A 144,179-nucleotide genomic window follows, 5' to 3' on the forward strand; every position below is an offset into this window, starting at 1 on the left:
AGGAACCTTTGTCCTCGCTTATTCGTGCAAAGGTTCTATAGAGTGATTGCATATCTCTTACTAGTTTTTACAATAGCACACCTCACATCGATGCTTCGTTTGCTCACGCGGTGAAAAAATATGTGGGGATGTATGAGACGCGAATCTTTAATGAGGGGGATAATTAAAAGCTATACATCTAGCTCTGCCGAAATGGAAGCACCAAACAGACGGATGCAGAGCGTGAGCCGTCTGGGTAGTTATGTCACGCGGACGAAAGCAATGTCTGAGGCTTGTCGAGGGAACACTGGTAATTACGGGAGCGCGTACGGGGAACTACAACGCATGTCTAGCTGCATTTAAGAATCATGTACCCCTTGCGTCACAGTGGCACAGCTTGGCTCACGTGGTATGTGCCACGGCGTGCTCTTTTTGCGAACAGACAGCTTGGGCCGCGGTGCGCGGCTGTGTATGTGTTCCAAAAAACAAATTTGGGTCACGGGGTTTGTGAAAGCGGTCGTGTGCCACTGGGTGTGTGCTCATTCTGCGATGATCCCCCAGAATGGGTTTGTGCCACTGTGGACACAAGTGGTACAGAAGCCTTAGTTACATTTTAGATATATTTCTTACTCCTCTGTGAACGCACCTCTCAACAGCGTTCTTCCCGTGGCAAGAATAAAGCACTGCTCTCCTCCTCACTAAACAGAGCTGACAACTACGGGCTCTAAGGCTGTGTTTCTGCAACCCTTTTTGGAGCAATGCTCAGCCCCTTAAGATTCCCCTCGCCTTCCTTAAAAGGCGACTCCGGCGATTTTTCGATGTTCACTGACCTTAATAAAGTTTTGAATATATGTTCTCTTTTGCACACTGATTATCTGTGCCAAGCTATATTGCTGCTAGTCATTTAGTTTTCCTGAAAACGAATTTTACAGATTGGTTGCGTTCCCTACCCATGGCTTTCTACTGGCCACCCCGTGTTTGTGACGTCAGAGACTGCACCGCCACTGCCGATGAAATCGTCGCTTAAATCGCCGCTGTCTTGTTCAGAAACTCCGTAAAAACTTCCTGTCTCGTCAGGAGACATCATCAGCTTCGCTTCTTTGGCGTTAGCGCCAAGGGTACTGCGTGTTTACATTATGTTATTGTAGGATCTGACGTCATCGACTTATTGTGCCGTCACAGGAATCAGCTACCCGTTTAGGTTTCAGTATCTCGTTTATTTGTTATTTAAAATTATTGATGAATTTGTAAGCAAACTGAATCACCCTACCGGTGACAGGACTGTTAATGCCATTTGAAAATGACAATATCGTTATACGATTGAAAAATACTCCGCAGTTGCCCTTTAAGGCACTTAGCTGTGCTGCCAAATGAGATGCAGAAAATAGCGCATTTTCCTCATCACAATCTCTCTCTCGTGTCATATTTTAGTGCTGCTTTCTCGCTAGCTCAAGCAAGCATTACCTAAGTAGCTTCCAACATTCGATTTGATCTGCGTGTTTTGGAGCATTTAGCTTTCGCTTGGAACTAACGGCAATTTGCTTACGATTCTAACTGCTCCCGTGGGCCTATCGCGAAGACAGTGCAGTCAAACAAAACGGTAATAAACCACACGGTGGTGCGGCCCCGCACGGCGGTAAGATGCATGAGCGTTATCGCATGCTGCGACAGCTAGCATTTTGAGACGCTGTCGTTGAGACGCTACGTCTCAGGTAGAAGTCGCTGCATGGGTTCCGAGCTGGTATTTGAGGAAGTGGTGCCATGGATAAGGAACGCTGCCAAGGGGTGCGCAAGCCATATTGCAGATTGTGCAACATAGTGCCAGAAATAACCACCTTCTAAGGCACGCGAAACGCGTTATGGATAGGAACCAGGACTGGCTCTTCATATTTTTTTCGCTGTTTCTGCGAAGCTACGTTAATGAATCTTGAGAACCTATTTTTTTAGGTGAATAACAATTTTCCTGCGGCGTAAATAACAATGGACGCAGAAATTGAAGATGCATCATTGTTAATTGAATCAAACTTGTAATATTGGACACTGACACTGGCTTCCGCAGGCTTCCTGTTTATTTCGACATCTCCCTGGTCTGTACTGTTCACTCAGCCAACCCAGCATTATTCTCTTGTGCGACGAGGAAGCCACCTGCACATTTAAAATAATAAGACCAAAACCAGCACTCATGTGCCTGCGTCTGTTTCAGTCTCCAACGAGTGACAGTTCTTCCTCTTGACTTGAAGAAGATCTATCGCCCAAAACTTTAGATCTGTCGCGTAGGGTACAACAAGTGGTGCGTGTATAATTGTTGTGTTTGGCTCGATCGTCTAAGAACTATGAACTTCTGCTAAAGTTTCCGTGTGTACTAACAAAACACGTCTTTAACAATGGACGCACAATGTACACAGCTTAGAAGATCAACCCATAGGCCATTTGTGCAACGTTGTATTTGGTGACGCAGGCTGACCAGCAGCCGGCGCACTACGATAGACTTAAGGACTCGCAGACCCACTCCGTATTTGCGCTTCGAGCAATTCTGGACGCACTGCATAATCGAGCAAAGCCAGCTTCCCTTTGATACCATCTCAAGCCATTTCTTTCGCACACACACAAACAAAAAACGCATTAAAGTGCGCTGCTTGTTTTGCGAACAAAAACCTGAAACTTAACAGCGTTTCTACAGTTCATCTCACCGTGTATGCAGCTGAACCGACGCAGTACGTAGATGTCTGCACACCGGCGACAGTAGAGACCTCTTATACAGCACTCGACAATCATTTTTCATCATCATCATCATCAGCCTGGTTACGCCCACTGCAGGGCAAAGGCCTCTCCCATACTTCTCCAACAACCCCGGTCATGTACTAATTGTGGCCATGCCGTCCCTGCAAACTTCTTAATCTCATCCGCCCACCTAACTTTCAGCCGCCCCCTGCTACGCTTCCCTTCCCTTGGGATCCAGTCCGTAACCCTTAATGACCATCGGTTATCTTCCCTCCTCATTACATGTCCTGCCCATGCCCATTTCTTTTTCTTGATTTCAACTAAGATGTCATTAACTCGCGTTTGTTCCCTCACCCAATCTGCTCTTTTCTTATCCCTTAACGTTACACCTATCATTCTTCTTTCCATAGCTCGTTGTGTCGTCCTCAATTTGAGTAGAACCCTTTTCGTTAGCCTCCAGGTTTCTGCCCCGTAGGTGAGTACTGGTAAGACACAGCTATTATATACTTTTCTCTTGAGGGATAACGGCAACCTGCTGTTCATGATTTGGGAATGCCTGCCAAACGCACTCCAGCCCATTCTTATTCTTCTGATTATTTCCGTCTCATGATCCGGATCCGCCGTCACTACCTGCCCTAAGTAGATGTATTCCCTTACGACTTCCAGTGCCTCGCTGCCTATTGTAAATTGCTGTTCCCTCCCGAGACTGTTAAGCATTACTTTAGTTTTCTGCAGATTAATTTTTAGAACCACTGTTCTGCTTTGCCTCTCCAGGTCAGTGAGCATGCATTGCAATTGGTCCCCTGAGTTACTAAGCAAGGCAATATCATCAGCGAATCGCAAGTTACTAAGGTATTCTCCATTAACTTTTATCCCCAATTCTTCCCAATCCAGGTCTCTGAATACCTCCTGTAAACACGCTGTGAATAGCATTGGAGATATCGTATCTCCCTGCCTGACGCCTTTCTTTATTGGGATTTTGTTGCTTGCTTTATGGAGGACTACGGTGGCTGTGGAGCCGCTATAGATATCTTCCAGTATTTTTACATATGGCTCATCTACACCCTGATTCCGTAATGCCTCCATGACTGCTGAGGTGTCGACTGAATCAAACGCTTTCTCGTAATCAATGAAAGCTATATATAAGGGTTGGTTATATTCTGCACATTTCTCTATCACTTGATTGATAGTGTGAATATGGTCTATTGTTGAGTAGCCTTTACGGAATCCTGCCTGGTCCTTTGGTTGACAGAAGTCTAAGGTGTTCCTGATTCTATTTGCAATTACCTTAGTAAATAGTTTGTAGGCAACGGACAGTAAGCTGATCGGTCTATAATTTTTCAAGTCTTTGGCGTCCCCTTTCTTATGAATTAGGATTATGTTAGCGTTCTTCCAAAATTCCGGTACGCTCGAGGTCATGAGGCATTGCGTATACAGGGTGGCTAGTTTCTCTAGAACAATCTGTCCACCATCCTTCAACAAATCTGCTGTTACCTGATCCTCCCCAGCTGCCTTCCCCCTTTGCATATCTCCTAAGGCTTTCTTTACTTCTTCCGGCGTTACCTTCGGGATTTCGAATTCCTCTAGACTATTTTCTCTTCCATTATCGTCGTGGGTGCCACTGGTACTGTATAAATCTCTATAGAACTCCTCAGCCACTTGAACTATCTCATCCATATTAGTAATGATATTGCCGGCTTTGTCTCTTAACGCATACATCTGATTCTTGCCAATTCCTAGTTTCTTCTTCACTGTTTTTAGGCTTCCTCCGTTCCTGAGAGCATGTTCAATTCTATCCATATTATACTTCCTTATGTCAGCTGTCTTACGCTTGTTGATTAACTTCGAAAGTTCTGCCAGTTCTATTCTAGCTGTAGGGTTAGATGCTTTCATACATTGGCGTTTCTTGATCAGATCTTTCGTCTCCTGGGATAGTTTGCTGGTATCCTGCCTAACGGAGTTACCACCGACTTCCACTGCACGCTCCTTAATGAGGCCCACAAGATTGTCGTTCATTGCTTCAACACTAAGGTCCTCTTCCTGAGTTAAAGCTGAATACCTGTTCTGTAGCTTGATACGGAATTCCTCTATTTTCCCTCTTACCGCTAACTCATTGATCGGCTTCTTATGTACCAGTTTCTTCCGTTCCCTCCTCAGGTCTAACCTAATTCGAGTTCTTACCATCCTGTGGTCACTGCAGCGCACCTTGCCGAGAACGTCCACATCTTGTATGATGCCAGGGTTAGCGCAGAGTATGAAGTCTATTTCATTTCTAGTCTCGCCGTTCGGGCTCCTTTTTAGGATCATTTTTAGGATCACTGTAATTGCGGACGATTTCCTTATTTCATTGTACCTTGTGTTACAGTGCGATGTGCTTGGAGGGTACATAATAAATGCAAGGAAATTCTTGTACATACGTTCGCTGCAGTAGTGATCTATAAGTGTGAAAGACAATTTTATTCTACTAACACACCAAGCGCCGGCCTTTGCTAAGGGAAAGTTTAATTACCAAGAGGTTAGCCTACAGGAGCTATTCTAGGAATCAATCGATCAACTGCAATTAAGTAGCAGAGTAGATTTCATATTAAAGCACACTTCAGCAATGTACACTATCAGCCAGCACATTACATTATCAGCAGCAGCATGGATCTGTACTCCGCAGAAAACATTTAAAAAATAAAAAGAAGAGAAAGTGTGAGTGCAAATTTAATACATAAGAGTTAGGAGAACGCACAGAAACCCAAGCGAAATAGTCCATGCAAAATACTAGATACAGCAAATGAAAAAGTTACATTTTCTGATGGAAACAAGCTATATGTAAATTTTGCGAAGTTCGGACCTGCTACATGAAGTAACGGCTATACCATCCCGCTATATTTCATTTAAAACAAAGAGCAGTGTACTTATCAACATTTGGGCACCGTAATTTGTTCGAGATGTTCTATGAAACTTCCTTAATTGGTTAATTCTGCTATGTAATTATGGGTCGAAATAAAAATGTTTACTTTATACTAAAATCGTAAAGCTAGCCGTAATTCATAACAATAAAAGACTTTCAGAAAATCAGCAATTCGGATGAGCTGGACAGTGGGATGATCTCGGCCTAAGTTGTGTATTCGGAATAGAAATTCTTTTTTTATAGACAAACTTATTCCAGCAACGTATGGTTGGCGGTGCCTCAGACAATTTGGCAGTATCTCATTTGCGACATGTATATAAATATAAAAACAACTTCAATAGGCAGGCTATGATTATTACGGCATAAAAGACGTGGGTTACATGCACATCCCAGAGCAACTTCTCTGTAAACAAAACGCCGAGTTCTTTGAAAGCTGGCACAATTAATATGTTATCGGAATGAAAACTAAAAAAAACAAAGTCCACTTTTACCTTTCGGATCGAAAAACAGAACTTGTTTTCGTACCATTAAGTTGTGAAGCATTGAAACGCGACAAACGCTCGAGCATGGCAAGCATTTGGCTAGCTTTGCTCATTAATTGATCAGGACCTCTTCCGTCAATAAAAATACGCTGGTGTCATTGGCGCACACAAGAGAATATTGATAAGAGTGAATACCGCATTTTTGTATAAATTAAAAAAAATCGAGCAGGGTATTGAACAGCACCGTTTAACGAGATGCCTAATTGTGTGTTTCTTTAGGTAACACGGTGCAACGCGCTTTATTTAAAACTGCGCCGGCAATACTTCTGTCACACGGCACATGTAGTGTCATTCACAGTAAATGAGAGAGAGAGAGAACCCTTTAATGAAAGGCAGAGGTTTTGGCCGGCGTACATTCATTCCGAATGTCATCGTTATCTTGCGTTCCCCGTCTACACAGGCATAAAAAGAGGCGTTCGGAATTGATGGCGATGTTTATCGGCACCTTGCGCACGCAGGCACTCGGAAATCGACATGTATACTTTCAGGTTGCGCTTCGCCCTTGGCAGATCACTGAGGTGGTCTTGGCACACTTTCAGCAGCACCCGCCTCTCGTCGTTAGTCCAGTGCGCTTTTCGCTTCTCCGCAGACAAAGCAGAGTTGGTTTCCGTGGTTGTTGGATAGGCTTTAGCGTGGCACCACTTTGAAAACAATATGAAGAAATTGAAAAAAAAATAAACAGACGAGCGTTTGTAAACATGGCCGACAAGAGGTGCTAGCGTCCAAGAATACAGCTGCACAAGCTACTTGAACGATCGCGCTGTATGTCGCAAATGTGTTAAAAAGTTAATAACAGCAATTATGACAACCTTTACACTGATTACATTTCGTCTTAGCTTATCGATTCCGTAATCTTTTGCCAAGTTCCTGCCGTCGAGATGACACAAGTCGCGCTTGCGTGAGTTCGGGAAACTCATCCAATGAGCGAATGCCATTAGTTGCGAATGTCATTCACTATGCTCGTGTAGAAGCAACAGAAATGGCATTAAGACGCAATCTCATTCGCTTCGAATGACATTACACGTGCCGTGTGAGTGGGGTATAAATCTACACATATTCCGTAAGAAGAATAGAAAGCTAAACAGGACCTCATCGAGAACCACTTCTTGGCCTATAGTGTAGAAGAGAAGCGGACATGTTAGACACGACCTGCGTTTGCGTAATGGAGCGCCTAGTGTTTTTTGAAAATTCTAGCTGCCTTCGTGAGATCTCATTCAGCACAAATTGGAATCGCGAAGAGCACTGTATACATGTAACTTACGCGACTGCAAAAATAACATAGACCCCCTATCGTTCCACGGTCACCCATTTTATTTAAAACTGCCTGAGATGGTCCAACGGCACATTGCCTTTAGATTGGAAAACGGCAAACATCATTCCAATTCATAAATCTGGTGATACGCACAACCCTTATAAATATAGACCCATTAGTTTGACTTTAGTGCCCTGCAAGATAATGGAGCACGTAATTTATTCTCAGGTAATGAATCACCTTGAATCTAACAACTTCTTTGCGTCTAGCCAACATGGTTTTCGTAAACCATCCTCCTGTGATACCCAGTTTTACTAATGACTTGCATTCCAACTTGGACGCAGGATTTCTTACGGACTGTATTTTTCTTGATTTCGCTAAAGTTTTTGATAAAGTGCACAACACATTACTGCTATCTAAAATCAGCGCACTAAACATTGATACTAATGTACCTAATTGGTTAAAAGCTTTTCTGACACACCACAGCAATTTGTAAGCGCTAATGAAGTTAATTCAATTCTAACACCCGTCAAATCTCGTGTTCCACAAGGGTCTGTGCTGGGACCGCTGTTGTTTATGATCTACGACAACGATCTACCTGATAATATTTCGTCTAAAATTTGTCTTTTTGCAGATGACTGAGTAATATATCGTAAAATTACTAATGACATTAATATTTCATCTCTTCAGGACGATTTAAACACGCTGCATAACTGGAATATAAAATGCCACATGCAGCTTAACATCAAGAAATGTAAATTGATGCGACTATTCCGTATTAATGAAGCTTGTCCTGCCTATTTACTTGATGACATTCCTTTAGAGAGCGAAACAAACTACAAATATCTGGGCGTCCATATAACCTATAACTTATCCTGGAAGTACCATGTCAACTTTATAACAAGCAAAGCTAATCGCACACTCGGATATCTTCGCAGAAACTTCTCGCTCGCACAATTATCACTCAAGCATTTGTTATACACGACATATGTTCGCCCACAGTTGGAATATACATCATCAGTATGGGACCCACATCATGCCATATCAATTAACTGCCTTGAAAGTGTCCAGAACCACTCCACTCGGTGTATATACTAGCCAATTACCATCGTACGGCAAGCGTAATACAAATGAAGACTACACTGAACCTACCTTCGCTATTAACCCGCATGAAACAATCACGCTTATGCTTATTTCATAAGATTTACTACGAGAACACAATGCTTCGGTCGGCGTGGATTAATCCAGCACCATTCATCTCCTCACGTAGAGATCATACGCATAAGGTACATGTGCCTCGCTCTAACACACTAACATATTCGCAATGACTTTTACCCAAAACACGCAACGAATGGAACGGTCTGCCAGCATCTATTGTTAGTATAAGTAATCCTGTTCAATTAGAAATACTAAATTTTGTTAGCTACATGTAAATCATGAAACTTGCGTTCACTATGTCATATGACTTCTTATTGTATAAATACTATATTTGCAAATTAACTATGCATGTATTAACCTATCATTTCCAACTTGTGTATTGAAAAGTGTATCATGAGATTTCTATGGTGAGCTACCACTATTATTTCTTGTTTATGATGTGCAATTTAGTGAGCTAGCATAATTTTTCATTGTTACTTATACTGTGCCTTTTCTGTATATCATTTTTTACCTCCTTTATGTAGCCTCTCCCCTCTGTAATATGTACTTACTCTCAGGGTACTGCAAATAAATAAATAAATAAATAAATGCACTGCGGTGATTGCGCGAAGGCCCACTGTCCGTGCAGACGTTACTGAAAGGCCGGCAGCGCCGATAATCGGCCCGAAAGGCCGTGAAAGCACTTTTGTGCTTTTTGAAAACGACTTGCTTGGGCAAGTGACCTTGCGCTGCTGTCTGCGCATGGGCACACGCTCACCGCCTCCCGCTCTCTCTCCCCTCTTTGTATTGGCCTGGGGCCTTATAACGTAAAGTTATTCCAACATGTTTTTATTCCAATCTCCTGACGTCAAACTTGCGTAAACGCCGACGCAAGCATTGGACAGTCACCCGCAGGGTTGTCTAAACAGACTAATCAGACACTCTCCCCCTTCATAGGAGGTCACTTTTGTTTGCTTGAAAAACTAATAACATTGCTTACACAATGAGCGGCTTGTCTTATCTAATTGGCCGACAAGAAGTGAGGAGCACGCTCAAGTGGAGAGCGATTCGATGGGGCCGAGCCACTTCACCGAAAATTGATAACCGGATGAAGGGGTGGAGCCCGCGTCTGCGGTTGGCCCGCTTTCCCTTGCTTAGCCTGCGTTGGCTAGTCGAAAATCACGGCGGCATGCAACGGAAGCTTAAGAATGACACTAAAACGAATCTTCAGCAAAGAAGCGTTGGTAGAACAAAGTCGTAAAAGTGCCGAAAGTGCTCGAAAACGTTACACGGCCACACAGAAAGCTTTGTGCGAAAGCCAGTGCCCGAGTGATCGGCGGCAGCCATCATTTATGTCTTTCGGAATGGGGCAGCCTGCGGCTATTCAGAAGAAAATTCAGTTTCGTTCGTCATATTAATGCATCTTTAACACGTACACGGTACTTTGACGCGTTGAGTTTTCGCAGTTTTGTGACGCCGCGTGACAGGCAGGTGAAGCAGGTGCAGCCCGGAAACTCTTGACCAATAGCCAAGGGCTAATGGGGAAATGCGTCAAATCAAAAAATACTATTTCTTTGTTCTGTCAAATCATACATAATCAGGGTGTACAAGTCATATCAGATGGGGAGCTATCGCAGTTTTCGTGATGTCGCGGCATTGACATGCGAAATGGGGGTGGTCCAAAAAAACTTTGTCCTATTGCGGAGGGCTGATTGCAGAATTCGAATAGAAAAGTTTGGAATAGATTTACGTTATATCGCCCCTGTTTGCTTTCCCTAGCGTATAGTAGCCAACAAGACGCGTTTTCGGTTAACAGTCTCACCTTATTTCCTCCCTCTATTTCTTTAGTTGTATGCCAGCTCGGACAAGTAAAGACCAATTACGTGCGCTTCGTTTTTATTAGGACATACGAAATGGTATATCAACCTACGCACTACACACGGGCGTCTTAGTATACAGGCGTATAGGTCAAGACATATTTGTCGCTATCTCTGCATACTATTATTCACCTGCTCGACCGCACCGATGAGCGTCAGAGACAGCGGCGATGGTGGTTTGGGAACGAAGTTAATTTTGAAGCAATGTCTGTCTATACTATATATTCTCATGCTTTGCTTTCGTAGTGTACGTTGCGCTTTATTGATGCTTTATAAGATAAATCAGGCAGTTTAAACATAAACTTCGCTTGCCGATTTATCCAATCACGTATGTATATACTAGTTCACGGGGAATAAGCCACTTCATCTCAACCTGTAGTAACACCATTAAGCCTCACCTTGAATGTCTCATCAACAATTTCCAACAAGATGTCGCAAGGAACGACTTTCTGCTTCCGATTTATTGGCATTGACCGATCGGGCCTCTAGCGTTTAATAACATTATTACTCACAAAAATTGCAGCAATGTTAAAGAGCGCTAATTCACACCCAACACGTTTCTCCTGGAGTTGACAATGTCGACGCCGGTCACAAAGCGTTTGATCATATTATACACGGTTTCGGACGCGTCGAACAGCACCTGGTGTCCAGAGCGAGTCAAAACAACATATGTCAGGTCCTTGGTCGTTCTGGCGTAGCCGACAAGTCTCGACCCGGGCCCGCACACATGCCAGGGTCTCCTCGCTGCCTTTCTCAGTGCCGCTGTCCCCGTCCAGTTGAGCGACAGCAAGTATTTCTCTTGCTTGACCGCTGGGAACACCGTGTCTAGCTGTCCCCAGAAGACCAGCATCTTCGTAGCGTCGAGCAGGTACTCGACTTTTTCTCGGAGGTCGACGATGTAGTCGCCGGCAAGGTACAGCATGACCAGCAGCCGGCTACTCTCCACTGTAGCCTGGGAACGCAGGTGGAGGGATCTCTTGAAAAGCGGCTTCTGCATATAGCGGTAGTAGTGGACGAACTCCCGGGGCCTCCGGCAACTGAGCAGGCTTCCGTGGTCACTGTAGCCGGTGAGGTTAGTGAAGAGGCTGCCCGAATGGTGCAGCCGGAAGACGGTGTGACTAAGGAGGTGCAGCGCCACAGTGCGGTTGGTGGTCCACAGCTGGCGGATGTGGTGCATCGTCTGTGCGAACATATTGCGCCCGTTGGCGTCGAGCATGCCGAAGTGGTACAGCGTGTCGGCAGAGTCCAAGTGGTCTAGGGGGCTGTTGAAGACTGGGGACCCAGCAATCACGCCGGACACCCTAAGCGGTAGGCCGGGATTCGTCATGAGGCTGTGAGCCAGGGCTACGGCTCCTCGAGCTGAATGGAGAAAGAAAAGCAGTGGCATTATGTTCAGGCGAAACACGAGCAGGGACAGCGGGTGAAATACGCCGCTTGCATTTGTGGGCCTGTAGACAGGCACTACGCATTTATGAAGGGGAACGCGAGAGTGCATGAGCTGCATTCTGCGTCGGCCGCTTATGCCGCTGCCAACTAGTGGTTGGAAGGGTGATAGTGATGATATGATGATAATGATGGTGATGATGATGATGGTTTCTACTGGTATTCGCTTTGAAACGGAACGGCGACCGTCGGCTAATATGCGTAAGCTTATTATCTTGTACCATATCTATTACAATCTTGTATTTTGCCTGTCGACTATATCGTGTAAAATTGTCCATGCATCTGAGGATCCCACGCCCCATATCTCTCCTGCTCATTTTCCACCAATACTTTTATGCCTCTTTCTCATGTAGACCGCTGTCCTGTTAACGCTTCTATTAGTTTTGAACCGCAGTGCCTCTGAAAGATCGACGTTCTCTACGGCTATGGCTGGATAAATGCCATGAGATATCTTTGCTCAGTCGTCTTGCTTGAAAAATCGAGACCCTGTCAGCTTTTCATGGTTTAGCAAAAATTTTCTTTCCTCATTAACGCACCGCATATGTAAAACTCCACAGACTAATTTGTTTTCATTCCTTGCATCAAGTTTACCCCCTCTGTTTCGGTAACTGCTTTTTTTTTCATGACTGAGCTGTCTACTTGGACTTCCAATTACCCTGTACTTATCTGACAGCAAGGTTGAGTGTGTAGGACCTAAACCTGGTATATTCATGAGCAGGCAATCGGAAGAACTACCAATGCCAAGCCACGAACAAAAAACTCTCTCGAACAGAGAAAAGGGGACGCGGCAGCCGTAGTTTCCGCCAGCGGCTGTCAAGCTTCTCGCCACCGCTAAGCGACGGCACCATAAGCGATTGCCGAGGATCAGAAGTCACGCGCACGCGTGTTCTGTTTACCAAAGGCGCTGCGTGTACTTGTTCTTCAAGGTTGATCGATTAAAAAAAAACTTTTCTCAGAAGAAAAGTAACTTGAGCCAGAACCAATATCACGATAACTGTCGACGTTATTGAGACCAACAATCAAGCACTAAAGCGACACACCGTATTCCTGAAGGCCCCTTTAGGAAATGTAGTGTCATTCCAAGAGTTTCATTGCTACGGCCATATGCGACCTGCACTGTCTCCGCGATCGGCCCACTTTGCTGACTCTCGCTCGTCAAGATCGGCCATGACCGCGACGGCATGACAACTGTATAACGGCGACGCAACGACGACGATCAAATGACAAAAAGAAAGGATTGACATTAGGGGAAAGACGAAGGTGGGAAAGACGACGAGGCCATGACAGCGATGGGGTGGAGATACTGAAGTGATGACAATGGTATAACGATTACCGCGTGACAAAGATAGTGTGAGGTCAATGGGACGTAGATGAAAGGTCAATAACGTAGATGAAACAATGAGGATGGTATGACGACGATGGCATGACGATAAGTAAATGACAATTCTGCTGTGATGATTATGGGATGGCGACGATGGCGTGACGACGACGGCACGACGAGAGTCGCATAGCGAAACTCGAGTGACGACGCCAGAATGACCACGACGGCATCGCGACCGCGAGCGGCTACCTAGGCGCAAGCTGGTAGACAACTTGAGTCACTGCGTGGCCGTAAGAGACAAGAAAAACACTCAAGGTATCTGAAGTAGGCAAAAAGGGCTAACAGCAGTAAAATACATTAAAAAATAAAGCTTTGACCACACAGGATTGCTTGACAAAAGAATAGCCAATGGGCTTGGCGCTGGGCTTGTTGGTTCATGGTATATAGTAAGATAAAGGAGCGTAAAAAAAGAGATGGGCAATACTTTGACGCTTGAATTGTTCAGTCTCGTCAGTGTCCATTTTTTGCGCTCCTTTAACTTTACTGTGACCCAATGGGTTTTCTTTATTTTCCTGCTGAGAGCTTGGCGAAACCGCTCGCTAATGGCCGCCAATCAGAGTGTTAAGAGAAATCTCCGCAAAACGTCTGAAATCTTCCATTTCACAGATTAGTGTGGGAAAATATATTGCCACTTGCGCGAAGTATTAACTCCTTTACTAAGTTTTGCTAAGAATAAAGCGCTTCGTGCAAGCAATCGAAGGGCAAAAATTAATTGCATAGCCCTGGAACTTCCGTACTTTAGAAAAACAGATCCGGAAAACGCTACAGCCCTCGTCTTGGGCAACGGTCTTTAGCTCAGTGCGGCAAGAGGTAACGGAGCAGCAAGAGCCTCGGTTTAACACTTTGTAGGGCAACATTTAGGTTTCTATGTTTGTTATAAATATTTTCTTTAAAAAACATATATGAGATTTGTGCGAGATAAACGCCGTTAGCTTTAAATAGTAACATTCTTTAAAGAAGAGCTGTACTTGCCGTTGCTACGCCCACTAAACCCCACTAATCGATCAAAGCCGACGCCCTAGCGCATTGACCACTTCCTGAGACACTAGTGACAGAAACTGCTACGTCTTTGCTGTCGTTCAAGGAGACAGTGGCCGCGTCAATTATTTTCTTAGGTATCGGGAGCAGTCATCTTTCCTCTACAAGGTAACCATCAGCGCAGTACACCATGCAACACTTTTATTAGCTTTCACTATTTAAAACCAGCACAAGCGCAACGCTTCACATCAAAATTATTCTTAAAAAAAATGTTTTTCTGTCGCAAGGTAAAACCCACATACAGGGAAAACACATAGAAGACAACACGGGCGGCCTTTGTTGTCTTCTAAGTTTCTTCCTTTTGTGTGTCTTTTCACTTGCGGCAAAAAAAAACGTGTCTTAGCAAGCACCAACTAGGCCGACAAGCAATTCTATTGCAAGAAATTATTTTTCTTGTCGTGTGTAGAAAGAGGGCTGTCATCTGCACCACTTGCTCCGCTGTCGAAAAATGACGATGGAGAAAACGCTGAGTCATTGAACGGTGAAATGACTAGCCCGGACGACAACCCGCTGCCAGTTCCGCAGCCAACAGTCTGCCGCCGAAACATCATCACCCGCAATAAAGGTGGATCGCCTTCTTGCTAACCGCCACACACCACCCGGAAAGCGACACAGACGCCGACCAATGTGAAGAAATTATCAGTGAGTAGAGATTTCGGCGCCGACGCGGAAGCCTTGTTCGCAATAGCTTTGTCAACGTGAATAATGAATGCGAATGAATGGTTATTTTTAATTATTACCTGACTGGAATGGCACAGTGGGTTATGGTACATATTTTAGTCTGAGACACCGAAATATTTAACAACCTGCGGCTTTTTTGTTTCCTGTGCACGGTACATGAGTGTTATTGCGGCTGTTGAAGCTTCCATCGAACCTCTGTCAACGTGCTTAGCAGGGAAACCCACTTGCACTGGGAGACTGCGGTGGCTGTGTATCAATCAAACAATAAATCAAAGTTAAAGATGAATGTGAATTTCCTGTAAATGCATTCAGATTCAGTTTGAACAAGGCTCAGCGTGGGGCCTGACAGGTCAACTCTTTTTTGTCTTGGCCGGCGTCAGTTACGCTCCTAAACCTTCTTGAGACGGCGCAATATTTTGTCACACCTTCGACGTTGTCGTACGTCGTGTTCCTAATCCTCTCGGGAATATATTTTGGCCCTGAATACATTTTGGTTCTGGCCCTCAAGTCGAAAGAATCGACGTGTCCTTCGCGCCAACGTTCTCAACTCACTTCCGTAACTCTCGCCGGCAACGTAGAGTTCGCGGTTCCTGTTCTCCGGGAACAACAGCAGGAACTGCCTGAGGAACTCTCGCAGGCCCGCCACGCAGTCGTCGATGCTGCGTGCGTAGCCCATCGGGGACTTGCTGAAGCTGAAGCCCGACCCTACCGGCTGGTCTAGGAAGATGACGTTGAACATCCTCTGGACGGTGTGCGGTCTCCGGTAGAGGATCCCCTCCGAGTTGACGCCCAGAGGGCCGACCTCCAGGAACTGGCCGAACGTGCCCGACTTGCCGGGACCTCCTTGGAGGTATATCATGAGCGGCGCTCGCTCGGGATTGATCTGATGAGGACGAACGCCAAAGAGAGAAGTTGCACACAAATTACGTGACGTTCAGGCCCAAAGTTTCACGGTTACCCGCAATGCTCAGTGGCTATGGCGTCGTGCTGCTCGAGGACACGGGTTCGATCCTGACCATGGCGGCCGTATTTCGATGGCGGGGGAAGGCAAGAACACTCGTGCACTGTGATTTAGGCGCCCCTCGAATAATTCAAAGTGGTCAGAATCAATCCGGAGTCCCTCCCTAGACGACGTGTCCCTTGATCGGATCGTGCTTTTGGCACGTAAAATCCCCGTAAGTCGCTCTTCTTTTTTAGGTTGGTGGCAACCTGACTGGCCGACAAAGACACGTCACCTAAAGACGTGAAGGGAGGGACAAGCCACAAGACTAGTGAAATGTACTGGATGCTGCGCAATGTCTGAAACGTTCGGATTAGTGCAGATTCGGCAGATCGAATCTCTGCCCCTCCACACCGTGACGCGCCCATTCAACATCAATTATGGGACACTTGCCGTGACGCAGCTGAATGCTTGCATTCCATGTCCTTCGTTTTTGGGTCAAACTCGATAATCTCACATCTTAGCACCTCGAACAAAATTTACGGAAATCTGAAGAAATTCGGTTTCTCCCCGAAGCTTGCCGTTTCGTAAAGGATAATTATAAATGCAGGTGTCACAAAACTTGCAAATGCAGCCCACATTTCGTGAGCAAGTTGTAAATATATGTCGTAGTAATAATACCAGCACTAATACGTCAATGTGATATTAGGCCCTATCTTCAATTAACACTCATACGAAAATCGGGGTGCTTAAACATATATATTTAGCAGCTCCGGCCTTGAGTAAACTAAACCAACGTTGTGACATTTTTAGTGGCCGGATTTACATGGTGCACAACAATCATGTAAACGCGGCGGTGTACTGGGAAGCGGATTGCTGCAGCGCTGACGTTGCTGTCGATTGTGAACGTTAGCTGCGACGTTGTGAAGATGTTTATCGAACTACATTCATTTTAACCAGCGCCAAAAAACACACGGACCAGGAAGACCACATGAGCAGCGCTGTCTAGTGATGCTCGTGTCTTTTTTGGTGCCGTTTAAAGTGAATGATCCGTACCAACTAGCTCGCACCCTGACGCTTCTAAGTTACCGAACCACGTTTCGTTCGAAGCAGGGTGGCTGATCAGTGTATTTGGTATTCCATTAATTTTGTTACAAGAGAATATACTGGGAGATAACCAGTAACGAATGACGACAGCAAGCAAGTATGAAAGACGCCACAGGCCTGGGATGAACGCAGAAATGCTCCCAATGCATAAAATAATGTAAGTCCACAATAGCCTTTTAGTATAAGGAAAAGCATTACACCTACTGCTACGCTTGCCCGTGTGCGCTTGTTTTTCTGCTTTTCCTGTGTTAAAAAAAGTGCACTGTAAAACAAAGTAAATAAGTCATCGCCGAACTTGCCCCTATGTTGTCTTTATTGCTATGGTTTCGCTTAAATTTATTCATGATTTCTGAGTACCGGCATTCGTAGAGACGAGCCCGCTACATAATGTGCGAGCAGATTTTATTGCTATTACATGTCCCTGTGAGTGATTTCACTCGTTTAATAGAACGTTTGCCTCTAAAGAGGTACTATTTATGTGTTAATCAGTAAATGTTACCAGGAAAATACCCGTATATCAGGCAGCCTCACAATAAAACCCCGAATTTATCCTCGGGTTTTCTCTCTAATATTACACTAAAATTTTCTCCCTCAATTTGAATTTTAAAGAAACGATTACAAACGGCCCTATAACATACTTAAGCGTACACGAGCATGCTGTGTTTGTTTCCACGGTTTTCAACAAGGCTTTCTTATAAGAGGTGAACTGTTCATGAAATCTAATTGCTATTGTTGTCAGTGCTACACCTACATTCACTTGAGACGACAATAGTTGATATTTGCACAAACAGCTAAGCACAAAATAAGCCAATACAAAACGTCACAGCATGCCATGGTGACTCAGTGGCTATGACGCTTTGCTGTTGAGTATATGATGTCGCTGGTTGAATTTTCAGCCATGGCGGTCCCTTTTCGACAGAGACTGAATACAAAAAGCAGTGTTATGCTAGGATTTTGGTGCACCTTAAAGAACCGCAGGTCGCGCTAAGTAACCGTAAGTTCGCCACTATGGCGTCCCTCATAAGACACTGTGAAATTCTTTTCGACAAAAGCAACACAGTAACTGGAAATTGACATTCAGTATAAATTAGGAGAATCCTTGCCATAGGTTCCTATTTTAGGTCTGTTGTCTTTGATGATCAGTTCTTGAGGACAAGTCTTCCGTCTTCTGGTATAACTGTGCAGCATTTGGCTTCCACGACAGTATAAACAAAGATCTTCGTTGTGATGCTCTTGTAAAGCAAGTACAAAGGTTCCTTTATAGCATCTTTTCATTTTCCTTGCATTTTCTTATCTTGTATGGTTGCCATGTTTCGTAATCTTTTCTGCGGTTTCAACATTATAAAAGCCATGATGGCACTACGTATTTTGTGGTTTTCGTTTCATATTGCAGGGCACATAGCAGTGGCACAAAGAGTTCGAAAGATAACTTTAATCAGGAAAAGATGAGCCCAAATCTTGCTAACTGGCCTACGAAATAGGAACTTCATAATTTGTATGTGTAACAACGCTTGTACGCCCACTAAGTAAATTGAGGCGAATGCTTCAATGTAATATAAAATTCTAATAAGCTAGTGGAGCAGTGATCTTAAAACTCAAACTTGCTCAAATACAGTCTCAGAGCAGCGTAATAGAAGTTACAGTTTTAACGCAATCACACTGCAGCACTGTTATAAGAGTTCACCGGGACTTTCTGTTTAAGTACTACACCCCTGACGAGACATGCCGACTTAAAAGCCAGCTCACAGCTGCTGTGTCTTGGAACTATCTAAACAAACACTAAGTAGGCTTTCGTATCAGACGAGGTACGTCTGGGCACATCAGAAGAAAAAGAATTAAACGTTTCCCTACGAGTGTTGCGTGTAGAACTTACAAAAGTGTACTTTTTAGCTATTATTCCTCCTCCTCATAAAGCTATCATTCCTCCTCAAATCTTGCAAAGCGTGTCAGCGCTGACGACAACCAGAATATGTAAAAAAAGTTTAGCTCTCGTTAGCTACACGGCGAATTCAAAAAGTGTTGCATCGCTTTTACGGCAATTTAGCACACTAAAAAATGCAATCGCAAGCGAAGTTATTTCTCGCTTGTATTGCAACATACGTCATATCCGACTCATCGTGACTGCCGTCGTCAGCATGATACCAACCCGCGAGACCCGCTCGTGCTACCAGACTGTTCCTGAATGTTGCTCCCCCATATGAAAAGATGGGCCTGTTCTCTCATAATGTGCGACTAAGCTGTAGGACGTGCTCGTGATTACGCGGTTGCCCCCAAGTTAGCGAAAACGTACGATAAGAGAACCTGATAGCCGCGCAATTGTAATCAACAGCTGCTAACCACGCCTGTACCTATCGCTGCCTGCCAAGTGGTAACATCATCACCATCAGCATCATATTTATGTTCACTGCAGGGGGAAGACCTGTCCCGCTCATCTCCATTTACCGCTGTCTTACACCAGCTGGCTGCATCTTCTGCACTCAAACTTTCATCACAAGTTCCCTTCCGTCTATCAGTGCACGCGCCTGTATTCTCTTTTAGTGCTGATTCTGTGACTCTAATAGTGCACTTTTGCTCACCGTACACATTACATGGCTAGTCCCGCTCCATTTATACTTCATAATATCAAATAGAACAATGGCTACCCTGCTTTCCTTTCTCATCCACGCTGCTGTCTTCCTGTCTCTTAACAGTTTCGCTGTCATACAGGCTGTCCTACGCACTTTGCGCCAAAATTTATTAATATGCAAGTGCCACGTAGATGGACAGAACCAAGGTAATCTTGTTTGCCGTCGCTTTGAGCAAGTCAGACGATTTTTTTTGCATTTGACTTAATTACATGATTAGTTACTATTATTTCTTCAAATATTGGAACATGATACTCTGAACAAAATTGTAACTGATAAAGTGTAGGCTATCCTACGAAGATCCAGGTCCAGCTATCTGTTGCTCCATACGCACTACATATGTATTTTCCATGCCTAATAGAAAGCCCACGCGATACACATGGCATTGAAATGGTATATCTTCATTGAAAGGACGACTTTAGTTGATAAAGCGTTTCCGTCTGGGTAGGTTGTTGGCCTTTTTTCCTGCCGACCAACTCTCGTGACCACCACGCGACAATACCGTTTCCTAACTAGGCCCTCCGATGCAAGCTTTACCTGAGCTTGCATATAAAGGAAGTACATATTCGCCTGCTGTTCCTTGTTGACGGTGATGAAGCCGGAGTATGCAGTGGCGTTCGCTCTCATCTTGAACATTTTCACGAAGCTGGCATCCCTGGCGGATTTAACGGCTTTCCTCTCGATCAAAGGCGTCAGGAACTGGCCGCTGTAATCGGTCTTCTGCGATCTGAGAAAATACAAATAAGCGTGAAGTTATGGCGCACAATAACTAAACAATGTCAAACATTCCCCAAGTAATCTTTAACACTGAAGCCCTCTCCGCGGAGACGCGAGGTGGCGTCGCCGCGTGTGGACGTGTCTCATCGGCTCCGTAAGTTTTTGGGTGTAGCGCCCGTTCTTTTTGCTATATCCTAGTGGCTCTTTCACGCGACATGTGTGAAGATTTCCGCGACGTTTTGAGACTATTTTTGAAGAGGTCTGTGCATTAGAACGCTTGTTATTGTGACTTTTGTGGTTCCTCGCCTACGAGAGCTTGGTGGCTCTCCGACGCCGTAGGCGTTGACACGCCTCGTGCGGGCGTCATGAACTCTGTTGAGGTAGTAGAAGGGGAAGATCTTTCCCCGGAGGAGATGCTCAAGTGGCGACAAACGCACATATACGACGCCGCATATCAAGACTCACTCCGCAAGGACACCATCACTGCCTCGGCCAAGGCTGCTGTATGGAAACAGATGATCTCAGGGAATAACAAAGTGAGGCCTCCCAAGTTACCCAAAGGCTCATACAAGGCCATTTTTCGCATTCGCGGAGGCTTCGACGCCTTCCGCTTCAGCCACTTCCAACTCACCAAGATCCTCTCTACGGCAGCCGGCTTTCCAGCCACTGCGGAGCTGCGCCAAGACATCGTTACCATCAACCCCACCACCAACACAGTTACCCTCAGCACGGAAAGCTGCGATCGCTTGAAGAAATACCTCGCCATCAAGTCGCTCACAGCCGACGGCCAAGAGCACGAAGTCACCTCCTACAGCGTTCCAAACTCCGAGACGTGCAAAGGCATTATCTACATCGACAGAGTGTGCCTGGGAGAAGTTATCTATGAAAAAGAGATTCTACCCATGCTTCGTGAGTGCAACCCACAAATTCACTTTTTAGAAGCCAGACGAATGGGAAAAACTTCCGATGCAGTCCTCGTGACTTTCTTGGGAACGAAAGTTCCTTTTTGGGTCAAATATGAAATGGCGATGCTCCGGTGCAAGCCTTTTCGACAAAAAATTGAGGCCTGCACACGCTGTTGGAAAGTTGGACATCGACCGGACGTGTGCCCTACGCATACTGAGGATACTTGCATAAATGCGGAACTGTGAATCCTCCGACTGATCATGTGTGCATTCCTAAGTGTGTACTATGTAGTGGAAGTCATGAGACTGGATCCATTCAGTGTCCACTACGATATAAGCCCAAAATCTCACTCCTCAAGGCTGACAAGACTCCTCCTCAATCCAAGACCAAGTCTTCTCCTTCGCCCAAGAAGCAGGGACCTCTTCCTAAGAAAAAACAAGACGAAGATTGGCCTTTTCTATCCGCTGCTCCATCTAACAACAAATCAAGCTCTCCTCAGGTAAGCTGGGCATCGGTAGCTTCCCACAGCTTACCTAAACCTAAGCAACCTGATGCCCCAATCTATGCCCTCCTACAGCACTATCAGGACGAAAATCGTCTTCTGCGTAAACAAATTCTCGACCTCCAAACCCCTTCTCCATGTACGACTACTACCACTCGATCTCAACCCTCCACTGATGAGCAACCCACTGTAACTCCTCCCCCTGTCAGTGAGAATGGCGATCAATCTCTAACCATGGACACTTCTCCTCCTCCCACTACCATAACCGCCACAAAGCGCAAATCTATTGATGATGGGAGAGATACTTGGGAGGAACACGATAAGCTAAGTCGTAAACTCACCGCACACATTAGAAACTCTAACAATTGCTTTGAGGCCCTTGAAAAACGCATGGATGCCGTAGAAGCCAAGCTTGAGTCCCTCACTACTAACGTTCATAGCCTCAGTGCCCATATAAATGCTAAATTTAACCAGGATGACGCGCGACTTAGCCAGATTGATGAGCGATTCAATCAAATTATCGAAAGACTCGATCGACTGCATGGCCGCATCCCCTAAGCGCTCCAACCTAGTTGTTTGGCAGTGGAATTGTAGGGGCTTTTCGAAAAAGAAGGCCAGTCTGCAACAATACATAGCCAATCTCACGCAACCACCCGCAGTCATTGCTTTACAAGAAACGAATGGTTACGTTAAATTCCCCGGATACAACACATTCCAATGCAAAAGATGCGAACGTCCCAATACCGCGATCCTAGCACAAAAACATTTGACTGTTATTTGCTCCCATTTTGAGAATATCGACATTGATCACGACTTCGTAGAAATACTTCCTAAAAAGACCAGGTCAGCTCCTATTTACATCCTTAACGTTTACAGCAGTCCCAGCTCTAAACACCACCGTTTTACTACCGTTTTTGCTCGTGCTAAACAGGAAGCTCGAAGAAACCCGCTCCTCATTGTTGGCGATTTTAACTCTCCAAATCAACTATGGGGTCACAGTACTTCTACACCTAAAGGTCGAGCTTTATGGACCCACATTCAGGATCATCAACTCACCCTCCACAATGACTTCGACATACCCACTCGCTTAGGAAATAGTGTCTCCATAGATACATCACCAGATCTTACCCTCACCTCTCGGGTTAACTTCACTAAATGGGAAAACCTTCAAATCAATTTTGGTAGCGATCACTACGTCATACAGATTTCTGTTACCTTCTCTCACAAGCCCTTTCACACTCTGCCTCCCAAACTTACGGATTGGGACAAATTTCGGAAAACTCGCCCAAATAATGCTCCCAATTCCATTCTTGATCTACAGCAATGGATTAGTCAACTCCAAACGGACGTTGACAATCATACTACAACTATGCCACCTGACGCTCCTTTTCAAACAGCTGATGCCAAACTATTACACATGTGGCAAGCGAAGGAATCACTACTAAAGCGGTGGAAAAGACGCCGCCATAACCGCAGGCTTCGCATACGTGTAGCCAGACTTGACGATGACATACAAGCATATGCGACCCAACTAGTTAATCAACAATGGGGCCAAGTATGTGAGAGCATGCATGGTAATCTCAGTACTAAAAAGACTTGGCAACTGCTGAGACATTTGCTTGATCCCTCGACCTCGCGCGCGCAACACAGTCACTACATCACTCAATTATTGCACAAACACAAGGATAATATTCCCCATCTTTTTCAGGAGCTTGCACGATTACACCTCCCTCCTACCACAACTCATGAGAATTCAGATTATACAGGCGATGTTAACGAACTTCTTGACGCCCCAATAACGGAGGCAGAAGTGCGACATGCTTTAGCTTCCCTTAACACTACATTTGCTCCCGGTATAGATAATGTAAATAATAAATTACTCCGAAATCTGGACGACAAATCAATCTCTGCCCTCACAGAATACTATAACCATTGCTTCGATAACAGCTCTCTTCCGAGCTCATGGAAAACTGCTAAAGTAATCTTTATTCCCAAACCCAATAAACCATCTGACATAGCTAATCTTAGACCTATTTCCCTCACGTCATGCTTGGGCAAAACGCTCGAACATGTCATGCTTAATCGCGTCAATAAATACGCAGAAGACAATCAGTTATTCCAGCCGGAGATGATTGGCTTTCGCCAGTCGCTTTCTTGCCAGGACGCCATGCTAAGGCTCAAGCATGACCTTCTCACTCCTACGTTTAGTAAAGACACCCAAGCCATCTTAGGACTCGACCTTCGCGGTGCATTCAACAACATAGATCATGGATCTATCTTACGTGAGTTGAATGTTATTAACTGCGGTAGAAAAATGCATGACTACATCCGCGAATTTCTTACCAATCGCACAGCTATCATAAGTCTCAATGATCAAACTTCGCCCCCAATCACCCTAGGTAGCTTTGGCACTCCTCAGGAATCTGTGCTCTCGCCGTTTCTATTTAACCTAGCTATGAGGTCTATTGCTGGGAAGCTAGCACAAATACCGGATCTCCAATATTCCTTATATGCAGACGACATTACCCTATGGATTAAGGGTGGCTCGGATGGCTACATTCAAGATACCTTACAAGAGGCTGCAGACGCAGTGGCTACGAGAGCCGGGTTCATGAACCTCGAGTGCTCGCCCACCAAATCTGAGCTGTTAATTCTATCCGCAAATAAACGTGTTACGCCGAACATTCAGATTAACATTAACGGGAAGGAAGTTCCCGTAGTAGACAAAATCCGTGTACTTGGCATGCACATTCAATCTAACAGACTCAATACGTATACACTTCAAACGGTTACTGCCAGCGTAGGTCATACCACACGGCTAATAGGAAGGGTGTGCAATAAGCACGGAGGTGTCCGCGAGGCAGAATTGCTAAGACTGGTACAGGCGTTTTCTGTCAGTAAAATCACATTCTCCCTACCCTATCTCCACTTAACTAGGGCCGAGGAAGATAAAGTTAACTCACTGATACGCAGACTCTACAAATTTGCCCTTGGAGTGCCAAGTAGAGCTTCTACTGAGACACTTTTGGCTACAGGTACCTTGAATACTTTTAGTGAGCTCGCAGAAGCCCACCCGACCGCTCAATACCAGCGCTTATCGAACACCCACACTGGTAGGCACATCCTAAACTCCCTAAGTATTGCCCCAGCACCCATGACCAATGAGAAATTCAATATTCCCCACTCGATACATGAGCACTTTCATATCCCTCCTCTACCTAAGAATATGCACCCTGTTCATCACGAACATAGAAGGCAACAACGAGCTAAAGCCCTGCAGAAAAAGTTATTTAACTACAAAGACGTGCTCTATGTCGATGCCGCAGAGTATCCGTGTAGACATAAATTCGCCATATCAGTTGTTGACTCCACTGGCAGTATTGCGACGGGAGCATCCATTATAGCCTCTTCCTCGGAGGAGGCAGAGGAGGCGGCGGTGGCACTCGCCGCGACAATACCCAATTACTCTGTCATAGTAAGTGACTCCAAAACTGCCATACACAACTTTGGAGCGGGTAGGGTTTGCAGGACAGCCCTGGCAATTCTATCTCACAATCCGCCAGCCCAACTTCTGAGTTTAATCTGGACACCTGCTCACGCAGGCCTAATCGGCAATGAAGCGGCCCACCTAAGTGCTCGAGCTTTCACGAACCGAGCACAGGCAGGGGACGGTTCAGACGCCAATAATCTCCCTCCAGCATTCACCTCCAAAGACAGATTACTTACTTACCACGACATTTGCGGGCATTACCGCCTAGGTCGCCTAACCCTCCCTCCTTTAATGATTCGGTCGTCACGCATACACGAGGTACTATGGCGTAAACTACAGACTCGCACTTTTCTGTCTCCTGCCTTACGTCACAAAATTCACCCGGGAATATACCCTAATTCAGCCTGCAAGTTTTGTCCTGCCAGCAGAGCGGACCTTAACCACATTATGTGGCAATGCAAGAACCACTCCCCTCCTCCTAACCTTTGTAGAGCTTTAAGTAGTAGGGAGCTGTGGGAGGCTGCCATGCGCAGCTACAACCCCGAACTTCAGGAAGCTATCCTGAGGTGGGCTGATGTGGTAGAGGAGGCCTACCGCGAGTAGGATAACCTCCCTCGCCTTCTTCCCGCACTTCCTTTCCCTTTAAGATGGGATAAATAAAGTTGTCTCTCTCTCTTTAACACTGAACAACTTGCTAATCATAATAAAACTCGATTTGCATTGGCTAACAACTTCTTATTACGTAAAATCAGAACTAATTTTGGTAAATTAACTTCTGCGTTCACAGCGATGTCCTTCTGGAACTGCATTCCAACGGACATAAAGCTGTCTCCTAGTATAGGCAGCTTTGAAAAGCATTTATTGTCATATTTACTTAATTTGTGAATACTGTGATGTAATTTAACATGTTCTGCTTGCTTCATTATGTGTAAACCATTATATTTGCTTAACATTTCACCATGTCTCAGTCCACTTGCTTCCTTCTGTCAGTACTTGTTAAACCTCTGCGTCTCGGCTACATTTCACTACCCCTCATTTGTTTTGTTTTTAATTCAGTACAATATGCAATTCTGTACAGCGTTATGCCATGTTTTCAATTTGCTTGTTTTCTTGCATTAATACATGTTAACAATTCTACCTCTTCGCTGTATTTGCGTTAGCCTGAATTGTTTTGTTACTTTTTATTTGTTCAAAACGCAATTCTGTATACTATTATATAATGTTTCCGTTCTTTTGCTGTCATGCGTAATTATTTGAAGACAACTTTACAACTTTGCTGCATTTGCTCTAACGTAATTTGTTTTGTTCTTTCTAATTATAACAGGAGGTCCCCTTACATCCTTGAGCTTTGGGACCCCTTCTGTATATCTTGTTACTGTGCTTTTGTTTTCGTGAGTGAACAAATAAAATTCTTGTTCTTAAATTTCTCTCGCAAGTGAGCAATTGCGAATATGTGCTTGATTACTAGCTCAAGGAAGAGCTCGCTAACGCTCTCAGAGTAACATTGTAGCGCATGCAAACGAGGATGCAAGAAGTCACAGGAAACACACAGACACATCTTTAATGTGCCTTTTTGCGTCCTCATCTACACGCTATACAATAATGCACGAAGATGTCATCCCCCCCCTCCCAAAAGAAACGCTTTGGAACACTGGACGCAAACAGAATTTTGATAAACTTTAATTTTTTTTAGAACGCTCCCCTGCTTAAACACGTTCACTTGTGCTTCTTCAAGCGGTAGCGCCACTAGATGGCGTAAGGTGTTCAGCGGGAATCGCGAGAGAGGAGTCAGGCTAGACCACACTCGTCATGCATGACGTCTTTCGGTGGTGGTTATAGGGTATCTCGCCACATTGCTTCAATGTTGTTCGCATTTCCGCCTACAGTAATCCGGAGATTCTTTCTGAGAGAACTTTCTTTTTTCATCCATATTTGAACATATCTCTGTATATCGCCCGCAAAATTCGAGCCAGGTTACTGACCTTGACAATGTAGATCCCACAGGCGGACCTTCTTGCGACGGTGAACAAGGCATTAGGCACAGCAAAAGTACAACAGACATTTTAGCAATCACCTGCATATCTTCAGGCTTTTTCTGGAGATTCCGCAACAGCTACAAAGAAAGAAAACATCAAATTACTAGATAGCTGCACGAAGTAAGGATAATAGTTTTATCGGCGGTATAAACTTTTAAACATTCGCTTACTAACTGAATGAACTAATTAACTGATAGAATGCGTAAGCGTGACTCAGTGAGGACGTAGAAAGCAACAGACATACAGAGACAGCGCTGTCTTTGTGTGTCTGCTTTTTTGTACGTCCTTGTTCAGTCGCGCTTACACATTCCATCATGGATTCAAACCAACTAGCCCCTCACCGTGTGTCAACTAAATCAACCAGCACGGTGTCACGCGCGCACAGGTGAACATGAACACATCATGCTCGATGAGCTTGCAAACTCGCTGTCAACATTTTGGAGTGAGGAATCGCGGCAGCTGCAAGTGAATTGAGCTTCATGCATCTCTCGCTTTAACGCGAACGAAACGTCAAAAGCACCGCGCCTGAGAAGTTACCGGCACTACACGCACTCTGCAAACATCGCAGATCGCTTTGAAGATGAGGCCCATGCCGGCGCGAAGTTGGCCACGTAGCAGATCGCTTTCACTACACACGAGCGCGGCAACGCGTCCCTACGGCGTCCGCCAAAGGCGTCTACCACGGCGTCTACGATTCGCGTGGTCATCGCCGTTGTAGACGCAGCGGTTGTCTTCACTTTGTACGGAGCGGCTGGCGAGAACGACAACGAGGCACCCTAGCAGCCGCCGGAGAAGAACGCCCCTCCTCCCTCGCCTGAACCCCCTGCCTCGCGCGCCACGGGCGAGGGCACGTATCCGGGCCGCGTTGCTCGCTCGCACACGCGAGATAGAACCGCGTTCGCCGGCTCAGCTTCACACGCTTTCACTCATACGGAACCTCACGGCGACGCCGACGGCGCCGGCAGTAATGTGCCTAGTGTGTCCATATAATTGCTATCGGAATAAAATGGAAAACGCTCTACGCACACAGTCATGCCACATAAGGACAGTCATGCTGCACAAAGACAGTCATGCTTTCTTTTCTGAATTATCTTTTCGGAAAGGCCTTGCATAAACATTGACGCATAACTTGAACTGAAAAAGAAGAGGATGTTTCTGTCTCTTAGATTTTTTTCTTCAGTGATAGGAAGTAGCTTTTCCCCTCACGTTGTCTCGCGCTTGTAAACTTATTGAAGGCTCTGTGTTTCAGAATAATTATTATTAGCGAGTGCACCGTTTGCCTCGTATCCATCTTCTCTTTTTTGTTCAGTCTTGTGCGCTGCTCCGCACAGCAATCACTATGAGCACCGTTGAGTGAACGGATGGGATTTTAAGAAGAACGAATGCCGGTGGGCGCGAATATAACCGATAGCAACGAATTGTAGCCCTACTCGAGTACAAATGAAATACGGTGATAGCGAGTTGCAGTGGGGATGAGTACAATGCGAGAGATGCCGGTGTCACACGTCCACTTCCGAAGGCAATCCAACGCGATCAGTATCGCTTTTCTTGATCACGATAATGAGTACCGCTACACGGTCCAAAGAGTCGGATCAAGTTTGGCGAGTTCAAGCGCATCAGGTGTCATTTGTGGATCCAAAACCCTACGAAATCTCTAATATGCTGTAAAAATATTTGATGTAAAGTGGATAATTTTTAAAAAAATATTCTTGAATTGGTCATTGCGGGTAATGCTGTTATCGAGTGCTGACAGTCTACGATTCTCAGAAGTACGAGGTCGGTAGCCTACGATCGCGATCTAGAGGCTCGATCGCGATGGGCGGATGGCACGGATGAAGATTGTCTGAACCTGGATCGAGAAAAGCTGTGAACTAAAGCGACCGTGTAGCAGCACTCGATCCCGATTGTGCTCATTCCGAATCAGGCCCGGTTACGATTGAAAGCGACCGTCTGACACCGATATAAGTGTTGGTGATTGCGAGTGGACGCAGGCTTGAGTATTTGTGGGTGTTTGCTGTAAGCGTTATTCAAAAGACTAGCGCGAAATAGCAGGGCTCGTCTTGTCGTCTTCTCTGTCTTTGTCCCTGCTATTTTGCGCTAGTCTTTTGAATAATGATGACACACCAACTAGCCCAGCTTTCTGCCTTGATCGCTGTAAGCGTGAACGAAAGCAAGTGTGAACGTGGGTTAGTGTTTCCGAGTAAATATGGGTGCGGCTGTATAGCAGAGTGAGTGAACGCCGATGACTGAATGTTAGTAGAGCGTGTGAGTGAGCGTGTAGCTGTAAAAACGATTTGTGAGTTTGTGCGAGCTAGTTGTGTCACTTATTTTGCCAATCTATTCGCCTACACAAGCCACGTCTGTGCCGTCTGTGGTTCGTCCTTTAGCCGCCATTGCTTGTTTTACTTCGAAGCCCACGATAAGGAATTGGTTCGCTAAATCCCGGCTAAGGAATTGCTCACGCTGCCTTTCCCACAGTACAAGACGGGTAAATTGTACAGAGAGAGATTGAGAATAATGGACGACGAGCTTATGGTGGACAATACGTGATTAAGGACCAACGCTTGAGTTTTCTAGTTGTGTAATTCCTACGCAGTAAGATATTACCATTCAATGTAGCCTTCTGAGCATACTTATTTTGTTTAAAAGAGGATGCGCATGATTTATTATACTGGGTGTTTTGCTCTTGGGCAATATTAGTCTCCTATTTAAAAAAATGCCGTACTTTCGCCCGCAAGGCCAAGCATCGATAGCAATAGCAAATTAATGGATATCTATCGGAAGTAAGGATAGTAGTTTTATCGGGCGTGTAAAATTGTACACACAGGCAGACTAATTAAATTAACAAGCATGGTGTGACGCACGGACAAGCCAACATGAACACATCTCTTACCCGCCGTGGTTGCTCAGTGGCTGTGGCGTTGGGCTGCTAAGCACGAGGTCGCGGGAACGAATGCCGGCCACGGCGGCCGAATTTCGATGGGGGCCAAATGCGAAAACACCCGTCTACTTAGGTTGAGGTGCACGTTAAAGAACCCCGGGTGGTCGAAATATCCGGAGTCCTCTCCTACAGCGTGCCTCATAATCATAAGGTAGTTCTGGCACTTAAAACCCCATAATTTAATTTTTTTAATGAACACATCTCAATCGATGACCGCGGAATCTCGCTATCAAAACACTGTACCGAGGAAACGTAGGAGCAGCGGCAAGCGAATTGGCCTGTGCGCTGCATCTAGCATCAACACGAAGTAAGCCACGAAAACACAACTCATGGCGGACTCTGTTCTCATCGCAGGTGGCTTTCAAGATACAGTCGCCGGGGCTGGCGGGCGCGGCCGTTCTCCCTTGGTGCGTGGGTCGGACGTTACGTGACTAACCACATGAATTTTTGTGCAAAGGCCTTTTGATTTGCTATAAAGGACATATTTTATGCTCCACCACGCAATGGGCTTTTGTGTTCCATAGTAGAGAAAATAGACAGACATGGCGGTGTTGTCTTTCATGATGAAGCAGGTATCACTGCCGGTGGCTTTTTGGAACTGTTGCATGTGTATCTTGACGTCTAATTATGCTATGTTGGCCAATGGAACTTACCCGCAGAAGGAGGACATCTGTATTGGTTCTTCGATAGCGCCTGTACTCAGTGACTTATCCTTAGCCAAGTGTGAGAGGAATCTTAACATCCAGTTGCATGGTTTAAACTTTGTTTGTATGCTTAGATACGCTAACGATTTTTTAATTCTTCCTGACGTGCCAGGTAACGGTGATTTTACTGTAGCAGTGAAAAATGTGCTTATTGTTTTTGAAAATGTTTTAAAGGGACCCTGAAACGCTTTTGACGATTTTCTACAAACGTATTGAGTCGTTAGAGTAGGTCCTTCTGATCTTTAATTGACACATCTAAGTGCTCCGCGTAAAGCGTGTAATTTATTATAAGGTTTTAAATATGCACATCGCTGCCGATCGCAGCGCACTGCTCGGCAGAATTTTAAGCCGCCCCTACCCATATGACCGAAATCACCCATACGACGTCAGTGGGGCGAGCTATCCGATTGGCTGACAAGGGCGCGTGATCGATAATTTTTCCAACTTTATGGTAAACAAATGATCTTCGTAATAGTTGGAATGTTAGTTAATTTGTTTTTATGAAAAGAAAGTAACATAAAGAGAATGCACAAGAATAATTTTTCAGTACACTTAAGCACTTCCGGCACACAGCATGTGTCGTCTGCTTGTTTTACAACGTACTCCATTTTGAAGAGAGCTCCGCGGTCAGAGTCGGTCTCAGTCTTTTCGCGAGCACTATGATTCGACTTTGTTGCCTTGTGGACTGCAAACGTAGCAACTGGCAATATGTCAAGCTGCGACATCGTGTCCCTCTGCAAGGCAGCGTACGAGCGAACTGGCTGCTGCGCATCGGACTGCCGCTATCCGATCGGCGCCAGGATTTGCGCGTTTGTGGCCGTCACTTTACACCGGAAGGTTACTAACGCAATAGCGTTTCCCGAGTCCGGTATTAGGGAAAACGCAAGCGCAAGGGGACAGAGTCTGGCCGCTTGACTTTGCCGTAACGGGATGAGCCATGAGATGAGCAGAAGGGCAAATGCGAATGGTCTGCACGGTGCAGCCACCTGGTGGCACAGAGCTCAACCATACACAGTAGCAGCAACGAAGCGTATTCTTCTTTGCTGCTGGTGTGTATTTTTCGCAGGAGTGTAATCATGAACTCGTTGTTTTTATAAATGTTTAAAATGTTTTACACTTGGTTAGAGCAATATTAGCGCTTTGTTTGGCTGGTTAAGCGCTGCACCAGCAAGTGTATGGACCGTGCAGACCGATCAGGCTGCTCACGTACGTCTACGCTAAAGTTCCTTCATCAGCTTGAGTTTATGCCTACAGTCATTTGCCGAAATGACCAGCTTGCCTGTGGTTACCGGAATACAAGACACGTTCGGCGCTACGACAGAATGCTCGCAACGCACGCTGCTTCGATAGCTCTCGCTTGGGGTCGACGGCCAAGCGGCTAGCGGTGCGGTCTCGCGCGGGTGGGGGCGGGCTCCAAAACAAACGGAAGTGGACGATGTGACGTCGCATCGTGACGCTGAGCCAGTGAAGGCGGAGCTTAGCCCCACTCGCTCGGCGAACGAGTTGAGGAGGAAAAGCATGGCTAGAGAGGAGGGTAGCTTCTAATCGCTTGTAGCTCCATTAATACGTAACGCTTCACTTAAATTGTGGTGCGAATGTTCTACTTAAGCTGTACCCTACGCGTCCACAAAATTTGTCCGAACCGTTTCAGAGGCCCTTTAAGTCCACTAACCGTCACGCATGGGCTTTCTGAAGAATATCACATTCGGTTTTTAGACCTGCGCGTTCAGTTTTTGAGACAACACGTGTGCTGGATGTTTGAACCAAGGGCGAACAAGCCATGACTTCCATTCGGGTCTGCACAATCTAAACTCGTGAAGAGAATTGCTGTATTCTCTTGCCTTACAAATGCCTTGAAGAAGTCCTGTGTCCACAAGGCGCAAGAAAAGTTTCAGTCGCAGGTATACCGCTCCAGTGCAGCTTAATATGCCTTATGTTTGCAGGTTGATGTCCCGGAAGGCATACTTAAGAAAGTAAAAAGAGCTGGTCGCACACGGACACAGTTTACAGAAGGGCCAAGCCTGGATAACACTAAAGCAGGTATTCCATATTTTCATGGAATTTGACGCTACCTTAAGATGGTAGGCGCGCAAACGTTGATGTTCTTTTTTTCGGTGCCTAGAAAACTGCTGTCACTGAGTACGCAAACTTGCGCTCTTTTCCAAGAGAAGGCTCAGTGCAAAACTAATCACAGACAGTGTTACGCACAATGTGCCCAGTGTGTCGTATATCAGATACCTATCTCACGTGGTAAAGTCTACATCGGGCTAACTAGCAATGCATTACCGATCGGCTTAGGGAACACCACAACAATGTCAGCACCACAATTCAAGGTCATCTAGGCGTGCACTATTGCCGCTCTGGGCGTAATCCTGTCTTCGACAAATGCAAGATTATATCTAGAAACAAATCAAGCCTTGGTAGACAAATTATCGATGCTGCCGCAATTTAACGCGCGGAAACAAACTGCATCAGTTGTCCGTCGTTAGCCTTGTGTAAAAAGAGCTCACCTCCTTAGATTCAAGTGCCACGGTGCGATAACATTCCGAGCAGGCTGTGCGCGCATGTGCGATCTCCTCGTTTCTTTTTCCAAGTGCTTACTAGAAAACTAGCTGCGCACCGGCAAAATTATGAGCACTTTATGATGGGATGCTTAGGCCCGGCGATCATAAAGTGGTGGTTCTATAACAAAGGTTTATCCCGCCCCCCTCCCCCCCCCGGGCAACATTAATTTTTTTGTGTTGAAAGTAAGCGCTGCGTTTGTGTACTTTGGCGCCTCCTTTGTCTCCATCGGTTCCTTCGCTGTGTCCTCCTATTAATTTAAGTAGGCTAGCTGCTTACGATACAATTCTATGCAGCTGAGCAACGTTGTGCTTGTCCGCGGACTGAAACAACACTGTCATCCATGCTGCGAATAAATCTTTGCCATGCATGCGAAGTGGTCATCACGCCGTGTCATCAGCCAAAGGCGTGACAAGTGCTTACCTCTAATTTCTTTCCAAATATGCGCATTCACGCCTCCGTGGTTGGTAACTCCCTACACGTCGAGGCCAATTTTTAGGCTCCACAGAAGCTTAGATCGTTCCAAGGCTACCACATCATGGTGAAAATTTTGTGCCGCGCAGTAGCTGATGATGACGCCCCTTTAATATGCACGCACCCACAATGGGTGATGGGTCAGAAATCGGGTAGTTGTATGCTCAGTTAACAAATTTAAAAATAAAGAACAGGAATAGATATAACTTGGAATGAAAAAGTATGTGTAATTTAGCTATGAGACCAAATGAATGGACGCTCTAAGGTAAAAGAAATAATAACCTTGTTTGCGCAATATATGCTGAGAAGACTCTAGTGTAATAATAATTATACTAAGGAAAGTAGGGATTAGCATGGCATACGCTTTGTTGCATCCTACGTTATGGCGTTGTTCCTGTGTGGCTGCATCCTACGCATGGCGTACGTTTAATTAATTACTGTATAATTCTACTATGCATGAAAATAAAAACATAAAGAAAAAAAGAAGAGAGAACTGCAATCCCTCACAGTGGGTATCCGCCATCATAAAAGTAGGACGAAATGAAATGAAATGCAACAATGCGTTCGTTTTTGGTAACACGAAGGAGCGCGCTTCGTTTAGAATTGCGCAAATAAATCTAAATAGAACCAGTAACAAAATTTAAAACTTAACCGGACCTGATCGGTAGGCCATTCCGGGAAGTAGACATCGAACAGCAACAGACATATTAATCAGGGGCCGGCTTCCTAAGTTGATCCCCTACGCACACTTAAGAATTCTGCCTGTATACAGCTGCAAATATGTCTACTGACAACGCGTCAACATTAATGACGCCTAGAAAACAAAACCAATTAGCATACAGGCGCTGAGTTCAAGACTTTTGCGCAAATAAACATTTGGGCACGAGTACATGCACTGAGGAAGACAGCATGGGATTAAAGCTGCAGTTCTGATTTTAACTTTTTTATTGCTATTTATAACATTTATTCGCTCGTACAAAAGCAGCGTTCAGAGTCGTTGTCTGTTACGACGTTGGTTCCGGGAATAAAGTGAATGTAATAGCATTTTCTGTCTGCATTACTATATCTTCGTTATTGTTCGCGTTCATCGCATATACACAGTGCTCTAACAAAAATTAACTCATTTCACGTACACGTAAACGTTGTGTGGCGGCTGAATCATTCCTACCCCATTACATATATACTGGTTCATAATCACTGAGCCAATTGTCGTGGCAGTAATTACCTCAACACAAGGTTACACTCTTGAGCCTCCGTTGAACGTCCTAGCGTGTCTCACAAGGCCCTTACAAGGAATGCCTCATTTCTATTCGATTTATTGGCAATAATCGATCAGGCCACTCATGTTTAAAGGCATTCCCTCATTCCTACTTTCAAATCTGGCGGCGATGTTAAGAGCGCTAATTCACAGCCAGTACTTTTCGTCTGGAGTTTACAATCTCGACGCCGGTCACAAAGCGTTCGATCATATTGTACGCGGCTTCAGAGGAGTCGAACAGCACATGGTGTCCCGAGCGAGCCATGACCACGTATGTCAGGTTCTTGGCCGTCTTGACGTAGCCCAGAAGCGTCGACCCGGATCCGGACGCATGCCAGGGTCTCCTCGCTGCCTTTCTCAGTGCCGCTGTTCCCGTCCAGTTGAGCGACAGCAAGTATTTTTCTTGCTTCACCATGGGGAACACTGTGTCTAGTTGCCCCGAGACGACCAGCATCTTTGTAGCGTCGAGCAGGTACTCGACTTTTTCTCGGAGATCGACGATGTAGTCGCCGGCAAGGTAGAGCATGACCAGCAGCCGGGTACTCTCCACTGTAGCCTGGGAACACAGGTGCAGAGATTTCTTGAACAGCGGCTTCTGCATGTAGCGGTAGTAGTGGACGAACTCCTGGGGCCTCTCGTCACTAAACAGGCTCGCGTGGTCACTGTAACCGGTGAGGTTAGTGAAGAGACTGGCTGAATGGTGCAGCCGGAAGATGGTGTGACTAAGGAGGTTCAGTGCCACAGTGAGGTTGGTGGTCCACAGTTGGCGGATACGGTGCATCGCCTGTGCGAACATGTCGCGCCCGTAGGTGTCGAGCATGCCGAAGTGGTACAGCGTGTCGGCAGAGTCCATGAGGTCTAGGACGCAGCCGAAGACTGGAGACCCAGTAATCACGCCGGACACCTTGAGCGCTAGACCGGGATCCGGATTCGTCATGAGGCTGTGAGCCAGGGTTATGGCTGCACGAGCTGAAGAGAGAATGAAAATTAGCGAGCACTGTGTTCGGGTTCAACATGGACAAGGATGACGGGTGAAACGTGACCGGTGTATTTACGTCTCTGTGTACATGTTATCCCTGCGCTTTCATGAAGTCCACCACTCGATCGCGTGGCATGCCCTCCACATTGGCCGCTTATGCCGCCGCTAACTGGCGGCTGGGAAAAGCTCAATAGCTACTAGAGGAATCTGCCTGACTGCGACAACGCTACAAATAGCTGAGGGACATTGTGCACGGACTAAAGGAAACTCCTAGCGGCACCTGCATTTCCCACTAGCGTTGATCAAGTGTCTCACAGCCGCCTAATTGCAGTACGATGTAGTGGACGTTGGAGATGACAAACCACGCGCTTTATGTTCCATTTCTTTAGGGAGATCTCTGTAACTATGCTCCGAGAACGGTTCACCTACAGGAATGTTTCCCAAAAATACGTTCAAGATAACGCAGGCCTCACCGGGGTGTTTGTCAAAAGACTAACCAGAGCGCTTTCTTTCTCCCTCCCTCTCTACTTTCAAGTGAAGTTTAGCATGTCTATTTGCGAAAAGAGTGCACTATTCTTGCGGGAGACAAAGGCTTCAGGCAAAACGCTTCACAAGGTCTTGGCTCCCTGACCAAAGATCCAGCTTGCAGCACTGGACAATACACTGGGAAAAATAAACAAAGTAAATAAAGCAAATAAATGCACAAAAGTTTTTTAATTATATTCACATTTCATAGAAGTACGTACCATAGGTTCACCTTCAACTGTTACTACTTGCGCAAGTCTACGCACATTCAAGACCCCTTTTTAGACTACTTACACTTCCGCGAAAGTTCTAGTAAATTTCACTAGTGCATGAAGATGGGCATCGAAATCTACCGAATAATAAAATGCATTGTGGAAGCTACCCCACATAATTAAATTTATTGCAGAGCCCATCTCTGTATCCGTGCGTATGGTCTTCCGGAAAGAGTTACACAGCCCGCGGCTTGAGCAACCGCGGCTTGAGCAACAGTCCTTTGGTTTGGTGTGCAAAGTGCTTATTTAGTAGCAGGGGTTGGAATTATTACACTGACTAGAGCACGAAGTAACTGTTTGTTAAAGGTTATTTTCTTTGTTTTGGGGGGAACAAAACGTGACGTGATTTTCTGTGCGAGACAAACACAAGGAGCGCTGATATGTAGGTTTCGCTGCAAAAGTACTGTAATTTGCGTTGATGAGTTCATTATATCTCCTAATTCAATCAGAAGAAACTCCAACATCCCCCAAGTATCCTGAGGACGAAGTGATTAACAATGACACGTGTATGCTCTGGCTCAAGGTCACTACTGCCATGTCGATTACTTTGCAGGAGAGGGCGCTTGTTAGGAGGTTATAACGGGGGAGCATTCACCTCTTCTTTGCTGAGACGCTCGACGGGCATGTACATGTGACATGAACTCCAATTGTTGCTGTCAGCAAAACCAGCGTTAGCTCAAACTGTACGGCGGAAATGACCTTTTTATGAATTGTGAGCAATGAATGTGAAGGAAGGAAACAATGAATCTCTGAATCAACCTCAACAATGAATATGAATTCATGGTGAATGAATTTCGATCAGTTGTGAATCATGTGCCAGCGTGCAAGCATAAACGCCCTATTTCATTGCCATGACAATTGCACGGACGCTACTTCCCATCTTGCGGAGCCGGGACCACCGCCGCCGTCATGCTAACGACGGCGCGTCCCCAGTCCACACGTGAAGAAGTCACGAGAAACGCGAGAGAGGCGCAGTGTGTTTGGCCGCCAGACGTGACGAAGTGCGCACGCACCTCCACAGCCCACTCAATCGGCTCTGACGCAGAGCCAGATCTGTGTTTGGCCTTCCGCGCTGCCGGCCCGAATGTTTTGGGCACAAAAGCTACAGCTGTGCGCATACCCCCTCCCCTATGGCTGCCATGGATGGCTAGTGCTTGTGTTCCAGCGCAGTCACGACCCCACCGTGGTTCCCACAGTCGTCTCAACGGATCGGACAGTAAGCTTCAACCTAGCAATGCCGATGGTTTACTTTGCCTCCCATCTCGTGCACCAATGAGGTGCGGCGTCTGTAACGCCTATGGCAGCACTCCTCATCATGCTAGTGTTGCGAGAGACCAAGTACAGCTGCCAGGGCTCCGTTTCTGCTACTCTGCAGCAGCTGCCTTTCTTTCTATTTCGCGCCAAGACACTGCACCCCCGTATTGCTTCAACATGGACATAAGAGGTCAAGGGCAGTGGTAAACCTTGCTATAGATTTCCACTCCTCGTTCTTCGGGTGAAATCTGAATACTTCCACATAGGTTTTTTTTTCACATTAGTTGGCGTTACTTTTATTTTCATCGCGAATGCTCTCGACCGGACGAAGTTTCCTCCGACTCTTCCCTTCGCCTACACGGTGTTCATCTAGCCCTTCCCTAAACGTTAAGTTTTATGTCCTCAAGCCGTAAAAGTCTCGCCGTGTCTTTCGGTGAACGCTCCGAACTCACTTCCGTAACTCTCGCCGGTGACGTAGAGTTCGCGGTTCCTGTTCTCCGGGAACAGCAGCAGGAACTGCCTGAGGAACTCTCGCAGGCCCGCCACGCAGTCGTCGATGCTGCGCGCGTAGCCCATTGGGGACTTGCTGAAGCTGAAGCCCGACCCTATCGGCTGGTCTAGGAAGATGACGTTGAACATCCTCTGGACGGTGTGCGGTCTCCGGTAGAGGATCCCCTCCGAGTTGACACCCAGAGGACCGACCTCCAGGAACTGGCCGAATGTGCCCGACTTGCCGGGACCTCCTTGGAGGTATATCATGAGCGGCGCTCGCTCGGGATTGATCTGATGAGGACGAAAGTCGAAGATACAAATTGCACAAATTATACGACATCGAAGTGCAAAGACTGTCGGCAACCCGTCTGGCAGGGGAAATGCATGTTGTGCAAAGACACGAAGTAAGGCGCATACCAAAAGAGTACAGAAATCTAATGGACGTTTCGGCACGCTCAAAACACCACAGGGATTCGGGAGATCCAAAGCCCAGACCATGGTACGCACGTTGGCCGGACATGACGGGACACTTTCCACGATGTATGCTTCTTGCTTGCGTCATATGGGAGGTGTGATCATATTTTGAAATATATTTTTGATATTTGAGTATGTGTTTCAATTTATCGTGCAAGTAATGCCCGCCTCTCTGAATAAGCCAACTGAAGAACTAGGATTAAGTTATCTAAAACAGGAGATATTTAAAAATCCTGTAAAAATTTGTAAATGATCTCCTGGTATACTGAAGCGTACTGAACACTCTATGTTTTATTCGCTGGTCTTTATTGTGAACAATATTTTGGATTGGGAACCCAAGCGTTCCTTAGAGTTCGCTACTCATTTGGCCAGTCTCTCACTTCGCCTATTTGGGCAAGATTAGTTTGCGTGGTTGAAGTCAGGCAAGTACTGCATGCACTAAGACAAAATGAACAATCGGTCGCGCTGACTTGGAGGTTGCGGTGCTTTGCTGCGAAGCACGAGACTGCTGGTGCGATTCCCAGCCTTGGCAGACGCACTTTCATGGAGAAGGAATGCCAAAATGCTCGCACCCTTATATTTATGCGCACATTAGAGAACCCCAGGTGCTCCAAATTGGCCAGAGCCCTCCCCTAACACATCCCTCATAAACCGCTGTACAATTTATTGGCGTATACGGATGTGTACAATTTGACTTTGAGAGAAAAAAAGAAAGAAAGGACTGTGCTATTGTAACAACACTGAGCTGAAACTGGGAGAATCCGTGCCATCGGTTCCTAGTTTTGGTCTATTATCTCTTTGTGTTCACTTCCTCAAGACAAGTCTCCCCGTCTTCTAGTACAACTGCTCAATACTTTTCTTTAGTAAAATTATTCAGCACAATTTTTGTTATTATGTCAGGTAACACTAGAACGAAGGATCGTTCTTGTTTTTGTTTCATCTTGTAGTTTCCCTGGTGTTGTTTTGTTGTTTCTTGCATACTTGCCCCTTTTTCTGCTGTTTTAGGGTGTTTCAAATTTTTTGGCAGCGAGGACGGCAGGGTAGCATACCGCTCTGTCTGTATTCCCTTGTACATAGCTGTGGTTCAAATAATTTGCAAAATACTTTTATTCATAGAGGGAAGATTGGGTTCTACCTCAATTACGACGTAGCGATTGCGTAATTGCGTAAGTTGCTCGTACATGCCATCTAAGCAAATCAGAGTGAGTGTTTCAGTGTTAATTAAAATCCCGTTAATTTAATTAGGCAAACATTTTGAAAGCCATGTGCGCTCAAATTCACAGTCGCAGCGCTGTGCAAAAGCATTTACAGATTTATTGCACTCACATTTCCGCACTCTTATAGCAAGCAGTTCGCCAGGATATTGTAGTTAAGCACAGAAACATCTGGCGAGACATTCAGATTCGAAAGCCCGATCAGAGCGCAATGCCTGAAACGATCTAACCAACCACTGTAGCTAGGCATTTTGTAGAAGACCTATACATTGTAACATTTGACGCGAGAAATGTCAACGTTTCACTATGCATGTTACCTCACACTAATACAAAGCACCTCCTGCTAATAATCGGTCAACTCTGGTAATTTATTTCTCAGTGGTCAAGGTAGTAGCAAGATGGCAAATAATTTAGCCCTTGGTAATAGTTGCCCTTTAAAATTCACCAATTGTTGAATCGCTTTTCCGGTATTTGAGCTCACCGATACCTTATCTCGTAAGTGAATATCTTATCTGGTTTCAGTGCCACATAGGTCATGTCTGATTAAGCGTGACACCCGTTATCACATTTGTATCATCCCACGAGTTGCGGCCACGCTAATAAATTTTTGTGTGTGACGAATCTTGCAGCCACATGCAGAAACACACTCTATACACCCTATTTATTTTTGTAGCTGAAATACTCCTTTTCCGGGGCTTTAAATGAGGTATGGTCAAGTATACATAGAAACAAGTCAACTACAAAAAAGAACGCTAATTACTACAATGCAAAATAACTATGAATAACAAATACAACCACTTAGCAAATACAACGCGTATAGGGGTAAAATAAATTAATGTGGACATGAGTAATATTTAGCGCAGTAAAATAAAGACGTAAGTGCGCTTGATATGTATATACATATATAAACATGTCTGCAGCGCGTTGCAACATGAAAAGAGCGATCAAGGCATAAGACTGTAATGTCCGTAAGAACCGATTTGTGTTGCTCAGGTTCGGTGTTTACGGCATCTACGGGTAACCTGTTCCAATATTTTGTCGCCTGGACGAAAAATGAAGTCACATGAGCAGAACTGTCGGCAGGTGAAGGATTTTTGGTGACTGATGTGAAGCGATAGTAGATAAGTGGGTGTGATGACGGCGTGCTTTGCCGATGAGTGAAAAAAAGAGTTATTGAAATGCAGAAAGCCTCGAAATTTTGCGGCGGCATCTGATACTGAAAGCTTTCCCGGTACGTATTCGAGTGCTGTGACATTAGTTAGATGAAAGTATGCTGTGAATAATTGAACCTCGCAGAATTATGTTGGACCGATTGCCACATTTTTCACAGGTTAATCTGATCGGGGTCTCAAGCCGCACTGGCGTACTCGACCTTCGATTGTACCAGTATTTGGTAAGCAAGACTATCTACAGAACACGGGGCGTTATGCAAATCACGGCGTAAATAAGCGAGGGTGCGGTTAGCATCGTTTGTGATGTTAATTGTGTGAGACGACCATGTATAAGTAAGGTCACGAGATAGGCAGACGCCGAGTTATTTATATGACTGTAAGGAAAATATTTGGGAGCCGTAAATTGCGTAACATGTTGCGGAATATGCTAGGCCCGACGGTGGAAGGAATTGAGCGTTTTTTTTTGTGTGTGTGTTGAAGGACCTCAACCACATATCTCGCCATATTTCGACGAGATGCAGATGATTTTGCAGTTTGGCAGAGTCGAGGCTGGAATTGATGCTGCAGTAAATACAGAATGCAGAATGTACCGACTACATTAGCGGGCTCTCGATATTGCCTAGTTAGCTCAAAATTAGCTGGAATTTAGATAGACAACAGCTATAAATAAGGGACAACGTGATAGGCGCGCCATTGTATTCGACGACTAATGGCCGCATTCGTGCGTTCGCTGCCGCCGAGCTATCATCATCATCATCGTCATCATCATCATCATCATCCTTATGATCCCTGCCGGACAAAGGCGTCTGTCAGGAACCTGCAGTTACCCTTGTCTTGCACGCGCTCACTGCCTGTTATGCCTGAAAACTTTATAGTTTCCTCACACCACCCAGTTCTCTGCCATCCTGAACGGCACCTCTTCATTTTTCTTTTTTTTTTTTGCATCCATCTTATAACTCTAATAGGCCACTTGTTATGCGCCCTACGTATTAAATTGCCAGGCGAACTTCGATTTTTCCTCTTAATGTCAAACACAACATTGGCCATGGCCGTTTGCTCTCCAACACACAGCGCTTTCTTCTTTCTGTAAATGGCACAATTTCGACCAGTAAAGCGTCTCCTTCCAATTAGTTTGTTTGCCTGCATTCTTGTCGCCCAGCACTCGTGGCTACTACGTGACCATACCGCGTACGGTTCCTGACTGGGCCGACCGAAGCATTCCTTACCTGAGCTTCCATATAAATGAAGTACATATTCGCCTGCTGTTCCTTGTTGACGGTGATGAAGCCGGAGTATGCCGTGGCGTTCGCCCTCATCCTGAAGATCTTCGCGAAGCTGGCTTCTCTGGCGGATTTCACGGATTTCTTCTCCATCAAGGGCGTCAGAAACTGTCCGCTGTCATCGCTTTTCTGAGATCTAGTGGATCGCCTTTTGAGGCAAGAGAAGGAAGCGTGAGAACATCATGCATAGTGACTTACAAATTTCGATCGTGATTGAACGAATATAACGCTGTTAAATTATGAGGTTTTACGTGCCATAATCATGACCTGATAATGAGGCACGTCGTCGTAGGAGGACTCCAGATCAATTTTGACCACCTGGGGTTCTTTAAAGTGCACCTAAAACTAAGTACACGAGTGTTAATTCTTGCATTTCTCCCCCATCGATATGCGACCCCCGTGGACGGGATTCGATCCCGAAACCTCGTCCTTAGCAGCGCAAAACCAAAGCCACTAAGCAACCACGGCGGGTAAACTCAACGACGACCTAGCTTATACTAACTACATAAATAGCTCTCAAGCAGTATTTTGAAGGGAAAGAAGTGAGTTTGAAAAAATTATGCACATCCAACGCACATTTTCGAATCTATGTGAAGCGCAGCCTTCGTGAAGCGAATAAGGAAATGCTACGAATCTGCCCATTTCATATCTGTGTCTTCGGCGTAGGAAAGAAAGAAATCTGGCGTCCCGTATGTGCTCTCACGCATCCCCGCTGTACGCAACGCGGCAACTCATATATTGGCTCGTATTTCTTAATTTTTTCTTACATATTTTAAATGTACCGCCAGATTCTTGGCACATCCCCTGTTGAGGGTACCATTGTATGAAAATTATCATCACAATCAGCACGCAGTGATCCTCTCAATGTGCTACCTGGCGTTGGCACGGTAGAAGCATACGTGCGATTCCGGCCTAATGTTAATGACATGATGTAGCACAAGAACGCAACCACCAAGAGAGAGAAATCACTTTACAGGTGATTGAAAGGAATTCAGCCGCATTATATATGCTCTTTCCACTGCACAGAAGCATTAGCCACAGACTACGTGCTACAGTGGGTTGTTATCAGAGCCAGCAAAACCATTTTGCAAGATTAAAAAAAAAGTTGCGCTCCCCGTAATTGATGATTTATCATTAGTTATTAGTTCATTATTTGGCTGGCTTCGACAAACACTCAGTGTAGTATGTCGATTGTGGCTGATCCGTCTGCGCATTAGAAAGAGCATATACAGTGCAGTTCAATGTCTTTTAATAAAGTTGTTAGCAGTCCTCATGACATGTTGTTTGTCTCGTTGTGGGTGTGCCCTTGCACTTCATTATGTAATTAGGTAAGCACTAACTAGTTCAGAGACATGTGTTTCTGTGGCTTAACAGTTAAGGCATCGGGCTGCTGTGCTGGGGTGGGGGCGAGGTTTTATCCTAGCATCAGACACGTGTGGAACACTACAGCAGCATCGGGACAGCAGCCCCGGTCGCGAAATTCGAGGAGGATTCACAAAGAAATCTTCGCTTTAGAATTCTATGTGTCTTCATACGCTTACCTATTGGCAACTCCAGAATCTGTTGCTTGTACTGGCAACACTGTCAGAATAAACAAAAATGGCTACAACACCTATGTTCGCGGAGGCTCTTTCACTTGGTGCTTTGCTCAAGCTTCTCGTTCGTGGCGTAGAACCGAGGTGTTTTTGACGAAGCCGAAGGGTCCCTGCTGCCGATTACATTATTTTGATTGCTCCCAAGGATTTCAGCAACGAAGCTACAGAAAGCATGGTGCTGTGCGTGCGAATGTACGGCCTACCTAGTGAGCTGTGTCAGTCTTGTTTCGAGAGAAAGAGTGTTTAAGTGAGAAAAAGAGTGAGAGTGAGAAAGACTGTAATGTTGAGTGGCTTTTATTTATTTTTTAATTGCAATTAAGGATATCCTGCAAACGTGACCCTTCGTTCCTGATAGCTGTCTTTCTTGCACTAGTCAGTACAGGCGTGAGGCCTGATTATAGCGGAAAATAATATTCCTTCTGTAAATATGTACGTCTGCGTTTGACTACTTGGTTAAACATTCGAAACGTTCTACTTCTATTACATTAGTATTCAAAAGAAGTTGATATTCGCCGAACTCCTAATTTTAAAGCGATAACTTGCTTTGTCCTGAATACGTCGCAGCCTTGTGTTTTACAGCTGTGATGCGACGCTTTCTGCAGTGAGTTCAAACACATGGCCTATCTTTGCGGTACACATATAGGGTGTTGCGCGGGAAATTACTGAACCACGGACCGAATCCCGTGAGTGAATTCTATTTTTAGCCCATAGTTCAAACCAGTTGCGTTTACAACAGCATACAACTGTGGTCAAAAGTGACAGGACTACGGGATCTGCTGCTTAACTATAGAGTCACAGGAAAGCTTTTTCTAGCGAATCTGGCCCAAACGGCATGCCACTGGTGAACCACTGGTTTGGCCCAGCTTTGGGAGGAAGCAAGAAATTGTAACACTCTTGCAGTAAGACTGGCGCCTACAGCAAGTTCACAACTCCCTTACAGATTTTTTTTTGTCACCCACACATTAGAGCGCCATTCGCAACTTCTGTGGCTAAACAGTCGCTAGCTTAAACGCGCTAATAGCATACCCGCCTTTACAGTTCGCGTACGCTATAGAAACACTTCATGACACAGGTGCATATACCTATGTTACCACCGCCTTCACGCTACCGAGGGTACAGTCACAGACACTGAGAACAACGCCCCGATGTGCGTGTAAGGAAACTGGTCATTAGGTCTGATCTGGCGGCCAGCGTCGGTCGGCGCGCATGTGAGATCCAGCTTCATACTTGCTCCGGAAGCTGCTAGAGGGCGCTGGAATACTGTTGGGCCCCAGCTTCTATGTTCTTATTACCTTTGTCCTCACCCGTTAATCATTTCCGAGTCATATGGTAGGGCGCATAATAGTTAGCCTGAATAAAAAGAAGTACGGCGGTTGTACACTGATGAGGTTATGCAGACGCTAGGGTTCCTTTACTGTAAGAAAAAATTACTTCACAGATCGCATTCTTTAATGTAAACCGTTAAGGCTGGCCAATCTCGGTGGTAACGTTGGCAGAGCGGCCACTGGGACCGCAGATAATGTGCGCAAAGGAGCACGGGAATAGAACCATCACATTATTGAGACCCATTGCTAGATTTACCTCCAGTATTCTCAGTATAGAGATCGGAGGATCACGTCATTCTCGGTGCGTTATTACGTCATACCCATCGCGCCACTTCGAGAACCAACGCAATCACTGCAATGGAATTTACTCCGCGCGAAGTGTCAGTTATGGTGCATTCTTATTTCCCGAAGAAGACGGTCGTTTTGTTTAATCCAGGACTACACGCGCTTCTTTATGCCCCATGCAAAATGGGCCAAGTTACTCACCTTGACAATGTGTATCTCAAAGCCTGACCTTCTTGCCACGGTGCGCAGAGCAGGAGGCATAGCAAAAGTGCTACACGAATTTTCGCAATCACAAGCATATCTTCGGGATTTTAATCGAGAACCCGAAACTGCTGGAACAGAGAGAAAAAAAGAGACTTCAGTCGCTTAACGAAAAAAAAAATTCCAGCACTTTCGCGTGGGAGAGGCCCGCTGCGTGCTAACGCACATTCCGAAGGACCAGAATAATGTTCTTCCATACCATACCACACTTTCGCAGTATTCTAAAGCTACAGATGCATGGCTTACCGTCAATGCTAGGTCGAATAGCGGGAACCTTGAATGCACATGGTGAAAGAATTGAAACATCTTAAAACTCTCTTGGCAGATCGATTGAACTAACTGCAACCAACTGAAATAACTGAATCTTGCTGCCGAATGGAGGTTATACTAAATAAGAAAGAAATAATGAGAAAACCGCGTTAAGCTAGCGTGTTCAAGTCATCCCAATCAGAAATCTCCTGTGTTATGCATAGAGGCTATAATATGCTTGAAGAATAAGAAATGCATGCTCGGTATAATTATGAGGTATGATGTGCATTGAACGTTGAGTCTTCATAAAAACAATTTCTTCACGTCTACACAAGCACGTCTACACAACCAGCGTTTCTAGTTAATTCTTCTGGCACGATTCCTTTACATTTTTTTTTTACCGCGGTGTCCGCAGCGAGGACTGATTGCGGTAAATTTCCGTTCAATAATTATTCTCACTGCCTCTCTTGCAGTATCAGCCGAGTAAATTGCATAGAGAGGCCTAACTCCGTATCATCAAACGATACACAACTCGTACTTCTTTCTCCCCTACATAGATGGATGGATGGATGTTATGAGCGTCCCCTTTGGAACGCGGCGGTGGGCTGCGCCACCAAGCTCTTGCTATTATACTGCCTGATGTCCTACCTAGGTTAAACAATAAAAAAGGGAAGAAAGAAAGCCACTATGAACTCCCACAACCACATTTTCTGATCCCCTATTGCGAACTATGATATTGTACGTCACCGCTTTTTGTCGTTTCCCTACTTTTCTTCCACCAATCCTCCAATGGCCTCTTACTAATTCCTAATGGGGACATGTTTACTTTTCCACTGTTCTCGCTGAACCCAAGGGCTTCAAGGAGGCCAGTGGTACCCAAATCGACCGCTGGGTAGACGTCTTCACATTCTAATAAAACATGCTCCATTAGTCATATTCATATACACCGAGTTGAGCAGAGCGCCGCAGAGCGCCCTTCGGCTGATACAGATGCCAAACTTCTCAAGAATTGCCACGGACGATAAAGAAACGAAGCGACCACTTCTTTTGACATGTAGAACTGCTATAGTTACTTCCCTTGAGTAGAGCTGGAGCGCTGATTAGAGTAACGTCCTAGAATACGAGGGCAAGAATAATGGACTACGAGACTATAGGCATAATGCATTCGGCTATTACATGATTCAGAACTACAGGAGTGGAGGTTCCGTGTTGCACAACGTGTGATAAGCATAAAATGACCGGTTAACGTCATCTTCTGAGACTATCGTTTTCTGTAAGGCAAGAGGTGCTGCCGTTTTTACTATAAATTCCATTATTCTTTTTTTTTCTATAAGGCCTACTAGAAACACGGGTGGCACACGCGAAAGGGGCGCGAAATTTAGCAAAAATAATGTCAGCCTAAAGGGGACGTTTCGATGTTTACTCTGTTTTTTGTCAGAAGAAACATGTAAGCGCGTACCGCCACGTAATACACAGTAGAGCTTCTGGCACCCTCAGTACTGCATGAAAGGTGCTTCAGATTTTTTACAAATAGTAGCAGTAACACCCTTAGGGCTACTCGTTTTTCCGTTATGGTGTTGAACAATATCAGAGACAGTTTATAAACACTTGCCCGGTGTGTATTACCCTTTGTGCATTCGCAATGATAAAATGCACGGATTCGCATATGCAGCTCTAGTTGCGCGACGAGACGTCATACACACATGAAGCTAATATACCTGAAGCGAAAAAATGCATTGACGCTGGTACTAGGGTATTCGCACTCATGCGAGACTGGACAGGCCACAGAGTAGGGTACTGGAACAAAATAATGAAATGTACGGTGCACCAAGTTGGCGTTGGCACTGCAAAGATAATTAATCCGAGAAACGACTGGGTATATTGGCATATTTAAAGGACTAATCCGACGTTTAAAATAAGAGGTGCCACTTAAGTTAGAAATCGAGTACGACATGCGAATTAGGCGCTGTATTCATCGGCGTTCTCAATATCGCGGCGTTTTGACCTTCATATAGTGCCCTTGAGGACGCATTATTACTTGGCAGGTGTGTACAGCGATCTGTATACAACCGGCGCTTCAGTCTCAAAATTATGCGGAAATTTTCGTCAAGTGGCGGTTTCAGACTGGGCTGGGCTAACGGTGGCATGAAAGTTAATTGTGAGATAGTTTTGCTGCGATGCACTGAAGCTTTTCAGTACAGTAGGTATTCTACGCAATGACCCAGACACGAAACAAGGGCTCAGAAGCAAACGTGCGACACAGAGCTGGCAACAATTATTGGAGCGCAGTGCAGCCTCTATAGTGCGTAAAAACCACCGGTCTTAATTAGGGACGTGAACAAAAGACCTGGGCATCGACGTGAATAACCGACAACGTTAAAAACAAAAGTTCCGAGTTAACACAGAAAAAGCCATGAAAAGAAACACCGGTCAGCCGTCGAGTGATACCGATCACGATGGTGCTTTGACGCCACTTTCTCATACCAGGCAGGGAGAGAGAGATTTGCATAAATACAAAGGAGAAACCGGGAGCGTAACCTGAGGATAGACCCGGTTTGCTAGCCTGTACTGGGAAAGTGGAAAGGAACATTGAATAATGAATAAAAAGAGAAGAGAAAGTAAACGAGGAGAATATCAAACAATGCAGAGCGCTGTCACATAATCTGTGAAGGCGCCACATAGTGATAAACAATGTGTCCCACTCATGCAGAACGCGTCTCTCAGTGCACAGTAAAAATTGGTCGCACACCCCGGTGCCTCTAACAAATCGCATGCAGTAGCGCGATTATAGCGGCTCGAGCTGATGTCCGTGCCGGCCAGTGTCGAACAATTTCGTTTTCTGTGAGTGTACCACGCAGAATTTCACCAACGTCTACAAGCCGTAAACGTTTTCTTAGGCAGCACCCGTTTAGAGCAAGAGCGCTTAATCTCGACTGCTATGCCAGCCGTCGGTAGGTAATTTGGCAGACTGCGGGTGTGATGACGCGGCAGCTGACGACAAAACCGTGACGAGCAAACGCTGGCGGCAAGCACAGGATAAGGACAGCCTGAGCTTTGTCGCGGTTATTCTTCTCTGTTTACCACGAGTTTCCGCAGTTCCATGCAAAAGATTGCTGCCCCGAAAGCGCTGCGAATTCTGGTCTTTACGAAGGTGGTTTCCAAGAACCGAAGCCACTAAACTTGCGCAGATTGCGATGCGGCGTAGATCAATGCATACGCAAAGTGCTGCGCTGTGTTGGACCTTGACGTGCGTGCGAAGCGCTCATCACATCGTGTTCGCATGAGCCAAGACTGAGTTAAACGCTTACCTCTAATTTCGTTCAAAATGTGCGCAGTCACGCCTCCACGGCTGGCTATGTCCCACACGTCCAGGCCAATTTAGGTCACATAGATGTCCCGAGATGAATCGAGGGCTACCGAATCATGGTCAAAAATTTTGTGCCGCACACGTGAGCTTCGCCGCCACTTCAGTTTTGTCTTCTTCTCTCGGGCCGGTACCAATGATAATTTACGAAATCGACTCGATCAGACATTGTACGTGCCAACGGGAGAGATTGGCCGCGCATAAGAAATGAAATCACCGAAGCAAGAAATAACTAAACTTAGTGAACGGGATATTGGCACGTTGTTATGAAGCGAATCACTTAAGCATTGCCAGGAATATAGTCAAAGAATTTAGTTCTTCACTGCGCTAACAGTCCCCCAGAAAGAGAAACACTGAAAGCACAAAAAAATCACACTGAGAGCACACTGAAGGCACAGTCAATCCCGCACCTGCCTCTGCTTCGCCGAGAGAATGACATCGTGAGCCGGCGGAAGCATCTACCGCCCGGCGCAAGAGGCTGCGGGAGATAATTCCACCAACTGTCATGTGCTCTGAGATTGCCCAGCGCTCGAGGATGCCGCGCAACCGTTATTGTGGCACTGCAAAAAAAAAAGAAAAGAAAGAACTTCCAAGGAGTGGATGTTTCCGACCGCGGCGAAGTAAGGGCTGCCCTAAGGTCTATCTTGGACTACGCCCTGGATACTGCCGTGGCCGGCTGGATGTAGGTGATCAGGGGCGTTATGAGAACTTTCTTCGCCACCGAGAGCGTTGACGTTCCTATAGCATCTCGTCTTGAGCGGCGGCGGTGGGGTTTCCCCCAAACTCTCTTTTATATTCCCTACCCATCCTCCCGCACCCAACATAAGCCATAGAGCAGTCCATTTTTTCAATAAAATTGATTCATTCATTCATTTTCTAAAGTTACGCGCAGTTATGGCCAAATGAATATTTTGGCAATGCACTAAAATGTGCTGAGTGCCTCCGAAATTCTTGTACAGCTGATACATGTGCTTCCCCCTGGTGCAAATATTTGCTCCTGAATGCTTTCGTCCTCAAGCAGCCCGCTCTTTCGTCAAAAAGCAACGTTTTGCCCTTTGATATACTGCACCTTCGTGCCACCGCCCAGGATACCCTAAAGTCTCTCAATAATTTTGAAGTACCGAAAGGCTTTGGTCCAGCCGACGACGCCAAGCTACAGGCTGATCGGTGACGTGTGACGTTGCTCCGCCCCTTTGAATATTCCTGCGCGCGTGGCGAAGTGCGCGCGTTTCTCCTCATGTGCTATGCACATTGCTGCGATAATGTCGTTCCGAGAGGGCCGAAATGCCTTGTTGCTGTGCGGTTGGCTGTCGAAACCGGACGAAGGATGGCAAGAAGTTATTTCGCATCCCGCGCGTATGCCAGAACCCAACCAGAAGCAAAGTATGGTAGTGCAGAATTGGACGGACGGACCTTGAAGCGTCGATAACTGCACGGCTATGCGAGGCAAGTAACTTACAACGATACAGAGGTGCGATAGATAGTATACACGTGCGTGTGTCGAGTTGTGATAGTATTTCACTCGCGCGCATGAATGTTGATGGCCGAAGTTTTTGGAGATTATTTATTTCAGTTTGTTATGGAGCCCGCTGAATAGCTCAGTATGACCTAGGATGCGAAGGACAGGAATGGCTTGTTGCTGTGCGGGTCCGTGCCGAGATCACACGGAGGACGGCAAGAAGTTATGTTGCGTCCCGCGAGGCAAAGAAAACCTAACCAGAATATAAATGTGGTCGCATAGAATTGGACGGAAAGACTGAACCGCCTGTAACTGCACGACTATGCGAGGAACGTAACGTAGAGCCATACGAAGGTGCGAGAGAAAGTACACACGTGTGTGTGCAGAGCTGCGATAGTATTTCATTCGCGCGCATGAATGTTGACGGCCGAAGTTTGTGGAGATTATTGATTTTAGTGCATTATGAGCCCGTTGACTTAGCAAGTGCTGCAGTATGACCTAGCATGGAAGTAAATAGTGGGGCAGAAGCGCATTAACTCGCTGACATATATCCGCATTGTGTTACGTGCGATAAAAATTAACAAATTTCAGCAACGAATTCTACTTTTACACTTTCCTGTGTTTGTGCGTGCGTTGTTAACTGCGCTTCATAATATGTCCAAAAAGTCATTTCCAACTCTCATTTCCAACTTTCAATATGTCCAAAAAGTCATTTTCAATATCCTAATCGTATTTTGTGCATTGCATATGTTAATAAATATATTCCTAAGTGCCTGCATTACTCTACTTTTAAAAACAAATACTGCATAACCACTGCTACTGGCCATCAAATAATAAAGTATGATACAATATATCAAAGTACATTACATACAGCTGCGAACTCGTTGCTTCCAAGTTTCCCTTACACTCGAAGATGTTTCAGTAATCGGCGATTCCATTTCACTGATGAAAAACACACAACTGCAAATTAACATAAGAAAAACGCCAGAAGCGATACACGGATTGCCAGCAAAACACAGTGCAGTAATAGCTAGGCCAATCCGCGTGCGTTTCGTATAATACCCTCTAATTTTTACGGGGCTTTAGCGGTCCACGGAGACCGAAAACGCATAAACACAACAATGCGCGTCATGATTCAAGCTTACATGGCGACGTCGCAAGGTTCACCAGAACAGCCAACTACATTCACATACGCGCACACACTACGCTCGATGTTGGTGTGCCGCGAGATTAGATCGCGCTGGCAGATCTAACACGATCGAGGAGACTCGCTGCCACGATCCATACCGCCGCTTCAGAATGTCACGACAGTTGCACTGGCTCGTAGCACTGAACCACAAAACACAACAGTCGCGTGTATTCGCTACGCGACAGACACTCGGCGGCAAGAAGACTGTTGGCACACTCGTTTCCACACACACACAGGATGTTGTTTAATTGCCGTGAGGGTCGCAGGTTTCAGCGACGTTATGTCGAAGGTTTTTCGGTCCAAGTGACTGTCAGCCTTCTTTTGTACACGAATTCTTCGTTCAAAGTAACCACTATGTGTACGCAGGACACTTACAAGCAAAAGAATTCACAGAGAAAACGGGATTAAGCGCAAGCAATCACCAAGGCTCGCGCGGTGACTGAGCGCAAACGAACGAAATGTAACCATGCGGAATCGAGGTGATCAAGCCCTCATTCCGCTCTCTTGAGCGTTTTAGAGCGCAGCTCTTTGGCGTCCGTTCCTGGGTTTCGCGTCGTCGTCGGCGTCGGCGTCGGCCTCGTAACCAGCTCCGCCCCCCTTTCATCCCCCCAGCGCTAGCAGCGACCGACTGATACCGCTGGATGCCACTGACGCCGCTAGAGAGTCAAGATAACGTGACTGCATAGAACACCGTCGCCGCCATGCAGAAAGAGGAGGAAAGGGTCCCCCCCCCCCTGTTCTTGTGTGGCGGATAGGGTGCTCTTCAGTTGCCGACGCGCCGGTTATTCGTTGTCCCTGAAACCAACTCCGCAGCTGGGGTTGACTCACTATCGGCGTCAGCGGCATCAGTCAGTCGCTGCTATCTCTTCCCTCTTCCCTTTATCGTGTTGTCCGCTTGCTGCGCGCGCTTCTGCCCCCATCGTTTGCCGCTGGGTGTACACGCCGCCCCCCTCCCCCCTCTTCCTGCGAGTCTCCGGTTGTCAAAGCGCCGGCTCGAACTTAATTCCTTTCTTCGCTCCTCCTCCAATGCAACCCCTGTGCGGTGGCAATCAGAGAGCCAGATCGGTGGCGGCGGATCTGTATATGTGCACCGCCCGAGCCGAAATTGCCGCTGCCGTTCGCCCTGTCCGGTGGCAATCAGAGAGCCAGATCGGTGGCGGCTTGACATAAAGACAAACAGCAATTTCCTAACACTTATGCGGGAGAACATCCCGTTCCTCTCGCTCGTAACGCGTCCCACGGCTGTGACAACCTCGCGAGGCACTTGTATACATCTCGTCTTTGAGAATCAAGCATTGGTGTACCAAGTCGAACATATATCAGTCTATTTCTCCGACCACAAAGCTTCCTTCATGACTGTCAAGAACTGTTAGTGGAGTCTTTGTTAAAGGAATACGTGTGAAAAATAAACAAAAAATTCTGTGATAGCGCATACATGTGTTGCTCGATTTCTTTGCCTCAATCTATCGAAAAGGTGAAACAGCTTATTTGCTGCGCTCAAATTTCGCATTAGGAAGTAACGTAATCGTCGGTAATTTTTTTTCTTTCAGCGCTCATTTGAAATTAATGGACTAGATTTAGCAGTTCGGGCTCTTTTATTTAGTTTTTCACCACAGTCAGGCACCAGTAGGTTTTATTTCCGCGCGAGTGCAGCTATTTTTTCACCTGACGAATGCCGCGGCGCACCGTTTTAGCGTGGGCGCCGTCTGGGTGGCGCCGACTTCCTAGGTGGCGCGCGGCAGATGTCGCTACACTCTAGTTGCCACCTTGAAAATTATAGAGTGATCTTAGGACACCCGAGTTGGTGGCGCCATCACGCGGCGTCGCCCTGTACCTTGTCGCACCATTCAAGCGCAGCGCATTTTTTCTTGATTGTCCTGTCTGACACTCATAAATACTGAGTTGTCCAAAAGTGATGCATCATAAACCCTGCAAATAGTTCTGCAAACACACAAAAGATGAAGCGCGCCATGCCGGCTTCATTTATGTGGAAAACTACTGCGGTGATTGAGCGCTCAGTGGGCCTCTTCGATTTTTGGAGTTCTGGCAGCCCGCTGGGAGCCAGACGGCAGCCAGCTAGTTCCGGTTCTGACAGGAAGTCACGTGGGCTGGGATCCCAAGACAACCCGAACCTCCCCGAAGTTTGCAAAATCGAACGCCGGTACAGCTGGCCAAATGTAAACATGCTACCAGCATGGCAGCGCCCGTCGAGGCCGACGCGCGCTCGGCGTAGTCGGCCCATTTATGCGTTGCCAGCTTGAAAATATATAGTTGCATTAAGGCATACGATCACTGTCGCGCGATTTCGCGCGACTCGGCGCAGGACGCGTACTCGGCCAACCTCGCCTTGCGCAGCGCAACAGATGGCCTCCGACGAGGCGGATGACAAGACGCGAAATCGTGATTGTATACTCGAAAGCGATAGCTGGAGGATCCCTGCTCGCAGCGATCACGTCGACCACCGGCGACATTGATGAGTTGGCGTTGTGTCATCACAAGACATGAAAAAGCAGGTTATCGGGTACGTCTCTTACGCATAAAATTTCGCGCCAACCTGCTTGGGCTTCGATTTCAGAAAGTTTGTGGTGGCTGATGGTGCTTCTCATTTAAGGAGCTGGGGACGCGGCTGGCGCGTGAAAATGCACGTCGCCTGTGACCAGCGAAACGTTTCACACGAAAAACAACATTGATCGCAATCATGAGAGCAATAAGCCAATGTACGTGTGTCAAAATGTACCGAGTGCAATCAGTGTATTCTTAGATCAACGGCCTGCAGTTCGAACACATATCGGTTTCGAGCTGCCACCTAAGCATACGACGGAGAGACGGAGCGAACACGGGCTAACTGCAAAGCCTTCGCTAACTGCAGAGAAAGGAGAGATATACATATGCGAGATATGTGAAAAGGAACGCCACCAGAGAAAGACGAACCCTAAATGTACCGCAATGTGTGAATGAGCGTCTACAGCTTGCGTGGAACACGATGCAGATAACATGCACGCATGAGAGCGCGGCGCGCTGTTCACCGCCGCGAAGAACCAATCAGGGGACATACACACACAAAAGCTTCAAACGGTTCACCACGGCTCGTATCACACCGCTTCGCGATGCGGGACGGAGCGTTAGCACCAAAAAAAAAATAAATAAATAACGCTAGAAGGAAGGACATCCGAAGGTGACCGCAGACAGTTGGCTGAGCGAGGTAAATTTAAGTCCTCAAGCGCCCGCGTTGCAATCCGTGAAGTCCCCGTAAAGATGGCGGCGAGCGCCCATCGCCTCTTTTAGTCGTCTGCTAGCCAGAGAACTTCCAGAGAGCAGCCAGACCAAAATCGTCCTGGCAAGTTCTGGCAGCCCGCGGGTAGCCAGAACCGTCCAGCGCGAGCAAAACGAACGCCCGGCGGAAGTGCGTAGCGCGGTGGGCGGAGCAACCCGAGAAAAACGAAGACGCTCTGGCTGGCTCTGACAGCCCGCGGGTAGCCAGAAGTGGAAAATCGAAGAAGCCCAGTGTTTTCTCTACACGTAAATGGTTTTGCCCCCATGAGGATTAGTCTCAGTGTTACTACCCTTGCACTTAACTCCCAGCCTTTGATCGCGATTTCGTGACCTACATAACCTTAGCTTCTGAGCGAAAGAAAGTATGGTTTTGACGTCATATGTAGTCATCTGACAAAGCCATGTTGCCGTGTGATCATCTCCCACTCTAAAGAGGATAACGGCATGCGGATGTTTCAAAGAGGGTAAACACTCTGGTGTAGAATAATCATCAATAAATAAAAACACAAAGAGCGCGGCACAAGATGAGCGAGTAAGGAGCACAGGACAGCGTTTTGTCATGTGCTCTTTACTCGCTAGTCTTGTGTAGCGCTGTTTCTGTTTTTATTCTAAATATGAACCAACCGGCCCATTTGAACACACCAATAATAATAATCAATTGCATGACATTCATTTAAATGCTTTACGAAAGCTTTGCTTCTCAGATTCCAGCATGTGGGTAAGCAGTGAATAAATATTTTGTTTTACAGTGGGGCTTTATTTGCCTCCGCTCCTGGGTTTGGGTGGCTTCAGGCTGCATATACTGTATAGTACGGTGGGTATCCCGCCGGGTGTGGTGTATATATTGGTGGACCAACAAAGGTTTTCAGAGCATGGTGGAATTGTTCAAGTTGTCTTTTTACAGATTGCGCACTGGAAACAAGGGTTATGTGGACGATGTTGTAACTGACGCCATTGTACTGAGTAGCAGACAGCTAAAGAATGCTACAGGTTCTCGGGTTCCAAAGCTTCCCCTCTTCATTGACGCGGCTCTGTTGGTCACGCTATCATATACTAACATACGTAGCATGCAGAACAAGTGCTATCTGACCTTTATTTTTTATAGAAGGCAACATGCTTGCATCAGAGCAACACCGTGGTGAAATTCTCTCCGACATAGACCTATATGCTACATATCAGCACGACCCCACTGATAAAACGGGTGGTGGTGTCCGGCTAGCAGTAAATAAAGGCATTTCTTCTTTTCCAGTTGACACCACGTCCTCCCTTGAGATTACCTGGGCTGCTTGCGAAACCGCTTGTCGAAATATTTTAATTGGTGTCTGTTATCGCCACCTCGGAAATGTGCGTTTCCCTTGTTGATCATCTGCGTCCAGAAATGTACAGTTAGTAATGTTTACCTTCTGGGGGATTTTAATTTGTCCCAAATTTATTCAGCACAGTTGACATCCTCTTGTAGCGCTGCAAGCGATTTCATTGAATTGATTCTACACTATAATCTTTTTCAAGTAATTCACCAATCCACCCACAATACTAATGTTTTAGGCCTCATACTATCTAGAGCTCCCGAAACCGTGTGTCCGGTATCATTTCCAGATGGTTCCAGTGATCATAAACCGCTACAACTAACACTTCAGGTGCTTTTGTCGTTTCTTGGGCTTCAGCGTAAAAAGATCGGTATTCATAACAAAGCTAATTGTCATGCTACCAACACCGAAGTGTCACTTTTCTTGAACCCATCATTTCTGCCATATTTTTGTGGTCCCTCTGTGAACTAAAATTGGGTTCTTTATAAGGAATAATTTCCCAATCTTATTGAGAAATGCATGCCCTATGTTTCTGCAACTAACGAGAAAACGAAATCACATAGGTCAATGAAAAGTTGCGAAGACCGAGAAAAAAAAAAATTAGCAACGAATGAGATACTCCAGCATGCAAAGTCTGAGCGCCGCTTTATACCTGTTTTTATTTCGGGATATATTGATTGGCGCGAACAATCTATCTAGTGCGGCACATTTCAAACGGAGTGAAGTGTGGCGCGACTGCCTCGCTAATCGGGAGATCGCGATCGGCAGCGCGTGAGTGACGCGTAGGCGCAATTCACAGGAGCCGCCGCAGACAGATCTCCACTCATCAAGTGCTTTATTTCCATATATGATATCGGTCGACGCGCTCGCCGCATGCCGTCGGTGAACAGACGACGGCGCTCTATTCTGGCGCCATCTCGTAGCGGTTGTCGCTGCCGAGCCCGTCTTGCGCGGCGCTACGCTTTTCTTCGCACGCTTTCGCCGTACCCTTCTCCTCGGCTTTCCAGCTCAAGGTTCTGATGCAGCCTCCTCTTCCGCTTACCTCTTCGCGTTCTCTTCGTTATCACTGTCTTACACACCGCGCTGCGCCCCACGTTTGCTGTTCCATCCTTCGCTGTGGTCTTTTGCTCGGTTTGCCGAGGGGAGCCGCCCAGGGACGCCGAGGCTAAACGCAGAAACGGGCGCCTAAGAGCTGCGCCCTCAAGAATACCAGACTTTCCGTCCGTTTTGTCGTGAAGCCCAATGCTTTGAATGCTTGGTGCAGTGCGTCTTTTCAAACAGCAATAATTTCATTTTTTAGTGACCGCGTTAGAGTTTCCAACGCTCTTCCCAAGTGGCAGCCGGCATTTCCAAATGTTTCATGACATTGCTGCGCATTCGGGATCAGAGTGCACCAACATTGTACCGACCCCAGGTCGGCAGCAAAAATGGTACGTTTGGTTCTTCATGCTGTGTGACACTGCTATAGATGAGAAAGGCGAGACACGCATTTGTACAAAGTTTCTGCACTGCCGTGCGTCTCGCTCTTACGCTTAAAAGTAGTCAAGAGGCACTAAGTTCTTCCTACGGGGACGAATGCGAAAGAATTGCGACCACCGCGCAATGCTTAGACATTAAGCCACAACACAAGGTCGGGGGTATGATTCCTGACAAAGGTGGTGGGGTCGAGTTTACTAATTAAACCTACCTTAATTCCCTGTGCCTTAATTACATTTGCCTTAACACCAAAGGTCAATGTTTGGAGTGCCTTAATTAACTGTAACTTAATCAACTTCACCCTAATTAACCCCAACGGCCGTGGGATGGACTCCTACAAATGTTCGTGGGTTCGAGTGCCGTAATTTACTGTCCCTCAATGAACTTCGCTTCAATTAGCCCCGGATGTCGTGGGCTCGACTCCCACCAGAGGTCGTGGGTGCGAGTGCCCTAATTCCATCTTAGCTCTGCTTTAATTGCCTTCCCCTTAATTATGCCAAAGGTCGTTGGTTGGACTCCAAAGGTCGAGGGCTCGTAATCGTGTGGTAACGGCACCAACGCTGGATTTTTCCCCTCATAAGCCATTTAACACTTTCGCATTAAAAAAGTAAGTATTGGGCTTTAAATCCAGAAACCCCGATATTGACACTCAAACTCGTTTGTATTTTTGCGGTGGCCTCATTTTACCGGATAACAAATTTGGGAGTTATCGCTCCGCGCAAGACGCCTTTTTCCGTATCGGTCGTTTTTCGAGTGTTATCGAAGGTTCTATCCCTTGTGTGTAGTGTGTGTGTAGTGTGTGTGTAGTGTGTGTGTAGTGTGTGCGTAGTGTGTAGTGCGTAATCAGATTGTATGCGTGACGTAAATTGTGTAGTACGCTAGTGCTTGCTGGAAGGCACGCGGGCACCAGTCATTAGTCTGCAACCTTCAACAATTCATGTATAAAAGCCGACGCGCTTGACCTGCGCATGACTAAATGATGAAGTTTAATATACAAGAATATAAAGAAATTATGGAAGAATTCATCAGATGATGACTGACGACAGTAATGTGAATAGCATTCGAGCAATGTAGCAAAAAAAACACTATTGAAGTGGTCATTTATCACGCGTCGGTGGTTATTCTGAGGCTTTCTTTGCTCTGGTTATATACCACCATACACTGATATCTTCCAACTTTGCTATGACGCTCGCTTGCCATAATCGCCCAAGAACATGGCGGCTTGATGACGACTGTATGATACCGGCGCAGTGACGATGAAATGACGAAGCGTTGTCATCCCGATGACAGTGTCAGAACGAATACAAGGCGACTCCTTGTATGAAGATGGCATGACACGTAGACAAGGGCATCAGGACAATTGGATGAAGATGAGTTCGTGATCTCAATGGCGTGACGATGACTATATCAGGAAATCTAACTGTGTGACGACGATGACGTGACAACGACGGCATAACAAGAGTCGCATGACGAAGCTGGCGGACCATGATAGCACGACCAGGACGGCATTACGACGACGGTCTGACAATAGAGGCATGAGAGCGACTATTTGACGATGACGGCACGACAAGGGCGAAGTAATCAAGGCTAAATGAAGACAGTATCATTGCAATACAATGACGAAGAAATATTGACATCAATGGAACGGCGGAGGCTGTATTACCAAGACGGCAGGACGTACAAGGAATTACCTTACTGAAGCGATAATGGTGATAATACTACAGCGTAATGACGACGTGTGATAACGAATGCATGACGACGACTACATGAGAAGAGTCGGATGAGAAAGCTGGAAAGAAGAATATGCAACATCCACGAAGGCATCACAACCCCCTAACACATACCTAGTGGCCGAAGCTATTAGTCAAATCGGACCACGGGGTCGGAACCGAAATCATGACTACGGCAGCATCACGAGAGGCAGATCGGGAAGTTGGATAGAGCGTGATTTAGCTACCACAGCGGCGTCATTCTGGTTGTATGACAGCAAATACCATAACGACCGCTGCCTCCCTGGTGCCATAACGTTAGATGAATGCACAAAAAGCCGGAACGTGTACTTATAGAGAGCAAAATAAACATTGCCTCATTTACAAGGCATCTTGCTTCTAGTTTATGAAAGTGCACGTGGCACAGATTCAATGTAGTCTTGTAATGATCGTACACGATCATTTTTAGTAGATAGTGAAACAATTCCAGATTAAGACCGCGCGCGGTTGAGCAGTATAACGAAATATAAAAAAAAATGCCGCGCCGATCTGCGCAGCCGGCGTGCGGCGTGGCAGCTAGCGTTCAAAACGCGCGCGCCCAATTCAGTCAATTCAGCCGGTGGGCTCTATGGGAGTCTCCGCTCCTGTTGAAGGGAGACTTGCTCTATGATTAATATCGCATATTTGAAGGGGGCAGCTTCCTTTGGCTCTTCTGCGCGTTTTTGTAAATGGCTGCTATACTTTCTCTGGTTTTGTAAAGGGAGCATGTTCTCGCTCAAACCAGTTGCGGGAAGCGTTCATCGAAGAGCCCTAGAAGCACTTGCTCTCGCGCGAGAGTTTTTGCCGTCTACATGCCTAAATCTAAACGTCGGAATTGCCATGGAGGGTTCCTGTAAAAATTACTATAAGTGAACACTGGCGCTACTGCCTACTGGAGCTGCCGTTATGGCGGTTCAGTCGAACCGGAATGATGGAAAAAAGTGGGTTTACTGATACTTCCTCTTTTTGACTTCCAAAAGCTATGTGACTTTGCAAATTGATCCCCTTCAACAAATATTTTGTTTTAAAAGAAACCATTCCAAATAAACACGTACGAAGGAAGAGAATAACGGCCCTGCTTTATTTACGAAAGCATGATTGGTTGAAAATTTTTAAACAGAAAGCGTAATAAATAACTTCGCAAGAAGCTTCGCTAGCTTCGTGTTGGTAGTTCGTCTGCTACGCCTGCACGTGATTTGCAATGTCCTCGCCATCATCGTCGCGCTCTTTTTCCGTCCTCCAGCGGCGACTATTTCCTGCAGGTGGGAGTCGCTGCCGTATTAGACGTGGCCAACAACTTCTGACTGGATCCACTACAAAGCAGTGACACGGAAAGTGCGGCAAGCGACAACTATCGATATCCATCCGCACCGCTAAAAATAGTACGAACCATTTGTCGTGAGCGCTTTGGGAATGAGGCATATGCCGGAGCAGGACATAAGACGGGGTAAAAGTTGGCACAGCATCAGGCTTGTGGGGGGTACGTAGTCTTGGTGGAAGACCATCGGACGGCTCTAAGCTCGGCGGGTATTGTTTATACCAGGCACGCTCCAAACGCAACGAGCAAATCTGACTGCTCTTCAGCGGGGTCCATTCTAAGCGTCCAGCGGCGCTCACGAACTCGGACCACTTCTGCCGCTTATCGACGCCGACGGTAGCGAACGAGCAAGACAGGTGAGCTGGCGATAGGCCTAGCTCACTGGCGGTCGGATCCAAGGCCCATGGCCCTTGCGATCTGTCCGAAGCTCGTAATAAAGTACCTATATTTGTCAGCGCAATGAACGTCTGCACATTTATGTCGCTCATAAGGGAGAATACGATTAGTTTTTCCGACGCCGTTGGTACCGATGAGAAAACACGTTAGCCAGGGGAGCCGCTTCGCAAAGACGAGTGCAGCGGCGGCTGCGCTGTCCGCTTGCGTATCAAAAAAATCACGCCAACGATTTACTATTTCGCGCAACGTTTTAAGGCATGCACACTTTCGAGGTCACTTTACTCCCAGTAATTTCGTTTCTCAAACAAATTTTAGCCGATTTTTGGGCTGCCATGTGCCACGAAAAAAAAAAAGAATAAACACGCCTGGGTGATCAGAGCGGCGAGATACTTGCTCGCAGGGCTCGCCCCGACAACAACGCGAACTCGTGACGTAGCGTTTTTTCAGTTGTTTACAATCCTTCCTTGATGTTGACGTCGTGAGGTGCTGCGCTTTGCTGTTGGCATCGCGCACGTACTTCAAGATTGATGTTAAATATGTTCTAAACTATATATTCGCGATTGATATATTGTAGACAATGTGTGCGTGTGCCCGCATAAATCGAACTCACACGTTAACTCCGATATTTTGTCCAAGTACTCCTTTAAAGATGTATGCAGGTTTCGCGTGGGCATTGGTTGAAAACCAAAGAAAGGTAATCGATCGTGCGCCAACGTGGGTACATCAGAGCGCGACAAAAAAGCAGGAATGCACCGAGACTTGTATCGAGATTAGGCACCGAAATGGATACTCAGCAAATTCGGCGGTAAATAGCGGTGAAAATTTTCCTGTGATCAGCACCCTAAAACAGGGCTTGAATCTAGGCTCCTTGGCTAAATCAGTGTCCGCGCGCCACTAGCAGCAGAGGCAGGAATCAGGCGGCGGAACTAAAAGGCTGGGGAACGCGGCCATATGTCTGTTGCTGAACGTTCGAGTTCGGCCGTGCTGGCCATGGCATACCATACCAGGGTGCACCCAGATGATTCGAGGGGATAGTAAACGTGAAGCTACGAACGCCGATGGTTTTTTTCGTTGGATATACCTCGTACACTATCGATGCGCGTCACCTGCAACGCCGCTCCTCATCCCGCCCGCTTTGCAAGGCACCTGGTAGCTGCCAGGGCGCAGTCACGCTGCTATGGCTACAGAACAGTAGTTCCATCAAGTGCGCGCGACACGCTAACTCGCTCGTCGTATCGTTAGAACACCGGCCGACGAGCTCGAACCCAGTGCTGAACATTGGTGTTACTGTCAATGCTGCGCCCGTCGCGCGAAACAGCCGATTTGTAAACAACCATTCGTGTTTTTTTGTCACCAAACTGGGTCCACTACATCAAGAACACTCATTCTTGCCTTCGCAGCCGCAATATAGAACGGCATCTGATAAAGGCAGTGTAGCAATATCACAGAAAGCGTTCTTGAATAACAGTTTTATTGGTTTCGTTGAAACCACACACTTTCGGCGTATTCTTTAATTCATCGTGTGACGCTAAGAACATCTGTGCAAGAGAATTGAACACTTAGTGTTAGTTAACAGTGCAATAAACGCAACCAGTTTGCTAAAATGTTGTAACCGAACGGCAATAAAACGCGAATATATCTCGGGGATTTCTTAAAACGTACGCGACAGTAAAATGACAGTGCACATTAACAGCTTTTGGTATCGTTCAGCCCTTGCTACAAGGGCATCAGCCGGAACCCATAAAAGCGAGAAAATACATACGCGACGACACTATTTGGGTCCGTTTAAAATACTTCCTTGCGGAACGCAAACTGGTGCCGGTTGCAGTGATCGTGCAGAATCTGGCTGAGCGCTGGCGGTCCGCAGTAGAACACGGTCACCTTTCCTTTCTTTTGTTCCTTGATCCCCTGGAAAACTTTTTCCCAGTCCGGCCTGCCGGGCTGGGTCCGGCTCTTGAGCCCCGATATGAGACACCGCTTGTCCTTCTCGTGCAGCAGGTCTAGCGCTAGTTGGAGACCCACTGCCTTCATGTCCGTACGACTCAGCGCCGACGTGATGTAGATGTGAACGTCCAGGAACCGCTCCAGGACGTCCCCCAGGAGCGCCTGCTCGGCCTCCAAGTCGCTCAGCAGTCGCACAAACCACTCGAGAGACTGTTGGCTGCGGTTGATCCAGATGAAGTCAACCTTGCGAAGCTTCATGACGCTGCTCGGGAGTTTCTCGACCCAACAGTGGCTACATTGCGGGCACGTGGACCGTGCCTGGTAATACCTATTTGAAGAGAACAAAACGTCGATAATCAAGAGAGGAGTGTTATGGCGCAGAGAGTGGTTCATTCGAGGCGAATCAGCTGTTAAAGACAATAGAGCAGTGTAGGAGAGCAGACTATCTGCATATTACAAAGAGTCGTGTAAAAGGAGCAGTTCGTGCTTTATTTCATTGCTTCTGGATGAATTTGCGGGATAATAGGAGATACGATCCTTACAGGAACAAAGGCGAGAAATCCGGAGGGTAAATTATTTCGAACTTATTTATTTGCCTCAGACTGAACTGCTCCTACAGACTCGCAAAATTGACAGATCTACCCAGTACTACAATGCAGCCAGATGGATGACTACACTATGTCGTCACGCGGATAAGATAATTTGGTCATGCTTCTTTACGTGTTTGGTTCAAGTGGACGTAGTGGCATGAAGCGTACATATTCAAGGCCTCATTTGTGTATTTTTCGCTACAGCGTGTACTTTAAAAATGTACACGTGCCTCGTTGTAGCCTATCAATTGTATCCTCGTACATATATGTGAAAGATCACTTGTTCATGTTGCAAATATGTCATTGTCTGTAAGTCTATTTATCGAACTTTACTTGGGGAATGTAGTCGCAACTTGTGGATCTTAGCCACGTGTGACAATGCGTAAGCAGTGTGGCAGACTCAACTGTAAATGACATCTACACTATGCGAAGCATTAGAAATGTCTCAGGGTATTGGCTTGCACATGAAGAATTGTTAAGGGTGTTCTATTCCGCCTATCAATGCACGCGTGCGCGGCATAATGGAAACGCGCCAAGCGTTTCAGCGCACTGGCTTGCACGTTAAAGGTGTTCTATTCCACCTACCAATGCGTAGTGCGTCCGAACAGTGTCAACTGAAGCCGCAGCAGAAGTATTGCTAGCTGCCACTCAATAAACCCACTCAAACAGATGCGGTTTTTCTGCACATGCACTATTCCTCTCATGTGCTGAACAGTGATCTTATTGCATTGTCCAAACGCGCGCGTGCAACGTCTCTACCGAACTTTTCCGCCATCAGAAACAACTAACCATGATACTACGGGCCGGACAAGAATAGCTCAGTTGAGGCTTGCGATCGGTCGTCTTTCTCGTCTCGAGCTTTTGCGCTTTCTATTGCAAGAATTTTTATAACAAGCGCAATATTTTCTACAATACCACAAAATACTTCTGTTTGACTCTCCCCATACAGATTCAAGTACTGCTTTTCAGCTCCAACCATCTGTTTGAATACACTCGGCTTGCGAAGGCAGATTGTGCTCTAATATGCTCGCACGAGTAAGCATGCACTAAATGGAAGGCTAACAGTGCATTACAGGGTATTAACATTTTTAGTCTGCTGGTATTACTTTAATTCCTATTTTTTTTAGAGGTTCAGTACGTCTAAACTACAGAAAAACAATGCCAACCTTGCAGCGTCCTAAAATAGTTTGATATAATAGTTTTTTTCAAGCAAGTTTTCTTTTCTACTCTGTTCTGACGTCCTGACATAGCATGTGGTCACGTGGTAGCAGACCACTGAGACGTCTTGACATTCGCTCCAGCATCGCTATGCTGCTACATCGTTCTACACAATGATTAGCAACATGCGAGGCAACTTAACGAGCCGGAGCCGAGTAAGTGTGCTAGAGCCGTAAAGTCCGGCTCCCACGTGACCACGTACTGTGTCATGACGTCACAAAGCAGTACCATACTGTGAAGCGGAACCAAAGCTGGTTGTGGCGACGCTATTGTAAAGATCACGTGTGGTCCTCCGAGGCTTCTGCCCATATTTTCTAGGGTCTCGAGGTTTGGGACTTTGCACTTAATGCAAAAAAAAAGAGTGAATAGTCCTAAGTACGACGTCAGTGCCTCTTCAACGGTACGCTTACCTGTACATGATGCTCTGAAGGATGCTCGCGAACGGCGTCACTCCAATGCCAGCAGCGACAAGGACCGCATGCTGGGCCTGAAAGATGTGGCTCGAAGGCGAGCCGTAGGGTCCGTCGATACGCACCGTCAACGGGTTTCTGGCGATGATCAGGCTCGTGTAGTCAGCGTAGCGCGCCCCTGTCTCGAGGCCCCTCCCGACGATGGCCTGCAGTTCGTGGCCGGCGTCCAGAAAGGCGCAGCTGTCCCTCGGCTGCGTGCCCCGAGGCATAAGCACCACGCTTTCCGAGTCCCGGAGCCTGTTCTTGTCCAGGTAGGCACCCTCGATTCCGTCCAGAGAATGCAACCGCAAATCCGAGGCGCTCACCTACGTAGGCAAAATATATAAGACATACCCGCGGTTTGAAGTGGAAATAGAAGTGCAAGGATGAGACCAGAGTATGCGAAAGAAAGAAGCTGCTAGAGCTATTGCGTGGTTTAACGTCCCGAAACGGCACGGTCGGGTGCCGATTCTTTTGCCATCTCAGGGTTTTTAACATGCACCTAAAGCACGGTTCACGAGCTTTCTTTTTTGGATTTTGTAGTCGAATTTTGTATTCGCATTCTCATTGATCTTTTACTGCATCTTTATTGCACTTCTGCTTGGAACACTCAAAATGCGTCATTTTACGTGTCACGCACTTTTCTCTCGCGCACCGTTTTGCGTGTCTGCATCGTGTCCGAAAAGACGTTATCAAAGACGCAATGCTATGTGCGGCCCTTCGACGATAAAGAAAAACGGGAGTCTTCGGGTGGTGAGGGTGATTACAGCATCAGTCAGCTTTCGCATGCATTTTATTTTGTTCTTTATTTTTCAGCTGTGTAGCCACCAGTTCTGGCCTTCGCGCTTCGCGGAAATATATGGCGATATGTCACCTTCAGACTACGCCGATTCACTAATACAGGAACATGCAGCAAGAACGACAACAGGAAAAAAATAACTATTTGATTGAAGCCGTAGGCATCTTTGTAGAAGCAGAACGGTTCCTGCAGCAAACTGATTGAGCATGCTCTGCATACTCAATGGTGGCTTGTTCATGCCATTCTCTGTAGGATAATCTTATTCAGAGGGAGAAACACGTAGTTCTATTGTGGCAGTATCCCCTCATTTTCGACGGAAACAGCGCAGACGCACTACACTGCAGGCTTCCTGAATAGCATCGAAACTAATCATGTAGCTTCTAGTCTACATTGCGCCCTGAAGGAAGAATAATTTCGTTGTTCACTTACCCTTCCGGATGGAGGAAGCTCAGACGCTTCGCGCCTAAAGTTGTCGAAGTACTGGTAGAGGTGGTTCGTCCAGCCCCCGAAGGAGCGAATGTGAAGCCATATGACGTCGTCCTTCTCGGGCGCGCTGCTGATGGTGAACGGGTGCCACTCGAATCGCGCCAGACACGGAATGTTCAGGTAGATGTAGTCACCGGGGTGATAGTCAAAGTCGGGAGGCTTCTTCAGCACAAGGTGGATCACTTTAGAGGGCAAGATGACCCCCTTGAGCACCGTCGTCATGCCGTACGAGCTGAAAAATCTGCAGGCACGCGCCAACATCTCCATCGCGAGCAGCAGACCGGGGACGAGGAACCACTTCCAGAAGTTGGGCGCGTGCAGCACCAGGACGAACCAGAAGACGGTGTACAGCAGGTGGGTGAAGTAGAATACTTCGAACCGGCCACTGCGACGTAGGCAGGGCAGCGAACAGACGACCATCACAGTGAGGACAACTAGAAGAACCCAACCGGTCAGGGACGCAGTGCCGCCTACCCAGCCGATGTCGTGATGGGTCGTGAACAAGTAGAGCGCCAGCATGTGGCAGTCGCCCTTAGAGAGGCGAACGAAGTTTAGCACGTGAGCAACAGTATGAAGAACGCTATACACAAATATGCACCAACCTGTCAGCTTGTGATAATATATGCTGCTATCCAGTGGCAGGAATCTGCCCGCACCGTGGCTACGAAGCCAAGTGACACAGTGTCTTAGTACTGGAAGTGCCGTGAAAGCGCAGACGAAGTTCAGGAGCTGGCCGAACTCGCGGGCGACCAGCTCGTACTTGCTGTGCAGACCCATGGTTGGCGCGTCGGGCATCCACTCGACTTCGGCGCCATCTTGAGTGTCGAAATAGTGACTGTCACCGGAATGGTTCAAACCGGCCAGCGCGCCCATCTGCCAGGTTAACACTTGAAACCAGTAGCGATCGATGCTCTCTCTGAGGTCCCGGTGCTTCATCGATTCAGCTTCCATACGGCTCAGGAACACCATCAACTGGAGGGCGAAGAAGAAAAAGCAAAAAGCTACGCTTACTGCGTTGTTCCTTACGTATATCCGCGTAAGCTTCTTGGGCCAACGCGACGTAAGCGTTGGCTTCCCGGAACGGCGACTTGAGGGCGGAAGGAGCCAGCGCTCCACACTGACGGTCAGGTTCTCGTAAAGACCCGGTCTGCTCTGAAGCTGGCAGCGGAGTTCGTCCAGAGTTACAGACCCCGTTTCATCGCGGTCGGCGTCTTCGAAGAGCACGTTGGTCAACTCGTCGAGTTCGTACTCGGTAAATTGAAGGCCGTTCTCTTCCATGCACGCTCGCATCACGTCTCGCAGTTCCTGCGGTTGGATGAGACCATCACCGTCGACGTCATAGAGCTGGAACAGGATCGTGAGTTTGTCGTCCTGCGACTTTTTGGCGAAGCGCTTCATGGCTGCGATGAACTCGTCCAGCGATATGGTGCCAGATTTGTCGGTATCGAAGAGTTGGAACATTCGCTCGGCAAAGAAGGCGTTGCGGGACTGCACGATCTGTCGGAACTGCTCTCGGTTCAACTCTTGTCCTGGTCCGACTGCTTCGCGGAACACACGTTCCAGTTGGCTCAGGTTTTCGAAGGTTAGCCCAGTAGGGGACTCGGCTTCGGGCAGCCTGGCGATGATATCCATGTCGTGTCTTGGTACCAGTCGATCTAGCCTCTAATAAAAATTTAAATAACTCGCCCTTGCACAGTCGCGGCTGAAATATGATTCAAGCTATCTTCAAAAACGCATTTGCGAATAATGCAAACGCATTGTCAAGTCGTAAACGCCGACGAATGAATCCCACACGGAAGGATCGTGGAAACTTACGGCACTTCGGTGCTGCAGCTGCAGTGGAGCGAATACCACTGAGCTCATACATCAAAATCGGCCAGCCCAGTGTGCTGAACGGAAGCTAACTTATAAGTGACGTTCCTGCCTGCGTAGCAATCGGTGGATGTCACCGCTTGTCGTAGTGCGCCACCGCTGCCTCAAAGCCTTCCGACAAACTGGTAACTTGCCGCACAACTCATGGCCACGTTCGGCGCAAGCAGATATCTCGCCGATTTTCCGATGTTCTCTCTACGATAGCCTTCAGCCATCCCATCTTTTTCCGCACGTGCTGGTGAAACGCAGCTCCAAAGCAGAGGTGCTTGCAAAAAGCAAAGCAAGCCAGTTTTGCCCATATAAAAAAGATATGACCGCATGTATTGTACTGCTTTCGCCGACACGTACAACGTAATAGCACGTGATTACCGCCTGCTGCTTGAACACTAAAACAAGTCACGCTACAGTACGGTCGACGTTGTAAACGGACGCTCACAGTGGCTTCGATGTGGCAAAGCGACTATGGCGTAAAGAATTCAAATCCGCAGTGAGGTGGATAAGTTCGCTGCGTTCATCACCAGCAGGATACGTTCGTTATAGCACAAGTCTGATGTACGAGCTACGTTTTCATATCGCGCGAAGCTACAATTCTGCGAGAGCTTCCTGATCAGTCAACGCCCCCTAAACATGCTCAAGCTCCAGCACTACGAATGATCCGCTCGTCAAAACTGCAGGTAAAAAAAGTTGCTTACTAATCATATTGAGGAACTTATACAATTGGGAAAAGCAAGCTTGAGCCTATAGTCACAGGGTAAACAGAAAAAAAAAGAGCGCACGAAGAGTGAAGTTATCAACTGACGTTATTGTTAGAGGACGTAATCATTGCAATGAAAACCGCTTTTTTTCTCGTCGAAGTTTATCCCTATGTGCAAACAAATAATTGAATTGCCACTTCCTTCTTCGTGTCTTGGTCGTTGTCATCGTTAAATATGTCCTTAGAATTGGCATGAATTCTACTTGGGACCGTAATGAATGCAACAGCTTTGCGCTACATTTACCTTGGCCTGTATCTTTTTGACGCTTTGGTCTGCAGGACGCCAAACCTCTGTCGGAATGAGAGAAAGTTGCTTCACGAAGAAGTGTCGCACACAGTTCATAATTGCTTTTTTTTTATCAGTAGAAATAAACCTTCGCGGCGACCGAGCAACATGAACAGGGTGCCAAGTCTGGCGAGTGTACCACTTTCCATTGTACGACACGCCACAACAGCGTGTCGTTCATGTCGTACATGAAAAATTTTATATAATATATATGAATGGGAAAACGGCGCCGCGGTAGCTCAATGGGTTAGAGCATCGAACGCGTATTGCGAAGACGTGGGATCGTTCCCCACCTGCGATAAGTTGTTTCTACAGCGAAGCTGTTAAAGGCTACGTTAACCACTATCATGTCCGCGTGTAGAGAAAAACTATCATCATTAGTAATGGCTCGAGCGCTGTCGTCTTCTTTCACAGCTGGCTCATTGGCACCCCTCTGCACTACCGCGCGAACGCGCTCGTGCCACTGCTGCCGCGTTCGTCGGCATCATTATTCCTAATGAATAAATCAATGAATGAATTAATTAATTATGAAACACAAAGAGATAACCAATAATTGAGAAAGAGTTGAATGAACCGCCGGGATTCACCCAGTGATGAACACGGGGCCACACGTTTCAGCTTCGCTGGTTGACCATCTGTACGGAGGGCTTGGGCCGACAGTTTTTTTGACCGACTTTCATTGCCATTAATTTATGATTTCTTTAATTCACTTAGTAAGTACATGTAATTTCCCCTATTTCGTCCTTGGTGTCATTGTTTGTTGGCTTGTCATCATATGTTTAATAAAAAATCGGGCTTTTCTGTTAACCCAGTTTCTTGTTCGTTATATATATATAACGTTATATATATATATATATATATATATATATATATATATATATATATATATATATATATCTTGCATTTCAAGAGACTTCGTGTCACCTCGAGGAATTGTTCACTGAAGCGACGGCCTTGCATAAGAATTTATAAGACCGTATAGTAGGACACAGTTCAATTTCACAGCCTGAGTCCTCACTCAACACCAAGACCATGGCGACTCTCGGTGGCGTAATCTTATTTCGTGTAATTCAATGTCGTATACTTGGCTATCACTAATACTGCTTCGCCTTTCCGGCAAAACTGCAGCCTCTCTCTGTCTTTCTTCTTTTCCTTTTCTGTAATTCCGACTATAAGCACTCCTGAGCATGAGTGCGGTTGATTCTGATTTCGAGTGAATCCGGCTTGTCCTCTTTCGGTTACTGGGTACATTATACAGGGTGACCAAACTATCATGCACCAAGACTTTGAAAAAGAGTAGTTGCGTTACTCGAAGAAAACCTAGTGCATATTGTTTCCAGCACAGTAGAGTAGCCAACAGTAACCCTTTCGTTCCTGAAATTTAAATATACAATTGCAATTAATTAATAGATTCGACAAGTACTGGCCTAATTATCAAAGTGTCAATGAGACATTTGTAGGTACCCCCAAATGACGTCTAGCTGCTGTATTTCCAGCGACGTGCAATTGCGTGCAATTTCTTCGGACTGGCAAACAAACCTCACAAGATATCAAGAATACCACGTGACCGCGCTCCCACCCGCATCATAAATCAGCGCCTTCATATAAGCTCATTGAAAGCAACTGCATTGCCTGTTGCAAACCCGAGGAGACAGTGCATCATCTTGATAATGGTACGGAATGGGCACCAACAGCAGGTTTCCCGGCTTCGCAGTTATTCCTTCCTCTCATTTCTACGTCACACTTATCCGTCTCTCAAGGCCGACTGATCACATTGATAACAAAAGCACCTTGACAACGCGGCCGAAGCGCCACTTTGACCCCGTACGAAACGTGAAAAACAATAGAATAGGCACAGCATGTTTAAAAAATCCCGGCTTTGCTCACACCGCATCTACAGAGTGCGCGCGCAGCTATATGTCGCGTCAGAAGCTTGCTTCGGACCAAAGTCAAATTAAAGAGACGGTTTTAGTTTTCACGAAAGTGTATACGTGCTACAAAAACAGGTTGGAGTCAAAAAATAAAAGCGAAATAAACAGACCGGTAAGCGACCAACGGTGTAGAGAAAAGGCAAAGCCGATGCGTTCAAGAAAGTAAATATACCACTTCTAAATGAGCCGAATTGGCAATCGGGGCACCTGCAGAAAAAACAAACAAAAATCGATCACATTTTCGTGTGCTCTCATTACCTATGAATTCGTAAGCGCCGTTGAACACCAGCTGCTGCCTAGAGGACGTGTTCGAATAGGTCTCCTTCTGCAGCTACGCAGTGTTGAGTCCGCTTTGACTTCTTCAGTGGCTTTCTTGATTTCCGATGCTACAATTCTACGGCAGACATCAGTTATCGTTGTCTTGAGCTAGTCTTATATCCGCCTCGACCACGTAAGCCCGATCTTTCACATAACCTCAAAGAAAGAAATCGAGTGGAGAGAGATCAGATGACCTAGCCTGCCAATTTACAGGTCTGTGCGTTCCTATACATGGCGCATGAAAAGTCGCACTCAGCCAGTTTCGTGCTCGGCTGCTGCTGTGTGCTGGTGCTCCATCTTGCTGATACCACAGAAGTGGAAGACATGACAGCGGGTCTTCACTGAGAAACTCATCCACCGCTTCTTCAAGGATTTCGTTCACGTGACGCTCTGCAGTTAGTGTGTGATCGAAGAAGGTGTGACAGATTATAGCTCTAGGGTAAATGCCTTACCCCACATTGAACGACCACTGGCACTGGTGCCGATTGCGCTTTGCCCAGTATGCATTGCAGTCACTCCCATTGTGTGCATAATGGAAATTTACCTCTGCGTTCCTGTGAAAATTGGCTCCATCTGTGAACATGATATTGATCAAAAAGTCTGGTGACTCATAGGCTTTTGTGAGGACCCAATTGGTGAAATCTAGACAATTTTACAGGTCCCTAATGGTATGGGTGAAAGGCCATCGTTCAGAATCCTCCAAACTGATGACTTGGAAATAGGTATCTGGGCGGCCACATCCCACACGCTAGCATGAGGGTTTGAGGCCATAAATGCTAGAACATCCATGAGTAGGCTAGGACAGAAAGTTGGAGTGTTACGCTGCTTTTTCGTGAAGCTACATGGTTTGTCTCAGGCTTTCATCATTTCTGATGGTAGTCGAAGCGTTTGGCCTACCGCCACACTTCCATGAATGGAATATATTTGCGGCCTTCCTTTCGTTGTCATTTGCTACTGCCAATTAAAGCAAGGATAATTTTTACCTTCCGCTCATTTGAGAAAGATATGACGACTTGGACGACACATACTCACCTTAAACGTTTGCACTGACGTTGTCAATTCGCTTTTGTGATGATAGGTTTTGTGGCAAAATAAAAAAAGAAAAAAGAACCATCCGTCCACTTCATCTACGCTAAGGCAACAGCGATCACAGTTTGTTTCCAACTAACACCAAACCCGACGTGTTACTTCGGCCGAGGTGCGACAGATAAGGCGCTAGCTCCATGACGACGTTCTATAGCGAAGCTGTACATGGCTAGCCGATTCATCCGTCCATCCGTGTGTCGCCTGTACGCCGAAAACCCCTCCGGCGCAACCCGAAGCGACTGCACAAAAAAAGCCGAGAGGCGCGCGAATGGCTGCGCGAGTAGTGACTTCGTTGCTCTCAGTCGCAGTCAAGCGCTCGCGCAGCAGTTTCTCTCCGGCTCCGAATTTGGCAGGCCACGCGTCATACGTACTCCTGGGGAGCAGGCAGCTTTCGATCAGCAACGCCACGAGAAAAACCTGGAACGAGCTCGTCTACGCTGTCTCGATGCTGCAGCCCGGCCACAAGTAGAGGCTCGTGCAGCTGAGTGCAAGCAGCAACTGCGTACCGAAGATCCGGCAGCCTACCAAGCCGTCGTTTAATGAACCGTCGGGATGAACCCAGTCTAAAGGTGTTTATTAGGCAGAGCTCGGAGCAGCGCAACGTCGACGGGCAGGGCAGTCACAGCTTCCAAGCACGAGAGCCGTTGCTGAGCAGGAGCGCTCGACCCACTACCGTTTAGAGCCAGTAGCGCTGAACCCACTAGCGTCTCCCTTCGCTACACCAGTAATAAACAGCGGGGCCGCACGTTTCAGCTTCGCTGGGTAACCATCTGTACGAAGTGCTTGGATGGAGTTTTTTTTCTTTATTTCCTTCAATTCGTTCTGGCTAACTCAGAAGGAGACTGTCCGAGGGTGCTGCTTCATGAATCGGGTGGGAGCGCAGTCACATTGTATTCGACATATTTCGTAGGGTTCATTTATCAATCGAAAAAAGTTAGTACGCAAGTAATACGTCGCTGCAAACACCACAGTTACATGTCCTTTCGGTGTGTCTAGAAATGCTTCAGTGACACTTTGATATAAGTACAATTACCTAATTAAACATCAGTAATGAAAAGATTACTGCCAGCTACTCCACTGTACTGGGCACAATATCCACTAAGTTTTCTTCGAGTGACACAGTGCTTTTTTAAAATCTTGACGCATGATAGCTAATTGGGTCACCCGGTGCATATTTATGACCGCAGCATGCAAGTGACGATGTTTTCATTCCTAATATATGTTGTAAGCTATTAAAAGTATTTTATAAATGAGTCGTTAGCTATGCTTACGGGAAGGAGAAGCGATACTGAGACACGTACCATTCACGTGTATTTCACAGGCCGTTGATAAAACACGCTGCCGAAGGGGTCACTAAAGTCTCAAGGTGTTTTTCAGGGTCCAAAAAGCAGGCAAAGCATTTTGAAGCGAGGTGAACATACATCAACATATTCATTCTCTAGGCATAAGCTATCCATACTTCTAGAAATAATTGTTAATTGGCTAACTCCTTCTCATTAAAGATGTATATAAACTTTGTCCCGTGTATAATTTAAATATATTGCGTATGTGCATGATGTTTACAGTGGAAATTTAAACCAATGTTTAAGTGCGAAAATACGGATTATGCCCACCGCTGGTACTTATAATCCGCTTGTTCTGCTAATGTCAGGATTTGCAGAAATTAAGCGAAGTATGAATTAAAGTACGTGCACCTCCACGCCGACAATGATGCAGTATGCTATTAGCCACAATGAAGCTTTAAGTGAAAAGGTCGAGGGAAGTCAAAAGAAATCTCAAATGATGTGGGGGACAAAACTGTGGCAATGTCACGTTTGTCGATGGGGGGGCTGAGCCCCCCTCCCCTCTCTATGGAGAGCTCCGGAAGGGGCTCGGACTCCGGAGCCCCTCCCCCCCCCCCCCCCCCCCGTAGTCGGCGCCTACGAGTACTAGTAGATTGAGAAGCCCATGCTTGACTTGATATAACTGACGCCTGGTGTGAACGTGCCCAAGACGCTCATTGCGTTTCCCTCGGAGCGTTCACGACAGGCGTCATTTCGATCAAGTCAGGCATGGACTTCAATATGAATTTGTGAATACGGGGGCTAGTGTCGCCATCTTGTGTACTTGCTTGATGATGATTGCACCACGTAGGTACATGAGACATATTTTTAGAAGAACCCAGCAAAAACACTGTCATGTTAAAAAAAGAAACTAGCATAGCAAGTAACAATGAAAATGACGGTTTTTTAGCGTGGGTAGAATGACCTAAGGCGCATTACATGAACTTCTTTAGGTCGCGCATGGTGCTGCTGTGATCTCGTAACACCGTCGGGACAGACTTCATAGTCCAGGGCACCGAGTGTCGGAGTATTTTGTATGGCCCAAAATAGCGTCGCAGAAGTTTTCAGTGAGCTCCCGTTGACGCCTTGGCTGGCATTTCACGTGGCGTCGTCGAAGATTGTATATAGTGTCAGTCATTGATTCCTCTCTGATTATTGATGCGAAGGCGGGAGAGCCGTCGGCCTTCGGTTTGCTATAGATAGGCGACGACATCGAAGTTGTCTTCCTCGCTGACGCTTGGAAGCGTGACGTCAAGCGTGCTCGTGGAGATCTTTCCGTAAACCAGCTTAAATGGCGTCATATGCGTTGCTTCCTGCACTGCTAAGGCTGAAGATGTACGTATAGGACGTTGGCATTGCACCCTTCGTGCTCAACGTCGACATACATTGCTAACATGTCGCGCAGAGTCTTGTTTATCCCTTCCGCAAGACCATTCGTCTGCGAGTGGTAGGCGGCTGCTCTCTGGTGACTTTTCTGGATATTTCGCTATACGTTTAGTGCGCGCCGATGGATGCTCCACTGGTGTCGGCCTTGCCATGTGTGCTGGGGAAAGGAGGCAGCCGTGAGCCGTAGTTTTCTCCGTCGTTTCTTGTGCTTCTTTGTTTGATACACGCCTTCGGCGCAAAATAAGCAACATCTTCCTTGTGTGTGGTGGCCAATCCCTGAAGGCATGCATATCGAAAAACACTAGCTCCTTCCTCGATGGAGTACTCAAATTCTTGCAAAAAGCTTGCCGGCAACACGGTTCTACGGGATGCCGCATAAGCAACAGTAGCGGCACCAATGGATCCCCGCCGTTCGCCAGGAAATTTCTTGTTCTCACGGTCACAGTCGTCATTTCCGCGTTTGTGGAACTCGCTCATGTTGACAAGGCTAAACAATGAAGTTCAGCGCGGCGTACCAAAGTTTTGGTTCGGTTTATACGCACAGCAACATGATGGTTAAATGCATTTCGGTTCGGCGCTGAATACCATTTGCGGCTTCTTTACCTCCAGCGAGAGTGCAAGACTGTACGAGCACACGGTGCTGTGTGTTAAAGCTGCCTTGACTTGCAAGGACTGATCTTGTTGGATTTATGCGGCCCGTTAGCTCATTGCGACAGCTGTCACGCTGATCATGCTCTGGATCTATTTTATTTGTGGCTTCGCGCTTTTTTACCTGTTGCTTCAAGCAGAAAGGGTTTTTTTTTTTTTTGAAGTGACGCTTAGGAGAAAAGTGATTTCCTCTGTATCAATCAATTACCCTTCTAAAATATCAGAAACGTCACGCTTATCTCGATAAGATTCTTTAGTAAGCTATAAGAAGCGCCACAAGAAAAGACGGGTAGCGACGCCTCCTTGAAGTTCCCGCATCAGCTTGCTGTGACGTCATAGATTTTGACGGCGTCTTGTAGGGCCGGGGTAATTCTTACAATGGTAAAAATTGAGCGCATTATTTTCTAAAGACGGTCAGCCATCAGACATGGCGAGTTTCGGGAACATTTACTGAGCCAACGCCCCCCAAATAGAGAAAAAATAATTTGAAATCTGTTACGTCGCAATTACGTAGCGGCATTGATATTCAAACGTCACATTAAGAAAAACTGAAACTTTGACTTTTACTTTCTCTAATATTCGGCCTATTATTTCGAAGTTAACGACAACAGAGTGCTCACAGAAAGCTTCATCCATCTAAACTGTTTCAATCTTTTGTTTTAGTGTCGCTTAAGTACGAGGTTTTCGCCTCGTTTGTAAAGGGCTTAAATCATGCTGTGTTTTATCAGTATGATTGGAGGCAAGTGATCTTTACCAGCCTTGTTCTATTTGCTCGAGGACATCTTCGATATTGCTGTTGCTTGGAAATTGGGTTAGAAATTGAGTAAGCTCCGGGTTAGGATTGCTGTTAGCTGCAGCACATTACATTGCTGCTCGATCTTCTCGTATGCGTTCTCGTCGTATTTGTCAAGTTTTTACACCCAGCTGCTGTCCGAGCAGTCTTAGCACGTAGAGTGCTTTGCTTGTTTCACAGCTGAGTGCTTATTTGCCTCTGCATTTTGCACTCAGCGGAAGAATTTCTCATCTTCTGCGGCTTGGGAGTGCAATGCCTACGCCGCAAACGACTAAACATGGCCTTGCCGCCACTGCGCATCTATACCTTGGCCGGCGCGGCTCAATCTTTACATACCGTGCGGCTTCTTTCTTCCATATTATTCGAACAAAAATGCTCCAAAATTGGTAAGGCTTCAGCTTTGTAAGTTTCCAAGCAGGTAACAAGGAGAATTTGAGATTGCAAAAAACTGTAGCGGGAAGGGCAGTTAGTCGACGTATACGCAGCAGAGATGCTTAGGCGCTTAGTCGCGCTTGTATTCACCCGTGCTTTTGGTGATTTCATTGACGGTGGTACACATTTCCTTTAAAAATCTCATAATTGTTGTGCATGGGGTAATTTTTATGGCGGCTTGACACTTCGTGGCGGCATCATGCCGTGTGGAGTGTTTGAGAAAAAAGTCAGCTTATTGTTGATGTACCAAACAGTAGTTTGGCGAGGTTAAAAAGAATTATAGAGACCTCGAATCAGTCAACAAAATTAAATGGTTACTTAATACGAGCTTCACTTCGTGTAACTCAGCTTCGTTGCCCTTGTCTGCGGGAAACACCTGGCATGTGTGCGGATTGGGTTGTCGCATACTCTGGTAACGTCGTGTACATGTCGGCTCTCACAGAGACCCACGCATTTCCTGCCACTGGAACCAGTTAAGCAGTGGTCTGGGACTAAAGGGGGAATTGACACCTCAAATTTCAGCCATCCTTGCTGCAAAATGTCGCCTGCTATTCTATTCTTGGCGCACTTTAGAATGCGGCCACTAGGTGACCACCAGTGGCGCCTCTGTATGCGTTGCCCTACACGTATCAAATTGGCGACCACATTTGGGAAAGTTACAGCAGATGTAGCCTAGCCGCGTTTAGCACCTAGCGATGACATTGTGAGAGTCGTTAACCAGCGAAAAACAGTCACCGGGAAAATATTACCATTATAAGCGTGCCAATACTTGAACGAAGCGCAAACTGTCTTTCAACGGGGACTGAAATTCAGCGCCACAGTCGGTCTTTCGGCACATCCTCGGTATTTTTTATGCGTATTTGGCTTGCGTTCTTACCACTCTGCTAGCACTGATGTAGCGCGTACAAACGTTGCTATCGAGGTGGAAGATTTCGTTTCACACAAACACACACAAAAAAGACTAGAAATAAAGTGCATGTACCAGTACCTCTGGAATCTATATTCACCAAGGAGGCGTAATGCATGAGTGAGATGCAACTTATCGAAATTTGTCGAACCTTCTGCGTTATCGAGTAAGCCGCCTTTTGTGGTTGATGCTGCTCTTCAGCCAAACAGTGGCAAAGCCACAACACAAAGAGTGTTGTACTATAAACCATGTGTCCCACGTGACTTCATTCATTCAAATAACTGTATTACAGCCGTACATTCCCATAGGATATGCTCCAGGGAGGCTCTAAAGTGGCAATATTTGCACTAATCAGTCGTGTATAAATATGGGTGCATTAGGTGCATAATAGCTGGTGTCGGATGGAATCTGGTCTGTAACTGCCGCCATTCGATGGACTGACTTTTTCTTAATTTCGTGTGCGGCGGCGGGAATGTACACTTCTGCAATCTATGGTGTTGAGTAATATCGTGAAATCTTCCCGCTCCCACTCGTCGGTAGTCGATCAGGTGGGGCTGACCGAGGGTCGGTGCATAAGCTCTCGAACCACGCGGTGCGCCGCCTCATGGCTACCGTCTAGGCAGTGTGTGAGAGGGTGTCCATATGAGCTCGACACTTTTTTCGCGGTTATTAGCTAGTTTTAGGGGTCGTAGTGCCTCTGGGGAAATTCGACCGTTGGAGAAGTTTCGTACGGCCGTCTGGGAATCACTGATAATTATGCCCGCTTGTGTTTCTGCTATGGCTAGCGCGATGGCTATTTCTTCTGCGGTTTCTGCATGTAGCGTGTCGACTGTAGCGCTCGTAATGCATTTTCCCTCATAATTTAGCATCACTACTGTGTAGGCCCGTTTATGTCTGTATCTAGCTGCGTCTACAAATGTGGTGTTCTTGCTGCTACCGAATTTCTTCGGTATATTGCGTGCTCAGCTTTCCCATCTACCATGGATGCATATTCTTAGGTATTGGAGGCATGGTTATCATGTATCTGATTTGTCTGGGGATATCTACTTTGACACCATGTTGAGTATTATACCTTATACCTAGGTAATCCAATATTTGCCTACCTGTTTTAGTTATGGAAAGGCATTCGTATTGTGCTATTCGTTGTGCCTCGATTAGCTCATCCAGTGTATTATGGAGACCTAGCTGCAGTAGTCTATCGTTGCTGGTGGTGATGGAATGTCCGATTGCTTGCTTGTAGATTTTTATGATTCAGCAGTCTAATTTGTATTTTTGTGACGAGTACCATCGTAGGCACGATGCCGCGTATAATATTCTGGTTATTACGAATGCTTGGACTAGTTTCAGCAGATTGCCACCTTTCATTCCGCTATGTTTGTTGGCTATTCGTTTAAGTAGCCGCATGATTTGAGATGTTATATTGTCTAATTTGCGTATTGTCTCTCCATTGTAGCCGTTACTTTCAATAATGAGGCCCAATACCCTGATGTTGTCAACCTTGGGTATGGACGTCCCATCTGCCGTAGTTAGGTGAACTTGCGGATTGTTTGGTTCCTCGTAGTTGCGTGGTTTTCGGCCACGTCGCGAAGGTACACAAATGAGGAGCTCAGCTTTCTGTGCCGAACACGCCAGTCCGGTTTCTGCTAGGTATTGTTTAACTGCTTCTATTGCACGTTGCAATGCGTTTTGAACCTGTCCATCGTTGCCATCGCTCACCCAGAGGGTGATAGATCGGAAGCGCGGGTACGCCCCAAGGTTCAGTAATATCACCAATGCTGTTTAACCTCGCTCTTATCGGATTATTAGCGAAGCTACAGGAAATCGATCAATAATATCCACGTAACTTGTGTCAAAATTTAAAAGTACGCAAGTGCCATCTATCTGGACAGAGCCAAAGTAAGTGATGCTGTTCGCCGTCGTTTGGAGCAAGTCAGACAATTTCCTGTATTTCGCCTAGTTACATAATTAGTCATTACTAATCTACTTCTAAAATAATATTGTGACGGGCGTCAAATAGACGGAAAGTAAGGCATGGTCTATGGGCAAACCATATATAGAGGTAGCCAAGATGGGTGAAGGCACCCAACGCCTGCGTGAGCGTCGCCATCTTCATTAGTCCAAGGGTGCGGCTCGCAACAATGCATTCAGGGCAAAAGTATCAATGATAAAACTGTAGACCATCCTTGAAAATTCCCAATCCAGCTTTCTCTTGCTCAGTACATGCCACATAAGTGTTACTTTTAAGCCGAAAATAAAGCCTGCGAAATAAGAAGGTAGTCACGGCGCATTGTAGCCTTTCATTCAAAGTAAAGCTTGGCGACCGTGATGTGTTTCCGTCTTTTACACTGTAAAAAGTGTCCTTATGTATACATTGGCGGCAACATGAAAAATTTCAGCACATTGACCGCAATTCATTACATCAGGACTAGGTATGTAATATCAAGCGGTAGCTGGGTGACACACTGCTGGAGCTGGTTGCGTATACTGTCCCACTGTTCTTCCTGTTCCTCACTTCATTTCCTATGCAGCTTCTGCGAAAGAACGAAAGTGAAGTTGAAGAAGAGCCGAGAACATCTCGGCCGCCATTTTGTATCGATGCCTTCCGCTCGATTCTATGACGCTTTAATCATTCACCGTTCACAGTCGACAGATCCAATTTGTAACACGGGTGACGTGACGCTCGGGCCACAAAGGAAGCACCAGAAGCGAAGAATTGAATCCTGCCCAAAACACGACCTAATTACAAGGCACGCTGCAGTGTGGGACTCCAGATTAATTTTGACCATCAGGGGATGACCATCATTTGGCAATCATGGAATTTTGACCCCGACTGGAACAAAGTTACTGCAGGAACTAGCGCATAAGCATTCTTTCCAGTCGCTCATACATGTACAGATATACATTCAATATATATATATATATATATATATATATATATATATATATATATATATATATATATATATATATATATATATATATATATATATATATATCGTAAGTAGCGTACAAGCGTTGACACCACGGAAAACATAGGGGAAATTAATTGCGCTTAATAAAATGAATTAAAGAAATGAAGCAATGATAAACTAGTGCAAATAAAAGTGGATGAAAAAAACAACTTGCCGCAGCTGCGGAGCGATCCTACGTCTTTGCATTACGCGTGCGATGCATGCATGCTCTACCGATTGAGATACCGCGGCTCACTGTCATTGAGCTACTGCTTATTGGTAGAGCATCACACGCGCAATGCGAAGACGTGGGATCGTTCCCCACCGACGGCAAGTTTTTTTCCATCCACGTTCGATCATTTCCATTAGTTTATAATTTCGTTAATTCATTCATTAAGCACAGGTATTTTCCCCTATGTTGTCCTTGGTGTCAATGTTTGGTGGTTTCTTATGATATGCTTACTAAAAATCGGGCCCCTCAATTAATCCTCTTTCTTCTCGTTCATATATATATATATATATATATATATATATATATATATATATATATATATATATATATATATATATATATATATATATAGCGGATCTCCGAGGAAAATTGCGCTAGAATGTTTACGCACTAGAATTTGCTTGAGGCTATGGAGTGTCACGTGATGGCGGCAATGTAAGTATTGCAGAGAACTCTACACCGCTACGGCTGCTAGCTCGATACTGCACAGCTATTTCGTTTTCAGTATTGTGTTTTGCAGTATACTTAAGCGCTCATGCTTGTCTGCTGTTTGAGAGACGGACTTTGGAAATCAGCACTACATCTTTCTTCGTACTGGTGTGTTGATGCTTAAAATTTGCGTGATTTATGTTGTGTTTATTTGCAAGTGAAACGTGTCAGTCGTGTCTGCGGTGTGACACAGTGAGGAACGAACGTCTGCGCGTTCATAGTCTGTGTGCAACTGAAGAAAGTACGCTTCTGTTATTTCACTGCGAGGACGTTCGATGGCCTAACCATTCAACCATGGACTGCACAGTGAGTCAGGTTGGCGGGAAAACGGTTGGATACATACATACATGCATACATACATACATACATACATACATACATACATACATACCTACATACATACATACATACGTACTCATACGTATACATACATACATACGTACATACGTACATACATACATACATACATACATACATACATACATACATACATACATACATACATACATACATACATACATACATACATACATACATACATGAAAACAAAAAAAGCATAGCCCCCGGAAAGTCCGTGAAGTACTCTAAGAACGCTGATTAACACCCGTAAAATAACCGTGATGCTTTCTGCATTGCGCAATTGCCGCTGTTACTTGCAGGCTAAAAAACAAACATGGCCTCCGAGATTGGCTTACTTTACTCCGAGAGAGCCACAGCTTGGGATTGGAGTGATTTCGTTACCATTTAGGGTTTGCCGACTGCTACAAGGATCAGCTACGATATAAAAATGTTCAAATGCACATAATCGCAGCACCAAAGGCGCGCAGATTTTGCAATCTTGCTTTGACGCGTACCGTTTATCATGCAATCTATTATTCAAGCTTAAATTTGGGTGTCGTGACCCTTCTAGGATGCCTTCCATTTCTGCTAAATATTGATATTGTGTAACGCGCAGTCTCCTCGGGACATTAGGAAACATAGCTCACTCACGGCGGCCACATGACACATTCAAACAGTTGTTCTAGAAATGCTTTGCAAAAGGTGTATATTTTCATCAAAAAACATTTAATTTCTAACACAGATTTACCGTAGTGATGCGCCCTTTTTGCTAAGTTTGATTTTGGTACCATGTTTCAAAAGGTACCAAATTTTACCGGCGGGGTAAAATTTAGTTATATACGCTGTGGAGTGCTTGAATACGTAATTTACTGCGCAGGCCCTAATTAACCCAAACACTATAAGTTTTACATATAGATAACCCATAACGGCTGCTTATTTTTGCCAAATATAAACTTTGTAACGTAGAGTTGCATTAGAAGACTGAAAAGGCGGCGTGAAATTGTTATATAACGCTTTTCAGATCTTCCGAAAGGAATATTTTACAAACCCTGAATTTCACGTGCACTTAGGTTGGCCCACTAATTCAGGATAGCATTCCTCCCATGTTATTTGAATTTGACTTTGATGGCGCACTCTAAAACAGTTGCACCCATTGGGGTATATATTTGCCACAGAACGATAATCGTCATCTGTCTTGCTTGCGTTTCCTTTATTGAAAACGCTGCACTCTTTACTTTCCTGTCGGGAACGCTCTGTCATGCTGATAACGCGCATGCCGTTCCTAAATTGGAAGTACCGGGCTCGCAGCGTTAAAGAAAGGAAATGCGTGGAAGACAGATGACCATTATTGTTCTGTGGCAAGTGTACACCCCAAAGGGTGAAACTGTTTTTAGAGTGCATTTGTAGTTATGCCCGGCCAGTGGGCAAAATTTCGCGTCACCCGTAAATACGTCTTATAACGCTCCAGTCAAGTGAAGCGCCTAGGCAATAACGCAGCGGTGTCAGTACTTGGTACACACGTTTTTTTGCTTAAAGAAATGTGCTGTTGATCTATAGAAAGCTAAGGCACAACAAAGCCAGCCCTGGACTGACGCCAGGCGTGCATCATAACTACATCCGCTGGGTGATGGGCGCTAAGCTTGCAGACACGCTGCTACAGTTCCGGCACAATGTCACGTTTCAAGCCTTCATTTTAATGTCTTTATTGTCCATATGATTTGCGGCACATCCGCCTACATCTAAAATGAAATGTCCTCTAAGGATGTTTCAAATAGCCTTAGAATAGCTGCGCAACGTATTTTACAATAGCGTGCTCATTATGAAAATAGAATATGTACTGGTCTTTATGTCCGCTTTATACTTGGTTTAATTTTGATCACTTAAAGAACTTTATTAACGTATACCTTGCTGCTAGTGATTGTTTTATTCATCAATCTTACATGCTCTAAGGAAATACTTTAAGAAACCTCCTTGCAACCATCACAAATAAACACGCATATTTGCTTTATTTGCCATTATCTTGTTGTTCGTTGTGCTTGCTGGCGTTTACGAAGTGGTGCACTAGGTCGTAAACCGCTTCACTTGCGTCAAACCCGAGAAGGTGACCTGCCCGAAGAACAAGGGCAACGGTAAGATTCTCGCTCTCTCTTACGTAGCCCGCTAGCCCATATTGATTCTTTATTGTCCACGGCATCCTTGGGACCTGTGCAAATTCAGTGGAGCCAGTAAAAGTCATCTTACTGAAGTACTCTTCGAACAGCCCAGGTGGGAAAATGTCGTCCATTTGTCCATTCACAATTAAAACTTTTTCTGACCCAAGAACATTTTCGAAAGTCGCGGAAATGTTCTTGAAGTAATCGCCTGGAGCCAATTTAAATGCTATATTCAGTCTGTGTTCATCCAGCTTCACAGACTGTGGGACGCCGAGTTGTTTTTTGAAGTCCGAACTATTCACATATTCCTGGTACTTCCCTACTTCGGCTGGCTTAGTGGTATGGAGTATGCTTCCTTGATCATCGTATCCTGTTAGATTCGCGAATAGGCTTTTCATGCCGCCAATGTTAAAATTGAAAACTGTCTGAGCTAAAAGAAATGCTGCAATCGTCGTGTTTGTTTTCGCTATTGCTTCAATTAGCTTAAACTTCGTCTCCAGTGCAGTCCGGCCTTCCGCGTCCACCAGGCCAAGTTGGTATAGATATTCGTGAGACTTGAGGATGCTGTCTTGCAGCGGGATTAAAAATCCAGCGCAAAGTATGAGACCACGTAGACGGTTTTCACATTCTTCCGTTCGCAAACGTTCTGCTAAGGCGACAGCCGCTCTTGCTGCAAAAAAGAATTCGAAAGGAACAGTTACAAGTTGCATGTTAAGTTGCACAGGCAGCACAAGCTGCACTAGTAGCAGCTGACCATATCTAATTTTAGATCAACTCAACGGCGAACATTCAGATGGAGAAAAGGCTACCCGATGGGGTGAGAATGCATGGTGAACTTACAGCGATAGATGTGTCAGCGTGATGGGCTCGTACGTGACCAGGCAAATTATGGCGGACAAATGCGCCCATGCTGGCCTTACTACATTTTCTATAAGTAGTTCATCGCCATTGCATTTGCGGTACCTAGCAGCCTTCACCCGCTTCTTTTATCATTTATCATCCCGTCGATTCATTTTCCTCTTGTGCAGGTAAGGTAACCGTATATTGCTTCACGTCTATGTTCCTACTACCAGTTTGTTTATCTGTTCTATTTACATTTCAAAGGGTCTCAAGGCAAGCTCGTTGGTATTCGTTTGAGGTAAAAAAAAAGTGCGCTAAAGACACGAATAGAAGGAAGGAACGATTGCGTTATTGTGCGTGCACAAATATGTAGCTTGAAAAAAGGAGAGGGTATGGCAAACAGAAACAAAAGGTAGAGGGGGTAGCATATCAGTCGCGGATAGATCTGAAGGTAAAAACCAACAAAAACAATATATGAGTACTTCTCGGTGAGGACAGAGAAATGAACGCGGGGAACCTAGAAACCTAGCCCAAAACTAACTCGTCTATTTTTTCGGTTCCGCGCCGTCATCACATTATCTTCCCCATTAAATTTCGCAATCCCGAGCAAGCTTGCACAATCCCCACTCCATATCCAGCAAAGCAGTTTACGTCGCTCTTCACCCACGTCGCCTTCAACCGCCGTTCAGCGGCGTCGCAAGAGTGCAGTGACTGTAGCGCCACCGACGGTGTCGCTGTGCAACTTTGCCGAATTCTGAAAGCACAATCCAGCTGCAACATTGCGGCACCTTCGCCCACGATGCAGGAAAGAAAAAGATGTCTACCCTCTATGTCGCCAGTGCGACATAGGCATGTCTCTGCGGGAACTTTACGCAGACTGGACTCAAGACCGTTCACCGAATCGAAGATACTCGGACCGCCGCCACACCCGTCACTGGGAAGAAAAGCGATTCGTGCCCTAGGGCAATATTTGAAATGCACCGGCTTAAGACACCGTTTATAGTGTCCCTGTGCATCCTCCCACACGCACTCAGTGCTTACTCTCTCCCTCTTTTCCTATTTCTATTCTCCTTTCCCCTACCCCCAGTCATCATCATCATCATCAGTCTGGTTACGCCCACTGCAGGGCAAAGGCCTCTCCCATACTTCTCCAACAACCCCGATCATGTACTAATTGTGGCCATGTCGTCCCTGCAAACTTCTTAATCTCATCCGCCCACCTAACTTTCTTCCGCCCCCTGGTACGCTTCCCTTCCCTTGGAATCCAGTCCTTAACCCTTAATGACCATCGGTTATCTTCCCTCCTCATTACATGTCCTGCCCATGCCCATTTCTTTTTCTTGATTTCAACTAAGATGTCATTTACCCGTGTTCGTTCCCTCACCCAATCTGCTCTTTTCTTATCCCTTAAAGTTACACCCATCATTCTTCTTTCTATAGCTTGTTGCGTCGTCTTCAATTTGAGTAGAACCCTTTTCGTAAGCCTCCAGGTTTCTGCCCCGTAGGTGAGTACTGGTAAGACACAGCTATTACACAGTTTTCTCTTGAGGGATAATGGCAACCTGCTGTTGCTGACCTGAGAATGCCTGCCAAACGCACCCCAGCCAATTCTTATTCTTCTGATTATTTCCGTCTCACGATCCGGATCCGCCGTCACTACCTGCCCTAAGTAGATGTATTCCCTTACCACTTCCACTGCCTCGCTACCTATTGTAAATTGCTGTTCTCTTCCGAGACTGTTAAACATTACTTTAGTTCTCTGCAGATTAATTTTTAGACCCACTCTTCTGCTTTACCTCTCCAGGTCAGTGAGCATGCATTGCAATTGGTCCCCTGAGTTACTAAGCAAGGCAATATCAGCAGCGAATCTCAAGTTACTAAGGTATTCTCCATTAACTTTTATCGCCACTTCTTCCCAATCCAGGTCTGTGAATACCTCCTGTAAACACGCTGTGAATAGCATTGGAGAGATCGTATCTCCCTGCCTGACGCCTTTCTTTATGGGGATTTTGCTGCTTTCTTTATGGAGGACTACGGTGGCTGTGGAGCCGCTATAGATATCTTTCAGTATTTTTACATATGGCTCGTCTACACCCTGGTTCCGTAATGCCTCCATGATTGCTGAGGTTTCGACAGAATCAAACGCTTTCTCGTAATCAATGAAAGCTATATACAAGGGTTGATTATATTCCGCACATTTCTCTATCACCTGATTGATAGTGTGAATATGGTCCATTGCTGAGTAGCCCATCCCCAGTGTAGGGTAGCAAACCGAGTGCTCTTCTGGTTGACCTCCCTGCCTTTCCTCTCTTTGCTTTCTCTCTCTATCTCTGGCGCTCTACTGGGGCACCTTCGACGGCGGCAACCTCGAAAGCACATGTTACAATAACTGCTTTTAGATTACCGTTTTCATGCTCCACAGAACTTTCGACGCGCTTTTTACAGGTGGAGAGGGAAGGGAGGGGGTATCAGTAAGGTTTAAAATACGTCTGGAAAGTTTTAGCTAATATATATGGCTTATATGGCTACATATGGTTTAGATGGCTTCTTACACTGACAATTTAACATGATTCCTTCTTCGAATGGTTGTTTACTCGAAAGCGTCCCGATTTGTGGATTTATGAGGGTTCCATTAAATCGACTCGCGACTTTGAACTCTGGGCAGCATCCTTATCGGACTGTCCACTCTTCGATACTAATTTTCTACCAAATACACGGATCATTTGTCTTAACGACAAGCGTTTGAAACTGCCAGCCAACGCCGAGGCCAAGAACACTTTTCTCCTGAGAACTTTTTCCTTAGAACTTTCGAAACCATTTAAGAGGTTTTTGAACTCCTGTAATAGCTTTCTAAAAGGTTGATGTCTGATATACCTATAGCGTATAGTTCGATGGCGGCGCTTCTATTCAGCCTCAAGACGTGCCTTGGCAGGCAGTTGCCAAATGTGACAGTTTCTCACAAAGCCCCACTGCATTCTATTTTCTCCCCACATCAACGTTATTTCTCCCAACACTGCGTCTGACAGAGAACCATGGTGCATGCTTGCTCTTACAGGTCGGTGCTTGTGCTTGTGCTATCCTCACGGGCATGAACGACCTGAACTGCGGGAGGAGAGTCTACGGCTACGTCAAAGCCTTCCTTTCAAACAGAACGGCAACGATTGGCCTCGGAGGGCTCCGATCAGAGAAGTTCCTTACTCCAAACAAAGGGACGCCTCAAGGGTCGGTCATCTCCCCCACGCTTTTCAACATAGCAATGATTGGCTTGGCAAAACAGTTAAATGAAATCGACGGCATACACCATGCCATGTATGCCGACGACATCACCATCTGGGTTAACACAGGCTCGCTCAGACAGAAAGAAGAGAAGTTACAAGAGGCAGCCACCTGCGTAGAGGACTACGTCAGAGCAAGAGGGCTAGCCTGCTCCACTGAGAAGTCCGAGCTGCTGAGAGTTTGGAGAGGAAAGCAAAACCGCACAGTCCCCACCAGCGACGAGTTAAAGCTCCACGTCTACCTCGAGGGGAAGCCGATACCGGAAAAGACGCTCATCAGAATCCTGGGGATGTGGATACAGTCAAACCAACGCTGCACCCACACCCTCGCCCTACTCAAGGCATCCACCCTACAAGTGGCCCGCATGATCACGCGCATCTCACACAGACGCCACGGCATGCGAGAGGAGGACACACTCAAGCTGGTCAGAAGCTTGGTCGTCAGCCGAGTGGCATACACCCTTCCATACTACAATCCCATCAAGAGTGAGGTACAACAGGCGGACGCGATTCTACGCAAAGCCTACAAAACCGCACTCCACCTTCCCCACAACACCTCAACCGAAAAGCTCCTAGCCTTAGGACTACATAACACCTTCGACGAATTGAAAGAGGCGCAACTAGTCTCCCAACAACGCAGACTACAGCAGACCCCATCTGGCAGGGAGCTCCTGAAGAAACTAGGCTGCGCCGATCAACTTCAAGAGATACAGAGGACCGAAACAATTCCAGACGAGTATCGCAACACACTGAAAGTAGCACCCATACCCCGGAACATGGATCCCAACCTACACAAAGCACGCAGAGAAGCGAGGGCTGAATACCTACAAAAGACACTGGCACCCCAAGAAACGACAGTATACGTGGACGCATCCACGTACGCCAGAGCAGCGGGGCAGAGCAACAGCAACGCGGTAGCAACGGTGATTGATTCGACCCTACGCGAGATCACCAGCGCATCACTACAAGGCTGTACGATAGTCGAGGCTGAAGAAGCGGCCGTCGCTCTAGCGGCAGCGGAGGGATATCGGTCTAAAAGGTCTCTAACAATCCTTACAGACTCGCAAACAGCGTGCCGCAACTACCTACGCGGCAGAATAGGGCACGGAGCGCTCCGCATACTCCGCTCCGGAGACCCCATAACAGAACGACAAACAAAAGAAAAACCAATTAGGCATACGATAGTATGGACGCCGGGACACACGGGAGTGGCAGGAAACCAAGAGGCGGACAGGATAGCTCGAGGGTACACTTATTACCGAGCATCCAACATAGGCGACCTCGAGGAGACCGAACCTGTACCCCAAGACTATTCGGCGATACTAAATTACTACAAGGGCTGCAGAAAGCGGTATCCACCACCGCACAACTCCCTTAGCAGAGAGGACTCTGTCGCGTGGAGGCAGCTGCAAACGGGCTCGTACCCGAACCTAAACGTACTCAGCAAAATTTATCCCACACAATACAATGACAAATGCCCCTGGTGCCACGAAACACCCACGCTGTATCACATAACGTGGGCATGCCAGAAGATAGACGTGGTACCCGTTATACCAAACCCGAGTGCGGAGCAATGGGAGGGAGTGCTCTCCAGCGATCGCCAGGTCGACCAAGAAGGTCTGATTCGGCGAGCACAACTGGCAGCAGCATCCAGCGGAGCCCTGGACTAAGGGCAACCGACCGTTGTGCTAGAAGATGGACGATTCCATCTGAAGACCGCAGAAGACCAGTGAATCTAGAGCTGATAAAGTTTTTCACTCACTCACACTCCTTTACGCATTTACCATTCGAGCATTTCTGGTTTACACTGTATTTTGGAGGGCTTTCGGGTGTTGCGGACGACATTGTTTTGAACCCTATATCGTTGCACTGCTAAGCACGAGGTCGCGGGATCATTAAATTCCGGACGCACTCGCTGCATTTTGACATCAGCGAAATTCAAAAGCATCCATGTGCCACGCATTGGCTGCACGTTAAAGATTCCTAGGTGATCAAAATAATCCGCAGTCCCCCGGTACAGCGTGCCTGAGAATCAGATCGGGGTTATTTCACGTAAAACCCAAGAATTTATTCTTCGTCCCGCCGAAAAAGATTCGGAAGCGGCTTTGCGCAGTTGAGATAACCAGTGAAAAAATTTAAACGCAAGCACGACAGAAACAAGAGACACCACCAGCGTTGCGGAGTCTGTTCTTTCTGTCTTGTTCGCGTTTAAAGTTTTTTGCTCCATTTCACAAGTGCCAGCATAAACAAACTGGCCCAGCAAGCAGCACTTCTAAGGCTATGTAAACGCACAAGAGTGCAGTTACGTAATTTTCTACCTACTTCGCAGGTTCTTTTTCATCCGAGCCTGGAAAAACAAACCCGTTTGTGATAAATTTCTGAACGCGCTCCACAACTTTCAGATACAACTGATGCCCTAGAGCGAACATATATAATTTTACATAATTAAGCTTCACTAATTAGCAAACTATTATCACTTAAAAATAATTTCAGTAACTGAGGACGGGTACGAATGATATAGCGTTAGCCTCATGCGTCCGAAGTGTACCGCTATTTCATGCAATGTACTGCATGAGGCAGTGCCACAACTCCGTAGAGAAATAGTTCGTGCACTTTGGGTCCAACGTTAACACAGTGCTTCGTTTCACCAACGTTTTCATTACCACACGAAGTTAAAATGACGTACCAAATGATTTGGCTGCTTTGCCCTTTTTGAAGAAACAGCTACGACTTACAAGGATGCAAGTCAATTAACAAGGGAGATCGCAGAAGCCTACATCATAATTATGTATGGCACATGCAGTTGTGAACCGTCGGCGATTCTTCCCGAGAAAGAATTTCAATAATTGCATCAATCTTCCCAGCGATACCTTTCACTACATAATTGCGGCTTCCCTGTGTCGTGTGCATCCCCATTTTTGTTCTTGGCCTTTTGTTTCTTCATTTAGGCCTTAAGATCTCCTAATGAATTCAGTTGCGATTAGGCCCCGTGTAGTCGTTTATTCTGAATTTTGTCCCCGCTCGTTCGCGCTGTTGTGCTCCACGCTCCAAATAAATCCTAACCAACTCCACCATCTTCCTTCGCCACTGCTCCTAACCAGTACACTGGTTATGCGTTTTGTTACATTATGTTTAAGAGCCCGTCTTCTGCTGCCCTGTAACCCCATTAGCGTATGTTTACTAGTCAGCTTTCGTGTTCTTTTTCTCCACTGCGTGGTAACGATTTTTCTGTACAGGCACCGAAACAATCTAACCACCCATCAATTTTGGTTTATGTTCCGCAGTCATTTTTTGACGCTCATTTTGCTTTCAGTTTCCGGCACTTCGAAGGGTGGCCAGCATATATCTTTCTTAATCGCTTCATTTTTGTTGTTTCCATGCGCCCCGCGTGTTGGCCTTTTGACAGCCCTCCGAATAATCTATGGTACCGTCCGCGCGTCATATTCTAATCGCAGTGACAAGTTATCAAACGCATGCCCAGGAGACATTGCGCGTTTTCGCGCACCTCGTAGTACCTGATATTTGTTGAGACCCTCATAGCATATTTTGTTTCATTATACGACGGCGTTTGTCTTGTCTTTCGCTTTGATTAATACTTGATTTCCTTGTAGGTACTTTGTTTCCCTTTTTGATCCAGACCCCTAGGTATTTTTACTCGGCTATCCTTGGTATCTCATTTTACTATACTGGGACCAGCTGATCACCGTATCTAAACACCTTGAAGCCTAACTTCTTTACACTATACGTGAGTCCCAGATTGACTATCCATTCTACATATTGTTTCGGGTGAGCGGGGTGTTGACGTATCCTAATGTATTTAAAAACTCTTTGAGCAATATGGTTCAGGAGATACTAGTAAAACAATACTATAAATATGGCAACAATCGGGATCGTAGGTCGGTAACGTAAGCAGAACTAGCTTACTCATTGACAAAACATATTTCTTTCTTAGGGCTCACTCGAAACTAAGTCTCACCAAAATTCTACTCTACCAGGGGCGCTGCAAAATAGCTCCAACAAACAGACACAGAACGCCTATATACACTACCACAATACTTGGTACAACACAAGAATACTTAATAATACTTGGAACACTGAATGGGCACGTTCTGTCACCCTCAGTATGCGCTCTTTTATAATGAATCTGTTCCAACCAGCCCAGCTCTTTACTTTCTCAGCCAGGTTGGTTCACTCTCAGAATCACAGGACGATCTGAGTCTTGAGTGATTCTGGGTTAGGCCACTCATAAGTGAGTATCCTGACCTATGCTGGCGATTAGTGCTATTAAACGATTCCTGCATTTTTTTTTCACAGAAAGAAGTGCTACTATTAGCGAAGAAAATCCGATGTTTTCTTGCTAAGCTTACTTCCAAAGCGGCGGCGCCATTGCCTTCATTATGACCTCACGACTCTCCGATGATCTCGTTCTTTTACTGCCTTTCTTCTCTTTTTTTGTCAGGAAATAGGAAAATTTTTCGGATCAGACATCATTGGTACCTAAACATGACACATTTCGAGCATTACAACTCAGCACACCAGATCCGCGGATGGTTATTGCGACTTGTGAGGTCACGGGGAGATGACGCGAGTGTTTTATCGCCTTTAGCTTTTTGTTTCTGCGCAATGTTTGGCGATTCCAAGTTACCGACATCGGTAAAATTGATATTATGTGCGCAGGGAAATGAGCAATTAAGCCATCCAGTTTAGTCTACTTTTCTTTCTGTGTTTCTATTAATAAACTGCGTCCGAGAATGCGTGTTTCTGGTCGTGTATGCGGTACACGACCTGTATTGACGCTGACACAGCAGCAAATAATCAAGCTTCCGACTCTGCGTTTGCAAATGCAGTCTTCATGAAAATAGATCCGCCTCACGTTCGGCAAGTGCAAGCGCCGTCAAGATATCATTGATTTGCGTCTAAAATTCTTGCACAAATAAGACTGAAAACAAGATAGCGCGCTGCATATTTTGCCATGCTTATGCAGTACACTCTTTTTCTTACCTCCGTAACTCTCTCCTACAAGGTACAGGTTTCTGCTTCGGTAATCGTTGAAGAGTTGATAGAACTTGTTTAAAAACGTGAGTAAGTCGTTGGTCACATTATCAAGTGACGTTGACAGCACGGATCCATTTTGAATAATGCTGAAACCACCTCCCGCAGGGTAGTCAACGTACAATATGTCCGCAAAGTTTAGAAATGTGGAGCTTCTATTGTAAAGATTTCCTTGAGCGTCGATGCCAATTGGACCATTCTTAAGAAACTGACCATGAAGGCCAGATTTCCCCGGTCCTCCTTCGAGCCATAGTATCAGTGGTGCATCTGATTTATTCTGTAAAAGAAATGTTTGTTGTTTCTATTCGTACGTCAAAAAAATTTTGTGTCTAGATATACAAAAGCTAGGCTTCTGTACCAAGTAATGAACCAAAACCGGCGCTCTCTTACACTCACCAGAAGTAAAGTGGTGTTGTAAACGTTAACTGTTGCCATGTTTTGGAAATGGTGTCAAACAGCGAACGTTTGTCCAGAGAAGGACCAGATTGCTCTCATAAAGAAAGTGATTGGTCCCAGACAGACCACCGTTAACACCACCTTCATTTTCCGGACCCCATATTTTGATTCAGAACAGACTGACTTTTCGTGGTCTTTACTGAACATTACCGCTATCTTTCTGGCTTTGCGTAGAGCTGACTGCCAGAGAGAGTGAGAGAAGTATGCATAGAAAGACAGGGAGACCTCCATCGTGCGGGAGACTAGGCGACGGACTTTGCGAGGGCCAACTGTACTTGTGAGAGTGATAGTGACTGGATAGCTGGCCCGTATGGGTACATGTCCAAAATATGCGCTGCGTGTCAGGTTATGAACGTCAGAGTATCGTTCTTTTAGTGCAAGTGAACAGGAAACGTGCGACATTAACAAGTGATTGCAACGTTTATTTCTTCATGCGCAATTACTTTTCTCGTCTTATAATTATCGCTTAAAATTTTTTCTCTAAAATTGTTTATTAACTACTTAAGAAGAGGTTGATGCCTATGTGTGGCACGAGCTACTTTTCTTGTTTGACGTGGTAGTTTAGCTCAGATTATTCATACCAAACACAACTGGCGGAAAAAAGAAGCACAGGAACGATAATGTGCACTAACCCGCCGTGGTTGCTCAGTGGCTATGGTGTTAGGCTGCTGAGCGCGAGGTCCCAGGATCGAATCCCGGCCGCGGCGGCCGCATTTCGATGGGGCCGAAATGCGAAAACACCCATGTACTTAGATTTAGGTGCACGTTAAAGAACCCCAGGTGGTCAAAACTTCCGCAGTCCTCCACTACGGCGTGCCTCATAATCAGAAAGTGGTTTTGGCACGTGAAACCCCATAATTTAATTTATTAATGTGCACTAAGTTCATGTAGAAAATGCCTTTGGTCATCTTTCTCTCTAGCCCAATTTTGAGTAAACGAAGTAGTTAAGGCAAGCTTGTAAGCTTTTCTCCTTTGAAAAAAATCACTCTCACTCTTGACCAAGCTTCTTTTTTGAAAAATATCACTCAAGTTAGAAACCATGTTCGAGAACTTTCTATGAATATTCAGTCTCTTTTCAATTCTTCAGTCGCACACTTTTTTTCATACCCGTTCTACTCAAACTTTCGTGCTCGACATCCCCTGCAAGAGGTACGTGTTTTAGTTGCTTGTTTTGTGCGCAACTCTCAGCACCGCATTTTCCATGTCAGTGCTTGTGTTTTAAGCTCGCTTCACTGCAGACTCTTTTCGACATCGAGCTGTTTGAGACTGCGTGCTAGATAAACAGAAAAAGGAAATAAAGGTCTCTATTTGATATTTATTAGTCCGTAGCCTAAATTCTACGTTGTTTTCTAAGCAGTGCATAAAAAATAAACACGGTTATATTTACACCTCCTTATAGCAAGCACGTTTCTAATCGGCGGCCGTTCGGCGAACATCAATTTTTTTCTAGTCAGTGTGAGAATGAGATAGAGACGAGTGGTTAGTGCCCGAGGCTACTTACGTAAAAAGTCGAAAGGCTATTCAACTTCTAGTAGAGGTTGGCCAAGAACAATATCTTTCTGAGCAAGATATACTTGAGAATGGGGCCGAGTCACTGAGAACGACACTGTATTGCGTCATGCTTCGTGTGAGAGAAGAAGCGTCGAACTGCTTAATTTTTTTGGCTTCACTATCTTCAGGATTCGTACATATTTTTATATGACACTACCTTCCGAATCGGCAAACAATTTTAGGCTGTGCAATCTTCGCTATGGGTCTCATAAGGAGGCTACAAACACGTATAGCTGATGCGGAAAAGTGAAGCTAACTTGTAAAGAAAGACATGGTCTTTCAGAACATTCCCTAATACTCTGCGGGCAGAACGTGGCACTGCACACAAGATTCGTCTTTCCCTTTTTGCTACTTAAAAGCCTCGAGGAGAGTCGTTTTATGTGTAAGGTGAAGACAATATTTCAGTTCAATGAAAGTTCTTACTTTGATAGCGATACTTTTGCCTCGAGATTTCAAATCATCTCAGGCTTGATGGTTAGTGTCTCCTCGATATCGGTACGCAGTAATCTCAGGGACCTGTCAGTGCGTCTTATAAAAGAAAAACTCGGGCTGTTATCGACGCCGCTCGAGCCAGTAATAGATGAAGCAACTCATTTAGGCATGTCTTACGATTCTCTGCAAGCCTCTAACTGACGCCTTGGCAATTATAAAACAAAAAATACAAATTTGCTAAAGACATGTGATATATAATTGGATGCAAGGGTGGGTTCTCAACAAAAGTCTAAAGAGCGTGCGCTTGGTCTTAATGGATAGAATATTAATTCCGTGTTTATTTAAAGCTTGGAGTATAATATTTAGGGCACCCTGTTCGTCAAACAACCTTTAGCGAGCCGTCTGTAAATTTTATTTCATTTTTGACGAGACACAATCACGTTTCTTGTGCTTGCTTTACTCTTAAGGCTGATCCCACTTTGTGTCAGTTTGATAGGGCAGTCTCGTCGCCGAACTGCGAAATAACTTTGGAAGCAGTGGCTCAGTGCACTTTAAAAACAGCCGTTTTTCTCAAGCGTCTTTTCCTGTAAAAATTACAACGCTACGCTGCTACTGAGGAGAGGAAACGGCGAGATTCCGTTGATCAATTCCCGTGCATGCAACTCTCTGAAGAGGGAGGAAGAAAAGACGAGCAAAATACTGATTGTGCAATGACTGGAGGAAAAATTGTGGGAGCCCACACAACACCCATGCGCAAATTTTCCGCCGCCTGCCCTGAGAAGCCTGGGCTCTGTGGTAGGAATTGCTGCAAGAAGCATTCCAAGCTAAATATATCTTGGTAGTGAAGCCTCCATAGAAGCCCATACGTTCACAACATGGCACTTCATTGGCGGTTCAAGGGGCTAAGCGCCATCTCTGTGACGATAGCACTTTCGACAGAAGAAAAAATTATATGACGCCTATGGGTTAAAAACAGATGTGACTGCATTTTCTTCGCAAAAGCACGAAACTATTGTGGCCCATCATTAAAGCTGTGTTTTAAGATTTCCCGCCATTCGAGTTGATGGTCGGCCTGAGCTTTCGGTGTGGAAAGCGATGCAGTACAGGTCTGTCATGTGGGTGTCGAGGCCACACACCTGCACAGAACATACTCTCTTTGGAGGACGATGAAATCTTTGGGTGTAGAGTGTTGGTCCCATCGTCAGACGCCAAGCCCGTTGGCCAGCGCAGCCACACGAAAGCAGCTAAAGCAAACAATTATCTGGTGGTCATGACTCACTACTTCTGTCTGAACAGGTTGAGAATAGATTAAATTACCCGCACCACCAAATTCACACAAACGTCAGCAAGCAAAATAGCACGTAGTGTGAGGGGGGTGTATTGCAATAGGTGAACTTTACGAGTGCGCCGTTCTGCACAATTCAAGAGCTGCATGTATTGCAAGTGATAGCGGCAAGGTAAATATACCTGGTAGCGAAGCTTCCATCGGAGCCCATACCCCATACGTTCAATACATGGCGGTTCATGGGGCTTAGCGCCATCTGTATGCGGATGGAGCTATTCCGGCGGAAGAAAAAATAATGCGACGCCATATCAGTTAAAAGCAGAGTGACGCATTTTGTTTTCGAAGGCGCGAAATTTGTTTTGTTGGCCTGCCTTTGGAGCGATATATTCAAATGCCCCGCCATTCGACTTGATGGGCGTTTCGAGCTTTCAGCGCGGAAAGTGATGCAGGAAAAGGCCAGCCGTACGGTTCTCGAAATCGCACCCCTGCACAGAACATACTTTCTTTGGAGGCCTACGAAAGCTTTAGGTGCAGAGTGCTAATGCTATCGTTGGATGCCAAGCCCGTCGGCCAGCGCAGTCGCACGAAAACAACTACACAATTATCTAGCGGTCGTAACTCACTTCAGTTGACTGAACAGGTTAAGAAGCGATAAAGCTACCCCCACGTCACCAAATTCCGACAAACTTCGACAAGTAAAAAAGCAAAAGGTGTGAGGGGTTCGTATTTCAACAGGTGAACTTTACGAGCGCGCCTTTCTGCTCATTTCAAGACGTGCATTGCATAGCGAGTGATAGTGGCGTCAACGCCCCCTATAACGATGGGCACTGAAAAGAAATGCATTTATTAATAATAATAAAAACAATAAACTTGTATTTTCTTAAGTCGTCACGAATATATAAAATTGACCAGGAATATTATTTTCCTTGAATAAAACTAACTGTGTCTCGCTTGAATTAAAAAACGCTTTTTTTCTTTCCCAATGTTTGTTCCCTGCAAACATAGTCTCGCTTCAATCGCTGCTCCCATAACACCCCTTGCTGAGGTGGGTGACAATTTGTACTGAACCGTTTGTCGCCCGAAGCTTCGCGATCTATTTGGATCGACCTTGATAGCGGCGTCGCCATGCCCCCTCTTATAGTGGAAGCTGAAGAATAAGGTATTTATTGATAATGGTAAAGCAAAATATAGTTGCCTTTTCTTTACTCACCACGCGCATATAAAATTGCTTAGGAATTTTATTTCGGTTGAATCTAATGACCTGTGTCTCTTTTTAAGTGAAGAATGCTTTTTTCTTTCTCAAAGTTTGTTCCCTCCTCACGTTAATCACTGCTCTCATAACCACCCTTGACCACTGCACCGCTTTTCACTCGAAGCTTCGCTACCTATGTATATCTACCTTGAGCATTCTACAGTGTCGGCTCTTGAGTAAAAAAGCGAGCGACTGAGCGTGCAAGCGGTGCCGGGAAGACATTTCTATTCTTGCACCCATGGAGGAAGGAAACAACAGAGCAGAGGTCCTAACCTCTTCGCGCTCTATATGGAGATAAGTGTGGAGGAAGTCACGGGGTATTTTTTGAAGTAGCGGCCATGGTGTCTGGGCACAATGGCGGTTTCGTTATGGCAATGTGTACTCATGAATGTGCTGCCCCGTGGGTCTCGTACCGTACCATGCATAGGCGCCGTGTTTGTAGGATTGCGTTAATCTCTGCGTTTTATTCCTCCGTCTTATCTAGGGCGTGCTCTCCCGGCTCTTGTTGCGGTAAGGAGGGACTGGAAGGAGTAAAAAGCGTGAAACGAGCGCGCATGCAACGCCGTACACCACCGACCCCTGCCACGGACCAAACAACACCTAGGAATAAACTTCCCGTCTTCGGTGGATACAAGCGAATGTGTCATCGCAGACTCAAACCGCTGTACTTCAGAATACCCGCCGTGGTTGCTCAGTGGCTATGGTGTTAGGCAGCTGAGCACGAGGTCGCGGGACCGAATTCTGGCCACCGCGGCCGCATTTTGATAGGGGCGAAATGCGAAAACACCCGCGTACTTAGATTCAGGTGCACGTTAAAGAGCCCCAGGTGGTCGAAATTTCTGGAGTCCTCCACTACGGCGTGCCTCATAATCAGAAAGTGGTTGTGGCACGTAAAATCCCATAATTTGAGTTGTACTTCAGAATACGTACGATAAATGACGTGCAGGTCAGTGACAACTGTGAAGTGTTGCTATTTTTGACAGCGGATAATGCATTTGTGGCGCGTAAAACAGCTGTGTGGAATGACACAAACCCTCGATCCCTACAGCGGATATCTATGTGCTTGAAAGGAGCAGGGAAAGGAAAGTTGGCGGATGCCGTGCAAAAGCGAGCAAGGCTCGACAGGAAAAACGTATGCCTGAGCGAACATCAAAGGGCTCATGTATGGTTGCTCGTAGGTCTAATGAACGCGCTGGCAACATGAATACGCGCTTGCTATTCGGCACCGCAGAACTTTGTTTCCGTGAAGCTTCACTTAGCGCGAGAACAATGTAGCTCAGGCCGAATTCGGCGTATTTGACTGCGCAACGACGTTCTCCTCTGTTTGCCTCTTCGTCGACGCGCTGTGTCTCGTCGTCTCGTCACAACTACGCGGTGTGCAGCTGCCCGAAACTTGTTCGCTAAAGTAAAACGACTTCTATGAAGCCACGACCAGCATACGTATTTGCTCCCGTAAACTGCAGATGGTCTAGCAATAGGCCGTGAAGTGCGCAAAGTGTGCTACCGGCCATCGCCTGTGTATTCTCGCTGTGCATTGAGAAAGCACAGATTTATTTTGAGCAAAGCAGCAAAAGTAGCCGGGGCCGTCCTCATAGTCAAACTTGCGTAGTTCATTGTGAACGCGCTTCAACGCTGGAGCGCAATACTTGGACGAAATGGTTTAGGCAACGGTATAGCCATGGTAAACACCGCGACTGGACCAGTTGGTCGGTTCAGTGCGCCGCGCGCAGGTACACAGAGCCCGGCGTGGTTGTGCACCGAAGGCAAGAAATCTAAGCAAGAGAGAATCAACCGCGATAAGGTAACACCGTATCGTCAACTTCCGGCGTCACTGATGGTATCTTCGACTGGTCGCCTGTATGCCCCGAAGCAGAGTCGGGTAGATCGGTCGTTTCCCGAGCTCAAAGGTAGGGGACAAGCGCGCAAGCCGAACGTGCGACTCGCTCTCGGAGGAGGAAATTGCTCATGCGAAGCCACGTGACTACTGCCAACGTCCGATGTTTCGCCTATCCAAAGCTCCCGGCGCTGCCCGAAAAAGTGGCGGACGTGCCGGCGGGACGAACGTTCTTCGAGACGCCAGCATGCAGTGGCCTAGGTTGCCAAGGTTACGGTGGGCCGTCGCCAACAGCAGCGACGCGGCGCTGCAATGACGTTTCAATCTCGATGACTGCTCCGACGACCGGGCTCGGAGCGCCTCAGAGCGCTCCAAGATAGAGGAGAGCAATCGAGAAGAACCAGCCGAACGCAGGGCGCGCACCCTCTTTCAACCAGCCGAAGACAACGCCGCTCGCCAGAGCGCTCCAGAGTGCTCAGAAACGACCAGCCGAAGATAGCATGAGCTTCACAAAGAGTGACGTCAGAGCCTCCGACTTTTTCCGTCGTCCGTGGCTTCACCCCTTGGCCTAGTATTGTGCCTTCTACGTCTGCCGACCAGCTACAGTTTGGTGAGTGCGCTTTCAGTTTGATGGTGTTGTGAGTGTTGAACTTACCTAAACAACCTTTTCTCTTGTGAAGTTAACAGCAATACTGTGCGTTTGTAGTACAGCGCACGGGCTCGTCGAACTGGGCATTGGTGTGGCGTGCTTCGAGGGCATCGTTGCCGGTGAGGGAATCCCGGCGACAGCGGCACTATTGCGATGGGGGCGAAATGCGAAAACATCCGTGGCACTTAGATTTAGGTGCACGTTAAAAAACCCCAGGTGTCCCAAATTTCCGAAATCACCCACTACGGCGTGCTTCATAATCAGATCGTGGTTTTGGCGCGTAAAACTCCATAACTAATTTTTTTTGCCGGCAAGTGAGGCGTCATCAGACGGCCGTGCTCCCATTCTTGAAATGCGCTGCTGAGGTGGCGGTAAATCATCACAAGCAGCACTTATATGGGGCTAATGATAAGCACCCTTACCAATAAAGAATACCCATCTTGACGAAATTCGATTTGTTCGTGTAGGTGTTTCATTTGGACGATCGTTTGAATTGAATGAGTTGCTGATGAAATTCTGGGCGTGGCATTTCGATCCAACATGTTTGTTTTCCACGGGCTGTGCATTCCAGTTACCATAAACCTATCTAATGGTACGACAGAGAACGCGTGGAATTGCAGATGTATATTCATTGCTTTTTTATTTTTATTTTTTAAATACTGCAATCATCATGCGGTGACTTTATCAGGGCAATATAAGCTTAATATATACAATGGTATGTACACAAAATACAAATTTTAATAAACTACTATATCATTAAATACAAAGCGTACAGGTTGGGCACACCCAAGGTTACACCAAAGAACTAAAGCACTGTCACTCGAAACATGATACAAACAAAATAACCTCAACGTAAACGCCATAAGGAAGGTAATGTTGGCGCAAAGATGGCGTTATTTTTTATCTGGTTCCAGTTCGCTACTGTACCAGGGAAGAACAAACACCTGAATGAGTTGCTGCGTGAGGAAAAGGGAGGTATAGTGAAATTCTGTCTTTGTTGAGTAGCGTATCCGGACGAGATGGATACGATTTCCATTATGTCAGTCTTGCAATGGCCCTTTACTAGTGGAGATAAGAATTTCAGTTGTAAACAACTACTTTTTGTGCTAGAGAAGAAAGATTAGCCTTGTTTAAAAGCTCTGTAACTGATCTTCTTGTAAATGTGTTTAAAATGAAACGCATGGCTCTTCTTTGTACCTGTTCTTGTTTGGCGGTGTTGTTTTTGCAAAAGGGTACCATATCATTGCAGCGTAATATAAAATGCGCACCACATCGGATTTGTAAGCCAAGGGGTGAACAGAAGGTGGAAAATTGCTTAAGTGCTCGCCTGAACACAAAGAGTTTAGGTTCGCATTTGCAGTGACAGAATTAATGAGTATTTCAGTTGAGATCGTTCGTAATCCAAAGCCCCGAATATATGCAGTTACTAGCTTCAGAGAGGAAAGTGTTAATAATATTGCAAATCAAAGTGTAAATGTTTCTTTTTATGTGTAATGATTGTTGTGTTCTTTCAACGTGTATCACCATCTTCGATTCTCGAAACCAAAAAGCAATTTTCTGAAGGGCACTGTTCAGCAATACTTGACTTGACTTGGCATTAATTTCGGAGTTCGAAACACAATGGTTGGCAAAAAGTTTAATATGAACTGCAATATCTCGTACAATATCATTGATATATAGCAGGATCAATAGTGGCCCTATCACCGAGCAGTGAAGTACTGCAGAATCAACCATTACTGATGCAGATGCGCTGTTACGAATGGAAAGAAACTGTTTTCGATGGGTTAACCATGCAGTGGTCCATTCAGTTAGCTGATTATTTTTGAAGACATCATGTAATTTATTGAGTACTCTTTTGTGAGGAACTTTGTTACGTGCTTTTGAAAAATCAATGAACATTGCATCAATTTGTGTAGCATTGTTAGTTGATGTTGCAAAATGGTTTACTGTTTCTATCAGCTGAGTAGATGTCGAGAATCCCTTTCTAAAACCGTGTTGATGTTTGGTTAAAAAATTATGGTTATCAAGAAAATTTAGCATTTGATTATATATAATGGGTTCGAGTAATTTACAAGTTGTGCATGTTAATGAAATCGGGCGATACTTGTTAATGTTCTTTCTACTTCCACTTTTATGTAACGGTTTGATTCTGGGTGTCACCCAGTCATTCGATAGTTCACCGTCGCGTAATATATTAAATAAAACTTGCAAATACTTAGACACGCACACGGCATATTTTTGAAGAAACGAATTTAGGTTGCCTGGCTACCAGTGACTTCTTTGCATTCAGTTTTAATAGCATGTTGAAGATACCTTGTTCATAGATTATGAGGTCTGGCATACGTGGCATGGAGATATAAAAAAGAAAGGATGTCACCATCACCTTTAGTAAAAACAGATTTGAAGTGGTCGTTAAATGAGTTGGATATTAATTCAAAATCAATTATTTGTTTCGCGTTAATTTCGAAGGTCCCAGTACTAGGATTTAGGCGAAATAGTTCTCCAAACTTTTCCGGTGGTGCTGTAATGAAAATAGGTACTGATTCCGCGTAGTAGCGTGCTTTTGCCTATACCCACTTGATTCTTAATTTCAGAGGACAAATCTCAAATTAAATTTTCACAATACGAAGCGTTGGAGCAAGATTTTTCTCTTCTTAAGTCTGTTTAACCGCCCCCGTAATTTCAGTTTCGCCATGGAAATGCACGGATTCTTACTTTTGCTTTCTTAACAATGTTTGGAACAAAACGCATGCAGCTGTTCGACGCTCAAATGAGTTCGAACGGCTGAAACAAGAAGCTGCACCCAGACAAACGCACTACCGCTGTCCAATTTTAAGATCGCGGAAACGCACGACGACTCGGCGAGCTTTGCGGTCAGAAACACGAGCGCTGAATTCGAAGTGCATTGAGCTCCTCGGCTTTGTGACGCCACGGGGGAGCACGATAGCTTCTGCTGAAAACAAAAGGAATAAGGCATAAAAGAAACGTAGGCTCTGCTGATGAGGAATGTGCGCTAGGATTCAATGCCCAAATTAACAGCCCGAGACACAAACAGTTGCACATACCCGTTGACCCAAAGTGAAATCCTAGAGGGTCGTGGAAGTGTGGCAGATGCCTTGTTTCACGTGCCCAGTAATCCAAGTTGGTATGAACGAGGTTCATTGAACAGTTGATTTATATTGAAGGACCGTGGTCCATTTATTTACGATACACCTTTTGGCGTAAGTTACTAGACGTACAATATCATAAGCGATAAAGTTCTACTTCTACAGTTGGCATGGTTGTTGCGATAAGTTACAGCTTGAAACAGCAAATATGAATTTAAATGAAACTCACATGAGTGAAACACCTTTGCGCGCTCGTCGTCACAACATATAAACAGCGGCACAAGCGCCTGTATGAAAGCACGCGACTTAAGCAAAGGCATGGGTCACAAAAACAAAAAAAAAATACAAGAAACGAAACTGAAATTGGAGCCTCAGAGATTCGGCAGCGTGCGCGACCATCTTGGAGGCTGGTCCGTTTCGCCGATTCCGCTAGGTTAGCTGAAAACGCCTATGGGATTGTCCGCTCTTCACGTTTACTATGTTACCCTTTCTACTGACGGTTACTCTAGCTTGAAAAGAAAAAAAAAGAGCCCTATAAAAACCCAAAATCAATCATAGCTCGTCGCGGCTAAACGCTCTTAGGATGATAAGCCATTTCCAGGCGACGAGCGGCTACGCTTTATCAATAACACTGATAACGCCGGCGGAACAAGCATTTTGGCGAAGCTCGATGCGCAGGGATAGGTTTTTATTGTTTTGTTTTTTTGACGTCATCACGCGTCACCGCGGGAAGATCCAAAAGTTTAAGGTCAGTACGCCACGTGGTGGAACTCACGCGAACTAAGCCCTCGTGGCCACAAAAGCTGGATACGAGTATTGATTGTTTGCGTGGTGCAGCGCAAGTGTTTTGTGTTTTGCTTTTTCTTTCCTTTCTTTAAGGTTGCGTTAAACTGCGCCTACAAGTGAACTCGCTTCCGTTCATTTGTTTGAAGCCTTCTCGGCTTCACACGATGCTGCCAATCAGCAGTGTTGATATATAAATAACCAGGCAGGTCGCAGGAACGTGTACAGTTTCAGGGCGGTGTGTTCAGTTAGTTAGCAAACAGCTAGCAATGCCTTAATACTCGCGTGTATCACAGCAGAAGATGTGAAATATTCTAAAAGAATTTGTCATTGTAAAATGGTTCTAGAAGCGAAGAGAAAGCATTGAACTAAGCTTTCTTTCTTACCTGTGGTGATTTCAGCAAAAGAAAGAACAGATGACTTCCTTTTTGAACTGTAATGTATCCTGACTTCGCGTCGACACCAGCTTTTGTCTTGAAAAATTCGACATCCTTTGGAGTATTCTTTGTGATAAGGTCCAAAAAACTGGGCGCCTTCGGCGTTGCACTGCATAAAAAAAGCCGCCAAATAAGATTGCGTTCATTTCGGCGCCTTTGAACAATGCACGCATTCATTTAAACGTCTGTATAATGTTTCCCATAATCGTGACATAGCACCATTGTTAGCATCAACCCAAGTCATCCACGTTGCGAATGACGTTACTGTTCCTGCCGTGGCCACGAGTAGAGCAGTGCAGATGTCAGAACAGCCGGTCACTACACAGCTGTTCTTTACGCCGTGATTGCTAACTTCTTCCAGACCTAAACTTCACCTTGATTTTCTCCCTGCATATTCGGCCCTTATTTATTGCTCTACTGACACCCTTCGCCTTGAGTTGCCTGTTCTTTCGAAATCTCACGTTGCAAACCTCAGCCGCTTACGCTTCAGCGGCTTCGCTCACCTGTCACCGAAATCACTATTATTTATCGAACTATCGTCTTCTCCACCTGTTCCTCATTATGAGTACCTGATCACTACCCCGCCAAGAATCCCTCTGAAGTATGAAGTCGCCATACCTTGCACCATAGAGTTTCATACATGTACTAGACGAAACTGTGGCGTTATAGGGCCTACAGGAGCTGCAAGCAAGGCTGTTCAGCTAGCATGGGAATGATGGGTATGGTACTTGGATTTGCCTCAACTTCACCCTTCTGGCTTTAAATGGCTTCGTGACTTGGCAAAGTGGTCATTTCTAAGAAAGCACTCCGTTGTGAATAATAAAAAGATATTAAAATTTTCGAACGGCAGGATTGGACCACCTGACATCTAGCACACAAACTCGATATTGAAACCATAACGCCGCGGATGCGTGCACAATAAACTCCAATTAGCAGCGATTATGCGCGCTGCAAAGCCTTATTACCTTCTGCATTAAAAAAATATATAAAGTGTTTGGAAACCTGGTGCAATTCAGGTCCAGATGAAGCGTAATAATACACAACAACGTCTTAGGCCCCGAGCAAGAAGATTATACAAATCTATGTGCTACCCATCATTCCACAGTGGCTCAACGATCGCAGCGCCAGTGCTCCCTCTAGTAACTATTGTAGGAAACACTATGCCTCACACTGTCTATCACGGCCAACCGGACTTGCATTCCTCTTGTTAACTTCGATTAATTCAAAGAAATTCCACCGTAAGAAATTCGCGTTGCTGAAGCTTCCTCCTTTAGACGAGTGTCACGTGGCAGCTTTTTACGACTATGTTCGTTATGGTCTCACTCTTCTACTCGTTTTGATGTTCGCCACTGTTCTCCGCCGTCCGTCTCTGGTAACCCAAAATTATTTGCGAGAAAGTTACCAAGAAATTATAAAAACTCGTTCATTGCCTCGCAAAGATTTGAACTTGCGACCAATAAATTGGCAGTCCAGGATTAGAACTCGCAACCACCGATTTTATTCTGGCGTAGTATTTATTGAATTAATTGTGACGCTGCATGCGAGAAACTTTCAAGCAGTAGGCAGCACATCACACATCGATGGCCTGCAAAGGACCTACAAAGCACAATGTGTACACCTTGCAACGCAGGAAAACTACGGGTATTTTTGCACTTTAAAGAGAGGCAACGACAGATAACTGATCAAGGAGTAGCACCAGTTCGGTTGAAACACTGTTAGGTCATGCATGCCTTTCAAGTAACCTATCGTTTCAGCCAACTGAAGTTTCAAAGAAACAAATCGCTCAGTACTTCGGTCTAACATGCGTTCTAATATGCATTCCATATTGATGTTTTAGCAGTGGAGGTTACTGAACCTAGGGGTCCTGATTTTGCCAGCAGCTGCCAAATAACACCCAGTGAAGATGTGCGTACTGAATAGAGCTGGCGTCCGCGCCTTATTCGCGTTCTAGCAATCGACTTTGCTGTTGCTTACACGGTTGCTGCTGCTGTTTTTGTTGTTGTCTTGAATGATTATGACGCATACGAACAATGACAAATTGGCTACAAATCAGGTCCTGAACTCAAGCTTCTTTCTTCTACATGCAATGACAATGATTGAGCGCATTTGCATCATTTTCATTTTCTAGAGCTCGTCTTGTATTTAGTTGATGGCACTGAAGTCGTGTTGTGCTGACGTCGCCTCGTTTTCTTCAAGGATAGCGTGAGGTCCATTGGTGTTTGGCCCAGCAGACCAAACAAATACTTCAGAAAAGCCGAGCAAATCCAGCATTATGAAGCTAAAGGGTTGTTTCAGTAGGTACCAGTGGCGAAATTCGGATAGTGAAGAGAAGAAATACATTCCGAGTCTTTCCACTCCACCACCAAGAGGGGCAAGTTTGAGCAGTAAATAGGACTAGCAGTTCTTTTACTTCTCGAAAGGAGACTGTCCGCTCGCACCGGCGAATGTCCACTCTACAAACGCTATATGAAAAAGTCTAGAGATGCTTAGTGCGCATTGTACTTTGCAATTTAACGCGTCACGGTTGCGCCTTACGAGCGAAATTGTAATTGTTCACGCTCACCCTGCACTTCATCCGAGCCTAGCAAGCCTCAAAAGTCTACCTCTTGCGCCGAGCCCAACACTGAGAAAATGACTGCGGCGGATCCGTTTGCCTGCGCAGAAGAAAGACCTATGTGATGTTTTGTCTTGCTACCGAAATGTTTCTTCTTTTTTTTGCTATCATGGTCGCCTCTTAGACCAGGCAGTCGTTGTCAAGCATCGAACGAATGCTGGTGGTGCTACTCTTATTCACCGAAACCCGTCCCGATTGTATATACCGGAACTCCAAGTAATTTACACTGAGGTGAATACATTTATATGTCGCGCTGTATGCTGCGAAATCAATGAAAACTTTATTCAGAAACAAACAAAAAATAAAGTGCTCGCAGTTTCCTCCGCAGGGCGAAGCGTTGACACCGTTAGGAATGTTTACCGTTATGCTTAATCTTCACTCAGAGTGGTAAAACTGTACGCGGCTGTGGCATATTGAAGCGACGCAGAACACATGGCAACTTACACTGAGCAGGGCCAGTGTCATTTAAGCTTTAGGCGCTTGGAAGCACTGCCAAAACCACCCGGGAAGCTTAGTGGCTATGTCATTGCTCTGATAGAATGTTCGCCGGTCAGAACATCCCACAGTTCTTTCAGAACCGAAAACCTAGGATTATCGTCCGATACAGATGGAAGTTCCAAGCTAACCCTATCGGCAACAGGTCCGTTGCGGTCGGTGGCAATTTTTTCCTGAACTTCTGAAATGAGGCCCACCTTTCAGGACAGAGCTACGCCTGAACACCAAGTTGCTCAGTATCATCAGCCTGGTTACGTCCACTGCAGGGCAAAGGCCTCTCCCATACTTCTCCATCAACCCCGGTCATGTACTAATTGTGGCCATGTCGTCCCTTCAAACTTCTTAATCTCAACCGCCCACCAAGCTTTCTTCCGCCCCTACTACGCTTCCTTTCCCTTGGAATCCAGTCCGTAACCATTAATGACCATCGGTTATCTTCCCTGCTCATTACATGTCCTGCCCATGCCCATTTCTTTTTCTTGGTTTCAACTAAGATCAACATCTATGAACTCAGATCAACATCTTCTCAGCGACGTCGGCTAAAAACGTGAAGGGAACACACAAGTACATTAGGACATGTTGAAATGTACCGTCACGGTGCGCAGTTTGAGCCTTTCTGACAATCTCCTTTGTCACTCTCGTCGGCCGCAAAGTTCTTAACGGCCCTTACAACGGCTAAGCCTCTGTCGTAATAATCGGCTGTCGTCAGCCATTTTCCGCAGCGGGTGATGCGATTAAAAACAAGATAAGTCAAACAAAACAAACAAACAAAACGCAAAAAAAAAGCATTTTAGGCTCTGACTAGGCAATATAGGCACCAGCATTGATATAGGATTTATAGGCACCCAATCTAAGGAACAATTAAATTTTTCTTCACTAGACGCACTGTTCGTGCTCTGGCCATTTTTAGTCTACAAGCGCAGTGCGTACAATGCGCGCTAACGATAGTGTCTGCGAAGTAGTACGTCCCTACGCTGTGCAGAAACAGTTCAAATTTCTAACCAAACGCCACAAACAGTTTACGTCGTCAATTGCGCAAGTGCGCATACATTCATGGTGGTGCTGTGACGTCACTCATCGTGGAACGTGACTTCGAGACTTATTCAAGGCACCGTTAGGTATTTGTTTAATCTGTTGCTTCAATAGATCAATTAAAGTTTAGAGATATAATAAAACGCACAAACGAAATGTCTGCGCGTTCTTGTTTTACTTCATACAGCGAAGCAAGAGAGATGTACCTATACGTTTCGTCTGCTTGTTCCCCCGCCGTGCAGTCGCGCGCGCAGAGAACGAAACTATCTAATTTCCCACTGCGTTCCAGCGCTTCGATAATGCTCTTTCATCTCCTCGCCCCTGCCTCAGTGCTTGCGATTGTCCCACTGACTTATACTGCTAATCAGGCTTTCTCGTGCATAGCGCGCAGAATAGTCCGATGTGCTAAACGAAATAAACCCAACAACTCGCGCGCGAGAGCGTCACAAATAATTCGCTGCTCATCCAAAGCGTGAGACAGAGAAAAAAAAAAGGAACGCCCGGCCCGTGGCACATTTGTCAAGCGATCCTCCGGCTACGTGGTGGGAGAAAGCAGGGAAGGAATTTTGCTTGCAGTAGGCTATGGTAGGGGGAGAGTGAAGAGAGTGTCTATGTTGCCAGTGACGCAAGCCTCCTTAAACCCTGGGTTCGCGGAACTTCCAATATTTCTTCCTCTACTGTTAATCAAGTTTGAATACAAATTCCTTACGGTAGAACACTCCTTGGAGGGCACGTAAGAACTTCCTCCGTATGACCAAAATTTGATGCGAGATCTGGTGAGAGGTTCTTTGATAGGCGCAGTAAAGACACAAGCATAAAGTAGCCATATTGCCTGAATTTACGATCTGAAGTCATCGTCACTTCCACACCGTGAAATACGTGGCAAGGAATAGGCTTCCGACAGAATGACAGAGGGCAGGAAGAACACTAAGCATATTTTGCTACGTTTAGTTATGTCCACTGGCGCACTTTAACGTCCGTGTATAAGCCAGAGGCTCATAGGACCAATAAGAGGCTTTACAAGCCGGTGTAATCACTGAGTAGCATCTGCAAATAACAAAAAATATGTAAACGAGATGTACAACGTTACAAAGTTGCTGAGCACGAGTTCGCGGGATCGAATCCCGGCCACGGCGGCCGCATTTCAATGGCAGCGAAATGCGAAAACACCCGTGTACTTAGATTTAGGTGCACGTTAAAGAACCCCAAGTGGTCGAAATTTCCTGAGTCCTCCACTATGGCATGCCTCATTATCAGAAAGTGATTTTGGCACGTAAAACGCCATAATTAATTTTAATTTTTAACGTTACAAAGCTTAGTGCCTATCACCCACTATGGATGTACTCAAGAAGGGGAGTAGCGCGTTTAAAGCCATTTGTGCCTTTTATGGTCTCCTTTAGAGGGGCGGTATACCATCTCACAGAGGAGGATTGAACAGGCGGTCGAGTGCAATTCTATGGGAAATTTAGCGAGGGTGGTCACGAAAGAAATGCGTGACTTTCTCCTGAAAGCCATTGTTGTTCCATGCATGTCGTACATATTGAACGGTTTAGACCAATGTTAGTGGTTCATGTATGTATTAATAAAAATTTTAACTGGTCGAATGAGCTCTGACGGAATTCCGATCACGTATCTGAACAGGCTTCTTTACTACGAATAAGAACGTTTTCATCGCAGGTAATGTAAGAAATGATTTCAGGTTTACCTAGGAGCGTCTCCTGATAATGACGCATTCACTTTCAAAATGAAGATTAGCCATGACAAGAATACCATCTTCTCCATATTTGCTTCAACTGTATATCCGATCGCTTGACTTTCGCAAATGCTCAAGTTGACAGCTGTCGCTTCTTTTTGCTGAGGCAAAGCCGACTATATCTAGAAATGTCTGCTTACGTCAACGCCTCCCGCTGTGCAGCGAGAGGCGTTGACGTAAGCGGCGTCTGTCAGCGGCGTCTGCGTCAGCAGACGCCCACGTACCCGAGCACATGAGTGTTGGAGACTCCCAAGTGTTGCCGTGCATGGCCTAGCATTTTCCTAGTTAAGGGATATCCGGGTGGTTGAGCCGATGACGACTGTTCGGACCTTTAACGCCCCTGGGCAGAGGCAACACACCTCTTTGGCCTTTGCTTCCCATAGAAGGTACCTCCAGGCTGACCCACTGGACAAATTCGGCAGTCGCTTTGTCCTGTCCTCCTCTACAATCTTCGTCTTTCTCTCTAACTTTAAATCTTTCCTGTCTTTTACTCACTTCTTCTCACTTCCACATTTCCAGGCGGAAAGGATATAACCTTGTGTAGTTATCAGAACTTGGGTATTTTATATTACGTTATAGCAGCTACGTACATCTGGCGTCTTCATTGCTTTCGGGCTTCGTAGCGTCCCCTTGTTGGGCTCGGTGTGAGAGGCTGGAGTGGCTACCAAAATTATCGTTCTTTTTATGGCTTTATCATCGTTCCCTCAACGTCTTAATCGCCCTCTTTCCAAGAAAGGGTGCATCGATGACTCCTTGAAACTTTTCGACCAGACCAAAGAAAAATACCCGAACTACCACACCCTAAGTTGTCACAACCCTGATAGAACTGCAAGATGTCTATCACCATTTGTTGTCGCAAAGTGCCCTAGTGGAAAACTGTGTCCCGGCTACAAGGTCACGAAAATGGTCAGTGGTGATCTGTTGCTCGGAGTCAGTGATAGGAATCAATTCGAAAAAAATGTCCGGACTTGTTGAGATTGGTAATACCGGTCCCCGTCTCAATGAACCCGTACCGTCCTCTGAACAGTACACGCAGAGTTGTAAGTGAGCGAGAGCTCCTAGACTTGAGTGAAACCGAGCTCCTTGAAGGCTGAAAGAAGCAGAATGGGACAAATGTCCAAAGAACAAACATCAGGTGGGATGACAGAAATATTCTCACTAAACGCCTACTTTTGACCTTCTGCATAAGTACATTACCAAAGTATATTAAATGAGGCCATCTGAAACTCGAAATTAGACTTTACGTTCTGAGCCCGGACCGCTGCTTTAAGTACCAATGATTTCTTCATGGCTCTCAGAGCTGCCACGGCTGCACCACATGTGCAAGCCGATGATGTGCGGAGCAAGTTTGTCGTGCTGATAATGCGTCGCTTACGTGGACCTAGTGGCATAGCTTCACTTAATCACGGCTCCACCGGTAGTCGTTCCACATTAAACCACAGTGTGTTGGAATCCGCCGCCTCCCAGCTCCGAAGGAAGACCACATGTGCAAAGTGCGCGTCGCATGACCATCCTACCGACAATTGTGCTGAGGCACACCGCATCACAAACTGCGACGGTGATCAACCTGCATACTCTCAGTCTTCTCCTTCTTGGAAGAGGGGAAAAAGAAATAATTACGCTAAAGATCGAACACATTTCCTTTCAAGAAGCGCGAAAGCCTATTTCCTTCCTCCATACCACAGGGCATGCTGGTGCAGGTGCGCAGGAGGTCGACGACGCAGCGAACGTCGGCATCGGCCCGGCCTGCAAAGAATGTGGCCGCGGTAGTGCCCACCTACCCCAGGCGACAGCAGCCAGCGCTGCTGTGCCATCTCTGACGGAGGGCCCATCGACCTTTGGGTTGGTAGCCTCCAAGGTCCTGCTTTTCAAGGCGATGCATACGTTGAAAACACCCCGCTCGTGTGAACTGAAGTCCAGTGGCTCTCAGGAGTCAATTGACGCTACCCCAAACCAGGCGGCACATTCAGCGCTTCGGGAGCGGCACGATTCTCGCGACCGCTCGAAAAACCTGGAGCGACTAGTGCAGCTTGGCTCAGATAAATTGTTTAAGTGGGCAGACGAGAAAAGCTTTAAACTGAACCCTCAAAAAGAGTACGTGCGTCCTGTTCTCAAAACAGAGAAGTATACTGGCGGACCCCGTAATAGCTCTCAATGGAGGAGGGCTATCTCTGATCCACGAAGACAAATATTTAGGGATCCTTTTAGACAGCACGTTATGTTTTGTCCCGCACCTGAAGTATATCAAGGCATAGTGCCTCAAGACTATGGACCTACTGAGGCTCTTTTCACACACATCCTAGGAAGCGACAGGAGATGCCTTATAAGTACAAAAGTCTAATGTTTACATGCCTTGACTACGGAGCAATAGTCTATAATTCCGTTAGGCCTAGCATTCTGCAAGCACTACATCTTATTCATCACTTAGGCACCCGCCTTGCTGCAAGCGCCTTCAGGACTAGTCCTGTGCAAAGGCTGTACGTCGAATCGAACGGATGGTCTCTATATTTCCAAAGGATGTATTTAAGCTTTTCTTACACGATGAAGGCAAAATCTCTCATAGATCATCCATGTGATTCAACTATTCACGACTTGTCCACGGCCAGGTTGTTCGGTTACCGCACCGCCAGTAGGGCTCCTCTGTCTTTCCAGTTGGAAGCAGTCAGAAGAAACGGCGTCGCCCTTCTAGAGAATGTCATGATGGCTCCTACTAGGCTTCGACCGCCTTGGGAGCGGCAGACTATAAAATGTGACATCTCTTTCTTAGAAATGTGAAAACGAGCAGCTGCGGCACAAATACATTCGAATTTTCTTGAAATTGAGTACTCCTGTTATAAAGTTTATACAGATCCTTCGAAGTCTCCTCCTGGTGTTGCTTATTCAGCTGTAGGACCATCATTTTTAATATCTGGTACAATGAATCCATGTACAAGTACTTTTATGGCAGAAGCATACGCGATCTTGTCTGCAGTTAAACCCATTAAACAAACAAATTTCACTAAAGCTAGTTTCCTTATCGACTCACTAAGTGTATTCCGAGCCCTAATGAGTTTACGAAAACGTAAGACCAATGTTTTTAACTACAGGCATTGTTATGCTCTGCTTATATGGATAAACGAGTCGTCATGCTTTGGTGAGTGCCTGGCCATAGTAGCATAAACGTCAACGAAGCTGCTGACGAGAACACTACTTAAGTAGCTTTTCGCGACATCGACACAAACATACCCATTCCAGCCACGGACCTTAAACCACAATTGCGTCACCAGCTGAAAAAGCACAGGCAGAAACAGTGGGATTCCCAGGTTTCCAATAAACTGCATTTGATCAAACCCAAATTAGGTCACTGAATATCAGATAACACGCTACAAGGAAGTGTTCTTTAGTCGATTAAGAATAGGCCATACGTTCAGCACTCACTGTTACCTACAGACTGGAAGTTATCATCCCTCATGTCAAAGCCTTGCAGTTCTCCATGTCCTCGTATAGTGCAGGCACATAGAAAGTGAGCTTAAAAAGAAGTTTTAGTCTGCGTAACACCAGCGTATTCCACTTCACCCAGCATTCTTTCTTACTAAGAAACATCTTTTTATTTCCGAAACAGTTTTTAGCTTTTGAGATGAAGTTACCATATCAGAAATTGTTTGACCGGGTTATGTACAGCCCAAGCTCGCCTTTGAGACTGTAGCTGCACTAACATAAGTTTTACTGCGCGTATCTCTGAGCTCTTCCTTTACACCAAGAGCCCTGTGGAGTCAGTAGTGCTTTTATTAATCCGGTTATATGACTTCTTGATACCGAAACTTTCATGTATTTTTTATCACAAGTAATTGTCATTATTTTGATGCTCATTCACTTTACGCAGTTTGCTGCGACCTGTTTTAGGCCTCCTTACAGCCACATTACGTCTACGTTTGAAATTCAATTTGATCATTTCATACATATTACTTACACAATTCATTACCATATGTCATGGTGTTCTTTAGCCATAGCGGGTCCTTGCGCCATTAAAGGCCATACATCATCAGCTGTAGAGCTGACGCCTTTGTTTCTTTCTCAGAGCAAAAGAAAAAAAATGTGCTCCCATAAAGTAATATGTCGGGCTGTACACTGCGAAATGTACGAAAACGTTATTCAGAAAAAGAAGAAGGATCCCCAGACAGAGCGGCATGCTAGCGCGATGCAGCGCGCAAGGCAACTGCTGCTGAGCAGAGGTCGTACAGATCTTAACTTAACTTAACTTAACCCATTCTTAACCCCATTGAGATCAAAGAAAAATCTACCAGTTACATTTTATTGATTTTTCGTGTCAGATCTTTTCACACTCTGAATACATTGTGAAAATTTTGTGAATGGCGCTTTATTCTTTGAAACGCTACGATAGCGTACTTTATAAAGTACGCTGGGCCTTTATGGGAGGAAAACCTGATGTAGGTCACGAAATGTATATGGTATATCTAGGAGCTTCCAAAAACAAAGCAAAAGCTTGCAGCAAGGAGCCAAACGAAATTTAGCGCAAGCCCACATAACCTTCTGGTAGCAGAATTAGCATTTTAGTGGGAAAGATTGCTTGTTCTGGCGCTGTTATTACTTATCAAGTGTGTAATTCATCAAGCCATAAGGAAGGGCTTTGCTGTTGTTTTCAGAGGCGCGCACTATGCAAACATATTATAGACTCAGATCTAGACGCGATAATTGGCGATGAATACCGGTATTCAAAACTAAAGCATTCAGCATTTGGTTCTGTGGTAATTGAAACATCCAAGAGACTGGTGGCATCTCCTCTAATAACAGTCGGTTCTTGCGTACATTACAACGTACACCTGCATTCATTTTGTGGCGAGGGTATAATTAGGTATTGTATATGGTATGCCATGCGTTCATCTTTTACACCATTTTTTTTTCTAAAACTTACCCGAAAACTTCAGCTTCGAGAAGCTTAGGCTATGCTTGACAAAAAAATAAGGAAGCTGCATGCAGAGCTGCACCTGCTATGCTCAGCACTTTTCCATGTTTGCCGATGAAGAGATTGAACACATCATGCAACTGACAAAAAACTACAATGCCGTCGTCTTCGCAGGGCTCTTCTTAGCGAAATGGCGTACCAAAGAACACTGTGTATTTTGCCTTTAATTATTCACAAATGAAAATGGTACGGCGATTTTCAAAGTGCACTGGGCGCTAATGAGTTAAAAGAAACAATGCACTCGGCATTTCGGACCGACATGCGCGTTTTCCGTAAACTAGGTATTCCGCCTAAGGAAACCATATTTCTGCTACATCAGTGGAGACTGTAGCATCAATACATGGTGCTACAATACATGAGGCCACGGGCACTACAAGGCGTCCACAAGACCTACAAGCCACTACAAGGCCTCACAACTCTGGCGATCGAACCCGCCGTGGTAGCGGAGCAGCTATGGCTTCGCTCAACTGAGCTCGAAGTCGCGGGTTCAATCCCGACCATGGCGACCGCATTCCTATAGGGCCCTAATGAAAGAGCACTCGTGTACCTTGCTTTGTGTGTGGGTTGAAGAATCCTAGTTAGTCCAAATTTCTTCGGAGTCCCCCACTACGACGTGCCTCATTATGAGACCTTGGTTTTGGCCCGTGATAGCACGGAACTAAGCAACTGTATATGCGCTGGTTATGAGGGCCTCCGCCAGTGGCACTGCACAACCTAACACGTCGATTGTGCATGAGATGAGACATAAGGGAAAGAATAAACAACTTTCGCTGGACGTGCACTGTCTGTCCCGCTCGGGCCAGTGCATACACACATCAGCTCAGCAGGAACGCTATAGCTAGCGTGCTCATAGTGTGCGTTTGCACAGCAGTTAGGCCAGTAGACAACGACGTGATAAATAAATAAGCCCTGGGGATTTACGTGCCCTAAAAGAAAGATCTGGTTGTAGGACACGCCGTAGTGGGGGACTCCGGAATGATTTCAACCTCATGGGGTTCTTTAGCGTTCATTCAGTGCCAAAGGCATTTCGCCCTAACCGAAATGCCGCCGCGGCGGCTGTGAAATGATCCCGCGACCTCGTGATAAGGCTGCCCTGCCTACGCCGCCGAGTTGACTGAGAGAGTCGTTCACCGTGGGCCCACTTCGTTATGCGGCTTTTGCAGCCAAGCGCATTTCGCGTCTCTCCTCCAACCCGCCGCGCGTTCTGCGCATTTCGCCGTCGATAGCGGTACAGCAAGTCGCAGGCAGTGGGAATGTGCCTCGAGCGTCCGCGTACGTAATTGCTATCGTAAGAAAAAAAAAGAAAAACGCGCTTCGCTAAGTTCTTTCCGTAAAAGAGTACTCAGACCCCTTGCTTGATGTCGTCAATGGGTTGGCTTCTTGTGGTTCTATGACGATAGAACGGAAGTTCATTCTGAAGTCGTGCCTGGGATATGAACGTGGCTTGCACTCAAAAGGAACAACGAATTTAACCTTCCGAACTGAGACGTAAAGGTTAGGGTGAAGGCCCGCATGAAATTTAATTCGCGTACGTCACACGGGGTATTTCTTTCGTAAAAGCGAGAGACATGAACCTAGGTTTGCCACTTTATCTGCAGGAGTTATATGCAGAGAAAGAGAGAGAAATAAAGGGAAAGGCATGGAGGTTACCCAAATGATAATGTCCTCGTCAGAACTTTGCACAGTGGAATGAAATACAGGCCGCGAAAAGTGGGAATTTAAAGGTTCATGCACAACTCTTTGAACAGACGTAGTGTTACCGTTGGTTGAAAATGCGGGGATAAGGTCCATTAATGAGCGTTGTTTAGATATGATGTGTCTGCCTACAACTGGAACATCATCAGCACGTGTAGCGCGTGTAAGACTTGGGCAGCATGCTGCCAGTCTGTGACAATCTTTGCATACAATCTCCGAACAGTCACGCTTTCCAACTTGTCTCTGACATGCCTTCAACTTACGCGGCCTCCGGCGCTCGAAAGTTGTTTTCACTGCAGTCGCAGCCTGTTTGGAAGACCGTCGGTAGCGCCACTGACGACGGCCTTACTGACAATTTTAGCGAGTTCTCTGTGGGTCTGATTTTTGCTTTACTGTTTCTTTAAGGATAGTGAACTCATTTCTAATTCGAGATTTGTACTTGCAAGTGGCTTCATGAGAATCATGGCAGTTAGTGCCCTTAAAGCTGGTTGCACGGCAGGTGTCTTTTTTTTTGGTCCGGTGCAAAGCGGGCGCAGGCTACTGTACAAAAGGCCTTCACGTGTCCTCTCTGCAGGCACTTGTAGTCCGGAAATGGTTTCGGAATATATCCGCTAACCGTACGTCGAAAGTCACCAACCTTGACGTACGAGAGGAGTTCCCCTAAACATAACTTTAACACAGCGCTTGTAATGTTGCTAACAACGTTTCTACGTTTGCTTAGGGTGCTAGTGCGGAAGACTGCGAGCCAGGCGGTGTATCTGAGGGCTGGGAACTAATTGAGGCAAAACGCTAAGCGCCGCTCTTGCGGACTCACACTGAGGAAAGTGAAAACGACTGATAATGGACTCGGGTGTATTATCTGCAAAAACCATCGTCGGTGTTATGTGCAAGCGTACTCTGCAAAGTACATTCTCCAAGCTGCTGATATGCTATATAAAATCCCGAAAGCATGAATAGGCGTGTAAAATAAGAAGCTTTCAGTTTATTATATATAGGATAACTTGGAGACAATCTACATACCTGTCAATGGCTTGATATACACAATGGCGTCCGGTGCACCTAATTTGCGCTTTCTTGGCAAACATACTATATGTGTGTGAACGCTCGTAAGTATTATAACCACGATACCGCATACCGCATATTTCAAAAATGAAAGGTTTTCATGTGGGGTGGCATTACTTTATAGATAGTTGACCACTAACTTATAGTAGCGCATAACCATAGCAACAGTTTTGTGAAATTTATAGTCTAGCTTACGCTTGTAATGACCAAAACCTAGGCTTTATTCAGTTCCGAAATAATTTTCATTTGTCAAAATGCAAGGGCAGGCACATTTGCACAGAAAATGCGTACTTCTCCATGCCCGAAGAGGTGCCTAATTTAAGTGGTGTTGCCCGAAATAGGCGTAGTTCGCAATATCCACTCTTTTAACAGTTCCGCGCATTAAACACAATCAATTTTCGTCATCAGCGATACGAAATAAAGGCGCACCATAAAACAAGACGAGAAATGTCTGTCTGTCTGTCTGTCTGTCTTTCTGTCTGTTTCGCTCTGTCTTTCCCTGACGTACTTACTGTCACTGGTGGCCAAACTTACTAAAGCCCCACTTTTATCCAGAGAACATATACCTGACCGAAATGTCGCCATCGGCGTTGTAGCGTAGTAAAGTGGGCGAGGTATCATGGTTTAGAACCTTCCAAGAAAAGCCGTAACCAAGACCCGTAAGGAAGCAAAAAATACAATGTTTCATAAGGCAGAGGAACACGCACTCAGCAAAGTGAAGCGAAAAATGCATGTATTCTTCGAAATCATGCATACAACATACATAACAGCATGTTTGAGTAAAGAACTAAGCTATAAACAAGCATTCAAACCACATAATTGTTAAGGCACTCCTTATAGCACTGCGAAAAACCTAGTGTTCCCCGCATATGTTTGCCGGTAAAGAATCATGTTGCGCAAGCTGCTGTGGTGACGCCAGCTTATGACGAGGGGAGTGGTGTCCCTAGCCTTTCGTATATAATATTACCAGCCTAGCAACTGATTTCAATGTTCTTGAAGCAATGCTATAGGCCGCCGCGGGCTGTCAAAATTACCATTACTCCAATTCGTATCATTACTCTAAGATAACATTACTACAATTACTCTAAAGCCATAAAGCATTGCGCACACTTCTAAGTAGTTACAGTTGTGTTTTTCAGTAGCTTCGCTGGACATCGATGCTCGCAGTGCCGGGATGGCGAGTTTAAGTTCTCCTTCGTGTTACATACCCTCTCCAGTATGCATGTAAAACGTGCTGTAGCTCGTAGCTACTCATTCTGCTAGCCTACGGCTAACGAAAGTGTAACAAATATGACCAGATTCTGTTTGAGAATTGTTCTCTTGCTCTACTCTCAAGAAGCATTCGAGTGACGTCAGGGCCGCCATATTGCTGTCCTTTAAATGTGGTAGTACCAGCTCAGCAGCTAGCAGAAAGGTAGCGCTACCGCAGAAGTTCCTGCCATGTCATTTGCATGACGAAGTGGCTGCCGCAATGACGTCCATGCATGCCTCCTACAGCGACCGCGCTTCAGTTCTTGTTTCTTCAACAAAATGCCGATACTTGCTGTATACCTCGTCTGTATTCGTGTGTTTGCTTAAACTTTCTCCGAACTATATGTAAGGCGGTTCTTGATCTTTATTCACGTTTTACATTTATTATTTTTACTGTCGCGCCCTACGTTTGCTCGGAATTGGCTTGGTGTCACTATCACAAGATCTCTCGCCTTCCTAGTCGGCGTGAACAAGAGCGCGGCTTGCAGCCACTGCGGCGACTGGGAGACAACAGAACATGCACTTTGCCACTGTCCTCGATACAGCGCACACCGGTTGTCAGTAGCGGCCGCATTGGCACGCCTTGACGACAGGCCACTTTCAGAACAGACAGTCTTGGAATGCCGACATCAACTGCCGGGACACGGAAAGTCGGTCAAGGCTTTGGTGACCTTTCTACGTGGAAGGGCCCTAGAAAGTCTGTAATGATCTCATCCCGTCCTCTTCTTGCTTTTTTTTGTTTTTCACGCTTTTATTTTTTGACGGCTCTTGTTTCCGTCTTCACTTCCCCTTTCCCTTTTCCTAGTGCAAGGTAGCAAACCGGAGGCTTTCACTCTGGTTAACCTCCCTGCCTTTTTCTCATTTGCATTTCCATCTCTCTCTTTCCTGAGCTGCATCGTCATGCATGATGCCAGTTTTATCTAGGAACATTCAGTTTTATGGAATGCCAAAATGACACTGCTGATGCGAAACATTCCAGAAACAATTTAATTCTCGGATATTACGCTTAATTGGCTCCATTTCTGAGGGATTCTTATGTTTAGAAGCAAATTCTCGTGAAATATGCGCTTTTGACGTCCAGTTATACAGAAATTTCTGTGGTGACCGCTCACGTCACATCAGCTTGCATGTCCAGAACCACAAACTCACAGTGAACATTTTTTGAAAAAAATATTGTATGCGTAGAAAGATCTCCCATACATTATCACTTCATTTGCATCTTGCTTCCTTAAGTATGCATTCAAATGCCAAAAATCTGTTAACAGCCTGCTTTGCGAAGTACTCCCTGCAAACTAACTCGTTATATTTGCATGCCACGTGCGCGACAGTGCACCGATCTCAATGCAGCGTAATAAGCGTCCGCGGTGCGTCTGTGTTTTTTCACATCACCATCAGCAGCTATGCGTCCTTTCGCGTTAAAATACGACTTGAACAGACCACCACTTCTACCAGATTATAAGGCAAGTGTTTAAATTTACGGGGAAAAGTCTTTGAAAAGAAGCTGCCACACCTTGGCTTTTGCTGTTTTTGTAGCTAGGCTACGTGGCTAGGTGCCCATTAGCAGCAAGAAAAATGGAAGGTAATTTGGCCAATTAGCTAAACTCTGCTCATTAGTTTTATTTTAGATATATTCACTTTCGGGCACATGCGATTGGGAATTAGAGCCGCGAAGTAATTCACGTCTGCTAAGCAGAATTCCTACCACTAGCGCCGCATTCGATATACTTGACCTTTAAAAAGTACCTTGGACAGAGATATGTCTGGACTGAGGGGAAATTTTAGAGGCGGGCGCTCCTTCAGCCAAAGGTAAGAAGATCTCGATGTTTTGCAGCCTGTTCGGTCCATTGAATGTGTGGCTGAAGCGGCCGAAGGAAGAGCGTCATTTGGGCTCCTCTGTTTACATTGCTGATTTCTCTTCTCCATAGCTTCGCGAAGGCCGTGGACGCACAGGGGAGGGGGGGGGGAGCGTCTCCAGGGACTGGTTCATGTTCCCGGGAACATTTTGAATGTGCCACGACTCTAGGAAGAAATTCCTTGCTGGGTTTGTCTTGATATTGATGACACAGGCACGGTCAGAATTCATTACGGGATCGCTTTTCTGGCAGTGCTGAGGGAGAGTGATACTCTAGGCTTCGAGTTCCCTCACGTCGTTCGTGTGCCGGCGGATTGTGTCAGAGAAGCTATTCGTTTCACAGATGGAAATGGCGGGACACTTTGAACACGGCACTTGGTGAACAAATCACCTGTCGTTTCTCCTTGGGCGGTTGAACCTTCGACAGCAAGAGCAAGCTGGCAAGCTATCTTGACACCTTTCACCAGCACTTTAAAAAGCTGTTCGCTATTTCCGGAAACATGTGAAACGGCGATGCGGCGGGCTGAATTTGTCTTCTATGTCGCCAGCAAAAGGGGGTCACAGGAAGGAATGGGTGGACGACCTTGCCAATTCCCCACCCGGTGCATGAAGGCTTTTGTACGCCCGTTTTTTCTTAGCTCTGTGCTCACGGGGCTTTCTTCTTCCTTTCTGTCCTCTTCTGATGTGCCGATCGTATTTGCGTCAAAATGAAGCATTGAAACCACCGAGGCATTCATTTTTGGCTGCAGGGTGGTTGGAACTATACTGCTAGCACCAGCCGGTGGGCATCAGTTTTGTGTACATGGAAAACATCATTTCATCATGTCGCCGGACTAAAATATGCAGCGAGCAATATTCCCGGCAAACTGGGTCGCCTCCTGCTTATTTTAGTTGAGATCGGCAGATGGGCGAGAAAATTGCCCACTTCCGACTTCTTTATGGCGCAAAAGCAATCCTAAACATAGTCAAGGTTTCGACGAAAATTTGTCTGGTCAGGCATTGAAGTGAAAAATAGTTTCCAGTGACTGACCAAGGCAAACAAAAAGGAAGACGTTTCGGACCCCGTAGGGGTTTCTTGTTCACAATGAGGTGAACAAGACGAGTAGTGGAATATTAAATGATGGGTTTATGTTGTAATGACTGATTGTAGATGATTGGCATGATTCCTGTTGCTCGGTTCATGTTCCCTTTTGACGATTCATTGAAGGATTACTCAAGAAGAAGCCGCGTTGTCAGATTTTGTTCTTTGGTTCAAATTGCCGCGGTGTACCAATCATTGTCATCTCCGGACGTACGCGCATGCTCAGCAAGCACACTGGAAGCGACATGTTCACTTCTGACGTCACGCTGATGCTCTCTGAATCGACGCATGAACTGGCCAGTTTCGCCTATATGTACCTAGCGGCAACCGCCGCCTGGAATCCGGTAGACAACCCCAGAGAAGTTGATATCTGGTAGGCGGTCCTTAACGTTCACAAGCACGTTCCGTAGCATGGAGTTTGGCACGTGTCCAATGTGCAACTTGTCCTTCGCAAACACGCAAGACAAAGCTTCGCTTATCCCGCGAACATGCGGAATGCCTGCGCTGGCGGAAAAAATCTTTGGATTAGCTGTCACTGGCAGCAAAACTTTCTTTTTAATTCTTGCCACAAAATGGTCGGGGTAGCCATTTCTGGAAAGTTCCCACCGTACCATCTTGAGCTCGGATTCCAGGCCGTCTTTATCAGTGTAGATCCGCGCAGCACGCGTCACAGTGACGAAGCAACCGATTTGTTATGAGCTACGGGATGATTAAAATTTAAATCAGGGTACCGGCCTGAGTGCGTAGGCTTCGGTATACGGTGGAGGACAAACTTTACCAATTGCCCCGTTTGTCGATGTTTAAAGGCTGGTCTTATCGCTTAGGACTTTGTGTCTTCATTTGAACGGACTCATGCAGCAGCAACTGCAAGTGTTATATGCTCAATTCTGAATAACGAGATGACGTCAAACAAGACGATGCACTCGTGACTGCCTACGGTCATCTCCTTCGTAGGTTCCACAATGTGGCCGGCTCTGCCCACATTCTCCAGTAAGGCCACAAAGGGGTTGAACAGTACAAGACAGTCAGCTGAACGGAATCTTTCTCAAGAAGAATGGTCTGCGCTTCCGAGCCAGCAACTACACAAAGAACCTGAAATTGTCAAGCCCGCTCGGGAGCCTACTCCTGCCGCTAATGACAAGCTCAAAGCAGATCGTCAAGTTATTTCGATGCTGCGTGCCCTAATAGATGCCATTCGAGTGATCTTGTCGCGCCGTGAAACCACGTCTGCTCGAAGTGCACTGAAAGTACTGGACGCCTTAAGCCCAGTGCTAGAATCCCTCGAATAGATACATGGCTAACCATCGCCCATCCTTTAAAGAAGATTGCAAGGCAGCGTCAGTCATCCAGTGGAACGCAAGTGGACTAAAGTCACGCCTTTCAGACTTTCGTAAGTGTATATTGAAACATGTACTTGTCTTTCTCGGGCGACCCGTTTCACCGCCTAACAAATGCTATCACACAGCGCAGGACGCGCTTGCATGTGTCGGAAGTTTGTGGAATGTTATCGATTGTTCCACCCGCTGTCTGTTGTCGCCGAACCTTGTGCAATCTGATTGCATGTATGCGCGACGCGAATGGCGTAGAACTTTGTGGAAGGCGTGCGGGTCCCAGCGATTACTTTGGAACATTCAACGACTGATCTATAAAAGCCGACGCGCTTGACCCGCTGATCAGATTTTCGACGATCGCCGAGTGTGTTCGCCGCTACCGTTTTTTGAGTGTAGCCTGTTTTTGGGGGCACAAGTTCGCCCAATAAAACGCTCGTTTCGTTAATCACAGTTTTGCTGCCTTCTTAACCGTCACTACCGCGTCACAAGGTATATATATATATATATATATATATATATATATATATATATATATATATATATATATATATATATATATATATATATATATATATACACTAATTTGTTCCCTGTCATTGTCATATGTGAGCCTAACGTCCGAGATCAGTCAGACTATCAGGATACGAGGCTGTTATTTCCGCCACAACTGGTGCATGTAGCAAAATCATCGTTTTTATTAGTCGAGAACTGACCTATGTTCGCCAGCCGATTCGCAATCACAATGATAGTCAGCATGTTTGCCTAACAATTAAAAAGGGACGAACTCATGTTTACACTTGTAGGCGTTTATATTTCGCGTTCAAGTAATTTTCATTCCAAAAAATTAACGAAAATCTTGTCGGTGTGCCCTGCTCCACATGTCATCATCGGATATTTTAATGCGCGCCATATGTCATGGGGGAGCCAAAGGACAAATGCAAGAGAGCAAGGATTTGGAAACTTCGCCTGCAAACACGGCCTTCCGCTCTTGAATGACGGCAGCCCAACGTTTATAGGAGGCGTGAATTATGACAGCTGTCTTGACCTAGCTGTCGTCTCCAGCTCTTTCACAAGATGCGTTAAATGGTTTTTGGATATTGAGACACACGGGGGTGATCAGATTCCCACGTACCTTGTCATCAAAGGGATGTCCAAGTCCTTCCCACGGAACACCGTTCGATTCATTCATTGGACTAATTTTACTTCTGCCATGGAAAATGCATGTCGAGAGGGTTTGTCCTCTGGTGTAGTGGAAACAATCAAGTGTCCAATGCGAAACCCCACGCGGACAGTCACGTTTTCGTCGAAGCACGCGGATATGAAGTTGGAGCGGCTTCGTGCACTCCGTCGTCGTGCGGAGCGGCGATATCGGCATACGAAATCCATCGATGACGTTAGGACAACCAGACGACTACAAAAGAAAATTCAACGTCGCATAGATAGCTTGGTATCTCGACGTTGGACAATGTTTTGCCAGTCACTAGACCCCTGAAATCCACTTTCCCAGATCTGGAGAACCATACATGGTCTGCCTTCCCTCCCAGAATAACGCTTTCCATTCAAAGCGCTGGCGCTCTTCCAGAGGCGACTGGATGCTGATGTTGCAGAAGACTTTTGTGCAAAGGTCGCTGGCCAAGCAACCGGTCCAGGCTCTCCAGCCCCCAGCGACATCACTGTTTCGCGTGATTGCCGCATGAATCTTCAGTTCGGATTGGAAGAACTTGAAGCAGCTCTTGCTCTATGCAGGCGTTCTTCATCCCCAGGACCAGATGGAATATCGTACCGTGCCTTGAGGAACCTGAGTGAAGGCGCACGGAGAGAACTGTTAAATCTCTACACCGTATCCGGGCAAGATGGCATAGCTCCTAAAGAATGGAAGACAAGCCGCTTGGTCCCTCTCCTGAAGCAAGGCAAGTCACCACTTGAACTTACCTCATACCGCACAACAGTGCTGGCCAGCTTTGTGGGAAAGATAATGGAAAAGATGATTCTCGCCCCCTTGGACTGCTACCTGGAACACTACAACATGCTCTCAAAGTTCATGGCCGGGTTTCGTCGAGATCGCTCATCAGTAGACAGTGTCGTTGATCTCGCTACGTATGTCCAGCATCGAAACTCACGCAAAAGATTATGTGCAGCTTTCTTCTTGGATGTCAAGTGGGCATACGATAACGTATCTCACGAGGCTATCCGCGATGCTCCTGAGATGGTTGGCCTAGGTGGTCGAGTTTTTCAATGCATTTCTCATTACCTTTTTATGACATTGTTCTTTGTGCGTACCGGCGATAGTAAAACCGCATAGTACTACACCTACTGAGACGTTCCTCAAGGCAGTGTAGTAAGCCTTACCCTATTCGACCTCACACACATTGGTCTCGTTGAACATCTGCCAGTAGCGCTCAAGACATCAATGTACGCAGACGACATATGTATATTGACTTCAGGTGTGACACGTCCTCAGATATGTGCAAGACTTCAAATAGGTGCTACTCTGACAGCTGTATACCTCGGCAACCATGGTCTTGAAATCTCGTCAGGCAAATGTGCACTGATGGCATTCAATAGCAAACCAATGACACACTATGTCATCTCAATGAATGGCGACATAACTTCTTATCAGAAGACTCACAGATTTCTTGGCATAATCATTGATAGAGATCTCTCATGGCGCCTGCACGTGACCTGCTTGAAACAGCGTCTGACAGCAATCTCCCAGCTGTTCGAGAATCTGGGCGCAAAGACTTGGGGAATGTCAGTTCATCCAATGTTAGAATTGTACAGGGCTCTTTATTCTGGGCTCCTTGAGATACAGTTTGCCCGTACTGACCAATACTTGCCAGACATTTCTTCGTGCTCTACAAGCTATTCAAGCTCGGGCTCTCAGGGTTTGTCTTGGTTTGCCAAAATGCACATACCAGGGACCCACCTATACAAACGCACATCGCGCTGGAAGTGTTGAAAGTGCACATGAGGCGCTTGCCCGTGCCAGTTCCCATCCTCTGGCAACACTACCGACAGAAAGGCCGCAGGCATCATTCTTTGCTACGATTTCTGATTAATACACCCGCCTTCTATCCGAGTTCACCACCGCAACTGAGCCATCGATTCATCCATGGTGTTTGACTAGACCTGCAGTGCACCTCACCGTACTAGGAATCAGGAAAAAATCTGAGCTGTCATCATCTGCTCATAAGCAACTAACTATGCTCCTTTTGCACGAGAGGTACGCCGACTTCGCACATATTTATACTTATGGATCGGCAGCTCCCCAGTGTTCCTCTGGAGCCGTGATTTTCCCAGCGAAAGCCACCACCATCAATTTCAAGACGGGTCACCCAGCGACACCGAAGGCTGCGGAACTTGCAGCTGTTCGCGCTGCACTTGGTCTTGTCTGCTAAGTAGAACCTGGAAGATGGTCAATATTCAATGACTCGAAGGCAGCACTGCAGTCTTTGCGATCAGCCCTGCGGCGTAGACCATACGCACAACTGGTATTCGAGATTAGAGAACTTATTCATACCTTGACTGAAAAAGGACACCACGTGACATTTCAACCTGCCGTGGTTTCTCCGTGGCTATGGTGTTGGGCTGCTGAGCACGAGGCCGCAGGATGGAATCCCAGCAACGGTGGCCTCATTTTGATGGGGGCGAAATGCGAAAACACCCGTGTACTTAGATTTAGGTGCACGGTAAAGAATCCCAGGTGGTCGGTATTTCGGGAGCCCTCCACTACGGTGTGCCTCCTAATCAAAAAGTGGTTTTGGCGTGTAAAGCCCCATAATTTTATGTTTTTCACGTGACCTTTCAGGGGCTTACAAGGCACTGCAGCGTCAAAAGGAACGAACACGCCGATGACGCTGCTCGGTTGGCTCTTAAAAGCGATGAAGACGAGCCGACCCCGTTATCAAAGCCAGATGCCAGTAGCAAACTTCGAATGCTCACCCGTGATATCACTTTCTCCTTGTGAAACGCAGGAAGTTTTCAATACCAACCGGCTGTACAACCTAGACTCCTCTCTACGCTTTTGCGTTCCAGCTGGCCTCTGCTGTCGCGAAGCTGCCCTGCTTTGTCGAATATGGCCAGGGGTGGCTTTCACTAAGTCCTTTGCATACCGAATCGGATGGGCCGACGACGCCTCGTGGGATGATTGTTGTAGCGAGGACACTCTTCAACGCCTTCTCTGTGACTGTCCTCGCTGCAATTTACAGAGACAATCGCTCGGAATCACGATAGCGCGATTCGACCAAAGAGCTCTAACAGAGGAACTTATTTTAGGATGCCGAAATCACAAACTATCGCAGCGGAGGGCGCCGAGAGAACTGTTGCACTTTTTAAGGGCAACAGAATTGGACAAGCGGCTGTAGCATGAACAGATGTTTATAGGGCTGCAAGTGCTGTGTGGTAATTGCATATTGAGACCGTTTTTCGCTCTGATTGCTTGTATGTGCTCCTTTTTTTCTTTATCTCTACTTCGTTATCACTTTACCTCACCTTCCCCTCTCTCGTCAGCGTAGGGTAGCAAAGCGGATCTACCCATCTGGTTAACCTCCCTGCCTTTCCCCTTTCTTCTGTTTCTCTCTCTCACGTGGCGTTTGCACGGGAAGCCCATAGAGCCCCAGCGCCGAGTAATTTCGAGATATATGCCGCAGTTAGATGGTTTTTTTAGTCAAGTCGTTGTTTTAAACCGTCAGCTTGGAGCTTGTTCAGCTCCACCTCTACTGACGGTGTGGAGTCGATTTTCAGCTTCTCGTAGACCGAGATTTAGCCGCAAGAAATGTTTCTTCCTGCAAATGTCTACCTAACCTATCGGAAACAACGACCGGGGCCTAAATATGACAGTTAGCTTTTGAAGGAAAGGACCCAGAATGAAGAAACATGAATAAGAATGAAGAAACGGAATAGTCACTAAACGATTCAATTGAATTGTCACTACACTGATCCATTCAGTGGGCTGCAGAACACACCAGACAGCATGGTAAGACCTTTTTGCCCAAGGTTTCTTCATGCGCCCATTTCAAATATCGCATATTGGCGCCAAATAATTGGTTTATACACTATAATTATTTACAGTTACAGTGTCCTTATTGTGAGCACAGGTTAGTTACAGAATTTTATTTTAAATGATGCATTGAAGAACTTCCTTGTCATTCTTTACTTATGCCCTTGTATTTTTTTCTTGCACGTTATTTTCACCTAATCCGTTCCGAGTTGCTTAACTTGCAGTCGTGCGCTTCGCAGCAATCTCTCATGGACCATGCTGAACTGGAAGTAAGCGGCATCAGTAGTGGTCCCTTACTTAAATATTATTACATGCGGAGAGACTCAAAGGAACTAATTAGAACGTATTCACAAGAGCAGCGCGGCCAGAGTCCAAAATGCAAATCATCTCTTGTTGTTGTCCCCTAATGAGATGGCGCAACCCGCTCTGGAGAATCGGCCATGAATCGGGTGTTGAAAAAAATAACTGGTATCACTTTCTTTCAATAAATTGGGGTGAAATGAGAGAAGTATCGTGAAAATGGGATTTAAAGTGTCTAATGTGACAGGTATGAATAATCAATTATCCATCTATTACATAAAAGCTTTTGGTAGCATAATATGTATTAGAAAGAATTCTGGCATGCATTTGTTTTCTCGCACAGAAAGATGCAGAGAACTCTACAAACGTTTCTCTGGCTGTTACATAGTTCGGTAGCCGCAAAAGGAAGACGTAGAGGAAGATTCAAGTTCAAGCCAAGCTTTTGGAAAGGTTCTGCTAAAAATATATTCCGTGGAATGATGAAACAGGGACATGTCAAAGAGGAGTGCTGTAGAGAATCACTCTCATTGAAAAGAGGAAAGAAAGGCGTCATTGACCTCCAGGCCTGTGGGGGGGACTCGGCACCATAGTCTCGTAATCGTTACTTCCATATTTCTAGTGCAGCATCAATTATTGTTTCAAGCAAAATAGATATGCGGCAAATCAGACATTGACAACGATGATGACGCGAAGTTATCTGCAGTGGTACATTTGCTGAGTCGCACCGCTGTGATCAAACCTGACGTTCGTAAAATGGGGAGCTACTGCGAGTGCAGCAGCATATTCATTCAAGCCTAGACATTTCTGACCTGGCACCCAAACTAATCAAACTAACCGTAAGTGTGTTCGGAGAAGGGAATATACAGTTTTTAATGAATCTGACAATTTGGATGTTGTTAGTAAGAAACAGAGATATAGGAAATCAGTTAAGATTACGGCTGATGACCAGATGAAGGTAATTCGCATAAATCTAGGACAATTGCCGATAATTCCACTTGAAAGGTAGGAGCCAAATCCGGTAGCGGAATGGAAAATAACCAGTTCACATGTGGTCATACAGTGCTCACGCCTGACTTCACAGAAGGAAGCATCAGTTACTATAACCGTACTTGTATCGAGGCGTGCAAGGTGATTTTCAAAAATACTATTGAGATATTGACAGGAAAAATATTTGGCATTGTTTGGCAAAATATCATCAAATTCAATTTTAGGATCTAAAACACAGGAATTTAGTAATGCCACCTGGATTCGGTGAAGACCAATGGGTCAAGTAGTTTTCTTACGAGAACAACATAAGAGGAACATGAGTGATACCATTGATAGTTGATAAAATAGGCCGATTCATTAATCAAAACATATTGTGATTTCCTCTGTGTTGATGCATATTAACACGTGTACTGATCTTTATCGGGCGACCACGTTTCGCCGCCTAACAAATGTTGTCGCACAGCACGGGACCCGCCTGCATGTATCCGAAATGTCTGGAAAGTTATCGATGCTTCTATCCGCTGTCTGTTGTCGTCGAACCTTGTGTTATCTGATTTCATCGCGTGACGCGAATGGTCTAGAACTTTGTGGAAGGCACGCGGGTCCCAACGATTAGTCTGGAACATTCGACGACTGCTGTACAAAAGCCGACGTGCTTGACCCGCTGATAGACTTTCGACGATCGCCGACCGTGTTCACCGCTATCGTTGTGTTATAAGTGTAGCCTGTTTTGTGGGCACAGGTTTGCCCAAAAAAATTAGTTTCGTCTTTCACAGTATCGCTACTGTGTTCTTCAACGTCACCACCACGTGACAACATATCTTTAGAAGTGCTTGCTCTGTTAGGATATAAAATCGCATGAGAAGAGAAGGCAGGGCGTGCTTCTTGATGTAATATATCATCAGCGACAAATTGAGGAAGGCATAAATTTAGGCAGGCGTACATAATTGTAATGCCTCTTTTCTATGAGAACTTGATAGAGAAAGTGTGTGTGTGTGAACTTTAATGAGAACCAGTAGTTTAGTCGGCTGGGCCTAGGCCTCCCACGATGGGACGTCCAGGTCTTGCCTCTTCGCCGCTTCGTAGGCCTGGTGGGCAGCCCAGAGTTGGTCGTCGAGATGGGACCTGCGCAGGGCGGCATGCCATCTCGAAGATAGGGTCACGGGATTAAGGTCTGGGTATTGATGTTCACACTCCGATAGCATGTGGGGGAGTGATGCTGATTGGTTTTTTACAGATCTTGCACGTGTGGCTTGGGTAGATGTCGGGGTATATAATGTGATAGCGTGTGAGGGGGGGATATGTATTGGTCTGTAACAGGTGAAGGAAGGTTGCCTGTGCTCTGTTTAACTTGCGGTGAGGGGCGGGGAAAGTTCTTCTTTCAAGGTAAAATGACTTCACAAGGTCGTTGTATCTTGTAAGACGGTCACATCCTTCGGGTGCACCTGCACCGTCTCTGGCACGGTTGACTAGTCCTCGTGCTGCGGAGTGTGTAACCTCGTTGAGCTTGGTGAGGTGCGCGTGGACATCGCCGGGGTGTGCTGGGATCCAGACTAGGGTGATTTGCTTTTCAGACGAATTCGGGCGTTGCTGTAAGATACGGAGCGATTGTTGAGATATACGACCCTTGATGTAGTTGTTGATTGCTGCGTGAGAACCACTCAGTATGGTGTGACAGGCTGGGTCAACAGTGGCCAGGGAGATGGCCACTCTTGGCCAATCTGGCCACATCGGAGGCTGTTACAGTCACGGAGTCGACAGCTGTTCGTTCCGAAGGACCTTTTTATTTTTCAGAAGTCGACAGTGTTTTTGTGTTGGTGGCCTTTGAAGGAAAGTCGTAGTTCTTACAATCAGTCTTTTGAATTTGCAACTGTTCTTTTCAATGTTGCTACCGCGAACTTATAGTCTCTCCAATTGGGGGAACACTGCTTATGGAGTAGTTTTTGCAACGCTGCGTCCCTTATTCTGTAAATGCGTGAGCACTCTGCGCTCCACCAAGGGTTAGAAGATGTACATTTAGTGGAGTGCATTGAATTGACGGTTTTTTACGTAATATCTTTAAACAAAATACGTTTATGGCCGTTCTTCTTGACTATCCCATTCCTGATTCGTTAAAGCCCTGCGCCCGTCTTCGTCTTCCATTGCTCCATGTATCTTAAGAGTCGGTTGTATAGCAACAATATGTTAAACTTTAAATTATGGGGTTTAAATTATCTGCCGTAGTGGGAGACCCCGGAAGTTTGGGCCACCTTAGGTGCACCTCAATCTAAGTTCACAGGTGTTTTCGCATTTCGCCTACATAGAAATGCGACCACCTTGGCCGGGATTTGATCCCACGACAAAGTGCTTAGCAGCCTAACACCATTGCCACTAAGCAACCTCGGCGAGTAGCAATAGTATGTTGCCAAATCTGAACATACACATTTATACGAGAGTGCAGAGAAATCGGCAGTCCGTTGCAAAAGGAACATATTGTGATGAGCCAGTTGTTTTCTACAGATGGCTGTCGAACTGAACCCAGTGAATTTGCTTTACGACTTGTTGAGTTAAAGTCGCATTTTGTGTAAGTGCTACGCCAACCTGCATATTTCGCGTTCCGTGCGCAATTTTGCTTCATATCCTTTGGTATATTCTAAGTGTGTTCCGTCGGTCGGTCGGTCTAATACATTGTTACGGGTCAGGGGTGCACTCCAAGACAAAATGTACAGAAACATTCGGCGTGCGTGTTCCTGCGTGCAAGTGCAGAAAACATGTCCGCGTGGTGTCTCGCGGGTGTAAGACTACACAATCCGGGCAACATTACTCTCTCTTACTGCCTGGTAGAGGACCTTCATCTCTACACTGTTCGGCCTGCACAGAGGAATTCGTAGAGAAACCACTCACTGGCGTAGAGGGGGTGAGCCTAGGTCACGTTGGGTCAGCACACTGGTCAACCCGCGGCGCAGAGGGGACACCTGACGGACAATTCTTTTCATGTTGACGAGCCTGACGATTAGGCACGTCGAGTCTTAGGCGTTTGGCATTCGTTCCATCCATTGCCGTACACAGTGAACCGTAACGGTACTTAGACATAAAGCTTAAGGTAAAGGCCTGCCTAATGTTTAATTTGCGTACGTCTCACGGGACATTTCTTCAGGTAAACTGAGAGACATGAAGCTATATTAAGGTTTGCCACTTGATATACAGGTGTTATGTGTAAAGAAAAACAGTGAAATAAAAGGAAAGATGTGTAGGTTAACCAAATAACAATGTCCGCTTTACTACCCTGGAAAGCGGGGCAGGTATAGAGGGGCGCGAAAAGTAGGAATTGAAAGGTACATGAACAATTCTTTGAACCAACGTAGTGTTCCGGTTGGTTGAATATGTGCTGATAAGATCCAATAATGATCCTTGTAAAAATATGATATGTCTGTCTGCAACGAGGACACCATCAGCACGTGTAGCGCGTATAAGGGTTAAGGCAGCACGCTGCGACTCTTTGCCAATCTTTGCATACGATCTCCGAACAGTCGCGCTTGCCCGCTTGTCTCTGACATGCCCACAACTTCAGCTGCGTGCGGCACTTTGAAGTCTTTTGTCACTGCAGACGCAGCCTCTTTGGAAGAGAGTTGATGGCGCCGTTGAAAACGGCATAATCAGACCAACTTCTCTTGGGTTTCATTTTTGCTCGACTATTTCTTTAAGGGAAGTTAACTTATTTGCAATTCGAGGATAGTATTTGCAAGTGGCCTCATCAGAGTCGTGGCAGTTCTTCCCCTTCAAGGTGGCTGCACGGCAGGTGGTCATCTTGTGGTTCTATGCAAACCGGGTGCACACCAATGTACCGAAGGCGTTCACGTGTCCGCTCTTCATGGCCTGGAAATGGTTTCGGAATATCTGGGCGAACCCTATGTCGACATTCACTGTCCTCGACGTAAGAAGGGAGTCCCCCGGAAATATAGCTTTAACACAGTGCCTGTTGCGAGGCGGCGAATGGGGAGGATATCTGTATCTTCGGTAGCCGACTTTATTAGCATTATTATCAGTATTTATTTGTTCTGACCACATGGGCGTCTGCGTCAGCAGGCGTTTGGTGTGTTGCGACAAGACCTACCCGAACACAGTGCGGTTGGACGCACCCGCATCTAACAGTGTGCGACTTTGCAATGTCTGTGGAAAAGAGGATCCTGGGGCCTGAGCCATTGCCGGGTTTTGGACTTTTATGGCCCCTCGGCGGCTGCATCATACTTCTTTGGCCTCGGCTTCACGTAGACTGTACCCCCGGACTGACCCATCCGGGGGAAATAGGTAGTCGCCGTTTCACTTCCTCCTCCCTTATCTTCGTCTTTCTCCTGGCTTCCTTTTACTTCCACTTTTTCCAGGCAGCAAGGGTTAACCTTGTGCGGGGTAGCCAACCTTCGTTATAACAGATTTGGTTATAGTAGTGTTCTACAGCAGGCGCATGCAGGAGGTGTCTTTTCATGGTCCTGCAGCGTCCCCTTGTTGGGCTCCATGGTGGGTGGCTGGCGGTGCTGTCGAAGTTCCGCATCTATCTATGGCAAGTTCTTTTCCACCACTTCCTGATCGCCCTTACATAGGAGGGTGTGCCGAAGTATTTAGGTTTGTTGACCGTCGTGGTGAAAATTTTTACAAATTTCACGTCGTAGAGCTCGAGAAAAGCCCAAAGTCAGCGAGAATGATTTATCCTTTCCCAGTTTCGAAATCAACAACCGAAGTTCTAGACAAAGGCTATCAAGTTTTCAAACTTGCAAGCGGATCTCCTTCTGGAACTCCGGGATAAGAATCAGTATGAAAAGAGGCCGAAACTTGTTTATTTTCGGGACGTTCCAGTGAATGTGACCCCACATCGTACTACGAACACCAGTCGTGTTGTCGCATCTGATAGTAAGCTGATTAGTCTGACCACGGCCGCTCAATGGAAACAAGGTGCGGCCTGCCGAACGCGCCTCTCCGCCGGTGATTGCGATAGTTCTTGTTCTCTCCGCCACGCCGGTGGTGGCGCTGCAGATCGGCGAATGAGGGGGCCCCACGGGGACTCAGGAGGCCAGGTTAGGTAGTAATGAAGAAGGTAGAACCTCAGACTAGTATCTCAATAATAGAAAAAATACCGTCGTTCAAAAGGCTACATAACTATGCACGGTGGCAGAAGAAACGAAAAGTGGTTAGAGATTGAGGAGCTACAGTTGAATTGACAACAGGTGTGCATGCGGTTAGAGAAACGCAGCTTAGAGGCTCGGGAAGATCCACCAGTGATTGAGAACTATGTTTGGGAAGGGTGTAGTGGTTCCAGTGCTTACACATGAAAACGCAGTTATTTGCTTGGGGTTAGGCAACGCGCGCCAGCATGCGACACGGCGTCGCGATATTGCGTGTCGATTGCGCGCGAGAGGGTGGCAGGCGCGATATTCGGCAAGGGAAAACGAAGCTGAAATAAAGACAGTACGAGAAAAATGAAGACAGCCAGGTACCTCAGAGTCACTTAAGTGCTCTATTCGTGTGTGTTTACACCGATGACTTCATCAATGATGTGGATTTACGAGTATCTTCAGTTGCTTTCTGTGTCGTGAAGGAAGCGCAGCTTCAGATATGGAACTAAAGATATAGAGTGGTGTTGGCGTGCAAAACACGGTTTTTGTTCATTCTGAGCGCAGGTTTAAAAAAAAATAGTGCTTCGTTTAGGATGACGCATGACTCACAAAATGCAAATTTGTTTTATTTCATTTTCTTTCTCGCTCTCACGTGTTCGTACCCCTTACAAGACGTTGCCTTCCACAGCACACATTCTCGAACTGTATTCTCTTGCCATGTCGGTCTGACCTTAATAAAATTTTCAACTTGTTCAACGAGAAACTCGCAGTTTTGTCGCCCTCCGCTGCTGCTTTTCTTATCTTCGTTATAGCCTGCACCGCCTGGTCCCCTTCTTATAGCTTTAGCTCCTCCTGAACATCGTCGCATTTTTTTTGCAGCTTTTGTAGTCGCTCGTTGAGTCTGCTAGCTTGCATTTGCAGGCGGTGCGCGTTCCTCTTGGTATTTGCCATAAAGCTTGTTAAACAGAACCTCGTCTGGTATTCTTGAGCTTTCACACCGCTTTGCAAGCTGCATCCTGTGGACAAGCAGTTTTCCGGACCAGCGACCTCCTCCGCATGCGGCGGCGTTGCGCGGTGTTCGACGTCGCCTTCATTTTTACCCAAGTCCGCATCAGAGTGGCGGAACGCTTCGTTTTCTGATCCTGCACATAGCTCCTGCAACGAGTCGCCTACATTAGTTATGGCAGTGGCAGGTGCGACACGTACTACTTGTCGGCGTTTCTTTGAAGACGCGGGCAGCATGTATACAGGGTACGGCGGAAATTGAGTCGGCACGGCTGTCGACCGCAGCAACTTACGTTTTAATGCTTCCTTGTAGTCGTCCTCCTCGAAGTGAATCGAACAAACGACGGCCCCGGAGTTTGGCACCCACTGGGTACCTTTGTCATTGCCTTGTCGCGAAATATGCCGCAGCCAGACATCCCGGAGTTGTTCCTTCGCCGGCAGCTCGTGATAAGAAAGGTCGGAGTTCCTCGCTGCATTGGATTTGCATCGCGGCACACAACAGTTCTTTGGCATCGCGTATGCCATGACGCATCTAATAACTCCACGTTAAAAACGCGTAACGAAACGGCTGGACGATAAAATAAAAACGTGCGTGAAACAGGAACCACGCTACTTCGCAACGCTTGCTTCCCGTCGCATGCACCGCATGGACGGCCGGCTCTCCCTTGGAAACGTGCGCCTTACGTGCGCCGATGTGCAGCGCCCCCACCCATAGTAGCGGCCGCAACTGAAAACTCCGCTTGTCACTCCCTGACCCACTGACGGCGCGTCATGCGGCAGGCCGCACCTTGTTTCCCCTGAGCGGCCGTGATCTGACAGAGGCTGAACTACTTGAAGGCAGGAGTGACCTTAATGTGATCAGTGAAAAACGAACCAAAATTAGGCGCAATGGTAAATAAATGCCGGCTAAACATCTTATTGTTACATTCGGTTGAAGTGTTCTGCTCCAAACAATCGAGGCAGGCTATGTGAAGATTAGCCTCAGGCCGTGTATTCCAGATTCCCTCCGATGCTTTAAATGTCAACGTTTCGGCCATAGCTCATAGAGCTACCGAGGCCAACTAACGTGTGCCAAATATAGTCACCATGAACATTCGTCCGAGTCATGTGAGAACACTCCACACTGTGTGAATTGTGAAGGTTGCACGCCGCATACTCCCTGTCTTGCCCAATTTGGAAAAAAAGATAGAGAAATAGTAGCAAACAAAATGAGAGAGAATATTTCGTTTAAAGGGATACTAAAGGTTGCTATTAAGTCAACGTGGTCTGTTGAAATACCGTCCAAGAAACCTCGAAACGCTTGTTTCGTGCCAAGGAGAGACTTATTTTCAGAGAAAATGCGTTCTGAAGCGTCCGCGTACCTCTAGCGCAGTTAAAGTCGCCCGCCCTCCGATCGAGGAGTACTGACATCATGGTCTCATAGTGACGTTGCGCAGTCGGTGAGTGAAACGGCGTCCGCAGACGGTGCTACGGCCTTTCTGCGCAAAACGACAACGCGCGGCCAGAAACAGAGCCAAGACAGAGCCGACAGCAGAGCGAAAGCGGGAGTATGGTGGCTAGCGGAAGGAGAAACGCGCGACCATAAGCTGGTACTTCATTCTATGACGCAAACTTTGACGCTCGTCGCAATGGACCCTGACAACGACAGATTGGCTCGCGATGCTGGGCTCAACTTCAGCGATCTGAGCACTGACGAGCGCGACCTGCTGCTGAGGGCTCGCTCTGCCGGCGTCGTTGCGTACTACGACGGCGGCCTCGACACCGGCTCTCCGGAGCGGGAAAGCAACGAGGGCTTCCCACGACATCACATGGACGTGGCATTCTCGCTGCTTGTTCCAAATGAAAGTTTCGCGAGCCAGCAGAACCCGCACAGCACGACGCGATAACGATACTGAAACTCCAAAGCGTGCGCGGCGCAGAGTCGAGCGAAAACGAAACCTTTCGACTACCCATACTACTGAAGGGTAACGTCAAAATGTTATTTTTTCTTAGAATCAAATAGACGTACTCAAGTAGCATTTTCTTCCGTCTTATAATCAAATAAAATTATATTTTTCATACGAGTAGTTGAGTTTTAGTAACACAAATTATGAGGAGTGCTTTCGTCATCGGGCTAGTACCGGAATGTCGCTGGAGGGTCTCAAATCGTGTCATGCATTTGCCTCAATTTCTCGGTAACTAAAGTTCTGTTCGCGATTATATTGACGCCTTAGACGTTCTAGAACATTGCTCTACTACTTTAACTTGACTTTCTGGTAAACTTTAGTATCCCTTTAAGGAGAAAGGCAGGCGCGTGTCCTTCCTGCCAAAGAATAGCTTTGCCGAAGTGGCGCGTCAGGGGGCAGCGCCTCAATAGTCTCCGGCGGCATTCCGGCCCACACACAGTGAGCCCGTACTGACGTCACCCGCACTCTCGGTCGCTCCGGCTGGCGCTGCTCCTCCGTCCGAGAAGGGGCCATCAACCTCCGTGCTGGTGGTCTCAAGGGCCTCATCCCTTGAGAAGAGGTCTTCTCGACAAACAAATCGCTCACAAGAGCGGTTATCGAACACGTCGGAGGAGACGATGGACGTCACGCCTAGTCAAACGGCGTCCCCAGCGCGTAAGAGGCGGTGAGGATCTATTGACCGCGCCAAAAAAAGAGAAACCTCATTACGGGACCGCCAAAGGGCCTTGTAACCTAACTTTTCTTGTTAGACACACAGCAAACCTCGATAACCCTGGCTCTCATTATGGATACCCAAATATTACACTGGAACGAGAGAGGACTTCTTCCCAATCTTGACGATGTTAAAGAAATCCTCGGCAAGTTCACTCTAAAGGTGCTATGTGGCCAAGAAACAAATCTAAAATTAAAATATACCAACTTTCCAACGCAATATGCCACGTTCTGCAAAGACCGCGATGATGCACTCGCTTCCTCGGTGCGGGCTAGCTCTAATATCTGATAAGGGCGTTGTGAGTGAGCAAATAAAACTCCGAAATTTCCTCGAGGCAGTTGCAGTCGGAGCTGTGCAATTTCTTAAGCTATTCACAATTAGTTCGATGTGCCCCCCCCCCACTTGCTGTCAACTTTTTGAAAAACAGTTTCAAAGCTTAATCAATGAACTTTCTCTGCCATACATAGTCGTTGGGGATCTAAACACTCATAACCCCCTGTGGGGCGACTCGCGTTGCGATACGCGTGTGCGCCTGATAGAACATTTTCTTTTCTTGAGGTGCGTGTTGATTGAACAAAAAAGAATCAGCGTACTGAAGTATTACACACAACACCTCTTCGTCCAGAGTTGAGCAGGGTTTCGAGCTCATTATTTCCGTACCTGGGGTGGACTGGTTGGTGTTCGCCTTGATGTCGTTGAGAGAAACCTGAAGGTGTTGTGGATGTCGCGAAGTCACATTACAGCAGGCAAGGGTGTGACGTTGATTACAAGGGTTTAACTGTATGTCTACTAAGAATAGGCAAGCGATAGGATGGAACCTACATAGACATCAGAGTACGAGTCAAAAGCTACAATCATGTTACAATTTTGGTCTTCTTTATCTGAGCCTAATCTCCACCCAATCCCCCTCCAATGGCCCTGCACGTACCTAAAAGCATCCCCAACATCTTTCTCGCTCCATCGTTCGTCCTCTGACACTGCGGTGCGCGCAGTTTGCACACAACAGCGATCCACGGTGACACTATTGGGAGTAGCAATACGTCAAGGCCATTGCCACAAATCCTTTGCAGTGGAACGAGTCTCTTATCTCACACCCTCATCAGGTAAACTTCCACAAAGAAAACACCTCCAGGCCCCGTTGGGGCAACTAGCCCATTCGCGGAATGTCTCGGCATGGTGCGATTCAGCGGCGAGGGGTTGACTTCAGAACCATGGCATTGCTCCTGCTAACCGACTGGCGTAAGCCTGGACTCACAGTAAACCAGCTTACGCGCTCAGCGTAAACCACGGCTCCCCCACCCACCATGACTATAACTCTCCGCTGCCGTCTTGGTGTCAGGGCACGCGCCCCTTTTGACCACTCCGCCCGACCTTTACATGCAGTCACCCGCACAAACAATGCTGAACACCACTCCTACTCACTAACAATGTCGCGGGGATACTTGTCAGCCTGACATATCACACACACGCCAACGGCATGCACCACACAACACACCATGAAGTGCCAATGCATTAATGAAGGAAGGGCACACGTCTACTAAAAGGTCCACCATGCATCCGCGGTAAACGATAAAAAATACTTGGTTGTCGGTCTTGAGGCCTGTGGACCGCAGCACCTGCGAACATTCGAAATAAGCACGTGCGTACTAGCCTGCACGCACACATGCACGCAGGCCTATGCACAGAAAAGCTCAGTCGTTATCAATTTTGTAAGTTTATAGCACATATGATGAGCGCAGCGACCTCGGGCTGATGAATACAAAGCCCGCCTGAAATGCTTGCGGATTGTGGTCCGTGGCCACCTCTATTCTCGTTGCAAATAGCCAGATGCGAACCTACCCTAGCGTCCCCATGACCGCAACCACCTTACTATCTATGATTAACCACTTTGCATGTGCTACCGTCAACCTATCACTGAGGAATGCGGCAGGTGTTTGTTCTATCTTTACGAACTGCTGAAGGCATGTCCCTACCGGTATCTCCGAGGCATCGCTTTTCAACAGGTTATCGCAACCATGACCAGGGGCCACCACCTGCGGCAGCGATGCTAACGCATTCTTTAATGCATAAATCGCATTTCCTGCCTCTTCATTCTGAAGGAACGCCCTGGGTATCCCACGGTGGGACAAGTCAGAGAGAAGGCACACCATTTTAGAATATTCAGGAGCGTGATACCGGTAATTGGTTACAAGGCCGAGCCCAGTTCTCACATACGTTTTTGTTTCCGGGGCTTGACACCTTAACATTGGGCTCCTGAGTCTTTGCTTCGTTTCTTCCTCCGACAAGGAATCCCCACTCGGTCTGTCGGTGGCGAGATCTAAATCGTCTGTCCTTTTGGATTCTCGCAACACCAATTTCTTCCGAATTTGACCAAAAATTTTCTTTTCATGAAAAGGCAATACATCATGCACATACTTTCCGTGCGTGCCTTCAACTACTTGCAAGTAAACTTCATGGAGCGAATCGCTTTTCTGTTCTACCCTTAAGCTAGCCACAGGCGTTACATCATATGAACCTACAACTTCATTTCCAGCTAGGCACAGTGAAGCAATTATCATATCCTACTCCGTCTTCTCATCGAGCCCTGCAGGGACCCACTTCTGGCCAGTCTGCCGCCGCCCTATCTGTGATGATAAACACTTGCTCGAGAGTGGCTCAATCCTGCGCTTCTACATTCAGCCCCCTTTTCGGACGCTCCAGAAGTTCATGTTGCTCTGGCGTTAACAATGCGCTTATCCCTTGTGACAACACCTCGGTGACTGCACACCGAGTGAGCACCTGTTGGTCGCCGCGTCCATCCTTTTCGGCTAGAGATATTGGTACATAAAGCAAGTCAGCGTCAACAATCTGACCAATTGCGCCTGTTAACTTCATTTTAGTGAGTCAGCGGTAGCCTAGTTTAGTGAGGGCTGCGCCCTCACTAAACTAGGCTACCGCTGACTCTGACAGTGGTGTACCGGAAAGGTAACGCAGCTCCACTGACAGTGGTATAACTGTACGAGGGTGTGGCATGTTGAAGCGACGCAACAAACATGGCAACTTCCACTGAGCAGGGCCAGTGTCATTTATGCTCTAGGCACCTCGAAGCGCTGTCAAAACCACCCGGGAAGCTTAGTGGCTATGTCGTTGCGTTGCTAGAATGTTCCCCGGTCAGAACATTGCACAGTTCTTTCAGTACCGAAAACCTGGGATTATTGTTTGACACCGATTCAAGTTCCAAGCTAACCATAAGCAGCAGGCCCATTGCGGATGGTGGCGAATTTTTCATGAACGTCATGACCAGTTGCTCAGTGAGGTCGGCTAAAAAACGTGAAGGAAATGCACAAGTACTATAAGATATCTTAAAATGTATCGTGACGCTGCACAGTTTGAGCCTTTCTAACAATCATGCTCTTGTCGGCCGCAACGTTGCTAACGCCCCTTACACCGGCTATGTGCTTGTCGTAATAATCGGCTGTTTTCAGCCGTTTTGCCCAGCGGGTGATCCCAATATAAACAAGATAAGTCTTAAAGAAAACGCAAAAAAAGCATTTTTGGGCTCTGACAATGCAATATAGG

General features: G+C 46.2%; 4 protein-coding genes and 1 long non-coding RNA gene across 7 annotated transcripts in view; 1 reads left to right on the forward strand and 4 right to left on the reverse strand.

The window, feature by feature from the left end:
• Positions 1-10,876: 10,876 nt before the first annotated feature.
• LOC142557039 (putative serine carboxypeptidase CPVL) lies at positions 10,877-15,828 on the reverse strand. Its single transcript, XM_075668586.1, has 2 exons — positions 15,503-15,828; positions 10,877-11,766 (listed from the first exon to the last, which is right to left on the reverse strand). Exons 1-2 carry the CDS (start codon positions 15,807-15,809, stop codon positions 10,946-10,948), a joined length of 1,128 nt encoding a protein of 375 aa, XP_075524701.1. The 5' UTR covers positions 15,810-15,828; the 3' UTR covers positions 10,877-10,945.
• Positions 15,829-30,568: 14,740 nt separating this feature from the next.
• On the forward strand, positions 30,569-42,824 carry LOC142557043 (uncharacterized). Its single transcript, XR_012822706.1, has 4 exons — positions 30,569-30,620; positions 32,861-32,957; positions 41,752-41,814; positions 42,753-42,824. It is a non-coding gene; the product is annotated as an uncharacterized LOC142557043 (long non-coding RNA).
• On the reverse strand, positions 34,930-39,000 carry LOC142557895 (putative serine carboxypeptidase CPVL). The gene is made up of 2 exons (XM_075670100.1): positions 38,694-39,000; positions 34,930-36,180 (listed from the first exon to the last, which is right to left on the reverse strand). Exons 1-2 carry the CDS (start codon positions 38,998-39,000, stop codon positions 35,354-35,356), a joined length of 1,134 nt encoding a protein of 377 aa, XP_075526215.1. The 3' UTR covers positions 34,930-35,353.
• A 20,800-nt stretch (positions 42,825-63,624) lies between the features above and the next one.
• Nox (NADPH oxidase) lies at positions 63,625-69,248 on the reverse strand. Its single transcript, XM_075670563.1, has 3 exons — positions 67,548-69,248; positions 66,281-66,645; positions 63,625-64,390 (listed from the first exon to the last, which is right to left on the reverse strand). Exons 1-3 carry the CDS (start codon positions 69,234-69,236, stop codon positions 63,904-63,906), a joined length of 2,541 nt encoding a protein of 846 aa, XP_075526678.1. The 5' UTR covers positions 69,237-69,248; the 3' UTR covers positions 63,625-63,903.
• A 16,087-nt stretch (positions 69,249-85,335) lies between these two features.
• LOC142557042 (venom serine carboxypeptidase-like) overlaps positions 85,336-144,179 on the reverse strand; it is a 61,366-nt gene continuing 2,522 nt past the window's right edge. Inside the window, exons 1-4 of one of the 3 annotated variants that reach the window (XM_075668587.1) lie at positions 112,303-112,415; positions 106,406-106,565; positions 94,620-94,947; positions 85,336-86,173 (exon numbers count right to left, since the gene is read on the reverse strand). In XM_075668587.1, the coding sequence (XP_075524702.1) occupies positions 85,356-86,173; positions 94,620-94,947; positions 106,406-106,565; positions 112,303-112,379 (1,383 nt within the window). In that variant the 5' untranslated portion in view covers positions 112,380-112,415 and the 3' untranslated portion in view covers positions 85,336-85,355. Of the gene's footprint in view, positions 86,174-94,619; positions 94,948-106,405; positions 106,566-112,302; positions 112,416-144,179 lie in introns of those variants that run through there. The other 2 variants (XM_075668588.1, XM_075668589.1) reach the window with 2 other exon arrangements.

This window comes from Dermacentor variabilis, chromosome 9, assembly GCF_050947875.1.
Source record: "Dermacentor variabilis isolate Ectoservices chromosome 9, ASM5094787v1, whole genome shotgun sequence".
NCBI lineage: Eukaryota > Metazoa > Arthropoda > Arachnida > Ixodida > Ixodidae > Dermacentor > Dermacentor variabilis.

What these genes read in the sequence shown, in the direction of transcription:
- LOC142557039 (XM_075668586.1), bottom strand. Translation starts at nt 15,809, where the DNA reads ATGATATACCTCCAAGGAGGTCCCGGCAAGTCGGGCACGTTCGGCCAG. An exon ending in TGCCGGCGAGAGTTACGGAA is followed by an intron (nt 11,767 to 15,502) that starts GTGAGTTGAGAA and finishes TTCTCCATTCAG; the next exon opens with CTCGAGGAGCCGTAGCCCTG.
- LOC142557895 (XM_075670100.1), bottom strand. Translation starts at nt 39,000, where the DNA reads ATGATATACCTCCAAGGAGGTCCCGGCAAGTCGGGCACATTCGGCCAG. An exon ending in CACCGGCGAGAGTTACGGAA is followed by an intron (nt 36,181 to 38,693) that starts GTGAGTTCGGAG and finishes TTCTCTCTTCAG; the next exon opens with CTCGTGCAGCCATAACCCTG.
- Nox (XM_075670563.1), bottom strand. Translation starts at nt 69,236, where the DNA reads ATGGATATCATCGCCAGGCTGCCCGAAGCCGAGTCCCCTACTGGGCTA. An exon ending in AGCTTCCTCCATCCGGAAGG is followed by an intron (nt 66,646 to 67,547) that starts GTAAGTGAACAA and finishes TTGCCTACGTAG; the next exon opens with GTGAGCGCCTCGGATTTGCG. An exon ending in CTTCAGAGCATCATGTACAG is followed by an intron (nt 64,391 to 66,280) that starts GTAAGCGTACCG and finishes CTCTTCAAATAG; the next exon opens with GTATTACCAGGCACGGTCCA.